We start from the raw sequence: 104394 nt of genomic DNA, 5'->3' as shown, positions 1-104394 counted from the left end.
GGATTATTGACTGAGTAGAATTGGAGTGCAACTTTTTGGAAATGACCACATTGTTGCTTGAAATTTTTCAAGAAATGGAGCCCCCAGTCCATGGGTGGCTGTGCCTGCAGCCCAGGACTGCTGCAGGATTTGTGTCTCATTTCTCTCATTTCCTGCTGGAGCTGTGGCCCCTGGACAGTGGCTGGAGGCTGGAAGAGGTGACAGTGCTTGCCATGCCACAGACCCACCCTTGGCTTTCATCCCCATGTGGATGCTCAGACTTGATGAAATTGGGGTTTGACTTCTGTGAAACAAAACAAGAGAGATTTGTTCACTTTGGGGTGGGCTCTGCTGTGTGCCCTTTGCACATTCCTCATCCTCAGGGAGGGTGACAAGGGCAGAACATGCTCAGAGTCTGGGAGGATGAGCTGCCCCTTTCACCTCTCCTTTTGTGCACCCCAGATTTCCAAAGACTAAGAGAGAACAGGAAACAGGTCTCTCTCACCTCATTCTGCTGCTTTTCTTTATTTAATTTATTTTTCTAATGTAGCAACCAAATACATCAAACCTCCCTGGATTGCTCAAGTCCTAACTCTTTATTTAATAAGAATAATCTATGGTTTCTCCATTTGTTTAATCATAAAACAGGACAAAAATGAAATTAAGTAACCCTACTGTGGATTTCAGACTGAAAACTCAGGTGTAAATCCTGCCTGTGCCGTGTGCCCAGACCCTGAGATTGTACCTGTTGTGCCACCTTTAGTCTATGGGATGTTCCTGTGTTGTGTGATACCCCAGGAGCATCAGAGCAGCCCAGGGTGCTCACACAGCACCTGTGACTCACCCAAGGAAGGCCCAGGGCTTTGATTCCACCCATTCAGGTGCTGCTGAGATGCTCCAACACCCCAGGGAGGGCTGGGGGTGTTCACCTGGAGCAGAGAAGACTCTGGAGAGACCTCAGAGCCCCTTCCAGTGCCCAAAGGGGCTCCAGGAAACTTGGAGAGGGACTTTGGACAAGGGATGGAAGGACAGGACAAGGGGGAATGGCTTCCCACTGCCAGAGGGCAGGGATGGATGGGATATTGGGAAGGAATTCTTGACTGTGAGGGTGGGCAGGCCCTGGCACAGAGCCCAGAGCAGCTGTGGCTGCCCCTGGATCCCTGCAAGTGTCCAAGGCCAGGCTGGACAGGGCTGGGAGCAGCCTGGGGCAGTGGAAAGTGTTCCTACCATGGCAGGGGGTGGAACAGGATGAGCTTTAAGGTCCCTTCCAACCCAAACTAGCCTGGGATTCTGTGATTCCATGAGCTTATCCTTACAGAACACAGAATTCACTCGAAGACTCTCCATCACCCAGGCTTTATGGAAGATAAAACCAACATTGAGGAGCACTTGCTGAGTGCTTGGGCTGCTCCAGGGTCAGTGCAGCTCAGGGAACTGGGACTTCCAGCAGGGGTTCAGCTGCCAGGACCCTGCCAGGGCAGGATGCTTTGGCTGCAGGAGATAAGTCTGTAAGACACAACTGCACGTGTCACACGGGATTCAGGAAGGAATCATCTCTAGAATGCACACACAGCAACATAAGGAGCTGAGACAGCTCTTCTGTGAATCCAGAAATGAGTGTGCTGTTCTGAGAGTGGCTGAAGTACAGCCCTGACAAATGGCAATACACCTCATTTAGAAGGGAACAAATCTCATACTGAGAGCTCTCCTTGAGGACGTGAGCACCTCAGTCTGTGAGGAAACAGCTCCTCACCAAGAGCATCAATGGAGATAAAAGTCTGTCTGGAGGAGGACATAAAACCGCCACAGGAGAAGAATGAAGCTGCAGGTTCAACTCTCAGCTGCTCTTAGAGCCAGACAAGACTGGGATCAGGGAGTAAAAGGAAAATCTGGGATCAAGGAAAAAGGCCTTGGGTAGAAGGAACAAATATTTTCTACCCAAAGGCCTTGGGTAGAAGGAACAAATTTTTGTCTTTTATGACAAAAAGAAAAGCCCACGTGAACATGTGATAGACTGCCAGGTCCAAAGTTCCACTTCTTTAGAGGAAGGTTTGCTGCAAGGTGGTTGAAAAGAAATAAAAGAAATAGTGAAGAAATAAATTCAGAGGTGCAGCTTCGCAAAGGCTCCTTGTGCATCTCAGTTTTTCAAGTTCTAAAATACTGCTTACAGTAGTGTTTTAAAGGAATTTAGCTGTTTGTTTATTCATAATACTGATTAAACAATACTAAAATACAGATTTTTATATCTCTATATATAGATATATATAATTTTTTAATATATTTATTTATATATATGTAAAAGGGTGTGTGTGTGTGTGCTTGTTCATTGAAATCTGTGAGCTGAGCTTCTAAACATGTAAAGTAAAAGCAGCAGCCCTCTGCCTAAAGCACATGGAATTCACTTGAACAGTCTCTCCATCATCCAGGCTTTATTGAAGATAAAACCAATATTGGAGAGTGTGAGTCAAGTGTTTGGGCTGCTTTGGTGTCTGTTGGGATTTTGGCATTTCATGTTTTTGTTACTGTCTGGAGTTAGATTTTAACCAAGCAGGGGACAGGCTGGGCTAGCACCTTCTAACCCAGCTGATCCTTTCCTGCTCCATGTGCTGCCCTGATATTTCTTGGGGGATTTTTGCTTGTTCCAATAGTCCCATGCCACCTTCCTGTGGGGCCTTCCTGGGGATGGAGCTGCAGGGGGAGCTCAGAGCTGTGCTTTGAGCTGAAACAGCAAAGGCAGAAACAGGGAGTTCACCATAAAACACCTCTGCATGCCAAGAATGTCTTTTTGTGGTGAGGGAAGTGTCCTCCCAAAGAAGGGATGACAGCACTGGGGTTGGGCTTGGAGACCAAGCTTGTATTAGACCAGCAAGCTGAGTGCTGACTTTGCATGAGGGATCCCTGCAGAAACCTGTGAAGAGCCTGTGCAGTGCCCAGACAGGTGGGAATTCAAACCTGGAAAGGCCTGGAAGATCCAAAGAAATGGAGTTTCTACAAATACAGAAGGATGAGTTGGCACATTCAGGGTGGTTATGCATCACTTCAGCTGAAAGGAGCTCAGGCTAAGCTGGCATTGCTCTGGGATACCCCTCCTCTCACTAAACCTCATCCTCTTTTATTGAAATGTGTTTGTAAGGCAGAGGAAACTGATGCCATTGTGATCATGTTTGTTCCTTCCTAACAGATTCTTGCAGAGATGTGTCAGATTTGGTGCTGGCACTGAGAGGCAGTGAGAGCCTGCTGGGATGGGATCAGAGAACCACAGACTCAACAGGGCTGGAAAAGCCCTCCTAGAGCATCAAATCCAACCATTCCCCCAGCTCTGCCATGTTCACCACTAAACCCTGTACCCAGGGCCACATCCACACATCCTCTGAACACTGCCCTGGGCAGCTGTGCAGGGCCTGAGCACCCTTTTGGGAAGAAATTTTCCCTTATATCCAACCTGAACCTCCCCTGGAGCAACTCAAGGCTGCTGCTCCTTGTCCTATCCCTTGTTTCCTGGGAGCAGAGACCTGGAGCTCCTGCATCACTGATTGTGGTGCAGCAGCAGCTCACTTATGTTTTCCATTAAGCTGAAATCCTGACACAGTGCAGAGAGGAGTGATGACCCTGAGCTTGCAGAAGTCACACGTAAAAATAGGTATTTATTCCTCCAGCAGAAGCAGCATTTTGGATTGGGAAGAACAAGAGAGAAAAATCAAACATTCCCCTTGCAAAGACCTCTCTGGGGCCAGCAAGGACAGAGGAAGGGCAGGAGCTCCCTGGTTGCTCAGGGCAGGGCCCAGTCTGGGTGGGGCAGTGTGGCTGAAATGTGCCCTTCTCTTGCTAGAGAAAAATGTGCCCTTCTCTGCTACAAAAGTCCCAGCCTGTCCTGGTTGTGGCCATGCCTCTGGTTGGGAGTGGCCTCTCTGTGCAGTGCCAGGGAGAGCAGGTCTTGTCTGGGGTATGGCCCCTGCTCCTGTTTATCTGGGGGGAAAGAAGTTGGCCCAGCAGCCCAACTTCTGCAGAAGGAAATCTGACTTCATTCTTGGGAAGTTTGTGTGAGATGGGAATTGATTGCTCTCACCACAGCTGCCCAGGCTGTGTCTCAGGTGAGCACACAGGAGCTTCCAGAGGCACTTGGTGTCCCCTCTGCTGTCTTTGCTGATGTGAAGCTGCCCTTGCAGGAGCTGCCCAGGCCTGGAGAGCAGGCAGGAGGGTGAGGAGGGGACTCCTGGGGGGCTGGGGGCTGGTGCTGGGCACGTGGGTTCTGCCCTGTGGGTTCTGGTGCTGATGTGAGCTGGCAGAGGGGCAGGGCTGGAGCTGTGGGGCTGCAGGATGGGGGCAGCAGGACACTGAGCCTGCAGGGAGCTGAGCCCAGGCTTGGGTTTGTGTAGGATCCCAAGCTGCTCCTTCTGCTTTTACAGAAAATATTCAATCCAGGTTGCAAAAGTTACATGGGTGGATTTGCAGAATCCCAGACTGGCTGGGGTTGGAAGGGACCTTAAAGCCCATCTTGTTCCACCCTGGGCTGTTGGAAAGGACACTTTCCACTAGATAAGATTGTTCCAAGTCCCATCCTGGCCTTGAACATTTGTTATTAGACAGCACAAGAACAAGAGTGAATCCCAAATTCTGCTGGTGGCAGCACATCAGTGACCAGGTGCTCACTTGATAAACTCCAGAGCTTTGAAACAGGAGGAGCTGCGGGCAAGGAGAGCTGCCCTCACCATGGAGTGGGATGTTGATAGGCTCTCAGTGGAAAGAGGATTTCCCCCAGGATGGAGATGGTCTGAGTGCAAAGTGCATCTGCAGCAGCTCAGGGCTTGTTGGGCAGAGAGGCTGATGAAACATTGCCAGGGGCTCCTGTTGGAGTCCTGTACCTGGAGGTGTCCAGGGGATGACTGGACACAGCACTCAGTGCTCTGGGCTGGTGACAAGGATGATCCTGGGGGGCTTTTCCAATCTGAGTGATTCTGTGATTCACTGAATGTGGCTGCCAGGCTCATCCCCAACACTGAATGTGTCTGTAGACAAATCACTGTCACACTCCTGGGAACTCAGTGACCAAACCATTGCTGGTTACAGAAAACCTCACAGTGTGTTTCCTAGTGTGTGGGAACTGCTATCCCCATCCCAAAACACAACTCCATCACCACCCCCAGGTAAGAAACCCACTTTTGTGTATGGGTCAACACTGCTTTTTAATACCTGTAAATGCTTTGTAAAATTGCTTATACTTCCTCAATAAACAGCTGCAGAGAACACAGGTGGGCTCTTCAAGGCTTACACTGGGTGTTCACCACATCTGTGTGCTGGAAGAGAGGTTGTGAGGTGTTTCCTCCCTGTGCCTGGTGCCTGCACCCCGGGGCAGTCCCTGCTCTGGGGGCTCCATAGGACCCTGGGCACTGCCTCGGTCCCTGCTCCCCCTGTGGCATCCCACCCTTATGGGGGACAGAGCAGCCACGAGCCCTGGATGCTCCTGCTGGAATAGGACAAAAATCAGTCCACCAAAAATCAAAGCTTTATTAGTAAATTACACACTTGTCATAGAAATTGCTCTGTTATTCCCTGATCTACTCTATTAACCCATGGCAATGGGGTTTGGATAGGGGGGTAGGAGGAAAGGGAAGAGAGAAAGGAGGAGATTAATTAGAGAGAAAGAGAGAGAAATCAATCCATCAATCAATCATCAATCAATCAGCAATCCTGGCTCCAGCACGTTGATCCTGCTGTCCGCTCCACGGGGTGTGCAGGGTGCTGCCTGGGGATTACATTTTCTGGGCAGGTTTCCGCAGGTCCCTCCTTTCCATGCAACGAGAGTTCTCCTGCAACGAGAGTTCTCCTGCCAGCCCCTCCGTTCGGGCCCTCCTGAGCTGCCTCAGGGCCGTGAGGGCTCTGACCGTGCCCAGCCCTGCCCGGCCTGAGCCCAGCCGGGAGCTTTGTGCCAGGGGAGCGCTGCCCTGGCCCCGCAGGGTCCCCTGTCCCGCCCGTCCAGCCCGGTTCCGGCATTCCCAGCTTCTCCTGCCCGGGCTCTCGGCATTCCCGGCCCCTCCTGTCCGGGCTCGGCATTCCCAGCCCTTCCTTCCCGGGTCAGCCATTCCCAGCTTCTCCTGCCCGGGCTCTCGGCATTCCCGGCCCCTCCCGAGCCCGCCGCCATCCCCGCCCCGCCATGCCCGGGTCCGCCGCGCCGCCAGGGGGCGCAGTGCGCGGGCTCGGGCCCGGCCCCTCCCCCCGGCGCGCGGTGCGTTTGGCGCGCGCGGCCCGCGGAGGGGGCGGCGATGGCGGGAGGCGGCGGCGGGCCCGGAGCCGGGCCGGTGGCGCAGGGGCTGAAGGAGGCGCTGGTGGAGACGCTGACGGGGATCCTGTGCCCGGTGCAGGCGGTGCGAGCCGCTGCTGAGGAGCAGGTGAAGGTGCTGGAGGTGACGGAGGGTGAGTGAGGGCCGCGCTGAGGGGATGGGGGGACCCCAGGCCGCCGCCCCAGCCATTCCCGGTACCGGCGCCTCATGGCTGCGCCCTGGCCTCGGCCGACACTTCCAGCCCCGTCGCTGGAGCCGGCGGGAGGAGGCGGCCGCGGCTGCTTTCCTGCCGGCTGTCGGTGTGTGCCCCATGTCTCTCCCGGAATCTCAGAACATTTGGGGTTGAGAGGGACCTTTGGAGATCATTCAGGCCAAGCCCCTGCCCAGGCAGGGTCACCTGGAGCAGGTGACACAGGGACACGTCCCGGGGGGTTCGGAATGTCCGCACAGAGCGACCTCCCTGGGGAGCTGTTCCATGCTCTGCCTCCCTCAATGTAAAGTTCTTCCTCGTGTTGAGATAGAACTTCTTGTGGTTTAGTTTATGGCCATTGCTCCTTGTCCTGTCGCTGGGCACTGCTGAGAAGAGTCTGGCACCAAGCTCTTGGCACCCGCCAAGGTGGAGGTGCTTGTGTGGATTGCTGAGATTTCCCTCTCAGTCTGCTCTAGACTAAACAAGCCCAGCTCCAGAGGCTCTGCTCACCAGAGGGATGCTCCAGACCCCTCATCATCCTTGTGGCCTCACTAGACCCGCTCCAGCAGCCCCGTGTCTCTCTCCGGAGCAGCCCCTGCCTGCAGCAGGGCTCGGGGCCGCGGGGACGGGCTGGGCCCAATGCAGCGGGGCACGGTGCTCTGCCCTGGGCACGGCGGGCTCTGCCCTGGGCACGGGGGCAGCCGGGCTCTGCCCTGGGTGATCTGGGCTGCTGTGTGAGACCTGGGCACCAAGGAGCGCTCTGAGCTCACCAGGGCGGGCCCTGCAGGCTGTGGCTCTGGGTACCTTGGTCAAGCAGCAGGGCTGTGGCTCTGGGTACCCTGGTCCACCTCAGCTGGAGCCCCCAGGATTGTCACAGGAGGATCATGAAGAGCCCTTCCATCTGCAGACCCTGCCCTGCTCCCACAGGGATCTCCTTCACCTCTGGGTGTGTGTCCTGGTGTGTGCCCATGTCCTGCAGGTTGTCATCTGTACATGTGGTGTTTGAGGCTGGGGGTGGCCAGGATGTAACTGTGCCCTCACCCAGTGTGAAACTCCAGTGACAGAGCTCCACTGTCTGTCTGAAAGCTGAGGACAGTGGAGCTGGATAGCAACTGACCTATGGCTTTGGAAAGAGAGATTCTAAATGAGCAAACACCCCAAGTTCAAGCAGTGTCTCTAATCATTCCATTACTCTTTTGGCCTTTTTATGGTGGCACTAGGTCAGTTCATGCACTGGCTGCTTTTTCTGTGTGGAAGATACAGTTAAAAACCTATTAATGCCAACATTTTATTTTGCTTCAGCCCAAATCACTGGAGTTTGTAGAAATCAAGGGAAGATTTGCAGATGATCTGCTGTGACAGGAGCTGGAGAGTGCAGCACTGCAACCCCAGGCCTGAAGTTTTGCCTGTGGCCTGGCAGCTTCATGGGCTGGTTGTCTGTGGACCCTCCTGGAAGTTTTGCCTTCCCTTTAGTCTGATTGCACTGCTCTGAAGGTGTTTTGTGAAGTGTTTTGTGAAGCTCAGAAGTGTTACCAGAGGCAGTTTGTGGTGCAAAGAGGGAAGGTGTAAGGGTGAGACAGGGTCAAGAGTGGTGTTGTGATTTTGCTGCTCTGGGAGTGAAGGCAGGCAGATTGTTTGATAAAATTTTGTTGTTGTACAACAAAATTTTTTTGTTGTTTGTTCCCTTAAAGTGCTTGTACCACACTCAGCTTGGCTCTTCCTGGCATTAGCAGGAATTCTGTGTGTTGTCCCCACAGCTCTTGGAGTTTCACGGAGTGGTTTGATGCCATTGCAGCAGCACAAATCTGCAAGTTCTGGGAGCTTCACTGACCATGGAACAGCCACTACTTCAGTGGCAGCTTCTCCCCAAAGAGTGTGAACCTTTCCACAGTTATTTGGGTGACAGATTCCCAGAGAAGAATGTTTTCTGAGGGTTCTAGGCAATGGATGTCCCTGAAGTGCCTTTGAGAGCTCAGGATTGGAGAATTGCATGTAGTGGATGTTAGGGTAAGAGGAATGGAGTCATCTACCCTTCTATTTTATCATGCTTTTACAAATCTGTTCAAGTCCTGCAGGAGGCTGCAGGACACTGCACGAGCAGCTTGCAGGTGGCACCAAACTGGAGGGAGGGAGTTGGTGTCCTGAGGGCCCTGCAGGAGCAGAGCCAGAGGAGTTCAGCAAGGACAGACAGACAGACAGACAGCACGTTGTGCTCTGGGACAGGAGAAGGCACTGCTGGGATGTGGGTCAGGCTCTGCCTGGCCAGGAAATGCCAGTGCCTGCTGAGCTGGGCAGGGCCAGCAGAGAGCCCTGAGCCCACCTGCCCCCGGGCTGTGAGCAGGGCCAGGCAGGGCTCAGCCCTCTCCACCCAGGGCTCTTACACCACTCCTGGGCTTCCTGGGGGGTTTTGCTGCCAGCCCCAGGATGAGCCACAGCAGCAGAGGGGCTGAGGGCAGCAAAGGGTGGGGGAATTGCAGCGCTCACTGCATGGGGCGATGCTGGGGTTGAGGGGTTTTCACCTGGGGAAGCAGGAGGGTTTGGGGAGTGGGTCTGACAGCAGCTTCTGGTAACTATGAGGAGATTGTCAGGAACTGAGAGGTGGGAGAGGATGAGGGATAAATGGGCACAAACCCAAAACAAGAGGTTGCAACTGGATATAAGGAATTTTTAAGCAGATTGTCTCTAAAAGCTGTGTTGTTTCCATCCTTGAGTATCTCCAAGACCTGCCTAGAAAATCTGAGCACCCTGATCTTATGCTGCAGATTCTGCTTTGATCATGGGGGTTTGACTGGAAACCTCCCAAGGTTTAATTATTTTAAATTAAATTAAATATTTAATTATTTTGCACACCTTTGATTCCTGCTCTCTTGTACTAGTCAAGCAGCATGGGAGGAATAAGCCATATTCCCCTTTCTGTGCTGTCTTTGGCATGGAGAGGCTTGCAAAAACCAGAGGAGGAGCTGCAGGAATCTGGTGTGTCCCAGCACCATATTACTGAGGTAGAGAAATGTAGATCATGGGTGTCACAAGTTCTTTAAAAGACCAAAAAATTTATCATTAAGCAGCTTGAAGATGCTGAAATAGAAATGAAGAAATAGGAAAGAGTACAAGTGTTGGCACTTTTAATGCAAAGCAAAGCAAAGGAGGGCAAAAAGAGATTGAGGAACTAGTTAAAGTCATAAAAACTTAAAATGCTTTCAAATGTTGCAGAAGCAGAAAAGGTTTCAGAGGTGTTCAAAGCCAGTGACTGACTTGGGAAGGTACATTCAGTACAGAAGGACTGCAGAGGAGCCAAATTCCTTGTGCTGATGTTGGCTTGCAACATTGAGGAGCCTCTACAGGAGACACATCAGGGAATCCACATCAGATTGAAGCCTGAGTAGGAGCAGTTCCATTTACCAGTGCTAAAGAATGGATCTCCCAGAGTTTAGAGGGACTCAAACATTTAATTACTGATTAATTACTGCAAATGTTGGGCTGTAAAACCTGCCACTTAGGGACCAGCTTCGTACTTACTGGTAAACATGGGACAGCCTCAAGTGAGGGCTCCAAGGTGAAGAGCAGCAGGGCCTGGCACAGGGGAGTGGAGTGGGTTTTGCATTGTCTGTTATGGTTAAAATTCAGCAGCTGGAATGAGAAGAGACAGACACATGAAATTGTTGTGGCAGAAGAATCGTTTGAAGGAATCCTGGGACTCCCACAAAGCTCTTAGAAAGTTCACTTGCTGAAACTTTTTTTGCAGAAACTGAGCTCCTGACGGGCAGGGTCAGGAGTCCAGGAGAGGCTGAGCTGCTCAGCACATCTGTAAATGGTGTGGACAAAGTTGCTGATAGTGCTGCTCAGTCTGGCCAGAGTGAGAATCAGTGGCACAAATTACAAGATGATTTCACAAGGTGGGGTGAGTGCAGCCACAGAAGGTGTAGCTGGTCAGGGTTGGGCAGCAGAGCAGTGCTGGGGGAAGGGGAGCCAGTCCAGATAATGCCCTAAAAAGTTATGGGCGGTCCTAACCATTGTCCTGGGAAAAGAAATCCCATTGTGTGTGTGGAGAGGTCCCTGAAAACACCCAATCACTGCCCTGTCATGCTCCAATGAGCCAAATGGACCGTTAAGGAGGGAACAGAGAACAAAGCCATCAGAAATTCCTCATGCTTCCACAGCCAGTGCTGCATGCATTACTGCCTGCTGCTCCTGCAGGGACCAAGCAGGGCAGCAGAAGGGCAGCACAGACACTCACAGAAATGTGGAAAAGCTTCTGTTTTCAAAGACATAATTCATTGGCTTTTCTGCCTGGGAAAGGGTTAGCAGAGATAGAGGCCCTGAAATAATAAGCTACGGAGAAGGTGAGTGAGGAGGGATTGTTTGTGACTTTTCATGAAGCTGAGATCACAGAATCATGGAATATCCTGGGCTGTCAGGGGAAATGGATCTGAAACAGGCAGAGTTAGGCTGTTGCTGCAGTGTGCAAACTGTGGAATTCATTGTTGCTGGATGTTAGAAGTAGAAATAGTTTTAAAATGATTTAACATTTGTGGAGGAACAAACTCCTCCAGAACCACTGAACACAGTGGTTGGATGTAACATCCACTTCAGGAGGTTCCTAATGCCAGCATTCCCTTGGGGGTGTTGGGGCAGCACTGCTCTGCCCCCACCTCTTTTCCTAAGCTGCTCATGCCTTGGGTTGTATGATGTGGTTGGGCCAATGCTGCTGTTGGCTCTCCTGTGTGGTGTGTGCTGCTCTCTCTTCCAGGCAGGTTTCAGCCAGGTGAGGATGGTGAGTCTGGAGGATGCAGCTGAGCTCCCTGCAGCAGGCTGGCAGTGAGTAGCAGTGCACAGCCAAAGCCTCTGGAACAGGCTGAACTGTTCAAGGGGACTGTCCTGACTCCATGCACCTGCTCTGGAGGAATGTGGGATGTCTCCTCTGATTAAGGACATGGGAGCAGTTTCTTCCCACCATGTCACCCTCTGGCAGCTGCCTGATGTCCTCAGCAGCTCAGTCTCTCACCTGCTTCTGCATCTTCTGTCTGCTGAGGAAGCAGGCACCACGTGGCAGATTGGGGATGGGAGGTGCATCACTGTTGTCTCTGGAAAGAGGAGAGCTCACCTGGTGACCTTTGCTGGCTCTAGATTTTAGTGGAACATAAATAAAATAAAAGCAATGCTGAGACTGCAGGGGGAAGGCAGAGAAATGAGAGCTGCTGCTGTGAGTGTGTCTGACTTGGCTCCACTGTGGAATCAGAGTGTTGCTGGTGAAGTGGTGCTTCTGTTCCCTTTATCTGGTCCATCCAGGTGCATCACACACCACCCTGATGGTGTGCACTACTGCCAGTGTCATATCACCTGAGGATAGTTACCCAGGGTGGAAAAATGGTCTCTTCCTTTGGGTCTTACTGTATTGGAGAGCATGTGTGGAGCCCAGGTGATCTCCAGGAATGCCAGAGCAGGAACTCTGAGGAGTTCAGGTCCAGCAGGAGGGCTCAGACTGCTGGGAATCACAGACTTCTGAGTTGGAATGACCCACAAGGGTCATCCAGTCCAACTCTGTTGAATGGCTTACACCCTCTCTAAATTATGTGGGTAAGGAGGTTTAATGGCAGCTTCTCAGACAGCTGGAAAACACTGTTCTCTGCTTGCCGGGTTAGATTCCAAGTTTGATGCTTTATGATGACAGTATTTAGTTTCTGAACTCTTGTGCTCTGGAAATGTGGTGGTGAGAGATGAATGTCTCCAGGCTGGAGAATTGCCTATATTTTGCCTGTTTTATGTGTTTCTGTGTGTCCTTTTTGCAGGTAGAAAGGCATCATAAGGCCATCTTCAGCATGGCTTATGTTGTGACACCCCCTGTGTGAAAAGGCACCTTCAGCTCAGTCCTTTACAAGGTTTTTTGCTGCCAGAAGCTGAGATGTGCAGGTGGCTGTGAAGATGGTGCTGACCCTGGCAGAATGACTCCTGTGTCAGTCTGGGCATGCTGACCCTCTTGTCCATCTTGTTTGAGACCAGTCCTGTCCAGGAGATAACCAGTGCTTTGATTTGGTGTGATTTCAGAATGGGAGATTTGCTTTATGGGTCTTGTAAATGTTCTTTCACCATCTCTTCTTCCAGAGCAGGTGGCTCAGCACATTCAGTTTGATGCTTTAGAACTTGTTGATTCCCTGATGGTGTTTTCATGATACAGTTTGTGTCAGTTTGTACCAGAGCACCTACAGGTACCATAATGGCACAGAACACATTGCATCACTTGTGCTTCCCTGGTTCAGCACGTTCCTGCTTGTGGTCAGCTCCTTCCCAGCAGATCTGCTCTAATATGGCTCAGGAGGGATTGCAGTGTGGCCTCAGGTACTCTGTGAGTCCATGATTTATGTGAGTCCATAAACCCAAGCATTGTTTGGAAGGAGAGATTCTAGAGAATATGAAGACATGACCACAACATGTGGTTTTGTGGTGCTTTTGTGGCTGTAGCTTCAATTGTGGTAGAGTGAATGATGGGCAGAGATGAGTGAAAGTCCTGTGGGTGTCTTGAGCTGAATTCTTGATGGAGTAAACTTTAACATTGAACTGATTTGTAGCAGGGAAGTTGAAACAAGAAATGGCCACAATGCAACATATGATGCTGCCTGTCAGTATCAAACACCACCCTGGTGTTTGCTCTGTGAAATGCTGCAGGTGTGTTTGTAGAGAGAAGTTGTGAAGAAGGGTTTCAAAGGAGATACTTAAAACCAGCTCAGCTTCTGGAGAAGAGTGACCTCAATCTTTCTGTCTTTTGCTGAGAAATGAGGAAAATATGAATGCAGTTTTAGAGGTGGCTAACAAAAGGAATGCTTTTGGAGCAGTTCTTGAGCATCATGATGGAGGATGAAGAAGTTCCTCAAGGCAGCACATGTGTAGAGTATCAGAACTCTGGCTCAACATTAGATTCTTGCTTGGTGTTTCCTCCTGTCTGTCTGCAGGTCCTCATTTCATTCTGTGCTGGTCTGATCTCGTGGCTGGCCCTGCTTTGAGCAGGAGATTGGACTGGGTGACCTCTCAAGGTCCCTTTCAACACAAGTTTCTTTATGATGATGTTACTGAAAGCCAGTCCTGTGGAAAACATCTGTGCCTGTGTGGCTGAGGACCAGGATGCACAAAGGTGGGCAAGTATTGAGTAAAGGGAACTCAGTTTCTGGTGCTGCTGTGATGGTGGTGGTGAGATCCAGGCTCTGCAGACCAAGTGTTGCTTTAGTTTGGAGTGTCAGTGGCCATGGGATACCTGGATTCACCAGACTGCCCCACAGTCCTTTCTCCAGCTCACCCTGTCTCTGCCCTCAGCAGAGACAAGCAAAGGGACCTCTAGCAGCTCCTGAGCACGTCCATGCTGAGCTGGACTTGGTCAGTGCTGACCCCTTTCAAGGTGCAAAGATTCACTAGAAACTTCTGCTCATTTATTCCTTCCTGCTTGCTTACAAGTAATTTTTGGTTTCATGTGGCTTTGTTTGGCAAAAATGTTGGGGGTGAAGAGGTTACATAAACTGGTTACGTGGTAGATAGAGGAGGAGGGTTTGATTTTATTAATATAGCGGTTAATGAGGAGGAGAAGCAGAGCCAGTAGAAAATGTGTTTGCCAAGTGCTGTCTATGCCAGAGCACTTAAATAAAGCTTCATTAAAAGCTTCTAATCTTTGAGGTTTACAGACTTTATCTTGGGGAGAAGACTTGGTCTTTCTGATATCTCAAATTTACAAAATATAAGTGGAGGAATCGCCTGTCAGGGTCCATTTGAACTGCATTTACCCATGATATTTCCAGCCAACTGGGAAAGGTCCCAATAATAAACCATCCTTTGAGAAAAGAGGAGCCAGTGAGCTGTACAAGGATCAGTGTAATGTCAGTCCCTGGAAATATTCTTGGAGCAGCTCTTTAAACAGCTTGTCACTGTCTGTAACAATAGGATAAATAGCTGCTACACAGCTAGTACTGTTTTATGTGATCTGTTCTTGATAAATCCCTCTGATTTTGGTTTGACAGGAGAGCTGGCTTATTCCTTAAACAAGTGCTGGGTGTGAGTGCTCTGAATTCATCAGGATTCCTGATAGGAATTTGCCACAATGGTAATTTCTCAGTTAAGAAGATGCAGTTTTGTCATATTTTTAAGCAGGACATCAGGCTGAAAGCCTGTGTGTGTGTGTGGGGGTGTCAGTGGTTATTGTCAGACCCAAGGGGTTTGCAGGACAGAACTCTGGGTCACTGCAGCTGTGAGTGGCTCTGGTGTCCCAGTAATGGCACTGCAGTCTGCCTGGGGAGCAGAACTAAGGTGTTGGAAAATGGAGAAACTAAATATTGTAAATCACAGGCCATGATTAAACCTCCCCCTGCTGCCATCAAACCTCCTTACCACATAATTTGGAGGACTGTGTGCAGACACTGCTCCTCTCCATAGGGTGTAAGCCATTCAACAGAGCTGGACTGGATGATCCTTCCATTCCAACTTTCCAGTGTATGCAGAGAGAATACATCAAATGCATATATGTAAACAAATTCAGGATTGTGAACTAATATACTGAGTTGTAGCTGTGTGAAGCAGTTGCACTTACTCTGATTTCCTTTATATCTATTTCTGCCCTTTTTAGCTTTCCATTTATACTCCTTATACCCTTCCAACTTACCCTTTAGAGATGGGGCTGAAATGCAATGCCACACTTGATCATGGAAATCACACAGACAGCACACAGAATAATGACTGCTTCAGTTAAGAGAAGTATTATGTTAAGTACTTCTTGGAATGAGGCTCCCTGCTTTCACAGCTGGGATAAGAGGGTTATTTTCCTCTTCTTTAAATGCATGATCTATGAAGGAAGGGTGAGGGAACTGGGTATGTTCAGTGTGTGCTGTGGAAAGTGAGAGGCAATTATCTCCCAACCCAGAAAAGCCTCTTAGCAGTGAGGTGGGTATTAGGAGACACTCAGGCATTTGTGAAGCCCTCAGATGTGCTGCTGAGGGAAGTCATAGAACTCCTTTTAGAAGAATTTTCATTCTGTGTTTGTCAGGGGTGCTGTCAGCACGTTTAGCCTGTCTGCAGGAGGCAGGGTGTGCTGACAGGACCCCAGGGCATAACTGCTGCTCCACAGCTTCTAAGAACTGAAACATCACAAATGTGTTTCTTAAGCAGACTAGTGAAATTAAATGAAGTATTTAGGCCAGTTAGCAGCTGCCTGTAACTTAAAATTGCAATTTTAAGCAAATTTATTGAGTTGTATGGATTTACCATATCAGAACAGCTGCTCTTCCAAGCTTTTATTTCCTGTGCTCAGCATCAACAGGATTGTTCCAAGTGTTTGAATTTTGCCTTTGCCTGGCAAGAAGCCACAAGAAGCTCTGACTTTCTCTGGACAGATTCTTTGCAGGACAAGGTCCCACAGCCCTGGGGGCTGTCCAGGCAGTGCTGGTGTCGCTGTCCCAGGCAGGGATTGCTCAGGAAGGTGTTGGTGTGTCCTGGGCATTGGTGGGGTAGCACTGGCACAGCTGAAGTGATGCCTGCACATCCCTGTGGATGAACCCAGGGTGTCCACAGAGGCACTGCTGCCTGCCCTTCTGCTGCTGCCTTACTCCATCCTGCATCTTTTCCATGCATCTCTCCTGTAGAAACTTGAGTAGTGATTTTACATTATAGATAAGACTTTTATATATGCATTTAAATAATTTGCTAGTTATTAGCCCGCATTGCAAAAATTTTTGCCCATGAGAAAAGAAAATAAGATGCCAAGACAATAAATGAAATTTTTGTGGAGAGCACAGGGGAGAATTAATGCTTATGATTTATTTGAGTAGCTGTGCTTTGGAATTGCCTTTTCCTTCTTGCATATGAGTCACTCAATTGGTATGATGTCCTTTTCCAAAAACCTTGATGACTTTTGCTGTGTGGCAATAAAAGTTACAATACCAATATTTGGTTTTTTTCCTTGCAGAATTTGGTGTTCATTTGGCAGAACTGACTGTGGACCCTCAGGGAGCTCTGGCCATCCGGCAGGTGAGTTTTCTTGGAACTGCAGAAAGAATTTAGATGGAAATTTCCTTAGTTTTTAAAATAGTCTTCCATGCTTTCAGGTGAAATATTTGAAATAGCATTCTGAGTCTTTCTTTCAACATTATTCTGGTGTTATACTTTAACATTTGTTGAATTTTTTTTTTTACTTAATAAACCTGGTGCTGAGACAATACTGTACTGGAAATGGACACAGCTTAGGAGGTGGGTGTAGACATCAGCTAGCAGAAGTGTGGCTTCTCTTTGCAGAAACTTTTTCTGGAGGTGTTTTCCTCCTTGGAAAGGAAGTTTTGGTTCTATATTTCTTTAGTTACTTTGTGACCTGAGTCTTGTGCCTTTCTAGAGCTGCTGCCTTGGGTCAGTGCTGTGCAGGCCATTGCTGCTCAGTGGATGCCCAGCAGTTCTTTTTACTGCAGTAACTCTGTGGTCCATTTCATGGATTTTTAACATTTTTGGCAAGTCCTGCTGCCCCTCTAAAAGAAGCGTGATGGGACAGGAGGCTGAGCAAATGGGTCAGGGGTGATCCTTGCAATGGTTCCAGGATGTGTCCCTGATTGCTGACCTCTCTCCTGCCACAGCTGGCATCCGTTATTCTCAAGCAGTATGTGGAAACTCACTGGTGCTCTCAGTCTGACAAGTTTAGACCTCCAGAGACCACAGAAAGGGTAAGACTTGGTTTTACATTATCTGGTTTATCCATCAAGAATATGAATTCTTTAGACACTTAAAGAAGTACCAGCACCCATGTGTATTTTGAGGATTAATGGCTTCAGTGACGGTTTTTTGACAATTTGCACTTCAAAAATCTGTTTTTAGTCGCCTAAAACAACTGGGCTTGAGAAGCTTGGGCTGCTTCCTGTAGGGAAAGTTCAGCCACAATGCTCCTGTTACTCTCAGAACAAGACTAGAAGAAAAGCTGCTTCCTAAGTTTCACCAATACTGGTTCTGGCAGTCTTTTTTTGGAGATTTGCTAAATCTTTTGTTGTACATCCTGGGACTTATTTTCCCATGACAAATTTTAGTTTAAAGCTGCTGTGTTTCATTGAGAATCTGCTCAGCAGGAGTATTTAACAGCTAAGATGGCCAGAGATTCCAGCCCTTTCCACTCTGACTGTTGACTGGAGCATCTTTCATATCTAGAATATGATTCATCCCACCCAGAGATAATTGCTTGAATTATGTCCCAGAAGTGGCTTTTGTTTTTTCCTGTCCCTTCAGGGCTGGCTGACAGTTCTTGTTTACTGAAATCTTCCAAAGTAAGCAAACACAGTCCCTGACACTGGAGCTGGGATTTATCTCAGCTAACTCTGGATGTTTTCCATGTAGATCTGTACATCCTGTGTAGTTGCAGCTGTGTGCTGTTTACTCTGTGCTTGTCTGATGCTGTGTGTGAGATGATGCTATGTTAAAACACACCATGAAGTTTTCTCTAAAAAATTACAGGGTGTAGTGTGCAAGAGTGGTTTTGTCTGGAGTACTGCGGTAATTAGGACTGATCAGGTGAATAGGGGGGTTGGTATTGTGAGAGGACAGGAGGTTTTGTATTGATTGCTGTTGTAATGAAGTTGATTGCTTCTAGGATTGAAGAGATACCAGCTAGGTGTAGGGAGAAGATTACGAGGTCGACTGAGGCTCCAGTGTGAGCTAGGTTGCTGGCCAGTGGAGGGTGCACTGTTCAGCCTGTGCCAACACCTGCTTCAACTGTGGAAGATGCTGGGAGGAGAAGGAAGGATGGAGGAGTAGTCAGAAGCTTATGTTGTTGTGGGAATGCTATGTCTGGGGCTCCAGTTATTAGAGGAACTAGTCAGTTTCTGAACCCTCCAATTATAATTGGTATAACTATGAAGAAAATTATTACGAAAGCATGGGCTGTGACAACTACATTGTAGACTTGGCTGTCTCCTAGAAGGGCTCCAGGTGGGCCTAGTTCTGCTCAGGTGAGGAGGCTTAGGGCAGTACCTACTATTCCAGCTCATGCACCAAAAATTATAGTTATAAGGGTCCCAATATCTTTGTGGTTAGTTGAGAATAATAATCGGTTATTCATTTTGTAAAATGAAAATTCATTTTGATGAATTTTCCACGATGATTCATTTTGTATTGAATCAATATCAGGACGCAGCCATAGGTCTAGATTTTTAAAATTAGATTGTGCTGTGGCTCTGTTGTGAATGCTGTTGTTTCCCCAGGCCAAAGTGGCAATCAGGGAGCTGCTGCCCAGCGGGCTGCGCGAGTCCATCAGCAAAGTGCGCTCGAGCGTGGCCTACGCCGTGTCAGCCATCGCGCACTGGGACTGGCCCGAGGCCTGGCCCGAGCTCTTCAACCTGCTCATGGAGATGCTGGTCAGCGGCGATGTCAACGCAGTGCACGGAGCCATGAGGGTGCTCACAGGTCTGTGGCTGCTGTGCCTGGGCAGGGCTGCTCTAGGGAGCTCTTCGGGCTTTTCCTTGTGCCAGTATTGTGTCATGTTTCATCCAAATTGAAGAAGTTGGGATTGTCTTCCTCTCTTCCCCCGGTGCCTGTTGCTGGCTGTGGAATTGTGCTCAGCAGGTGTCATGAGAGCTGGGGAAGGAGGTGCTGTGCTGCAGGTTGGAGCTCAGAAGGGACTTGGACTGTAACACCCTGCTCTCCAGATACCTGCACTTTTTAGTGTGATATTTTCTGCTTGCCTTTGAGGATTGCCTCAGGTAGATCAGATGACCCTAGTCTAGTGAAGTGCAAATCAGCATGTTTCAATTCTCTTAATTTTTCCCAATAGTTCTGTTGTTGGTGTTCCCTAGAAACATTTTTTGGATTGGATTTCTTATAAGATTTGGATTCTTATAAGATTGCATTTCTTATAAGAACTTCTCTTCTTTTTCCTTTTTTTAGAATTTACCCGAGAAGTGACAGACATACAGATGCCACTTGTAGCTCCAGTTATTCTTCCAGAGATGTACAAAATTTTCACAATGGCAGAGGTAGGATCTTCACAGTGGGGTTGGTATTGGTGGGAAATGAATTCCCATTGGTGGGAAATAATTCCCATTATTAAATTAGCGGGAATGTTTCTTGGAACAGAGAAACTTCAGATTTAATGGTTAAGTCATACAGCAGTATGAGTTAGACTTAAAGAATTTTCTTGATGATATGATAGTTGATGGCAGCTAATGTTTTAACAGAAGAGTTGAAGCCAATAATAAAATAAGAGAGTAAATCTAAAGCAAAAATGAAATACAATTAAAATATAATTAAAGGAAGTATTTTGTGTAAGAAGAATGTTGTGTTCCTGATGTTTAACTTCTGTCCAGGTGTATGGGATTCGCACGAGGTCACGTGCAGTGGAGATATTTACCACGTGTGCCCACATGATCTGTAACATGGAGGAGCTGGAAAAGGCAAGAATTTAACTTGACATACAAGATGCTTTGAATTCAAACTGAGTGAGGTTCTAAATAGTTGTTAATATGGAAATGAAACACTGGAAAATTACATATTGTGTCAGCTGGAATTTGGGGGAAGAGGCTGTAATTTAATACATGTAAAGTAGCTGACTCCCTGCTTTACATGCATGCCTTGATAGTGGGACTTGGTTTCCATAATTAAGGTTAATTTATGGTTTATCAACAGACATGCTTGTAAGAGCTCAGGGAATGGGGAGTCAGCATGGGGAGGAGATGGAGTATCATCTCTTTGTTTATAAATCTGTAACTTGGCTTCCAGCCTTCAGCTGAGCCCTGTCCCAGTCACCTGCCAGGCCTTGGGTAACGAGGGACCCTTGGGCAAAGCTTTGGTTCCAAGCTCCTGGAGCTTCACCCTGTGCTTCAGGAGGTGCCTTGGCCTTGTTTCTGAAGGGGTGGGGGAAGCCAAACCCAGCCCAGTTTTGGAAGAATAGCTGTTAAGAAACAAACACAGCAGTCAAGCAGCTTTAGATGTGAGTCTGCTGTCTGGCTCTAACTGAGCACATCTGCATTGTAAAAGGCCTTTGACAGGTGGCTTTTCCAGCACTCCCAGACAATAAATGGTTATTTTTAACTTTTTGGGGTGTGAGGATAAGGAAGGGTGACTCTCAATCTAGTGGCTGTTCCCTCCCTGTTTGCACAGGGAGCTAGCAACCCAGTGCAGACTTTTGGAAAGTTCTGGTAATTACATTGTATCTGTACTGCCATGAGGAGGTTATTCATGCACTGTATCATGCAGCTGATACCAGTATCTAAGAGATAGTAGTAACTCCTCTGTCTTATTCTGGAGAAGGGCTGAAAGTGTCCGTTACATTGAATACTAAACCTTTTCTATGAAATTTGAACCTTTGAAATTTTATTTAAAAAAAAAAATTGGAATCTTTTTATAAATGGCATTTCCTAATTGATTTAAACATAGGACTGCCGTGTCCTGGCTCTGGATTTATGAGGAATAATCTCAATAAAATTATTTTGGCCCTGTATTACTTGCTCTGCCAAGGACTGATTATGGAGTGCTCTGACATCTGGAAAAATACTTGCTGCATTTTCCTAGGAAGAATCATCCTGTTAATCTTCAGGCCAGCTGTTGATACTCAGCTTGTTTGGTTTGGGGGATGGAGGCTCTGCAGGGAGATAAATGCCAGCCACAGAGTTTGGGGTGATTGTGTGTGTGATGGAGCCACCCCAGGTTGGTTTTGAAGCCTGGGGGTGCTGGGGGGCAGGATTCAGCTCATCAAATGAAATGATGGGGTGAGCACTGCTCCTGGGGCTTTCCAGACTGGATTGTCTGGATCTCTCCTGAGACTCCAAAGTGACAAGTTGGATGTGTGTGTGTTTTGTGGGAGCCTGTGCTGTGGGGTTCTGAAGAGTGGGATTCAGCTGAGCTTAGTTCCTTACCTAAAGAGAGAGCCCAAGTGATGTTTGAAGCAGCTTTCATGTGACTTTGCAATATTCTGCAGTAGCCATGAGTTTCTCTTCTATTTTTTACCAGCAAAGTGCATTTGCTGCCGCTTCTAGTGCTTTACCTGTCAGATGTGGGGGTTCTGTATCTGATATTCAGCTGTGCTTGCATTGTCTGTAACCAGGGTGCTGCCAAGGTCCTGATTTTCCCCGTGGTGCAGCAGTTCACAGAAGCCTTTGTCCAGGCCCTGCAGATGCCTGATGGACCAACATCGGACAGTGGGTTTAAGATGGAGGTTTTAAAGGTGAGTCACTTAGGGCTGGTTAAGTGGAGAAAGATCTGAATACCAACACACAGATGTGCTGGAAAACAAGCTCAAGTGGCAAATCTCCCAGTGTGCTCATGGGATGAACAGTGAAGGCTTTTGCCTCCCAGCACCATCAACAGTGAAACAAGTTGTTCACCTGTACTGAAGATACCTATGATGAGATCCATGAAGATCTGTCTGTAAAATGATCCACAGGAATCTGGTCCATAGGACCATCTGTCTCTGTCATTTGCTGATCTGATGTATCTTGGATATGTCCTGGACATCATAATCTGTAGTTGTAGAATTCTGCAATAAGTTGTAAAAGCTTATTAAGTGCAGGTGCTTTTCTGGAACTTGCCTGCTCTTTAATGCTAAATGATCTCTGGGAAAGAGAGATGGAAAGTCCTTGTACTGTCCTGGTTTCCTGTAGAGAGGAGATTGTGTTGGAGAGCTCTGTGTGCATGGGGACAGGGACAGTGCAGACCCCTGTAAGAGCTCACAAAGCACTGGAGCTGTCGGGTGTGTGCCTGCAGCATGGGAGAGCAAAGAGCCAAAAGCATCAGTTGCAGGACCAAATCCAAATCTTTCATTTCCCTGCCTGTGTGCTGGGGTGAGCAGCACTCAGGTCAGTGTACAGGTTTCTGAGGATGGGCACTGAGGCTCATTGAGTTCCATGAAGAAAGCAATAAGGAAATTACTTAAATAAGTGTCAAAAGTCAGGGTGACCAGCTTTGTGCTGAAGTGTCGGCGATGGAGAGAGACAGGGAGACTGACTCAGTGATCAGAACCCCATTTTATTGTGGGATACAAACACTTATATACTATTTCAGGGAGACTAGTAATGTGTACTACAATGATTAGGTTAAAATCACAAACACAAACTTATGCATATAGCAACATCTCTTGCTTGCAGAGTTTAATGGGATTTTCTTTTTCTGGTAAACTTGTTTGATTTCATCTTCTTGCAATCCAGGTCCAATTTTCAAAGTTCCATTTGCTTTTGCCAAGGCATCCTGTTATCAAATTTCTTATGTTAACCAGTCCAAAGTCCCTCATCTGTCTTGTGTCCCCCAACATTCCAAGACTGAAGTAATGAAAATACCTGCTGGGAGGTGCTGTTGTGTTACACAAACAGCAGCAGCTCCTGAGCTCTGTCCTGTGGAACTTGTCTCAGTTCAAGGCAGCAGTACTGGTCTGGGTATCCTGTGGCTTCTCAGTGAGGGCTGCATGTCTTGTACTCCAACAGCTGAGCTGTTCTTGCTGTGCAGCACTACTGGAAAGCAGTTTGGGGAAGGATGTTGGCAGTTTTTGTTGAGAGAATGTCTCTTGTGGGTTTTTTTTTCCTTTCTGTGCACTGGGATTTCTGGGGCAGTGATTTATAGGAACAGCAACATGAAAGGAGCACTGCAGGGTATCGTCTTAATTTGAACAGGCTGCAGCTCAAGAATATTTGGATCCCTTACTCCAGATACTCACATTTGGATTGTTAATGAGTAGTGGTATTTTTCAGCCTCCACAGAAAGCAGTTGTAACTGATGGCTTCAGTCTAAACCAGGCCAGGCCGGTTCTGTTCTCATTACATCCATGCATTCTGCAGCCTTTTCTGTTATTTAAGTAAGTGCTTGCTGGCATTGGGCTCTTTGCATGTGTGTCAGCACTGGTCCCACCAGGAGGTTCTTGAACAAGGTGACAGGCTGGGGAAGTCTCTGAGGAAATGTCACCTTGTTGTTGCTCTGCTCCTCAGCTGTGTGAGGGGCTCTGCCTGTGGCCTCTGCAGCACAGGAGGATTTGGATCTGGATACACTGCTGTGTATTGGGTGGCATTGATGGCAGCAGAGAATGAATGTGCATTTAAACAGAAAATTCAGGAGATCTCCTGCTCACAAGGGCTTTGTAGGGGGCTCTTTTTGAAGAGATGAGTGGTCTGGCTGTTGACTTGAGGCAGTTCATGGTTTTGTAACTTCAAGTTTCTAAGCTGATGATAGCAATTTTCTGAGGAAAAAAGGATTCAGGTGAATTGCCTTCACTTCCAGAGAAGTGGATTTTATAGTCATTGTAATGCAGAAGTAAGAAACCTTAGGGGATTATTTAAACCAGCTCTACAGATGAAGTCATTACAGGAACCCCTTGAAAAGCTGATGCAATGGAAGAGGGAATTGAGACTTTTTTATAGCACATTTTCAACCAGATGCAAACTCAATTCCATTTTCTTTTCCTTAATGAAGTGCTGTGCAGCAAATGATAGGAAAACTTTTTTTTCCCTTCCCTGTCACTTGAGAGCTTTGTGCTCCAAGGCTCATGGAGTTTTTGATGGAAGTCAGAGGCAGTCCTGACCTAAACTGCTGTGCTGTCCATGTCAGAGTGTTCTGCAGGACAGTGGCAGAAGGTGTAAGGAATGAATGCTATTGCAGTGTGCACCTCTGCCTGATTAATTGGGACATTTATCCTGGTTAGGGGAGTGAAAGGTTTGGATCACATCATGGGGAGCCACTGATGGTTAATGTGCCCCAAGTTGTTCCCAGAATAGTTACAAGCTTTTAAGCAGTTATCAGCAGAAAATCAGGGCCTTTTATCCTTGGAGGAGATGAGAAGTTTTGCCACAACAGAAATACCAAGTGTGAGGACTAGAAGGAAATAGCCATGGGGTAATTTATTGTTGTGTTTGATAGTTCAGCATGAATTAAATTGGGGTCTCTAAGGATGAATGAGCTGCAACTGTGCAATTCTTGAATCCTAATTCCAGTGTTGAACATGCTACTGTTGATTGTTTTGAGAGAAACAGACTGATTAAACATGTCAGGTGACAGATTTAAGGCAAATTTCACAATAATGGAATACAAATTGGAATACAATGGTGTACTTAGTGTGTGGTAATATATCAGGAACACCAATTAATCAACAATCAAAGCATCTTGCAGTCTTGCTGTTGTGCTTCTTCATTTGTGCTTAGAAGCTGTTCAACACCTGTGGGTCAGAGAAGTTATGCTTACATTTTTCCTGACACTGGAACAAATAACTAGCTAGAAAAAATAATTAATCATAACCTCTTTGTTCTTGGATGGAAGATGAGCTGGGATCTGTGTCTTGGGACAAACTTCCCAATTTTATGAACAAGGTACTTCACCTGCTGCTTCTGAACTTTGACTGACAGTCAGCTTTAGCATGCTCTCTAGTGTGTATTTTAAGCTTTTTATCCAAAAATGTGGGGATTTCTTCTCTGTTTAAAGATGCAGTCAGGAAGAGAAGCAATAAAAGGCTTTGGTAGAGTGACTTGAAGGAGCAGTGCTCTGAAGAGAGAAGGATAAAGGGTTTCTTGAAGGATTAATAGGTGGTGGAGCAATACGTGGGGATTGGCAGGGGATCTGTGAAGCTGTTCTCTGAGTTCAGACAAGCAGTGGGAATTGGCAGAATGAGGGGCCAGGGGTTGAAATGCAACATCTGACAGGAGAGTGCTCTGTGTTTTAATGACTTGCTGTGCAGGGCTGTGGTGACCTTGCAAATGCAGCTTTCTGTTGTTCCAACTGCAGAGCCATTGGGGAGCTCCCTTAGCACTCCAGCAGTGCTTTCTGCAGAGCTGGTTGGGTGTAGAGCTTGGAAACATTTACCCAGGGTTCATATGGAGTGGCATATGGAACAAGTGTGTTTGGATGCTCCTGTGGCCCTAGGCAGGGTGTTTGCAGCAGTCCTGAGGATCAGATTCACATCCTTTGCCAGCACCTGCATAATTTTTTCCGTGGAGATTTCAGCATTATTTTCTGTAATGCTTCCTTCCAGCACCTGCCAGACTCATTCCCAAACCCACATAACTGGGTTATTCCTGATGCCTGCTCATCTCCAATGCTGATATTAGATTGCTCTTGTTTTTCTGGAAGGTGAATTACTATTTTTTTTGTTTCTATTAATGTACCCAGTGCTGCAAACAAACCAACTGCACAGAGTGATTTGTATTGGGTGAGCACAAACAAACTGACACCTGTGTGTCTGGGAGCAGCCACCTCTCAGGCAGTTTGTGAGGGGCTGTACACTGTTCTGGAACAAGTGCAACACAGCTGGAGCTGTGCCCCTGGGGAGGAGAGGGGGTACTGAGAGCTCTCTCACTCCTGGAAGGTCCCAAAAGGCTTTTGGCAAGTGTCAGTGGAAGGGCTCCCCTAAGTCAGGATGATCAGCTTCATGAAAGTCCAGGCACAATCTCCTGTGGAGCTGCTGAGCTGCTCCCAGAGCAGCCCCTGTGCTGGGCTGGCACAGCCAAAATGGGAAGGGAATTGAACTGGGTGGGTGTTTGCTCCTCCAGCTGCTCCCTGGATGTGCAATGGATGTGTTGCTCGCATGAGTAGAAGTGTGGAAAGTGGGCAGTAGTCTGGATTTACATTACACTAGAGTTCTTTTTCTGGGACAAACACTTCCAGGATAATTGTATCCAGATACTGATGTGCTTTGGATTTGAGTCATTGTCTTACCACTGCATTGTGGCATTGTCTTCACTCCTGATGCCACATCGTGTTATCCCTTTGCTTCCCTGCCAGAGAGGAAACACCAAGAGAAGTGTGTTGGTGAGTGAGCAAGAGAAGGATTGTGTGCTCAGGAGTGAGAGGTGACCTCGGTGACAGGAAGCCTTTGGATGATCTCAGTTGTTAATGGAACAGCAGCCTGTGATTTGAGTGTGTTGATGGCTTTCCCAGTTTCACTTTTGACTGATATTCTTTTTGGTTCCAGGCTGTGACAGCACTTGTGAAAAACTACCCAAAGCACATGATTTCATCAATGCAGCAGATCCTGCCCATCGTCTGGAACACCCTGACAGAAAGTGCTGCTTTATATCCTTGCTAGTGAATGTGCTTACCTGGAATCAAATGAGGCCAACTCAGTAATGACCTGACTGAGCAGGACAATTCATGGAGTGCTCTGCCCTGCCAGACAAAACAGGATCTTTCTGTTACTTCTGGAGGCTCCATTAAGTTTCTTTTTGCTTAAATGTGTGCTGATATGCATGTGCCCTGTAGAACTGCCATGAGCTCTGCATTGTTTCTGGTACTTTTTGGTAAAAATTGTCCTCTTAAAAAGGTGCTGGTCACAGTGTAAATACTTCAGGAGAGGGAGAACCAGCTGTTACCCTTGCTGCAGCAGAGCTAATGACTGATTGCACTTGCTGCAGAAGCTGATTTACCATTTGAATTTTCAGTCAGTGCTCACTGCACACCCAGCTGTGTCAGAGTGGTCTGTGGGTGCATTGCCCTGTACTCGAAAACTAACAACTCAAATCTCTCCATATTGTTTTTTCAGACCCCTGTTTAAATACAGTGGAAGGTGTCCCTGCTTATGGCAGGGGGATTGGCCTTTAAGATCCCTTCCCACCCAAATAATTTTGTGAATCTGTGAAAATACAAGGAGCTGTTTGTAGGATTTCTGATGGTGTATTTCTCCCTCTCCTGTCCTGACTCCTACTACAGTCCTGTTGGTGTGGGCAAACAAAATGGGCTTTTGTTTGCAAAAGGGAGAGTCTTGTTCTTCCTTGCCTTGTGTGTGCTCTGGTACTTGTTGGATCTTCAGTTCACCATCCACAAAGAAAACTCCTTCCTTTTTACCCCCAGGTTAGTTTTCTGTCATTTTCCAGGGCTGGTGCTTGTGGAGAAGCTTGGTAGGGAGCAGAGCAAACCTAAGGTAGGATGTGGGAACATGGGGTGGTTCCTCACCCTTGGGCAGCAGTGAGGTGTTGAATTGGCTCACATCCCCTGGAAAGAATGAGTCTGGGTGGTTCTGTTCTGGCAAAGTTAACATAAATGAAATTTTAGGTTACCTTGGTGAGTTTGATCTAAGTTAATCAAATAATAACAAAGATGTGCTGAAGTGATGTGTGAGTGGTCTGTGGAAAGTGGTCTTTGAACTTGGGCAGTGCACAAAGCCAGGAGCTCCTGGGGACGTTGTCTGTGTGTCCTGAAGTACAGGACTTTACACAAAATCAAAGGCTTTTAAAAGAATGAAAACTTCCCAAGTTATCAGCAATTTTAAGACAGGAACAGACTAATTCCAAAATAGATGTTGTTCTTTAGAAAAAAGCATTTCCTTAACTCCATCCACTTATGTGAGAACAGAAGTAAATTACACAGAAGAAGTGGAGGATCCTGTGGATTCTGATGGTAAGAACTTGCACTTCACTTTTACTATTTGAAGAGGAATGTAGTTACCTAAATATTGCTGTCAAAACAGTAACTGAAACACCATGGGAGATGGTGCTAAAGGTGCATTTACCATGTTAGAATGGTGTCCATCACTTCTTTGCAAATTACTTGGGATTGTGTTCAATGAAGGCACACAATAAAGTTTTCTAATGGCTCAAGGAGTGAGATTGGCAACAATTTTGAGGTAAAAGTAGTGGGACAAAAGAAAATCAAATAGGTTTTAGGTTGAGCTTGATAAATTTTAATGAGAGGTGTGTGGTGGGAAGAGAGCAGAAAGTGATGAGGTCTGAAATCCTCCTGGGGCTGCTGATGCACTTGCTAGTCCAGGAGAAGGAATAAATATCTGCTCAGAGAAGCTAACAGTTTGTAATTATTTTCACGTCCATTTGTACCTTTTTGTTTGTTGGCATATTCAGTCATGTTCTTTTTTGTTTTTCCCACTTTGTTCAGGTGAAGTTCTGGGCTTTGAAAATCTGGTGTTCAGCATATTTGAATTTGTACATGCTTTGTTGGAAAACAACAAATTTAAGAGCACAGTGAAGAAGGCTCTGCCAGACCTGATCTATTACATCCTGCTTTACATGCAGATCACAGAGGAGCAGGTGGGCATGTTTGTGTTGTGTAGGAAACAAAGGAAATGAGATATTTAAACCAGCAAGTGTCCTGGGAAGAGTTTCAGTGTGTGGAAGCTGCTGTAATCTAACAGACTGTTCCATCACTTTGCTGTGGCAGCACTCAGAGGTTCCAGAATGGTACAAGGTGGACAGAAAATCACAGATCACAGAAGGGTTTGGGTCAGAAGGGACTTTAAAGCCCATCCTGTTCCACCCCCTGCCAGGAGCAGGGACACCTTCCACCATCCCAGGTTGCTCCAAGCCCCATCCAGACTGGCCTTGGACACTTTCAGTGATGGGACATTCACAACTTCTCTGGGCAACGTACCCAGTGTCTCAGCACCCCCTTAGTTAGGAGTTCCTTCTGTAATCCAAACCTACCATCTTGCCCTTGTCCTGGGGCTCTGGTAAAAGGGCTTTATTTTTAAGGCACTTATAAGGTCCTCTAGGAATCTTCTCCAGGCTGAACAATCTCAGCTCTTTCAGGCTTTCTTCCTTCATTCTTCCATGTGCTGTGAAAATGAGGATTTTCATGCTGAAAGGAATAAACAGCTTTCTGTGAGAGCCAAAATATTGTGCTAGCAGGGTGAAATAATTTGTACTGAAATTCTGCATAGCTCCTGGCCTCTCAAGTGTCACAACCATCATCTTTTAGTTTAGGTAGGCATGCATAAAGACAAGCACTCTGTTAAAAGATTTATCTGCTACTCCCATTCCTCATCTAAAAATAAAGCTGCAGCATTGCTTCCAGGTCAGTCATTAGTTCTGTCAAACTCTGATCTCAAATGAGGGCCAGAAGAGCAAGATGAGCTCAGAACAGAAAGTTTCTTCTGTTCAAAGGTTTCTCCAATGGAATAGAAGAAAAATCAGTTGAGGATGAAGACTTCTTATGGCAGAGAAAAATTCTGAAAGTAGTTTTCCAAAACAGGTTGCAGAGAACAGAAAAGCTGCCTTTCACTGATGGTGTCCTGAATTCTCAGCTGTCCTGTCCTTTTTGTCTCCTCTAGATTAAGGTTTGGACTGCCAATCCACAGCAGTTTGTGGAGGATGAAGATGATGACACATTTTCCTACACAGTGAGAATTGCTGCTCAGGATCTCCTGCTGGTATGAAACATATCCCACATTTAGATACTGCAGTAGTAATAACAAGTATCAAACCTGCCCTCAGGAAGGGCATTTAGAGAAAAGGCCAACTTTTAACAGTCCATACAAATGAGTGTTCCCATTTCCTTGTGCACAGGCTGTGGCTGCTGATTTCCAGAACGAAAGTGCAACTGCTCTGGCTGCAGCAGCTACGAGGCATTTGCAGGAAGCTGAGCAGGCTAAAAACAGCGGGGCTGAGCACTGGTGAGGGGCTGGGCCGGGGAGGGGATGGCACTGGGGCGGGGAGGGGAGGGGACAGCGCTGGCTGGGGAGGGGACAGCGCTGGGATGGGTGCTGACCTCATTTGCAGCACTGGGTGCACCATGATTTAATCACATTTCATTTGTGACAATGCAACTGAAGAGCAAGGATGGGGCTGGAGAGCTCTGATTAGAAGAAGAAAAAGAAAGTACAGCAGTTCTTGAGCCAGATGGTGAAATCTTCATGTGTAGGACTTTGGGCAGTTCCTAGCACAAGTTATCTGTGCCAAGGCTCCCTCCCTTCAGAGCTTGATGTTCCTTGAAACATCTCATGGGAAATGATTATTACTTATAGAAAATCAGAAGAGAAATTTGCAATACTTCCTGCTCAGTAATTGGGATAAAATTTTCAGGAATATATGTATATGTATATGTATATGTATATGTATATGTATATGTATATGTATATAAATTTTCAGGAATATATATATGTTAAATATATATATATATATAAAAACACACACACACACACACACACATATATATATATATAAAAAACACATATAGATATATGTTAATTTTTTTTTTACTTGATGTCAAGTGGTGCTGTATGCAGATATATGTGTTCAATTTTAGAACTTCAGAGTTGCAGTTTTTAATGCTATTTGGGGATAGAAGAAGAAAACTCCACTGCAGGAGTACCTGGCTGCTGGTCCACAGAGATTCTCTCCTGGTTTTACAGGGCATTGGTTCAGTGGTTGTGTTTATTTTGAATTAGTGTCAGAGGAGCTCCTCTGATAATGAGCAGCAATGGAATGGCTGCACAATCAGACATTAGGTTCCCTAATTGTAAAGTAGGTTGGCTTCACAAATATAACCAAGGAGAAGTGTGTTTGCACAGAGTTCTATATCATCATAATTAACAAAATGTTAATGCAAAATAAGATGTTCTCAAACCTTTAATGTACTGGGTATCCCAGTGCTTCTGGACAAAAATTATGAAGGCATGGCTGGGACACAAGCTTTCATGGAAGAGGTTCTTTTTTATTATGAGGACAAAATTGGTACAAGTAAAAACTATTCCACCAATATTTTAGGGAGGGACTGAGAATGCTGCCCATCCTGAGGGAGTTTCCAAGCCCCCATCTTGCAGTTTGTGAATGTTAATCTCTTTAGGGGCTTTTTTAAATTCTCTTTTGGGATCAAGGAAATAGTTGTCGTAGCTTAGACCAGAAAATGACTTGTGACTTCACTTCAGAATATGTATTTATTTCTTGACTGATGACAGGAAAAGTCTTAAGGCGTCTGAACTGTTTTGCAGGTGGAAAATACATGAAGCCTGTATGCTGGCCCTGGGCTCAGTCAAGTCTATAATTACAGACAGTGTGAAGAATGGGAGAATACACTTTGATATGCATGGCTTCCTGACAAATGTGGTCCTGGCAGACCTCAACCTTTCAGGTATGTGGGACCCTGCATGCATCCCTAGGAGTAACTGCTGGGAGTCTGATGAATCAATCAGGTTGATGTGTGCATGAGGGATTGGGAAATGCAATTGTGCATCTGCTCATGTGAAAAAAATAAATCTTGTGAGTTCCCAGGTGCTCCCAGTTCTACTCTAAGTCCTTTATATGTGGGACTGTGCTTTCAGCTGGATTTGATTGTTGGCTGGATGCATGAGGCTGGAGGAGCTGGGTGGAAAATTGCTGTTCTGATGTCTTTTGTCTGTTCCTGGGAAAGGCACCAGCACTGTTTAACTGCCTTCAGAATTCCTGCTGCACCATGTCATCCCATTTGTTTTCTGCTGAGGCTGACACTAGTTGTAGCACATGAATTCCAATAATGCTCCTGGCTAAATGGGATTCTGTTTCTGAGAACTCAGCAGGATTTTGCTCTCTGTGTTATCTTACATCAGTGTGCAAGAAAATCAGAGGAATTGTTGAAAGTCAGACCTCAAAGTCCTTGCAAATTAAAATTTTAGAAGTTTAAGGCATTAATGTGAGCATCATTGATGAGTCCACATTGAGTTGTCAGGGTAGAAACAACTGATTCCTGGGTTCCTTTTTCATCAAAGAAACACTTATTTAACCCCTTACAAAGAAGGGTTTTTTGTTCTCTTTGTGTTAACATTGGGTGAAGAACTAGTGTGCAAAGTGCATAGTGTGCAATGCATGTAAGAAACCACCTCAGCAATTTACATATATTTACATTCATTTACATGTATGGCACTGGGTTGTAAATGAGCTGCTGTGCTCTAGAAGGGCTCCCACAGTCAGTGTGTTGATGGCTCTCCAAGGATATCCATTTAATGGTCAGTAATGGTACAAAGAAATGTTGTGTTTTATGATACTGACTTAAAAAACAAAGCTCTTCTCTTGCTGTACAGCTTGCACAGAGTGTTTTATGTCCTCATCTTAAAATTAGTACTTGCAGGAGCATAAATAATGGCAGTAAAGATGCTGAGGAACAGAGAGCATCATCACTTTGAGGCCAGCCTAGATAGGTAAGGAGATTATAGTCTGAAAAGGCAGCAGGAATAAGTGTGATAAAGATATATCATACCTTAGTGAGTGCAAGCAGGTGAGTGGATAATGAATGTCCACTGCTTCTGTGGTGCTGGTGAACCACAGAATTCCATTCTGTAACTGCAGGGTGATGGCTGTAGACTAGTAATGTAATCTATGAGAGGTCCCTGGGTATGAGCTCTTTTATTCCAATGCTTCTCCCTAAGATGCTGCTTTCTTCTGCTGGGGACAGAATATTGAGCTGGATAAATGGGAATTGGTGGCAAAGCCTCTGTTCTCTTCCTTTACTGTTGTTCAGTGATGAACAAATTCAAGTGTAAATAGTTTAAGGGAGGAGGCTTTTTAATAAATGAAAAATTATTCTTTGAAATAACTAAGAAAATAAACCGTGAGCAAAAATTCTTTGTATGTCTGCACACTTGTCCCGTGTGTCACATTTCAGTGTTTTCCTATTGGGATGACAAGACTGTAAATAATGGATGGAAGCAGCTTTATGATTTTAAACTCATAAAGCTCATTCTGAAACAACAGAGGTATTTTGTGTTGCTGCAGTGTCTCCTTTCCTCCTGGGCCGGGCCCTGTGGGCTGCCAGCCGTTTCACCGTGGCCATGTCCCCAGAGCTCATCCAGCAGTTCCTGCAGGCCACTGTCAGTGGGCTGCACGAAACCCAGCCCCCCTCTGTCAGGATCTCTGCAGTCAGAGCCATCTGGGGGTAAGCAAACCCTGGGACAGGGGTGTAAATCACACTGATAAACTGGTTTGTTAAAATAACATTTCTGTCTGGGCTGTGGGAGGTTTTGCTTTGAATGAAATAGATGTCGGCTTAAAAAGTGTAAGCAAACAGGTTCAAAATAGAATAACTCTAATGAGGAATGTGGAATTGAGATTCAGGGTTGGCTGCAGTAAAGTGTTGTGATGGATATGGTCACAGGGAGGAGCAGCACTAGGTAGTGTTGGAAAGCACAGGGATGAAACCCAGATTATTCCTGTTTGGCCATAAAGGTGACTGACATCATCCAGGCCTATGGAGCCAATCACAGCCATAAGGAGTGTTTGGGGTTTGATTTTCTTACCCCATTTTTGTCAGAAGGAAGCTTTGCTGTACTTGATGAACATTAGTGTAAAATCAAAAAAAACAGTCACTAAAAAATCTGCTAAAACCTAACTGTTCACCACTTCCAAACAGAGCACTTTGTCTTATTTGCACTGAATTGTTAATGAATAAATAAAGTCAGAGATTTATGACTTAGTAATTCCTGAAATTGCTTTATCACACCCCAGCTCACTTGTAGAACATGGTAGCAAAACACTTTGTAAGCAGTGTCTGTCCTGGACTTTTTTCCTTTTCTCCATCAATGGGCAGTTCTTAGAAAAGATCTGTCACTGAGGGGCAGTAGAAGCCTCTAACATCACTCAGCTCAACTCTGCTTTGTGTGCAATGTGGAGGGAAGAATTCTGGTGAGAGCTTTCCTCCTCCTTCCTGCTGAGCTCCTGGGGAGGTCAAGCAGTAGAGGACTGAAGGAGAGAAGTCCTAGAGGATTGAACTTAAGGAATAACAATGGACAGGATGGAACAACCCTTTTTGTATTATCCAGAATAGAATATATTTAAGTTACTTCAATAAATTAGGAATGTATTTTTGTATCACAAATTTCTCATCTAGCTACTGTGACCAGCTGAAGATCTCTGAGAGCACCCACGTGTTGCAGCCTTTCCTCCCCAGCATTCTGGATGGCCTGATCCACTTGGCAACTCAGTTCAGCTCCGAGGTGCTGAACCTGGTGATGGAGACACTGTGCATTGTGTGCACAGTGGATGCAGCATTTACAGCCAGCATGGAGAACAAGATCTGCCCCTTCACCATTGCAATATTCCTCAAGTACAGTAATGGTATGCATCCACTTACATCCCTAAGCACACTTGGTTTTGCTGTTGAATCCTGCTGCTGAAAACTTAATCAGTGGTCATTGAATGAACACTGATTCCTGTGGTAGAGGGGAAACTTGCTGCCTTGCCCAGCCAAAATAGTGGTGGCAAAGATTGAGATGTGTCTGTGTTTTAGTAAATGATGCTTTCTCTCTCCAGATCCTGTTGTTGCTTCTCTTGCCCAGGATATTTTTAAGGAGCTAGCTCAAATAGAAGCCTGCCAGGGTCCAATGCAGATGAGGCTGATCCCAACCCTTGTCAGCATCATGCAGGCCCCAGCTGACAAGATCCCAGCAGGGCTGTGTGCAGTAAGTGCATCACTGGGGCATGGCCTGGGCTGGAGCTGTTCCTGTTCTGTAACACTGGGCTGGCTGCCCTGCAAAGGGCAGAAAGGCTGCTGTGGGCATGCTCTGGAGCAATGGCTTCAGTCACTGGGGGAGGTTTCTCTGTGGAGGAGGCAAACTGCAGGTGCAGGAGGATGCTTCCAAAAGTTTGCTTTAAACTGCTCCTCTGGCCTTCTTCCAGTCTCCACAGTATCAGTCATCCCCAGTCATTTTGCTGTGACATTGCCATCTTTCAGCAGGAGCAGCCTCTTCTCCCAGCAGAGTACACCAACTGTTCCTTGCATTTCTTCCTAAGGCTTTTTCTGATTTATGCATCACATATGTATGAATTTGAGATAAATTATACAGGTGCCTTAATAAAAGATGGAGCACTGACTGTGTAGATTGGTTGTGTGGAATTAAATCCATAAATATCTGCATCAATATGCATATAATCTCTTAATTGGTGTGACTGTAACAATTGCTTATGGGTAATTAAGATAAATTTCAATCAATATCATCAAAATGGAACAAGTCAGCTGGAGCAGTTCTCTGGCTGTTCTGATTAGCATGCATCTGTTTGCCCTGTTTGAGTGATGACACTGCTCTTAATTTGGGAACTGTCCTGGGAACTTCTGCAGCTCACAGCAGTGATGCTTGGGTGTGTGACTCCAGGGTTCTTGCATTTAAAAATGATTCTAGGCTGTGAGTTCAGGATGTGGTTGCAGCAGTGGCCACATCCCTGCAGTTCACACCTTTGATGTTTGCAGCAGGGGTGGGTAGTGCTGACTTCAAGTTCTGTGGCTGCTGCTGTGACAGTTTGTGCTTTCCTTTCAGACCTCTATTGATATACTGACCACAGTTGTGAGGAATACAAAGCCCCCTCTGTCCCAGCTCCTCATCTGCCAGGCATTCCCTGCAGTGGCACAGTGCAGCCTGAACACAGATGACAACGCTACAATGCAGGTACTGCTGTGGGGAGGGGGAGGCTGGTGACACTTGGGGAGGATTGCAGGGCTGTACCAGCCCAAGGGAGGTGACACAGCCTTTGAGGAAGGCCAGGCTGTGCTTGCCAGTTGCTGTATCAGCAGCCCCTCAGAGCCTCTGCCACCTCCAGTTTACCATGAAAGTCCTGTTGTTCAGGGCCTGCAGTGACTTCTCCTGATCATTCCTGAATGTGGAGAACTACAGTAGAAAGGCAGCAGCCTGGATGGTTTTTCTGTTTTAGTGCACTGGAGCATGTTAAAAAAACCTACCAACCAAAGCCCAACAACACAAAAAAAATCTCCCAAAACCGAACAATCCTGTAAGGATTTTCTGTCCCCAATAACATTTATCACACCTGGTAATGGCAGGGGCTATCTTCAGGAATATTCACAGGCACAGGACAGCAAAAATCCTCCTAGCCCTCGTAATCTAGCAGCTTTCTGCTGTACTCATTTATGGGAGAAGGGGAAGGCAAACTTCTTTTTGATTGAGCCAGGTGTGGGATGGAGGGAAAGCAGGGAATGATCTCCAGCATCAGCTGAGCTGTGCTTGCAGGCAGGATTGGCTATGGCCTGGTGTCTTTGGAGGATCTGGCAAGAAGGAAAAAGCATCAGAGGCTAGAAGTGCAGGGAGCCTTTTCATTCCAGCTTCTAACTGGCAAATGAGTAACAAGGGTGGTTTCATTCCTTATGTAAGGAGTTCCATAGTGGCAGCTGCTCTTTGCCATGTGAATACAGACCATGGCAATGTGGTCTTTGCCTAAACAACAAACCAGTGAGAATAGGTGAGAGACCAACAGGGAGAAATTGTAGACCTGCACATTGGTTGCTTTGCTGGATCTTTGTGCTAAGAAGAATTCAAAAGGACTGCAGCTTAGCTGCAGTTGTGTTTTGTTCATGTCACACTTCTCTGTCTTCACCTCTCACTTGTTAAAAACTTTTTGAATTTCTTTAGGTAGCGAGATTGGCACACAACTGCAGCTACTTGAGGTTGTTGTTGTATTTATTGTTAATATTTATTAGTTATCTTGATTGCTGCTGATTGGGCAGTGAGGAGTAGTGTATGTGTGAGTGAGCTGGAGTCTGTAGAACTTACCTGTGAATCTTACCAGGTGCCAGCAGTTTTCCCCTTGTTTTCATTGTAGTTCAGGGAGGTTCTGGGATGGTGAAGGGCATGTCTCCCCTGCCTGCCCATATTGAATGCAGGGTGACCCCAACATCTGGGAATGACTCCATGATTCAGAGGGCTGAACAATTGCTTTATTAAAACAATACTATATTATATTAATACTATATTATAATTATACTAAAGAGATACTAAAACGATACTATACAAAAGACACTAAAGAATACTAAAGAAAAACCCATGACTGTCTGAGACAGGCAGGACACAGCTTTGACCCAATTGGCCAAGGAAACCCTCAGCAGAATCCAATTGACAAATCCCTTCACGTAAACAATCTTCCTAACACATTCCACGTGCAAAAACAACAGGAGCAGCAAGTAGAGATAAGAATTGCTTTCTCTTCTTCTCTCTGTACTTCTCCAGGAAAAATCCTGGGAGAGAGAGAGTTATATTCAAAGAGTGTGTGAATGCCACATGCCCACTCCCTTATGTAGGAGTGCCAGGGGGTAGGATGGTGGGGATGGATGGAGATGAGAGATCTCTGCAGCCAGGGCTGGGAACTTGTGGGTTATTGCAAAGGGCCTGGGTGCAGGAACATACCTGGAGATGCCAGCCACAGCTGGAGCAGGACTGAGAGAAGAGAGGGAGAGAGAGCATGAGAGGGTAAGGGAGTAAGGGAGTAAAAGGGTAAGAGAGTGAGGTTCCTGTTAGAATTCCATAAATCTTCTTCTGTATTAAATATTCTGATTCTCACTAACCAATCTAGTACAAGATACAAATCCTATAGCATCTCCATACAGCCTATAATAATAATTACATTACCATAAAGTGTTATGAGAGGGTAAGAGAGTAAGGGAGTAAAAGGGTAAGGAGAGTGAAGTTCCCATTACAATACCATGAATCTTCTTCTGTGTTGAATATTCTCATTCTCACTAACCAATCTAGTACAAGATACAAATCCTATAGCATTTACATACAGCCTATAGGAATCATTACATTACCACACTGTGTTACATTTTAAACCCTAAAAACTCCTCTTTGGGCCCCTTCTGCCAAGCTGTAGGGTCTGCTCTGACTCTTGGGCCTGTCTGCAAGCAGAGGGTGTTGTTCCATCAAAAGGGGATCACCTTCAGCTGGCCACACCATTGTTTTCCAGTTGTTCAGTAACTGAGGGATCTCAAAGCTTGCTTTCATTTCAATTTTGCTCATAGTTTCCATATTCTCAAAATCTTTTGCCAGGCAATCATATTTATAAGGCTTTCCTGTTTCATTTCCCCAACCCCTTGCCCATTGTGTCCCTAGAACGGCGGCGAGTGCCTGCGCGCGTACGTGTCGGTGGCGCTGGAGCAGATCGCGCAGTGGCACGACGAGCAGGGCCACAACGGGCTCTGGTACGTCATGCAGGTGGTGAGCCAGCTCCTGGACCCACGCACCTCGGAGTTCACCGCTGCCTTTGTGGGCAGGCTGGTCTCCACTTTAATTTCAAAAGCCGGGAGTGAGCTGGGAGAGAATCTGGACCAGATCCTGAGAGCCATCCTGAGTAAAATGCAGCAAGCAGAGACGCTCAGTGTGATGCAGGTGAGCAGGTTTGGCTCCCCGGAGAGTGAGGAGAAGCACCAGGAGAAGAAACTGTCACCATTTCCTTTCATTTATTGCCTGTTATTTATGGCTCATACAATTGGTGGGTCTGTGTATCCTGTTATGCCTACTCTGATCAGAGAATCATGGAATCTCCTGAGTTACAAGGGACCCAAAAGAATCATTAAGTCCAGCTCCTGGCCCTGCACAGGACACCCCAACAATCTCACTCTGTCCTAACATTCCTTGAGCTCTGGCAGCCTTGTGGGCATGATCATTCCCTGGGGAGTCTGTTCAGTGCTGACCACCCTTTGGGAGAAGAAACTTTTCCTGATACCCAGCCTGACCCTCCTGGGACACAGCTCCATGCTGTTCCTCAGGTCCAAATTTTTTTTTGTCAGGTTACAGGGTAAGCAAGATTCTCCTGGATAAGCTGTAATGCACCTTCAGTAGTCCCTCATGCCCTTGTACTTGGAAGCCTTTTTTGGAGAGATAGGAGTTGCCTCAGTAGGAACATCTTGGCAAAGGCAGCATGTGTTTTTGAGTGGATTTGTTCTGTGTTCCAAGGATAAATGCCTGGGACTTGAGACAAGATGAGCTTTTGGTGGATGGGAGACATAGTTGGCCTGAGTGAGCCCACTAAAGAGCATCACCATCTCTTCTAGCCTTGACCTACTTGTAGTGACACAGTTTTCTGGAGTGATTTTTTTTCCCAGTGGTCTTCATTCTCTCTCCTGTCTTTTTTTGCCTGTGCCCTCAATGTAGAGCAGCTCATGCTGACTGCCCTGGTTCCTTGGTAGCAGCTGGGGGAGGACATTTTGCTGGCACTGCTGAGCAAGATCCCATCTCTGCCCCCAGTGCAGCACTCAGCTGATCTTCACTCTGCTCTAACCATTTTATCTTATTTCTCTGATTTTTGAAAGTGCATTTTTCAAGCTGGCATGTGGTGCCACAATGGCCATTTCAATGTCAGCAGATCTCACCTGCTTTAAGATTTTTTACCCCTGGGTATACCGATGATAATTGTTTGGAATGGCTCTCACTTTGCTTGGTTTTGGATTTAAAAGATACAGAAGTTTAAATCTGAAGCAGTGCCATGCAGCCCTTGTAGCCAGGCATTTTGCAATGCTGGATCTCTTCCCTGTGTTAGCCTGGAACATGGTCCTCTGGAGATGGGCAGCTTTTTCCTGAGGAGGGCTACAGAGATGCCTTCAAGATGGGAAAGTGACATTTAGACATACACAGGAAATGAGTTCTGATCTTTAGGAGTCTAAAACTTCATGTTGTAATGAAACCTTTTCAGAAGTTGTAGTTCTTTCCCTAAAATCATGTTCAAAATGTATTCAAAATTGGGAAGGTGCCGCTGAGTGATGATGTGCTGGTGTTTATTTCCTGCATTTGTAGCACAGTGCTTTGCAGCTGGGTGTACTTTCCCTTCCTCCTGGGGTTGGTAAGCACAGCCTTCACTCCTGCAGGGAGCTTCAGCTTCCTTCAGCAAGCACAGCTTCACTCCAGCTCCTTAAATATTTGATAAAACATTTGCAGCTATTAAATTATGTACAGCTAACATTGCCTTTCTCCTCCTGCAGTCCCTGATCATGGTGTTTGCCCACTTGGTTCACTCACAACTGGAGCCCCTCCTGGAATTCCTGTGCAGCCTGCCTGGCCCCACTGGCAAGCCTGCCCTGGAGTTTGTGATGGCTGAGTGGATGAGCAGGCAGCACCTCTTCTATGGGCAGTATGAAGGCAAAGTCAGGTGGGAGCCACAGAGATTCCTGGTAGTGCCCTCATCCCTCTGCCTGTGAGTGCTGGCTCAGCTGGCAGCAGGGTGTGCCAGCATTGGGCAGAACTCCCTGCACTGCCAGTGGTGCTCAGCAGAGCTGGGGTAACTGGAGCAAGCTCTGAGCTTCCCCAGCAGTGCTCCTGCTGCTCCTGTGATGGAACAGACAGGAGGGGGAAGGGGATAGGTCCTGCAAACACGGGGCTGCTTTTGGGATTGAATTTCTGTGAATGAGATGAGAAGAGCTTCCACACATGGCATTGCCTTTGTAGAGTTCTGGAGTGTTGTGAAGTATTTCCTAAGAGAATCTGGTGATTTCTTCTGGATTTATTGATCTAGTTAAAAGTTGATCAAGAAGCCAATTGCAACAGTATTCTCTCCCTTTTGCTGTGGGAGCATGTTTGTGTTCTGCTGGAGGCTGAGTGCTGTATTCCAAAGCATGGGATGCTCTGTGTTCATTTAAATTTTGTCACAGCTGCTGTATTAGATTTTTCTGGAATCATGAAGCCTCACAGACCACTCTTAGGGGTCTCACCAGCTGTTAAATCACTTATTAGTGTGTGTTGTTATGTCATTGTTATGGACTGTCAAATAGCCTGTGAAATAAATAATGGGAAAATGCAGGTTCAAAATGGAAGTTAGTAATAATCCTGAAGGACAAGGAGCAGATTTGGGTTTCCAGTGCTCTTTTTGCTCACATTCTGTTGGTTTCATCCCTAAGCCTGGTGGTTTATCCCCATTTTGACAGTGCAGGCCTGTCTGCAGGATCTCTTGAGGCTTATGGCACAGGGAAAAGCCAAGTATGACCAGGAGAACAAGGTTAAAGGTGATTGCTTAGAGTTGTGTTGTCCAAAATGAGAAATGTTTGTGTACAGGTGATGTAACAGGGCTCCACACTGTATTAAACACTTGGATTTGGTTGGTTGTGGTGACATTTACCATATTAGTAAATGCTTGGAGTTTCTGTGTCCTGAGGAACAGCAGGGCCTGCCCTGAGGAGCCTCTTGTTCAGGGTTAGTAGAAGGACCCTGAAGGCAGCTGACACCTCCTGTGTGCACAGAAGTAGAAGCAGTTGGTAGAAGGACATCTCCTGTGTGCACAGTCCCAGCCACTGGGTGCAGGTTGAAGAAGTGGCTGTGGGGTTTTGATGAAATGATGGGAAAACTTTGGGCAGCTTGGGGCAGCAGGTAAGACCTGGGTCCAAACCAGCAGAAGTCAGAGCCATAGTGTGGGACAGAGAGAGAGGGTGAGAAGTGAAAGCACAAAAAGAGTTCCACAGAACTCCAAAACTTCAGTTTGAGATTCGTGGAGCCAGGAGAGAGAGATTTGGGGGTTCCAAGCAGAGTTTGTCAGCCTTGACCTGTAGTCAGCATCATCCTCAGTGTGCTTGAAAACAGTGTGGAGCTGGAAAAGGTTTGAAGTGTGGAGTAGAAATATGAGATCAGAGATGGAAAGAACATGTAAAGGGGAGGAGCAAGCTGGAAGGTCTGAGTGTGGCAGAGCCATGAAGGACCAGAAGTGAAAATCAGCATCGAGACTGGGGAAAGGGGGCAGATCATTGCTACAGATCAGCCAAATTACTGCTTTGCTGCCACTCCTGTTCTCTTACTTCCATCCTCGTGTGCACATGGTGCTGCAGGGGCACTTGAACCTGGTGGCCCTTCTGACCTGGAGAAACCTTTAATGTGTGTGTGGATGGATGTCTGTACTGCTGATGGTGCTAAATCCAAAGCTTGAGCAGTGCCAAGCTTGCTCCTTGTGCAGGTCAGGAGCTGAGTCCAATTTCAGATGCTGACATAAAACAGGAGACATGGGGAAATTCTGTCATGCTTGTTCTTGGCAGAGATGGAGAAGAGAGAGCATTGGGGTTTCTGCTCTGGGTGTGTTCCCTGTTAGAGAGGGGCTGTGAAAGCCAGACAGTTCAGGGCAATTCTGATCTCTAATTTTCCTGTTCTCTGCTCCCAGCTCTGTAGCACTGTGCAAACTCCTGCAGTATGGCATCAACACAGATGACAAGAGACTCCAGGATATCAGGGTGAAGGGAGAAGAAATATTTAATATGGATGAGGGAATTCGGACACGATCCAAGTCGGCCAAAAGTGAGTGATCATTTTGCTGTGTTTAACAGAATGTTTTTTCTGTAAGTAGATGCTATGAAAGGCCTTAAATAGGTCTGGCAGATCACACAGAGCTGTGGGAGATAGTTCCTGCAGAAGGCATGTGTTGGTTTTTAGTGCATTCATACATCATGTGCTTAAGATGTTTGTTTACCTGTATCTATTTACCTTAATTCTGCCGGAGACTGGTTTGGAGGGCTCCTGACGTCTGATTTAATATAACTGGATGAGGCAATTATGGGATGGGGAGTTCTTCACTGCTGTTTTGCATCATGAGACAGAATTGATATTTCTGGATGCCTGGTAGCTTCTCTGAGAGAAAAGTGTCTTTAGTGCATGCAGAGATTTAAAACAAAGGGGTGTTTTTTTCAATGAGACATTTTCACAAAAAACAGTGATTCAACAAGTTAGAGATTTCTTTTAAGGAAACTTGACCAGTCTCCGCTTAATACTTTTCTTATTTTTAATAGGTTAAACCCAAGGTCTTTGACTGGAGGTTGCTGTTGAGATTAATCTTTTAAATTAGTGCAGAACCTTGGGCAGTATTTCCTGAGTATTTCCAGGGGAGGAGGACACTCAGGGGCTGCTCAGCCATCAGTCAGACCTTGGCTGTGCCACTTGCTGTGCTAGAGCTCCTTGTGCCCAGTGGTGGATGGGATGTGGAGGCTGTACAGACCCAAACTGGGAGCCTCTCCAGGCACTCAGTGCTCCTTGAGCTGCCACGGGCCTGGGATCTGCAGTGATGCACTGAAGGACTAAGGTGACAGCTAAGGAGATGAATGGGGCAAGCACTAGGGATTTTAAGAGGTGGGTGGTGGTCACAAATCACTTGCTACCTGATTATTCTTGGCTTAAAAAACCAAACCAACGAAGGTCAGAGAGAAAAATGGCAACTGCCAGCATTTGAGTTAAACAAGGATTAATACTAGCATTAGTGAGAGCTAAAACTAATGCTCTCAGATTTTTTATTTGATAGGATCTTTACTTTTGTAGTTAAGGGCAAATACACTGTCTGGCTGCCCTGTGGAATAGTTAAGCCCTGCAGGAACACTAGTAAGGAAAAGTTGGAGCTTACAGTGCCTCAGAAGGGCAGAGCATGCATTGCTCATTTACATGAAAGCATTGGTGGGTGTGCAAAGGGACTTCAGGAAAGAAAGAAGGTTGGCTCCAGCTGACTCTATTAAGCACCTGCAGGAGTAGAGTCACACTTTCATCCAGCTGTGAAGATTCTCCCCCTGCCTCCTCCTCACTTAGAATGTGCAAGGTTGATACTGCATTGAGATCTTTGGGAATGTAGCTCTGAGGGTGTATGGAAAGAAGCTTTGGGGTTTTTTTGTCAGTTGGTTTTCTCTCCCAACCTCCCTAATAAAAAAACCCCACCTCAACAAATAAGGGCCTGTTTTATAACTTTTAACTAAAAGCAATATGAATATGTGTATTTTTTTCTCTTACAGATCCTGAGCGCTGGACAAACATTCCTTTGTTAGTAAAAATCTTAAAATTAATAATAAATGAACTTTCTAATGCCATGGAAGCAAATGCATCTAGACAGTCAACTGCAGATTGGAGCCAAGGTAAAATACTGGGTTTGCTTTTACTCTTTGCATGGCTTAAAGCTACTTGATCTTCTCTTGAGAAGAATTTCTGGTATAGGGACTTTGTAGTTACAGGTACATGATTTAATGTCACAAAGGTTTGAATAGTGGTCCAGAGGATAAGCTCATAGAATCACAGAATCCCAGGATGGTTTGGGTTGGAAAGGACCTTAAAGCTCATCCTGTTCTACTCCCCGCTATGGTCACGGACCCCTTCCACTGTCCCAGGTTGCTCCAATCCCTGTCCAGCCTGGCCTTGGACACTCCCAGGGATCCAGGGGCAGCCACAGCTGCTCTGGGCACCTGTGCCAGGGCCTGCCACCCTCACAGCCAAAAATTCCTTACCAATATCCCATCTAACCCTGCCCTCTGGCAGTGGGAAGCCATTCCTTTTGTCAAAGTCCCTCTCCAGATCTCTTGTTTTGTTGTGCAGTTCATCATTAGGACAATATCTCTTCCTTCCCTGTGCTGTATTTAAGTGCTACCAATCTCTTCCAGGTAAAAATAAATAAAATGGGAGAATAAGATAAGTCAGTGTTGTGTATCCTTAGACCTAAAAATTCTTTTGGGCTAGTTTGGAAGATGGGATCTGACCATGTGCAAATAAAATTACCCTTTCATGGTGTATCTGGTTTGCCTTTCTTCCTACTTCAAATATCTGTTCTTGGTGTTGCCTTTTGCTTGGTTCCAGCTCTGGAATCATTCCAAAAGGATAAGGAGGATTGTAGGTGTTTCTGTTCATCCACCCACACAGGCAGAGTTGTGTTTGCCTACAAACTCCAGTCCCCTATAGAGTGATCACAGACCTCTTGGACCTCTTGAATCTGGATCATTTCTAGAACTTTTTTTTCTAAACAGATGATTCAAATGATATGTGGGAGGATCAGGAGGAAGATGAGGATGAAGATGAAGGCTTAGCAGGACAGTTCTTGTCAGATATTCTTTCCACAAACAAGTATGGTGAGTAACAGCTTGAAAGTCCTTCTTCAAAGCAATAATCAAGTAGGTAACATCCTAGTCAAGGTTTTATTCCCTTGCCAGCAGCAGAACAAATTCCTCAGGCATGGGGAAGGAATTCTGCTCTGGATTGTGAATTAGGACTTTCTGGAGAAGCCATGGCTTTGAGCAACATGGGGATTAGATTGCAGCATTATAAATAACATCACCTGGGAGTTCACATCCTGTACAGGCTGCACACCTAAGAGGTTCCTGCAGGTATTTCTTCTAAAGAGAGAATTGTTGCTCAAGGTGTAGGTGTGACCTCAGCATGGTGCTGTCCTAGGGTGGGTGAGTTCGTTTGTGGAGAGGCCTTGAGGAGCAAGTGCTGCATAAAGAGATGAGTGGGTGCATCATCCCTCAGGTTCTTGTGGCCTCAGAAGGGAGAACTCTACAGGGAAACACTGAGGGATGCTGCTCACATTAGCTCAGAACTGGCAAAGTGTCACCCTCACGTGGGACTAGGATCCTGGTGCCTGGAATTCCCAAACCTCTCATGTGTGCTTGGCTCACCTGTGTGTTCCTCAAGCCTCTGCTGACCCTGGTTCTGGGCTTCAGTGGTTTTTATCACATCACCTAAAGGAGAATATTCTGGATAAATTTTCTTTTTCCCAGCAGTGCTGAAACTATTTACTTTTGGATCCTTGGGTTTCAGTAGCTTAATAGAAAATTTCCTGGAATAGTCTGCTCTTTTTGATGTTAAAACCTGCTGATTTGCCTCTGACAGATGAAGATTACTATGAAGATGATGAAGAGGATGATCCAGATGCATTAAAGGACCCTCTTTACCAAATAGATCTCCAGGTGATGCTCTAGAATGAGGGATTTTATCAGAATCCAATCATTCTCTATAAACTTTAATTTTTTAAATGTTGTACTTTAACAAATATGTTAACACTGGAAACAGCAGTTACTAACAGAAGGCACTCTGTTAATTGAAATTACTTTGGAAAGGGCCAGGTGTCCTAAGAACTTCTGGAGCTATTTTTCATCAATAGTAGTAGTAGTTATATTATATTATATTATATTATATTATATTATATTATATTATATTATATTATATTATATTATATTATATTATATTATATTATATTATATTATATTATATTATATTATATTATATTATATTATATTATATTATTTCCATTCACGTGGAAATGTGAATGAACAAAACTCTTTGAACAGAGGGAGATGAGACTTTTGTACCTGTGAGCTTCACAGCTACAGGCAAAAGTCAGGAGTAGGTTGGAGAGTGAATGTGACAGAATTTTATACTCCACTTGGAGATGCTCCCACCCAGTCAGCCCCTGTGTTACCCTTTGCTCCTGCTTTTCCCAACACCTGCAGCTGTTGATGGGCCCTTCCATCTGCTCCCACCCTTTTTCTCTGCTCCAACCTTTCCCTCTGATTCCAGTCCTCCTCCTGCACGCTCCTTTCTGTTCCCTCCAATCCCGGGGTGTTACTTGGTGCATGTTGGGCTGTGTGTCCTGCCAGGTGGAAGCAGCAGGATTTCCCAGGAGGGTGGTGCTGACAGGCTGTTTCTGTCCCTCCCAGGCCTATCTCACCGATTTCCTGTGCCAGTTTGCACAGCAGCCCTGCTATGCCATGTTCTCTGACCACCTCAACGACAACGAGAAGCGAGTGCTGCAGGCCATCGGGATATAGAGCCACTCCAGAGACCACACCTGCCAGATCTGAACAATAGGTTATTTTTGGCTAATACCACGTTTTATGATAGGACATAAAACATTTTCCAGTGTCTGCCTGCCTTGTTCCAGATCGACAGTGTCCTCCTTGTTTTGAGCCTCATCTTAACGCACATCTAAGGATGTAAGGAGAGGAATCCTGAGAAAGCAGCAAGGACATTGCACATGGGTCTCACCACAGGAGCACTTTCATTTTCCACAGTAACTTTCCAGGAAGTTCTTAACGATAAAAAATAATGTGTCCTTAATATTTTTAAAAGGAAATGTCTCTACCTGTGAAGAGGCACTTTTAGTTTCCCACAGCACAGCTGGACAGAGAAAGGACCCGGGTCACTTACGGATTGCCTGAGAAGTGGGAGGGTTGTTCCTCTTGGCTGTTGTTCCTCCTCACGAAACACAGGGTAAATATCTTGATCCTACAACGTGACTTCTTTTATAGAACCACAGACTCTTTTCAGAGCTGCCTGGATGGGATGGAGCCAGTTCACAGGAGTTTGGAGGGAAGCTGAGACAATGAACCTGAGTGCGTTTCTTCTTTCCTGGTGTGGATGGGGCTCTGCTGCTCACATCTCCCATGGGAGCAGTTCTTCACTAACACTTGTGTGTGCACATGCTCAGAGGAAGCCATCACTTACATTTCTGTTCCTGTGGCATGTGGCTATGAAAGACTGGTTTTCTGGAACACAAGGAGCCACAGTTTTTAGGGGAAAAAAAAGAACTGATTGTATTTAACAGATTTGCTCCATGACAGCCACTCTGAACTACTTTGCTTTTTTCACACTCCTGTGTGTATTTTTATAGAGTGGTAAAATAACATTTGCAAATTGATTTCCCCATGAGAACAGTGTGATGTATCTCACAACACCTCTCTGCCTTTGGTTCCCTTTTGGGGAAAATGAAATAAAACTATTAAAATGTACATTGGTATCCTTCTTATAAAACAGATTTAAAAGGAACTTGTTCTTGTTTCCTGAAGTCACTTTTTATAAAGACATATTTCTCCTTAGGACACTTTCTGTATGTGCTGCCTGAGGATGTTTGGGTGTTTCATGGGAGCCACCTGGACAGAAAGGGAGTCCTGTGCTGTCTGTATCTGCTGCTTAAAATGGGCTGAGCCATTACAGTTTCCTTTTAAGAAAGGCACTTGCTGTTCCTTTGTGGAATCATTTGCTTTGACACTGTATCAAAACCCCCATAACCTGGACTCCTTCTGTCTCTCACTTGTCTCAGGTTGTGCGTGAGAGTGGGCAGAGCCAGGGAGGAAACCCCATCCCCTGCAGACTCCTCTGAGCCATTCTCAATTTTTTGAGTGCCTAACTAACTATGAGAAGCAGAGTTTGAAGCCTGATTTTTATATGTCTAATAAGGTACAAGCTCTTCCCATGCCATTGAGTCTCAGTGTCTTTCTTCCCTGGGGATTCTCTGGTCTATAAGAACGTGTAACAAAAGGGGTGCCCTGGCCCTCCTGTCATACAGTCCAGTAGGAGTTTTGTTCTGAGGCCTTTGTCTCTCAGCTTCCACTGAAAGGGCCAACAGGTTAAACCTAACAGTGCAGCTTTGAAAACCGACCAAGAAGAAGGCACAAACCCAGGCATCCATACTTGGACAAAAGTGAATGCCAAACATCTGCAAGCACCGAGGTGTGTTCAGGGTGTCAGGAGCAGTCAGCACACTGAACTGAAGGCTGCTTAGCCTGGGCCCACAGAGGAGGGGCTGCTTGGGTTTGTGTGTGCTCCAGTGGGAGCTGGAATCCTGTGCCTCAGGGGGGCTTTAGCCACGTCAGAGGGTGCATTTAATCCATGAAAATATGCATGAACATTTGCACATGCAAATAATCCATGAAAAATGAGGCTGACATTAGTACTGGCACTGAACTGAAACATCTAAAGGTGTCTGTGTCATTGTAAGTGCCAAAAGATGGATGGGTCAGTGCCATGTTCCTGCTGGAGCTCATCTGTGGTTTGAGTAAAACCAGCTTTGATTTGCAGTTATCAGTGCTTTTTCAAGGAGTGTGAGAAGGGAAGGATGGGGTGATAAGTGACATTGTCTCTTATGTGTAGAGATTTTCTTACCTGAGTTTCCCACAGCACAGATGGACAGAAAAAAGGCTATGTATCCCTTACAGATTGCTTGGGAAGCGGGAAGGTTGTTCCTCTTGGCTTGAACTGGTGCTCTGCACTCTCCCTGATTCATCCTCAGCTCAGATGCAGCCTGAGCTGGCTGGGCATGGTGCTGCTGCATGGCAACTGGAGCCTGGGACCAGCCCGAGGGGCAGGACTGGCACAGGGATGGTGTGGTTGTGCAGCAGCATTGCCAGCACCCTCACCGTGTGCAGGGGGTCTGGGCAAGAAATACTGCTTGAAGGAATCCCTAGGAAGAGGCTGGAGAGGATCTAAGAGTGCACAAGGGAGATGGTTTGAGGGACCTCAGCAAAGTCCTGCTGGTGCTCATGACTTCGTTGCTTTTCAGCTTAACCACTGTCATCTTCCTAATAAAATTCTGAAGGCTCGCTCTGTGGTGTGTCTTTATACAAGGATTGTGTTTGCTGCAGGAATTGTGCCAAAAACCTCTGACCAGTCACACAGTGATTGCTCAGCATGGAAACTGCTGGACTTCAAAGCAGCATCTGAGCTCTGGTTTTGAGGTGCAGCACCACTTGTGTTCTCTGCTGTTGTGAAGAAACTAAACTAATGGTCACAGAGGTGACTGGCACCATGTTAGGAAACATAAACTAAGGAAAAGCAAAGGATGGGCTGTGGGGGACTGCACAGCCGAGGGCACATCCATCGCTGCCGTGGTGCCTGGCACGCGTATCCCCCTCAGGACTCTGTGGGGATGAACTAACTGGCCACGTTCACTCCCGAAGCTCCGGCGCCACGGACCGCGTTTGACCAGCTCAGCTCAGACCCTGGAATGAGACTTTATGCATATTCATCAGTATTGTTCTGTTTTTGAATGAACAAATAAACCCTAGTAATGTAGCATCCCGCCTGGCTTCCCCGTCTTTACCCGGGCAGCGCCGGTACCGGCTCGGCCCGAGCTCGGTCCCCGCCCAGCCTCGAACGCGGCACCTCGGGCTCCACAGCGGCGTTCGGGCCCCCGCCCCTCTAGCGGTGCATGCTGGGAGCTGTAGTCCAGGGCTTAGCGGCTGTAAGGCCGGCACCCCGGGTGCGATGCACGCCGGGAGTTGTGGTCTGACGGCTGGACCGCAGGCGCGCCGGAAAGCGGGCGCGCTTGGCGGGGCACGCTGGGAGTTGTAGTCCAAGAGGGCAGGCGTGGGCCATGGCGGCGGCCGCGGCCCCGGCGGGTGGCGCGGGGCGCTCGAAGGTGGCCCCGAGCGTGGACTTCGACCACAGCTGCTCGGACAGCGTCGAGTACCTCACCCTCAACTTCGGGCCCTTCGAGACCGTGCACCGCTGGCGCCGCCTCCCACCCTGCGACGAGTTCGTGGGGGCCCGGTGAGCTAGGGAGCGGACGGGATGGTTGGAGGGGGGCTCCCGGCGCCGCTGACCTGTCCGTGCCGCCCGCAGGCGCAGCAAACACACTGTGGTGGCTTATCGGGATGCGATCTACGTGTTCGGCGGGGACAACGGGTAAGGGGAGCCGGGAACGCAGGGGTTGAGGGGAGATAGGTGTGAGGGGAGGTGGGTATGAGGGGAACGGGGTGAGAGGGGAGGTGGGTATGACGGGAGATGGGTTTGAGGGGAGATGGGGTGAGGGGAGATGGGGTGAGGGGAGATGGGTGTGAGGGGTACGGGATGCGAAGGGAGATGGGTGTGAGGGGAAGGAGGCGTGAGGGGAGATGGGTGAGAAGGGAACGGGGTGTGAGGGGAGGTGAGTGTGAGGGGAAGGGGGTGTGAGGTGAGGTAGGTGAGAGGGGAGATGGATGTAAGGGGACATGGGTGTGAGGGTGTGAGGGGAGCAGGGCTGAGGGTCCATGGCCGCCCCTGTCCGACCCCCGGCCTGGCTCAGCCGCTTCTCCCGTCCCTCCCCGCAGGAAGACGATGCTGAACGATCTCCTGCGCTTCGACGTGAAGGACTGCTCGTGGTGCAGGTGGGCAGTGCAGCCCCTCGCCATCCCTGGTCGCTGGCAGGGCCGGGACATGCCGCAGCTTCTGTCAGCACCTCGGGCTGGGTGTAGAAGTTTGTGGCACCACCTGAGTACGAGAGGAAATGTCACCTCCGCTCAGCGCTGTCACAGCTGCTCCCTGCCAGCCTGCTGTGTGCTGGGCTATCGGGCTTATGGATCCTGCCCGAGGGAGGGAGAGGACCAGGGTCACCTCTGTTCCTGCAGCCTGTGGGAGTGCAGAGGGACTGAGTGTGCTGCACCCCTCGGGCCAGGGAAGGTGCCAGGGCTCCTCACACCTTTCTTGGCTCCTTTGCTCTGCAGTAGGCGCTCTGTCTTATCTCACCTGTGTCTCACTTTCCAGCTCTGCCAAATAGATTTCAGCAGCAGCATGTTTGTAACCATCTACACTATATTGCTGTTCCATAAAATCTTAGTGCAATCAACTATCCAAAACCAGGGAAACACTCGAGCAAAAGAATAACTTCTAACAGTTGTTTCTTTTCTGAGTCTGCACAGTAGCTCTGGGTGCCCAAGATACAACCAGAGTGTTTGACTGGTGCTGTTGTAACCCGTGCAGGGCTTTCACGACGGGGACGCCGCCGGCACCACGGTACCACCACTCGGCCGTGGTCTACGGGAGCAGCATGTTTGTTTTTGGTAAGGCAGCAGCAGGTTGTACTGCAAGTGGGGGATGTGCTGCTGTACTGGTTTGGAAAAAGAGTCAGAGATCTTTAGGAGGTGTCAAAGATCTCATTCAGTAGCAAATCCAGTATTTTTCATGGCTGTGATTTCAACTTTAGTTTGGAAAGATGGCACTGTTTTGTTTAAAGACAACTTGAAGCTCATTACCATAATGATTTTTTAGGAGAAGGAGTGAAAGAGAAGTCTCCTTCTGTAGTAGTCCATTAGCCAAACATTTTATGCAATCTAAAATTTCTCCTAATGCAGTGCCTGGGAGCGTGTGTGCTCCATAGCCTGGGAGTCTAATGGAATTCTTGTTGTCCAGGTGGTTATACTGGAGATATCTATTCCAATTCTAACCTGAAGAATAAAAATGACCTCTTTGAGTATAAGTTTGCAACCGGGCAGTGGACAGAGTGGAAGACTGAGGGAAGGTAAGATCTGGTATCATTGTCTCATGCTTGGGGGGAGTGAGGGTAGCTTGGCATCATTTCACATGGCACAGTCAGACCTAGGTACAGTGCTGATGTTAGGGCTGCAGCATGACTGCTGCTCTGCTTTCTCAATTAACATTTTTGGTTCTACAGGAGTTTTTTTGGAAGGCCTCTTTCCAGAATGCACTATAATAGAAATTTGTCCAAAATCCCCTCTTCATGTTTCAGGTCCATGACAGAAGGAATGGGAGCATAGGGAGCTGGGGTTTTTTTTCTGAATTGTTTCAGTTTCAAGGTTAGCTTGTAAATTGTGGATCCCTTATGAAGAAAAGGGCTCCTGAAATTCAGTGTTCAAGGAAAATCAAAATCACTAACACATTCCTAAAGTTGGCTCTGTGCACATTTCAGAATGCCATCTCTGACAGTGATTGTGATCCAATTCTTAGTGTTTTTTACAAAGGCCTGAAGAGGATAAGAGGGAATGGCCTCATACTGGCAGAGCAGGGTTAGATGGGATATTGGGAGGGAAGTCTTGGCTGTGTGGTTGGTGAGGCCCTGGCACAGGGTGCCCAGAGCAGCTGTGGCTGCCCCATCCCTGGCAGTGTCCAAGGCCAGGTTAGATGGGGCTTGGAGTAACCTGGGCAAGTGGAAGGTGTCCCTGCCATGGCAGGGGATGGCACTGGATGGGTTTTAAGGTCTCTTTCTGCCCCAAACATTTCTGTGTTTACCACTCTCCAGTAAGGGTTGTGTGGTGTCTTTACCTGCAGTCTCATATACTACTAAAGCTTCTGGAATGCTGGTTTCAGTTGGTAGAGGGAAGGGAACATTTGAACATTTGTTATTTTGATTTGTGGAGAGGGATGAGGAATGTCCCATCCATTCTTGTGTTACTGTTGCTCACCTCTGATGAGCACGTTATGTTTCTGAACAGAGACTGTATTAGTCATTTCTCTCTCTGGTTAATTCTGGTAACTTGGGACATTTTGGAGAGCAATTCTTACTTAGTTTACAAACTCACATTTTGCTTGTTGTTCCCCAGAGTTAGTGTTCATGGTACACAGTGACCTCAGACAAGCCAACAGATGCCTCGTGGCATCACAGGTTTGTTCAACCTGGCTGATTTAGTTAAAACAACAAAGATTGTGGAAGAGGAATCATAAGTTTGATCTTTCATTGTGGGAACTACATCTTGGGAACAAGCCTGAGTGATCCCAAATGAGCATCCTGAGCTCTGTCCTGGTGTCATTTCTGTGTTTCTCCTGCTTAGTTGTGGGAACACGTGTGGGATGTTCAGAGCCAGAATTGATTGCCACCTTGCTCTACCAGTGGTGCTATGAATTTTCCCATTATTAACTACTTTATGCAAAATACTCTGAGAGTATTTGGGTCCTGACAAGGAATTAGTTGGGATTTTTTTCTTTTTTTTTTTCCTGTCTGCATTAAGGCAGTTTGTCTCCATTAAAGACAGCAGAGCGAAAACTAATACATGCCTTCAGAGGCTCACTCAGTGTTTGGAGGGCACATGGCAGAAACAATTTTGTGTAGGGGACTTTCTTCTTCTTTTCACATGTGCATTTTAGCTCTTAGATCCTTCTGCAGATTGTTGTGTGCATTTTCTTCCTTGCAGGTTGCCAGTGGCCAGGTCAGCTCATGGTGCAACAGTGTACAGTGACAAGCTGTGGATCTTTGCTGGATATGATGGCAATGCACGGTATGGGGCACTGTCACCCTCTCCTTGACTGCTCTTGGGAAATCCCAGCCCCTCAGTTTCCACCTTTGTAGAGACATTTCCACGTTCCAAGAGATTTAAACACTCAGCTGGAGCTTTGCAAACCCAGTCTGTTGTTGAGCATTGCCTTTTGCAGTTCACTGGTTCATGTTCACATGAGTGTGTGCTTAAAGCCTCAAGATCTGGTTACTCAGAGTGGCTGTGGATGTGTAATTTGACAGCATGCTTGTTTGTAAGGCTGCAAAATGATCTTTGGTATTTGGCAAATGCACATTTCTTGAAAGATCCCCAGCACAGGCCAGCTGATGTTGCTGAATACTTAGAGAGCAGAGCCTGGATTTGCTATGAAATCATCTGACACAACTAAGAGCAATGTGTCAGTTTTTTCTCAGAAATCTCTGGAAATATGTAATATTTGGGTTGAAGGGAGAATGGATTTTGTGTGGGGGAAGACTGTAAAGGAGTGGTGCTGAGATGTGAGAGGGAGCCTGGTGCTTGGTCTCACAGTGGCTCCTTGCATTTGCTGTTGGTCTGTTAGGAAACAGTCAATTCTGGACATGCCATTTTTTTCTATTATGATGAACTTGAGGAGTAATTTATGTTGATATACAATATTTTCATCATGAGAGAACAGAGATTTTCACAAATGAGGAGCTGAATTGCCTCCTCTTTTGAGAAGAATCTTCAGAAACAGCTGAAGCTTTGTGTCCAGCTCCACAAAGTCTCCAGGAGAACTGCTGATAACCAGGAATTCAGATGGGATGTCTTTGTTATCTCTGGAGGAGGAATTGGCATAGGATGCATGACTGTGGGATTTTTCAGTGCCAGCTTAGGGAGTCCCCCCAGGCCTTGAGTAGCTGTAAGGAAGGAGTAGGTGAGAGGAGCTATCTAATTTATGTTAAATATGTCAAATCACTTTAAAAAATTGTCTTTTTATGGAACTTGAGCCTCCAGGCACATTTGAACAAAGGAAACATCTGTAATTATTGTGAGTAATTCGTTCTGGGAACAGCACAGAGATGTGTCAGGTTACCTGCTTTGTCCTCTTCTGTATTTAAGGAAGGATTCAGCCATGTCAATAATTGTTGTGGTCAGTCTCAGTAGTTAACAGGGATGATCAGGGTAAAAAAGGGTATTTTGTAAAAATCCTGAAGATTAGATAGCTCAAATCCTTAAGCTCCAGACTGTAGCTGTTAACTGCAGGGTACTTGTAACTAGAAAGATGCTAAAGCAAGCTGGGGTGGGGCTGTAAGATTTAGGTATAGAACAAAGGGATTTTAAGAATTGTTTTTCTATCAGTGGAAGTAGGAGTCTCTTCCTGTGCAGGAGGAATGTTGATGAAATAGGATTTCTGCCCTTTCAACACTGTTGCAAAAAATGAATTGTTTCAAATCAAGCATTTTTTGTGTTATGGCACAGATTAAATGACATGTGGACAATAGGCCTGCAGGACAGAGAGCTGACCTGCTGGGAAGAGGTAAGAAGCCTTAATTTCAACTAACACATAAAATTCTCTTTTTTGGTTTTAATGCATAATTATTTAAAATTTCCCATGCTAGACTGCACTGCTCTTTCTCCAGAATGTGTTTTTGATCCACACTGAAAAGAAGCAGTTCAAATTTGATTTGGTTTGGGTATTTGGAAAACCAAATGTGTATGAAAGGGTGATTTTTTTGCTTGTGAATCTGTGAACTGGACTTGGACTTCCCATGGGGGATTTGCTGTGCTGGGACTGCATTCCCACTGTGACCACTGCATTCTCACTCAGGGCACTGACACAGACTGGGAGCTTTGCTGGCCAGCTGACCAAAGTCCTGATCCTTGCAGTACTGAGAGCTTTCAAAACATGGCCTCCCAATCTTTTTATCCAGGGAAAATCAGACATGTAAGCCCAGCAGGAGTTGATTACCTGTTGATTACCAGATTTACAGGGCCCATGCCATGTGCTCACCCTGGCTGCACCTGTGTGAGCATGGCCTGCAGCATCCTCAGCACGTGGAGTTGTGCACTGTAACAATACATTTCTCATTCTGAACTTAATTACCTTTCAGATTGAACAAAGCGGTGAAATTCCTCCTTCCTGCTGTAATTTTCCCGTGGCTGTTTGCAAAGACAAGATGTTTGTTTTCTCTGGCCAGAGTGGAGCAAAGATTACCAATAATCTCTTCCAGTTTGAATTCAAGGAAAAGATGTAAGTGTAGACAGTTAAGTCGTGCAAAATCCACATAATCCTTGACTGCCTGAGTTGTGCAATGTAATACTTGAGGGCAGTGAGGGAGAACACTCTGTGTCCTGGTGATGAAGTGTAGGAGTGACGGGGGTGGGACAGTGGGGACGGACAGAGATGAGAGATTTCTGAAGCCAGGTCAGGAACTTGTGGTTATTGCAAAGGGCCTGGGTGAAGGGCCCTGCTGGGAGCTGCCAGCCACAGCTGGAGCAAGACTGAGAGAAGAGAGGGGGAGAGAGGATGAGAGGGTAAGGAGTAAAAGCATAAGAGCATAGAATGGTAAGAGAGTGAGGTTCCCATTACAATGCAATAAATCTTCTTCTGTGCTGAATATTCGAATTCTCACTAACCAATCTCATACTGTGGGAACTCAGCACGTCACTCTGGATGTCCAGAGTTACCGAGAGAACCCTTGGGGGGCTCGGAAATCCTGGAATGTTGCCAGGAGCGCCAGGTGGCTTGACTTCAATCCCTCTAGGGATGTGCCACCTTTTTGAGGACATGAGAGTCACTTGGGAATTAATGGTGCAAGAATGATGTATTTACAGGGTGAAATATAGATTTTAAGGTTTTGGTACAGGGAGGTTATGGAGACAAGATGGAGGGATCGGGGCATGTCTTGTCCTTCTTCTTTCTTCTTCTTGTCATCCATTTTCTATGGTGATGTTGGCGCCTTGGGATTGGTCCATGGTGAAGGTGCACTTGCTAATATGGGTGAAAGGCATTGGGAAATAAAGGTAAATATGATGTACGTAGTTTTTAGTATAAAAAGAGACTAATGCCCAGTAGGAGGGCAGAGTGCCCTTGGCTGCTTTGCTGGTCAGACCTCTGTTGGGCAGAAAGAAAATTCTGTAGATAAGAAACAATAAACAATCTGAAGACTGAAAATCTGAAGAGTCCAGACTCATCCTTTGAAGTGTGGGCTGCCCCAGAGCCATCCTATGCATGTCTGGGCAGAGACAGACAGCCGACTGGACATAGGACAAGATACAAATCTTGTACTGGGCTGTATGCATTTACATACAGCCTATAAGAATCATGACATTACCATACTGTGTTACATTTTAAACTCTAAAAACTCTTCTTTGGACCCTTCTGCCAGGCTGGCAGGGTCTGCTCTGCCCCTTGGACTGTCTGTAGGCAGAGGGTGTTGTTCCATCAAAAGGGAATTACCTTCAGCTGGCCACACCATTGTTTTCCAGTAGTTCAGTAACTGAGGGATCTCAGAGCTTGCTTTCATTTCAATCTCCCTTATAGGCAATCATATTTATAAGGCTTTCCTGTTTCATCTTCCCCAACAACAAAGCACAGAGTTAGAAAATTTAAAGCATTGTAAAAAACCCCGTGTTTGCTGTTTGTGTGGCAGCTGGACCCGCATCCCCACGGAGCACCTGCTGCGGGGCTCGCCGCCCCCGCCCCAGCGCCGCTACGGGCACACCATGGTGGCCTTCGACCGGCACCTCTACGTGTTCGGCGGTGCTGCTGACAACACCCTGCCCAACGAGCTGCACTGCTATGATGTGGACTCCCAGACATGGGAGGTCATCCAGCCCAGCCCAGACAGTGAGGTAAAACCTTCAGCTTGTGGTTTTTCCTTTGTGCTCCTTCTTTTTTTGACTCATCTTTGCCATGGATGCTTTTTGACAAGAGCGTTGGGTTTTAGCTGAATAGTAACAACTCCTTCCCACTGATGGTTAATCAGCTCAAATATTGTGGGTAGCAGTGCTTAAAAATTAGTCAGTGTTGACACATCTAAAACTTCTCTTAACACGTTTTAAAGAAATACCATGAAACACTTTGATATGCATTTCAATCATTTGTTCAGTCAAAAGCTGGACAATTAATTCAGTGTGTACCAGTGGTTCTTTGGTTGGCTGTGTGATCCTCTTGAAGCAGAATTCACAACTAGACAAGGTTTGATTTGAAGGACACTGTAGTGCCCATGTGCATAAAATCTTATAAATTCTGATTATACATAGAGGTGTGGCTGGCAAATAGTAATATGGAGGCTCAGAAAGGGCTGTTTTAACATACTTTCATTAATAAGAGATACAAATTTAAAAATGTCTATTTTTACATGGACATCAAAAGGCTGTAGACCACCAAGTGCCAAGGAAACACTCCAAATGAGACAATATTTAAAAGAAAGAAAGATGAACATATCAATCTGTTTCTTTTGCTACTTGCCACTCATGCAAGGCAGTGGTTGTGTGATAAAATGTCTGGTTTTTTCTCAAAGCACACTCACAGATCCTGTCTGGGATCACCTTGTATTCCAGGCAGAAGTGCCAAGGGCTCACCTGGTTTCAGTGCATATTTCAGGTCATGTAAGTGAGGATCATTTCATCCCAGAATGCACAAGCAGTTGTTCCCTGAAGCCCATACCAGTGTGTGTAATGCCTGGCTTTGGAGCAGCAGCACTCATTGTGTTTAATAATGTGACTAGATTTTACCTTAAACCATGTTAAGGCACTGCAGCTGAGGTCACAGTGGGTGTAGGGTATGAGCTGCTCTGCAGGAGGAGATGCTGTGTGTGTGTGTGTCTGTGTGTGTGTGTCTGTCTGTCTGTCTGTGTGTCTGTCTGTGTGTGTGTGTGCTCTGCACACAACTGCACAGCCTGAGGTTGCACCTCAGACACTGAGTGTTGCAGGCATTGGGATCAGGTGCAGAGTTACTGATTTAGCAGCACAGGTGTGACAGGGCTCAGCCCCAGAGCTGTGTGGGGAGTTTGGTGGGTTTGTGTTTGCAGACAGCCCTGGATGAGCTGGAGAATCCCCCACACACAGAGCTCAAAATTAACCATGCACTTGGGCCTCCTTGGGAACTGTTATTTGACCAAAGGATTTCACAGCAACCTATTTAATGCTTTACAAAGCTGATTTATTGTCACATGAAATTAATAAAGCTGCTTCTTCAACTTTTTAAAGCCACAGTTGCCTTCAGGACTGTAGAACCTGTTCTGTTCCTGCCACTGTTATCATTTGACAAGTGAGGCTTCAGCAGGCATTGGTTCTTTGGGACACAGTTGCTTATTGCTTCCAGAAGCAGACCTGCTCCTGGCAGTGTTGTAAACCAGCATTATTCCCTGAGTTATCCCCTGCTAAATTTCATTTCAGATTTCAAAGCTCTTTTCTTCATCTGTCTGTAATCCCAGGTTAGTTGTCCATGTTTCCCATGTTGTATTTTGTAGTTTCTTTCTCTGGTACAGCATCTAGAAGCTGATTTGGTAGAAATGGGAGGTGAAACTGGTGATGTTGAAACACATGATAGTAAATTTTCCTGAAAGACTGATTAACTGCAGACTTTTGGTGTTTTAAGTAAGTTTTAAATTGTTTTGTGTCTTCTGGAGTCATAACTAGGTAATTTCTCAGAATAATTTTCTTAAAGTTTCCATGAGCTTTCGGCAAAGACTTCTAAAGGTAGCAATGAATCTCTAATACCATCCTGTTCCCTGGACGCTCTGAACTTGGATTTTCCTTTTTTATCCATCTCTGTGAATAAAATTACTCATGTTAATTTGAAACAAAGTAGAAGTCAATAAGTGCAATGCTGTCTCAGCACTTGAGGGTTTCTGCTGTGTGTGAAGTGACAGTGACCTCTGTTATTGTGCAGCAGAATGACCTACCTTGACTTTTAGAGTTGAGTTTTTTCCTTTCCACTTGATGGATAGTAGCATTTGCTCTGCTTGCTCTGTATTATGTGGTATGATCTTAGAAATGCTGCATTACAACATTGCTTGACCACCTCACTGTGGTGAGGTTACTTTCTTACTTATGGTCATGTGATGCATATCCTTAATTCTTTCTTCTTTTGGATGTTTAGCATGGAGTGACTAAAGCTTCTGGAGTCCAAAATAAGGTTTGGTGCTGATTAAGCTATAAATTCAGTGGTGATTGTTACTGTGCTTGGCAAAAGAGATTACAGAAGAGATTGCTTATGCTGAAGGAGAGTCATTACTGCCATTCCAGTCTTGTTCTCTGAACTTAGGCTGCCCTGAGGAGCTTCTCAGGGTGATCAGGGAGTGATTTGGACTTTTCAGACCTGTTAGTGCCAGTAGCAGGAACAGGTGTCAGGTGGAACTTGTATGTCCTGTGCTACCCTGTTATGGCTGACACAGAAGGTGACAAGTCACACAAGGCTGAAGAATCTTGGGATTGTTTTCTGGAAAAAGGGGGCACAGTTTGGGCAATAATTACAGCAAAGTGGAGTGAGTACTAGGAAGATCCTAGAGACACTTCCTGACCACGGACAGCAGTTGTGTGTCAGGTGCTGTAGGTGCCCTGAGACAGTCTGGCATTTTCTGCATTTTGAGAAAACAGGGAGAACAAACCTGGGAATAGATCTGGCAATGGACCTGTTGTAGTTATCTGCCCAGAGTGCTCAGAATTCCTGGTAGTGCCTCACTGTGGGATGGAGGATGGGAAATGGCTTATTGAGAAGAAGAGGGCAGACTGAGATGGAGCAAGTCAGTACTTCAAAAATAAACCAGGAGCTGCCATTTTATGCTTTAGGATGTTTCCAGAGTGGATAACAGGACATCCTTGCTGAGCTACACAATTGCAGTCTGTAGCTCCTCAAAGCTATATATAATACATGTACATACATTATTGTACAGAGCACACAGAGCTATTCCCCATCCTTGCTGAGATGATCTTCACAGCTGCAGGTTCTCCTTTTCTAAGGCAGGCACAGGAATGTCTTGTCTGAGTCCTTGCCTGCCTGCATACACTGCCAAGGCTTCCTGGCATGCTGGATTTTCTTTCTACAGGGCTACTGAAGGATGTCAAAAACAAGAAATAGATTTTTTTGTTTCCTCAAGTTTTTCTATTAAACTCAAAATATCTTTTACTTTCTGAAGAAGGTTGGAGCAGCATAAAAAATCAGCAGGCAGTAAGAGGAAAAGTGCCCTGTGTTGCACAGGTGACAAACACGTGCACGTGGCAGTCATGGCTTGTGCTACAGAGAGGAGTGTTCTGCAGGGAATGACAGGAGCTCTGGGTCTGGCAGGGAGCACAGCCCACAGAATCCAAGGTGATGTTTGGAGCAGCCCCTGCCTTCATAGAGGCAGGGTGTTATGTCAGGAAGAAGAAAATTCTCCCTCCTCACAGTTCCATCATCTCCCTGTGGCTGCAGGGACTGGCAAGTCATCCATCTCTCCTGAAGTTATGAGGGAAATCTCTAAAACTTGTTCTGGGAAACATTTCAGTCTCACAATTAGGGCTTTCAAAGCCAAGAGCAGTAAAAATCTCCAATTTTCAAAGCCCTTAATTTTTCTTTTAATAAGCCAAAAGGGAGGTTAATGTGCTGGTAACCTTCTTGGGCTTACTTGGAGGCTCAGTTTTGGAGGTTTTTCAGACAGATTACAGTGACGTGGTTTGTGGGCAGCTGAGGAAGATTAGAAGGACTTACTTAGTCATCCTCCTGGGGATGAGTCTGCCCCAGTCCCCTGTGCAGGGATTAGTTACACCCCTTGAGGTACCTTCAGGCAAGAGAAACACGTTGCTGTGTGCACAATGCCCCAATTCCTGCAGTGAGCCCCCTAACAGGATCTGCCTCACACGTGGGCAGGGTGGTTATCAAGGTATCATGTTCTGCTGGGAGAGATAAAACTGAGCATTTCACAATCCAGAGGGAAGACTGATACTTTAGGTGTTTATAAATAATGTGCAGTGCTCAGGCTTGCATCCTTTTTTAAAAATGTAGGAGCTTCATACCAGTGCCCTTTGCAGGTCTGTGCTCAGTGAACTGGAGAGAGACATCTTGAAAATGTTTGTGTTTATAAGAATCTGCACATCAGGGTACCTGTAGGTAATACTATTGTACAGCTCCACTTCTGTTTGTCAGTTCTGTGTTCATATCCTTTCTGAGGGGTGTTCTTTATTACATCCTTTTACAGTATTCTCCCAGAGAAAGCAAAATGCAAATGATGTGGATGATAGGCAGAAGGAATATTTCTGTAACTCACTCACTGGTGAGGAATTGTAACAAGACAGATTTAATGTGACCTGCATTAAGGTGGTATAAAATTGAGTAACAGAAGGAGTTGAAATATGCTTTTTGATTGAGGAGCAGTTATTCTGGATAAACTTATGCCACCAACCTTGAAAGACAACAGAAAATCACAGCTTTCCTCCAATATTTGCTAATTGTCCAGAATTTTGCCAATTACTGGTTATAATAACAGTCCACTCAGGGATTTGATTTCTTCTTAAGGTGGGTGCAAACAGTCCATGTTTCAGTTTGGCTGTAGGATACATTTATGAACAGAGTGTGTGGTCTGGGCTCCATGGTTTCCCTTACAGCATCCCTGAAAACAATCACTTAAATTCCCAGTTCTTGTGGGGAGCTGAGAGAGCTCCTGGTGGTCTGAAATGGCTGCAAGTGCTGTGATATTCTTCATTCTACACACAGTGTAGTGCCATTAAGTAACATAAATACATGATCCTTGTGTATATATCCAGTATAATATCTCCCCACGTTGTGTTTGCAAACAGGGAGGATGTTCAGAGAAGAATGATTGAAGATGGCCCAGTGTGACCAACTATGAATTGAAGTCTCTTTCAGGTGTAGGAAATTAAATCTTCCCTGGCTTACCTGGGGAACAGAGGGTTTTTAATCTGTCAGTGAAAGATAAAACAAGATCCAGCCACTTCAGTTTGAAACTAGAAATATCCAGACTGAAAAAGAAAGGAAAATAAATGTTTACAAATTCTAAAGAATGAAAGTAATTATTTACTGGAACATTTTATCTGTTTTTTGGGGTTTTTTTGTAAAGTCTTCATTACACTTAAACCAGGATTTGATATCTTTTAAAAAGAATGTTTTCCTCAAAACAATTTAAATTTCAGTACCTCTTCACAGAAGTTTGGTAGGTTGGTGTATCCAGGAAGTCAAACTAAGATCCCAAAAGTGCTATTGTGGTTATTGGATTTTTGAATGCATGCCACATGCCAAAGAGAAGCAAATGGTTGGTCACTGGATTTCTGTCAGCTGTTGTCAGATTTCAATATAGGATCTTTTGTGGTGTGTTCATTGGATTTGGCTGGAGTTTGCCTTGTTCTTCAAACTGCCTCATCCCCTCTGATGAATTATACATTAACATTGCTCTTTAAATTTGCAACTGATATGTACTAAAACAATTTTAAAGGAAATAACATTTACTATTATCACAGCTGTAAATAAATTACAGGCAGCCTCATACCCTGACCTTTGTGGTTATGCTGCCACATGTTTGGATGTCATTGTCAATAGATTTACCTTCCTGTTTCCATTCTGTGCTCTCCAGTGAATGCCAGATGGAAAAAGCTCATCCTCAGTGTAGAGCACAATTGCAAAGGATGTCTCTGTTGCATCCCCTGTCACTTATCATAACCACAGCTGATAATGGTACAAGCTTTTGTTATTATGACTTTTCTTCTGTGTGTGTTGATTTAACCCAGACCCCCCTGTGCTGGGCTGATCCCCCAGGGGGCAGCAGGGCAGGGGGGATTCTGCCCCTGTGCCCTGCTCAGGTGAGGCCCCACCTGCAGAGCTGCCCCAGCCCTGGGGCCCAGCACAGGAAGGAGCTGGAGCTGCTGGAGAGAGCCCAGAGGAGGCCACGGAGCTGCTCTGAGGGCTGGAACCCCCTCTGGGAGAGCTGGGGGTGCTCACCTGGAGAAGAGAAAGCTTTGGGAAGAACTTAGAGCCCCTTCCAGTGCCTAAAGGGGCTCCAGGAGAGCTGGAGAAGGACTTTGGACAAAGACCTGGAGGGACAACACAAGGAGGGAATGGTTTCCCACTGCCAGAGGTCAGGGTTAGATGGGATACTGGGAAGGAATTTTTGGCTGTGGGGTGGGCAGGCCCTGGCACAGGTGCCCAGAGCAGCTGTGGCTGCCCCTGGATCCCTGGAAGTGCCCAAGGCCAGGCTGGACAGGGCTTGGAGCAACCTGGGACAGTGGAAGGGGTCCCTGCCATGCAGGGATTGGAACAAGATGAGCTTTAAGGTCCCTTCCCACCCAAACCATCCTGTGATTCTGTGCTTTTGCTAAGTTGTAGGTTTCTTTCTATCTTCTTTCTTCAATCCCTGACAGTCTCTTTCTGTATTAATGGCTCCATATTAGGAAATGATGCTTACAGAGGTGATCCTCTGCTTTTCATCATTCTTAAGCTGCAATAGATCCATTTATGTTGACTATGTAGTTATGACAATCTCAATAAATAAAATCTCAATAAATAAACTGCAGACAAAATATTTTTGGCTTTCTGGCATTAGTGTAGTGTTTAAGATTTCATGAGATGTCTTGAGTAGTCTACCAGAAGAAATCTCTAAGAACAGGCTGGAATTTTTTTCTCTCAGAAACAGAATAAGTATTGTTGACCCTGTGTGGGGCAAAGGAATGGAAATAGCCTTTGAAGAGGTTCATTCTGTGTGTCTGGGATGGAGCTTTTATTCCCTGTTTTTTTGTCTGTACCACCAAAGAGGAAAAGTAAAAGCTAAGTTTCCATCTTGGATGTAAATTAAATTTCTGTTGTAACAAGAGCACAGCTGAGCTCCCAGCCCTGCAACATGTTAAATAACAGGATGAAGTCTTAGAATCACAAAAGCAAGTGGATTGGAAGGACTTCCAAGGTTTTGAATCCAACCTCATGCTCAGAGCAGGTCTGGTTGAGGAAGGCTGCTCAGGGCATTGTCCATCCCATCCCATCCCATCCCATCCCATCCCATCCCATCCCATCCCAGGGTATCTCCCGGCTTAGATATCCAGCAGCTTCTCCTGGCTTCCCACTATCATGGGAAGCCATCTCCTAGTACTTGTCCACTCTCATGATCAAAGACATTTTCCTCTCACACTAAGAAAGAGCTTCCTGTGCTGATTTGAGTCTGCTGGCTCCTCTCTTCCCATTGGGCAGCTCTGAAGAGCAGCTCTGAGTTCCCTGCAGGAAGGTGCCTCCTTTGCCTTCTCTCCTCTCATCATCCTGTGCTCCAGCCCTTGATCACAACCCTGATGTTGGTGTCCCTCCTCTGGACTTACATAGGTCAATGCCTCTCTGTACTGGGGATCCCAGAGTGCTTCAGCTGGGGATTACAAAGGGTGAGTAGAGGTGGACAAGTCCCATCCCTGGGCCTGCTGGAGCAGCTGAGAGGCTGCTGGCTGTGCTGCCAGAGGATGCTGCTAAACCTCTGCAGCTCCCTGTCCACCACATCTGTGTTCTGGACAGCCATTCCCCAGCCTGTACCATTGCAAGGAATGACTCTCCTGGGGACAGGACTTGGCAGAACCTCCTGAGGTGCCCATTAGCCCATTTTCCAGCCTGGCTAAGTCCTTTGGAATATCAGCCTCCAGCATTTCAACTGCTCCAGACAATTGGCTATCAAGCATAGACTTGCTGAGAATGCAGTGCCCTCCTATAACCCATGAAGCATTTTGAAGGGAGTGATCAGGTTAGTCAGGAAAAATTTGCCCTTGGTAACTCCTTGCTGACTGGTACCAGTCACCTCTTTCATATGGTACAAGTAGCTTCCAGGAAGAGTTTCTCTATAACTTTCTTGGGACAGCAGTGCAGTTGCCTGGCTCATGGTTAGCTGTGTTTCCAAAGTTCACACCAGGCCAGATTTTTAAAATTAATAAGGTACTTCTTAGGTTAGAAACTTTGGTTACTCTTGAGTACCTGCAGTGATAAACTGAATGACTCTGTTGCCATAATCTGAAAGGAATGACAGCCCAAGGAAATGCCCAATAAAGGAACAACAGCCTATGGAAAGGTTCAGTAAAATCCTTCAGCATTTCCCTGCTTCCCTTCATTTGTAGAGCTGCATGTCTTGAAGTTCACTCTAACATGTGTCTGTTCCAGTTTTGTCTGAAAGCAGAGATTGTCTGCACCCAGCATGGGAAAACATTTTAAATCCTTAAACCTCCTTGAACCTAAAGACAATCCAAAGCTCTGTCTGTCCATCTGTTTGAGTTTGATGCTGTTGCCTGGTGTAACAGTGTGAAAACATCTCAGGTATCAACAGCTCCCAATCTCCCAGTGGTGACAGCTCATTTGGACCTTTTGTAGCTTGGTTTTCTTCCACTTTCAGAGAAAAATAGATAATTCTTTTACCTCTTAGTTTATGTTGGTTCAGCAGGTTGGTTTGTTGATGGCTTTAGGTCTTATTTCATTTTGGCTTTGAGCTTTTAATGATACTGAAGGATAGAGAAGCTCATTGATGTTCCTGGGTTGGGAAAGAAATCTGAGCTCACCATTACTGCCTTTTGAGTTCAGTGCAACAATTTCCTTCCATAATACCTGCTCATTCATAGCTGAGTGTGAGGAAAATTAACATTTACACAGTTATAAATCTATTCTGTAAATATAAGAGGGCTTCTGAGGAGCTGAGAGTAAGAAAGTGTCCTGGTTTAGGACAAATTAGGGGAAACCTCCAAAAGGGAGCCCCCCAAAAACAAAACAAACCTCCAACCACCCCTCCCCCAACACCGGGTTCGGGAAGGAATTTCTCGGAGGAGCAAAGTGGAAAACAAAACCTATTTATTTACAAGTAACAAAAGAACACTCCCCAACACAAGAAAAGAAAAGAAAACAGAAAAAACCAGACTGTGTGTTGAGAGGGCGCGGCGCTTCTCTGCAAGCTTCGGGTGTCCTGGACGTCTACAGGTCACGTCCGGAGCCGGTCCAGTATCTTCAGGGGAGGGTAAGAAAGAGGGAGCAAGAGAAAAGGAAAAAAAAAACAGCACAAAAAGCAGAAAGCAAGCAAGCAAAGCGGCTAGCCAAGCCAAGCAGCAAAAGCCAAAAGCAAAAAGGCCTGGTCAAACACTCCCCCCTCTCTTCCCCGCCCCGCCGCAGCAAGACGGCCGGGGTGGGGGGGAAGAGAGAAAAGGCACAGCTGCCAGACACAACACACGATATTGGGATAAAGGCTGTCAACCCACGACACTCCACCCCTTATCCCATATCGTGAATATACAATAAAAACTTTCATTTCACTTACACCTTTGACACTTACGCATTCCTCTCATCTTACTTGCTCAGACCTTTGACACTTACAGTTTCCTTCTGTCTCACATTCAACAAACAATGACATTCATATATGAGTCTCATCCCACAATCAGGTCTCCCTGAGGTACACACCGTGTTGTTCCATCTTTCTGCATTATCCACCATGTATAACCTGGTCCTTGAGCAAAGACAATCCCACGGATGGGTTTGTCTGTATACTCGAGGCAGGGTTGATCCATACTGTCTTTCCCAACAAACCTCTGACATGGGCCACTGGGGCTTTATCCCCATCTACTATATTAAGGAGCTCAGACTGAGCAGGACCCGCTCGGTTGGTGGAACCTCGAGTGTTAACTAACCAGGTAGCCTTTGCCAAATGCTGCTCCCAGTTTTTAAAAGACCCCCCACCCAATGCTTTTAAGGTGGTTTTTAACAATCCATTATACCTTTCCACTTTCCCTGCAGCTGGTGCATGATAGGGGATATGGTATATCCACTCGATGCCGTGTTCCCTAGCCCAAGTATTAATAAGATTGTTTTTAAAATGAGTTCCATTATCCGACTCAATTCTCTCGGGAGTACCGTGCCTCCAAAGGACCTGCTTTTCAAGGCCCAAGATAGTGTTACGGGCTGTGGCATGAGACACAGGGTAGGTTTCCAACCATCCCGTGGTGGCTTCTACCATGGTTAGTACATAGCGCTTGCCCTGGTGGGTTTGAGGCAGTGTGATGTAATCAATCTGCCAGGCCTCCCCGTATTTGTACTTAGACCACCGCCCCCCAGACCAGAGGGGCTTCACCCGCTTGGCCTGCTTGATGGCAGCGCACGTCTCACAGTCACGAATAACCTGAGAGATACTGTCCATACATTCCTGAAATAAAGTCCAGCATTTTTATCCGACACATCATCATACATAAGACCAGCACAATGACTATTCTGGTTAGTGCCCCCCGCTTACAAAAGCTACTTATTAGGGCCAACATCAGAGCTATTTTTGGGTAAGGAAATAACCCCAGGGACCACAAAAGTATTAAAACTTCAAAAACCCCTAGGGACCAGAACGACCGGCAAGCTTCCACTCCAAATGACATTATGAATCACCGATATGCCCACAAAATAGCCAAAACCAAAATATTATTGTTATAGGTTTTTTTTCCACTGTTTTATGGCCTCCCTTTCCCGGCCAACGCACCAAAAAGTATATTGTCCTGGTTTAGGACAAATTAGGGGAAACCTCCAAAAGGGAGCCCCCCAAAAACAAAACAAACCTCCAACCACCCCTCCCCCAACACCGGGTTCGGGAAGGAATTTCTCGGAGGAGCAAAGTGGAAAACAAAACCTATTTATTTACAAGTAACAAAAGAACACTCCCCAACACAAGAAAAGAAAAGAAAACAGAAAAAACCAGACTGTGTGTTGAGAGGGCGCGGCGCTTCTCTGCAAGCTTCGGGTGTCCTGGACATCTACAGGTCACGTCCGGAGCCGGTCCAGTATCTTCAGGGGAGGGTAAGAAAGAGGGAGCAAGAGAAAAGGAAAAAAAAAACAGCACAAAAAGCAGAAAGCAAGCAAGCAAAGCGGCTAGCCAAGCCAAGCAGCAAAAGCCAAAAGCAAAAAGGCCTGGTCAAACACTCCCCCCTCTCTTCCCCGCCCCGCCGCAGCAAGACGGCCGGGGGGGGGGGGGAAGAGAGAAAAGGCACAGCTGCCAGACACAACACACGATATTGGGATAAAGGCTGTCAACCCACGACAGAAAGGAGAACCTTTAAACAGTTGCAGAGGATTTGATTTTAGCAATGGCCTAGTATTGCCCATAATGTTGAAATTTCACCAAAAGCACTGAAGCACATTAAAATGTTCTGAGAAAGGAGTCAGAGAGAGAAGATAAGCACTGCAACAGCACAAGCAGTCACAGCCTGCAATAATAGCATAGTTAATGCATTCCTCACAGCCAAGAGAGTGAATCTCACTACAAGGAGGTTGAATTTTGTCCCTGACCCAGTTCTGCTGGCTGTCCAGAAGAGCTGAGCGAGCCATGGCTCTGTGTGTGCTCCCAATCTGCCAGCTGAGAAAGGGCTTTACTTCATCCTCTTCCAGTGTGTCAGTCAGCTTTGACATAAAACACAGGTTGTCACTTTGGGGTGATCCATCTGGCCTGTTTTTTCGTCAAGACAAAATGTGGGAAGGCTGTCTTAGACTTGGGAATAGCTGATGGATCTTCCCTCTTCAACATCTTAGCTTGTGATCTGTGTTTTGCCTGTGAGCAAACCCCTCAGCTCCTCATCCTCATCCCTGGAAGTGTCCATGGCCAGGCTGGACAGGGCTTGGAGCAGCCTGGACTGGGAAAGTGTCTCTGTCCATGGCAGGGGGTGGAACAAGGTGAGCTTTAAGGTCCCTTCCAGCCTGAGCCAGTCTCAGATTCTGTGATTTGTGAAGAGCCATTGGGAGGAAGAGGGCAGACAAAAGCAGCTAATGCAAAAGATTTCATTGCTGTGTGTCTCTGTCATTGCACAAACATTGAGGAAACCACACAGCTAAAATGTTAATGGTTCAATCACAGTGGTGGGCTCCAAACAGGACCAGAGAGCTTTCTCTGGACTGACCCTGAATGTTCTGGGTACACAGGGATGATCTTCTGGAGCTTCAGCTGCAGAGGACTGCTGCCCCATGTCCAGTCTCTCATGCTTTCCATTTATACTTTTACACACTTTTGTTTTCAAACCTTGTAACCAGGTGTCCTACCCAGCAGTGTCTGAGAGGGTTTCTGCCCCAGAGCAAGCTCCCACTGTGCCCTGGAGAGAATGGGGTTTAAAATAACCTTGGGATGTATTTGGTTGAGATTTCAGCATAGCAACAGTAAAACAAAGACCTACAGCAGACTCAGAGGTAAATAAAGAAACACTTGAAAGTGAAAAAGACTTTAAAAATGGAAATTAAACCTATTATAGGAGAGAGAAGTTCCACTTTCATATATGCCTTTTCTTCTCCACTCCTTTTTTTCCCCTTTGCAATTTCTCATGAGCTATTTAACTTAAGCCGTAATCCAAGAACCATTTAAGCCTTGGCTCTGCATGTGCAAGTTCTAAATTGCACAGAGCAGGCTACTATTGACCCCTGAGTGGAAATGATTCATTTTACTTCTTTCACTATTTAATTTGACTTTACATTGCTTCAACTTAATTTATTAGGGACTTCAAGCTAAGCTGAATGTATTCCTGGTGAGATCAAAATGTAAATCAATGAGTTTATGAAGGGGTTTGCACAGGTATTACTGAGTTTATTTTAAAGTATATGTGCTCAGGCCCAGAGGTGATGCTCAGAGATGTAATCTCACCTATTTGAATGATTGCTGGGTGCTCTGGCACAGGGAGAGGCAACTTTAATACACAGCTTTGGGAGTCAAATTAGAAGCCTGATGAGCAGCACAGGACAAACTCCATTTGTGCTGTCTGGACAGGCTACAGTGTGAGTCTGAGCACAAGAAATGAGAGGAAAAAAGACTTGTGAAATACTTTTATTTTGAAAATGATGGCTTGAATCATGCCTGCAGTGTGGAAGGGTGTACTGAAAGGGAAGCAAAGGTGACCAATGAGCTCTGCTTTTGAAAGCAAAGATTCCAGCTTGTGAAGATCCTCAGATGCAAATCTCATTAACCTTAAATACAGAAACCACTCCAGCAGATGAAACAGGGTGATGTGCCAGCCCCCATCATTGGAATTGTCAGGATTGAATCCAGAATTTCTTTGTCAGGCAGTGTTAATAAAGTAAGGAGATCACATGGATGGAGAGGTAAGTACAGGATCTAGAGCTGACAAATACAGTCAGATTGGCAGTGCCTCTTTGTCTGTGATTTTTAGCATTCCTGTATGTAACAGGAATGAGAAAGACAAATCCCTTTGGATTCACACAGGACCATCTGGACTTGTGCCAGCAGATGAAATTAGAGTCATAGAATTACAGAACTGGTAGGGTTGGAAAAGACCTTCAAGATAATCAAGTCCAGTCATTCATCCAGCACTGCCACATTCACCTCTGATCCATATCCCCAAGTGCCATGCACCTTTTGAGCACTTCCAGGGATGGTAACTCTGTCACTGCCCTGAGCAGCCTGTGCTAATGCCTTTAAGCAGAAAATGTTTTCTAATATCCAACCTAAACCTCCCTGCTGCAATTTGAGCCATTTCCTCTCATCCTTTCTGAGCATCCTGGCTAGCAAAGTAGAAGGTATTTTGTAGCTGTTTCTTACAAATTCTACCTGGGCTGAGTGTATTCAGCAGCTGGATTTGGCAGCCTGGGAGATCTGCCAGTGAAAAATCCAAGATAAGGGCAGGTTCTGGGTGTCTGGTGTTGGTGGATGAGGATGGGGACCAGAATGTCTCAACAGCTGTTTGTGCTCCTGAGCTCTGTTTACCTGTCTTTCCTCCTGAATCTTTTCTTGAGGGCCCAGCTTTCCTTCCTTGCTCTGGAACAAAGCTGCTGTGGCCAAACCCTTGCTCCTGGGAGGGCTGAGCATTGTTCCCCATGCAGGTGGCACCAAAATGTCACTTGCAACGTTGTCGTCTCCACGTGGGGGTTTCTGCTGGCCTGAATTCTGCTCTGATTCAGTAAAACAAACACCCTGAAACTCTCAGCTGCACAATGTTTTGAGAACTGGACATGGCCTTTTCTGTTCCAAGCTGTCATTCCATGTTTAACATTTCTGTCTTTAAAAATGTGGTCTGTGTATTTAGAAAGTAAAGTTGTTTGATTACTTAAGTTATTAGTAACTGCAGAGCTCTGGTTCCTTGGCCAGAACCAACCATTACAAAAGAAAAATCATCATTACAGCATTCCATAGAGATTGTTGGAGTTGAATATGATGTGACTGGCAAGTACATCTTACTTAGTTAAATAGTCAGGTGGTTCATGTTTGCTTTCTGGCATCAGTTGTTTCAAAGATGTAAGGCTTTTTGATTAAAAAAAAAAAAAAGTGGTTGTTAAATTCAATGGCATCTTAAAAAACTAAATACTAGAGAATTTTGAGAATTGTTTCAATTAAAAGCAATACTAAAATACTATTTATTTTTAAAAAAAGTGGAAAATTACGTGAATAAGTAAAGCAGGTGGGCTGCATTTGAGCTCTGCTAGAACAGTTCTTTTTGTTTGGTTTTGGTTGCAGTTAGTTGTGAGGAAGATGTTACAGTACAGCTAACACCAGCCTGCCTAGCTGTGTGGGAATGGGTCTTGGCAAGCAAACTGGTTACTTTGGGATGAGGTTGGAGCTCCAGTTGATGAGGGTGACAGATGTATTTTTAACCCATTGTAATATGGTTGATTATTTCAATCAGTACATCTTATTTGGTTAATGAGATTATTGCTAAGAACAAGCAGAGGCCATAGAAAATAGATGATATTTGACAGAAATCTCATCCTCTTTCAGAGAGGTATGGAACAGGGTCCAGGCAGGAATGTACTGACAGATCAGTGTTATTCCATAACCCATCACAGTATTTATTAGAGCTAACTCTGCAGTTTCCTTGATAAAGTATCCATGAAACATGCTGGATACAGAAGGCACCTTGTTTATCCAGAGGAATCCAGAGGGTTTGTTAAACTGGCACAGGCAAATGTGCCTTTTCAGGTGAGCAAGCCTGTGGTTTGTACATCTGAGAAAAATACCCATGTCCTAGTTACTGACTGGGGGATTGTCTCCTTAAAAGCTGTAGTTTGAGGAGAAGAACAAGTCATGGAAAGTGTGGTGAGTAACAGGCTAAATGAGGCTCTTGTGTGATACTGTGGTGAGAGGGGTGAGTTGGTGGGAATGGGAACTGCCAGTCAGCATGCTTTCCTGGAAAATCTGCCTCTCCAGATAAACATAATCTTGTTTCATGTTTGACTTTACTTGAGTGGTGTCTATAAATATGTACAAGAAGCCAAGATTTCTTATACCAGAGGGCTTTTTATTTTGTAGGCAAAGATTTAATGAGATTTACTGCCTGGAAGACGAAAAGCCTGATCAAACTAGAGGAAAAAAAAGAAGTTTCTCTCACCACTTGAAGGCTTTCTGTGAGCTCTCAGTGAGATATGCTGATGTGTTCACACACCTTTGTGTAGCCTCAGAAGAAATGAGTAAAAATGCTGCAGTCTGTGTTCTGCAGGAGGGTCATGGTGGCTTTGGCTTGTAGTGACTCTTCAAAAATCACCCAAAGCTGCAGCTCTGAGGTAGGGTTTGTTGCAGGGATGGTGTGATCCCTCAGCCCTATAAATAGCTGCAGTGTGGGGGGCTTTTCTTTCTGTGGAGGTGGCAGGATGGAGAGCAGAGCTGTGGCTCTGAGGTGCCAGCTCTGCCAACAGCGCCAGCCTTGGGCTCCTGTTCAGCACTGGGCATTCCTGGGGCCTTAGCCAGATGGTTCAGCCCTTCAAGCTGTAGGGGAGGTGGGCACTCACAGGCCTGGGGCTCAGTCCTGCTGAGGTAGATGATCACTCACCTTTCAAGTTCTGACAGCATTTGGAATAAGCTGACACCATTTGGAATAAGCACAGTGCTCACATTTGCAGAATCTGCTTATTTCTAGAAGTATGTGTGGGGTTTATGTGGAAAATGACATTGGCTTTAATGTCATTTGTAAATGATACATTTTGTAACTGCCATGATAGTTAGACCTGTGGAGGTACCACTGTGGTTAGAAGTGCAGTGAATGCAGTTCTTAAATGTGACTGGACAATATGTTCTAGACACGCTAGGAAACAGCAAATGTCAGTCATAGGATGCAAGTGTGTGAGTGTGTGTGTGTGTGTGTGTGTGTGTGAGTGTCTGAGTGTGCTTCTGTGTGTGCATGTCTGAGTGTGTGTGTAACTATGAGCCTGTGTGAGTGTGTGTGAGTGTGCATGTGGGTGTGTGTGAATGTGCATGTGTGAATGTGTGTGTGAGTGTGTGTGTGTGCGTGTGTCTGTTCGTGTGTGTCTGTTTGTGTGTGTGTGTGAGTGTGTGACCCTGGGCTGCATTGGTTTGTCCTTGTAATGCCAAGGTTGCAGGTTCAATCCCCAAGCACTTTAACAGTTGGACTCGACAATCCCTGTGTGTTCCTTCCAATTCAGATGTTCTGTGATTTTCCCTTTTCACTGTTGATCTGTTAATAGCAGATCCTTTTCTTGGCAGAAGAATAGGCTTTTATTTATTACCTTGCCTTTTTTGTCCTTTTCTTTCTGCTTATTCCCTATTTTCTCTCCCCAGTTACCCAGTGGGAGACTCTTCCATGCAGCAGCGGTTATCTCAGATGCTATGTACATCTTTGGTGGCACAGTGGACAATAACATCAGAAGTGGAGAGATGTACAGGTTCCAGGTAATTTGCTGATAAACTTACTCACTTCCACACCAATTCCATGAGTCCTGTTTGTGGAGTGTGGTTTAGCTCACCATGAGCTCCATGGCATTTAGTCCATGTCCTTCTTGCAGGCAGCCTCTGTATTTCAGATTCAGCTTTCAAAGGTCAATGTCTGTCTTTAAAATCTTTTGAGAAATGTTATTTGGACAGATATTTTGGTAAGGTCAAGCGCTCTAGTGCCTTCTGAAGTCGTACAGAGATCATGACAATTTTGACAAATCATTGAAAAGTGTAGCAGATGGAATTTGAAATATTATTTCATTAAAATTGGCTGTTCCTCTTCATGTGCTGTCCTGTTCAGGGCTCTGGGGCAGTTTTGTATTGTGCTTTTATCTCCATGCAGCTCTCCCATTCCCATCTGACATAGCTATGGGAATTGAAATTTTTAATTTCAGGATACTCACACTAGATTAAATCCCACATACAGTCGAGTCTATTTTTATTGCATGGCACCCTCAGACAAGTCCTGAGAGCAGGTGAGACTCCCAGCCTCCAAATCCTCATATCTGAAAGTTGTGATGAGGCACCATTCTTCAGTGTTACACTGTGTTATTTGTCCTTAACCTCACCCTGGGGGAAGCCCTTGCATGTGTTTGGTTTGCTTGTGACATTCTACTTTATGTGCTACACTGAGGCTGAGTTAGGAACAAAATCCAGTGATTGTAGATGTAACCTTGGCCCTTCTGGTTATAGAATCATAGAATCAGGAATGTCCTGAGCTGGAAGGACCCACAAGGACCATCCAGTCCAGCCCCTGCCCTGCACAGACACCCCCAAGTCCCACCCTGGGCATCCCTGGCAGCGCTGCCCAAACACTCCTGGAGCTCTGGCAGCCTCGGGGCTGTGCCCATTCCCTGGGGAGCCTGGGCAGTGCCAGCACCCTCTGGGGGAAGAACCTTTCCTGAGATCCAGCCTAAATCTCCCCTGACACAGCTCCAGCCTTTCCTTGGTCCTGTCCCTGCTCAGATTGAGCAGAGGTTGAAGCTGTCCCTCCACTGCCCCTTGTGAGGAAGCTGCAGACCCTGAGGGGATCTGACCTCAGGCTCCTCTGCTTCCAAGTGATGTGAGATTTGAAGTTTATGTAGCCACTGAAATTAATTCTGTCTTCTGTGGGGTTTTATTTTTTTAGTTTTCTTGTTACCCTAAATGCACTCTCCATGAAGACTATGGAAGGCTGTGGGAAAACAGACAGTTCAGTGACTTGGAGTTTGTTTTGGGAGAGGTGAGTAGAATTTATTGGAGAGGTGCCAATGGGGGTGTTACTGTGTGTGTGGTGTGTTTGCTGGGAAAAAGCAAATTGTGCAGTGGTTGTGCCAGAAACCCTGGGAATGAATCACTGGTGAACTGTCTGCCTGGTTTATTAAGGTACACTGATCCAGATAAATTTTTAAAGCTGCAATGGAGAAGAAACTTTTTAACTTAGAAGATCTGTCACTGACTTAACCTGAATTTATCAAAGCATTTTATACAGAGTTGCAATATGAAAATTTACCAATGACCTCTGCACTCCCAGGTCCCAGTTGCCTCCTAGGAAGGCAGGTCAGTGTTTTGCAAACCCAATATCATTTCAAGAGCCATTTTTAATTACTGAAATAAAAGAGAATGAGAAAAAACAGTACAGGGGAATGGTTCTCTAGTAATGCAAACAGTTAAAACATTTAACAGAGAACAGGTTTCCTGAAAATAAACATGAGAAATTTGAATTTACCTGCATTCCTTTTGCAAAAAGGAAAAGTCAGAAAAAGCTTTGCAAAGCTTGGAGAACAGATCCTCAACAACAGGTGAAATAAATTATGGCAAACAATAGCAAAAACCATACTGTTATTTTGAAAAGGGAAAATTAAACAGAAGATCAGATGTAAGAATAAAAAGCAGTATAAGTGACACAGCAGCTTCCACTCAGTGGATGTGACCCAGGCTCTTTCCCAAATGGTGTTTGCCATCAGCCTTTGGGGAAATGGGCGTTGAATTTCATCTGCATGTGCAGAGCAGATGTAAGGCTGCCTTTAACTTGAAATGTATCATAACCTGGGGTTCAGCCCAGGTTTCTGTGACTTCTGCCATCTGCCATCACCATGTGATTTAGAAGCTGAATGTGATTTCTGCCTTTGCCTTTGGCAGAAGGAGGAGCGAGTCCGAGGGCACACTGCCATCGTCACCGCTCGCTGCAAGTGGCTGAAAAAGAAAATCATGCAGGCCAGGGAGAGGGTGAAACAGGTGAGTGTTTTGGAAAAGTAGCCTTGTAGCAAGGTAAGGCTTATTGTGCCCAGGTTTGGGAATAAGGTTGTCAGGAGAAAAGTAATATCTGTTGAGACAGCTGGAGGACAGGAGCAGTGTCTGATGCTAAGGGGCTCTTGAGCAAGTAAAATAAAGATCATTAGTATTAACTAAGACTACTGGATGTGTATCAGGAGTGTAACATGGAGGAGCCAGAGTTAATCCAGTTATCTGGATTTGACAGTGTGGTTCTTGGAAGCTCTTGTAGCTGTCTGAGGTCTAATCTTGTGGAATGCCCCAGAGAGGCGTGTGTACCCTTCTCTGTGGGGGTGGTAGAGCTGTGTCATGGGGATGGCCCACAAGATCAGACAGATTAGAGGGAAGAGGCAATGCTAAGGGTTTCAGCTGCCTCTCTTCCCTTAACTTTTGTATTTTTTACTTTTTCCAGAGGTGAAAGTCTGGTGCCTTCTAATCATTGTCATTTAATTTTGACTACTTCCATCTTTTCAGCAGCAAACATTTAATGGCTTTTGGGGAGGTAGTAGCACACAATCTGCAGTAAGATGTGGATGCCTCACTGCCTCCCAGTTAATTGTTTTGCCACTGGAAAGGCTGTGGGAAAAGGCTGTCAAAGTGAAACTTGAAGTAACAGAGTGCTTTAAAATACTTTTGTGCAGCACTTTGTGCTGTGCCTTTGCAGGGCAGGATTTGTGGAATCTACTCCCACCTGTCCCTCCTTCACAGAGTGGGGCAGAAATGTGAATTCAGTGCAGTTCATTCCTCCCTTGCTCTGATGTCCTGCTTCTGACCTGTATCCAGGAACTTCCTTGTATTCTCATCCATGTGTGTCCCAGGATATGGAAAAGTAAGTCTAAGACATGAATTCCTTGTTATCTCCAAGATAATCCTGAAGCTAAAGAGATCCTGACTCTTGGAGAATGTGGAGTAAGGAGAAGGATCCTCTGGTTTGGTGGTAACTTGTGTGAACTGGCACAGGCTTGTGCCATGTTTGGGTGGTTTTTCTGTTTCACTAGAAATCAAAGCAGGACATAGAAGAGGAGGGACACAGCACGTGCCAGAAGGATGGCATTGGTGGCAATGTCAAGCTGTGCCGGCTGCAGCCGCTGCTGGAGGTGCCCATCCGAGAGGCCGAGGCGCAGCCCTTCGAGGTGCTCATGCAGTTCCTGTACACTGATAAGATCAAGTACCCCCGCAAAGGTAGGGAGCAGGGGGAGCTAACACTGCACTGGGGAGGGGAGGGGCCAGATGTGTTCAGAAACAGCAGGATGCAGCATTTGCAGGTGATCAGTCCTTGCTGAGCACTTCATTACTAACCTGAGATTAAACAAAAAGCAGATTTTTATCAGAGAGTACTAACTATGCTTTTTTTCCTCCTAATTCTTTTCAAATATCAAGGAAGAACAAGTTATTGATCATTCCAAAAGGTGTAAAAAACCCTAACAAACAAAAATATTGTGGTATTTTGAACATCACAGCATCCTGCTTGGAAGGACCATGTATCTTATCCTGGCTTGGCTAATTTCCTTTTTCTGATACTGTTTTGATCCATTTTAAACTGAGCCCACACAGAAAGGTGTGCAAGCCAGTATTTATCACCTGTTAAAAATCCAATCTGAAGTAATGCCTCAAGAAAGGAAAAAATCCTTTTCGTGCATTCATTGAAGTTCTAGGAGTTAAAAATGCTTGTGAGTGAGGAATTAACAGCCAGAGATCTCACAGCTTCCACACAGGGAATCCAGCTCCTGGCTGTGTGAGTGGTGAGGGCTGTGGGCAATGGGAGAGGGGATGGATACAACTGGATACAGCAGGAGCTCCAGCTTCTGGGGCTGGGGAAGCTGCAGCCATGGGGGCTGGTGAAGTACAGAGAGGTACAGCCGTCCTAGCACTGAATTTTGCTTCAGCTTCACTCTGAGAGCTTTGCTTTCTGCAAAGATAATTCTCAGGAAAAAAGTGATACATGTCCATTTGGTCCAAGGCTCTCCCTGTGAGGAGGCCTGTCTGAGAATGATCCCACTGGCTGGGGGTGAGGGAACTGCTCCTAGATTCTGCTGACGTTGCCAGATCCTGCTCCCAGCCATTCACTGATCTCAGAGCCTTGAGACAGCCTCAGGCCAAGGGAAGGCTTGGACCCCTGAGCTCTTCCATTGTTACAGGCTTCCCAGGCAGCCTGCCCCTCTTCCCCAGCTCATGAGGGGCTCTCCCTGGTGCTCCCCCTTCTGCTGGGATCCTCCATGGGCCCTGCCCTGCCCATTTGTATTCCTAGCAGCTCCTCTGAGCTCAGAGAGCAGCACCCTGGGGAGCCATCCCGAGGCTGAGCTAATGGAATTGGGCATGCTCATCAAATGGGATTTTCCAATTAGCCACAGGGAAGGCACGTGACATGTGAGAGGGCTTTTCTCTATTAAAAAGTAGTTAGGGCAGATGGGCAGAGATCTCCTGTGAGGAAAGCAAAGGCCATGGGGGATTATTCCTTGAGTTGGTGTCCCAGTAGCCCCATTGCAGTGCCTATAAGGGTCTCCTCTGCCCTCTCTCACTTTAGCCCCTCTAGACCAGGTCTGTGCAGGCTGAAGCATGGAGTGAAAGCACAGAGTACCTTCATCAGGGTCTGTCAGAATCAGGGAGCTGATTGTTAATCCTGTGTAAACCCCAAGGACTCTGGCAGGGCTGTTGGCAGCTGGGCACTGTGAGTCATTGGGCTGCAAGCTCTGGGCCTTGACAGGGATTTTAGAGAATCACTTCACTTGCTTTGGAGGGTTTCAAAAAATTGTGATCCAGATTGTCACAAAATCTTGATCTTTTGCATGCTTCAAATTTGAACCTCATCTTCTAGTATTGATTCAGATTTTATCTAACCAGGAATGGAATTCTTTTCTCTATAAAAATACTCCAGCCAGTGCCTGTTCTGCTATTCCAATTGCTCCAGGTGATTTAAAAAATACTTTCAGAAGGGTTCATCTCTGTTTTGTGGGCCCTCCAGCAGTTTTCCTTCTTGCAATTTCAGGTCATGTGCAGGATGTGTTACTCATTATGGATGTGTACAAGCTGGCCTTAAACTTCAAGCTCTCTCGGCTGGAACAGCTCTGCCTTCAGTACATTGAAGCATCTGTGGATCTGCAGAATGTGCTCATTGTGTGTGAGAATGCTAACAAGCTTCAGCTGGATCAGCTAAAGGTAATCACATTCTGCATACAAAGTAACTGATAAGACATTTAAAAAAAGGAAATTATGTAATTAACATTTGGCCAAAGGTATCAGCTTTTGCAAATTCATCATTCCTTTAATTACAGTTGCTTGAGTATATTTAGCATGGGGTGTCCTACAGTGGCTTGTGATATTATGTAGGCTTTTTCAATACATGCTCAGTATTTTTGCATATCTGCTTTGTAGAATGTCAAGGGCAGAGTGACTTTGGCTCCTCATCAGTTCACTCTTGCTGCAGCAAGATGGAACCAGTGCATTTCCTGCTCTTGCTGTGTTACATATACTGACACTGCAGATAGGTTCTTTCATTTCCTAGAATGAAAAACTAAACTCTGTTCTCAGGCCTTTGCACTGAAAAACAAAATGTGCCAGTGATTCTGTTGCTGTGGTGGGTGAGAGGCTTTGGGGTGCTGGGTGACAATCAGGGTGGAGCTGACCCCTGGCTGCAGGCCAAGAGGTGCTGGCTGTGCTGACCCAGAGCAGTGCCCAGAGCCAGCTCTGCTGAGCCTGCAGGGAAGCAGCTCCTGCCCCCAGTCCCAGAGGCAGAGCAGGGCTGTGCAGTGCTTGCTGAGGATGTTCAGCCTGTGCACAGCAGTGACTGCATTGCTGGTGGCTGCAAGCACAGAGGCTGCAGAAAGCAGTGTGCAGCACTTCCTCACACTGTGTGTGCTCTGGATTTGGGAGAGGAAATGCCTCCAGGAGGAAGCAGCAGGGCCAGCAGCACTCTGTAAATGCTGACACAGCCTTTGGTGCCATCAGCTGCCCAGAAGCTCAAGCATTGGTGGATCTGGTGCCCCCACCTGCCCTGGCCACCTCTGGAGTGACAGAAGCTCTTGCACATGGCTCCAGTTGGGCAGGATCACCCTGAGCTGGCATCCTGTCTGCTCAGGTGCTCATTAGTCCTCATGGGTGGGTCTTCTGTAGAAAGCTGTCCTTTCTGGAATCCCAGTCATGGTTTAAAATGTTTCACAGGTGAGTCCTGACAGGTACATTTGGATCCCAGGTGGAATAAACTGCCAGAAACAGGCAGTAGTAATGATTCTTTGGGTGAACTTGTACCCACCTTATGGTGAGCTGGTGTAGATTGTATTTATTGCTTATAAAAGTGGAATGAGGGGAAGCTTTGGTTCACACTGGGAAATAAAGTGCCCTTTTTTGGTCTCTAACTGTTTAGCATTAGGTCTGGTTCATTTGTTACCTTTTCACCACACTGATTTTTGTAAGAAGTTTATTACACAAGAGCCTTCTGGAGCTCTTGAACTCTTTGCTGCTTTTATGGACCTTTATGGACCTTTATGCCTTTATGAACCTTTCCTTTTATGGAAAAGGTTCAGGCAAAACCCATACAATGAATCCTGTAAGCTCTTTGGACCCTTGATGGAGAGTGTCAAGAGTTAAGATCTCTTCACCCTTTTAATTAAATTTTGGCATCTAATTATGTTAAAAGTTATTATGAGGTAGCAACCAATCTTCATTATCTCCGTGAAGTTTTCAGTATCTCCTGAGATTCCTGTTTTAGAAAGCTTTGGAACAGCTCAATGGGCAGTTAATCTCTTCCCTGTTAATATTTCTAGTCAAATTTTTCTAGATGCTTAGAATTGTCCTGAATTTTCTGTTCAAGGAGGAGCCTAAAAGGTCTTTTAGGAAGGATGAGGATGTCACTGTTGGATAATTCCAGCTGCAGGATCCCTGTGGAGGTTCAAAGGGAAGGATGGTTGATGGCATATGCAACATGTAAGATTTATGGGATGCTCTAAGATGACTTCAAACAATAAACCATCAATTTCTTAATTAATATTGGTGTATTTTTAAGGAACACTGCCTGAACTTTGTGGTGAAGGAATCCCATTTTAATCAAGTCATAATGATGAAGGAGTTTGAGCATCTTTCTTCATCCCTGATCGTGGAGATTGTGCGGAGGAAGCAGCAGCCTCCTGTCCGAACCCACTCTGACCAGCCACTGGACATAGGTAACCTCCCAACAGCCTCATGGGCTCACTCCAGCTGCTGCTGTGGCTTTGCTCATGGCTTCTTCAGCCTGGGGAGGTGTGTGGGAAGCAGCCCCTGCAGCCCAGCAGTTCCCAGTTGGGATAAGTGCTCAGGCTCTCTCCTGAGAGCACAACAGTTCTGTTCCCAGTGAGGTTCAGTCTAAACCGTGTCCCATCAATGTACATGGGATTGTGTTCTTGCAATAAACCATCCTGATCCTGTTCAGAGACACGAGAGAAGGAGCAGAAGGGTGTAAAGAATGATCCAAAAAAAGGCCGTGGACAGTCACCGTAAGTGGCTGAAGGGTGATAGAGCTGAGCAGGGAAACTGGCTGCTTGAAGGTGTTCACCAGGAGGAGGGAGGAGGATCTTGTGAATGAGGCACTGCTCTGTGTGCCCGTGTGAAATGAACAGGAGATATAGAGGAGAAGAGAAAGACATGATTTACAGCTTTATTGTGAAATTCATCAGGAGCTGATTTGGGACTAGTCTTACTCAACATTCCTGACACACAACACAAGGAATGTAATAATGAAATTTTCTAAGGCCACAAAGTTCAGAGGCATTGGCAGTGTTGGTGTGCAGTGCTGCACAAAAATAACTGGGAACTGAAGAGAAAGAGAAGGAAGCTTGTCCTGGAAGGTCAAGCACAAAGGCTTTGTCTGGCATTTATCCCAGGTGGGTGAGGTGCACTGGCTGGGAAGGTGGCACAGCCAGTTCTGTATCCAGAGCTGGAATGGTGTGAGAGACCCAAATGTTAAAAACTGAAAGATGAACTTTGAAAATATGAGTGAGTATGGAGCAGACTTGGATGTGCTCTATTTCTCAGTTGTGTATTTACAAAGGTTGATTAAAATATTGGATAAAAGAAGCCTTTGTTGCTGATTTGGGAAGATTTTTCATTAAGACACAAAATGTTATATTCCTTGTGGTTGGAAATAGTGCAAAGGGAGGGGGAAAATCGGCTTTCATATCTATAGAGAGCATCTGTCAGTGTGGCCACAGCTGCAGTTTGCTGTCAGTGCAGAAAGCAGAGCTGACAGGTTTGGTTCTGGGAGGGGCAGTGGGGAATCAGCTGTGGTGGGGAAGGATGAAGCTCATTTTGCTCCAAGATTGTGAGGCAGGACTGACTCAAATTCACAGTGAGAGTCCCAAAGGAAAGAGGGGCTGGAGCTGTGGCTTGGCCATGTGTTAGCTGGTTAGTACCTGGTCAGCTGGAACTATCATGTCTTCATTTCATGATGTTTCATTTCAGGAACATCTTTAATTCAGGACATGAAGGCTTACCTGGAAGGAGCAGGGACTGAATTCTGTGATATCATCCTGCTGCTGGACGGGCACCCCCGGCCAGCCCACAAAGCCATCCTGGCAGCTCGCTCCAGGTGAGCCCTGCACCAAGGGTGTGTGTGCAGGACAGGGCAGGGCTGGGCAGCCTGGGCTCAGCTGCCTTGGTTCACAACACAGGGAGGAACTTAAATCTGCATGAAGTGTTAAGATGCAGCTTTGCTCAATGAGTGTAATAAGCCTTTAAGCAGCAGTGATTAATTTTTTTTTTTTTCCATTTGATACCCAGCAGGGAAAGATAGGGAGAAATTAGAACTGCAGAGATTCTGCAGAGGGTGTGTGAGAAGCTGCACTGCAAGACAAAGCATCTGTAAAATCACAGGAAGGGAAAAAGGGTGGAAAACATGAGGTGGTTTCAGTGAAGTGGAAAGCAACAGATGTCCACTGAGGTCAGAAGGAGCCTTCTGACAGTGAACAATTCCTATTTTATCATGTGGAACTTGATTTTCTTTCTCACTTTCTGATATTTAAGACTGATTATGAATAAACATAATGAAAAATGGTGCATGACAGAGTCTAGAGTGTTCTCATGCTTTATGCAGAGAAAGGAGTCCACCCTGCTGATGGTGGGACTGTTCTCCCTCCTCAGGGCATGGGTGAAGTGGATTTGTCCTGCACTTGTGTGTTCTGTGGACCTGCACCTTATGTTCCACCAGACATTAAGTGTTCATATAAAATTTTTATTTCAAATACCATCACCATTTTTCCCAGAAAAAAGCCCTAACAATATTCAGTATTACTTACTGTGGTATTTTACCAGAAGCATTTCACAGCTCTTAAAACAGCCCTGATGATTGGCAGCCTGTAGATACCAAGGAAATTCATAATGCTTTAAGCTCTCTGCTGGCTCTTATGCAAATTAGAGAAAAAATCAAAGCACCATGTGTCCTAATTTTCAAGAAACAGACAAATTTCAGGTAGTTCTGATGGTAATTAGGGGGTATATATTTGGAGTTTCACTGGCAGACATACATGAAAAAATAAATGAGCAGTGTTTTTGCCCAGGTTGTCACTTGAATTTGTTGCTTTGGAAGCTGCAGTTCTGAATAGCAGCCTTTGAACAATACTGGGTTAAACCATCTGTCTGCAGAATGTGTTCTATCAGTTTTATTTCCCTTTGCAGTTACTTTGAAGCCATGTTCCGTTCATTCATGCCAGAAGATGGGCAAGTGAACATTTCCATAGGTGAAATGGTTCCCAGCAAGCAAGCATTTGAGTCCATGCTTAGATACATCTACTATGGAGAAGTGAACATGCCTCCTGAGGACTCCCTGTATCCTTGCATTCCAAGGAGTTGGGGGATGTGTCTGAGTGCATGCCCAGCAGGTCACCTTCCTTTTGGGAGGGTCTGTTGGGGGGCACCAGCAGGCTCTGCACTCCCATCCCCACAGGGCTTTGTTTGCCATCAGTGCTCTCACCTTCCCTTTCTGGTTTATTCCTCAATGCAATGAACAGATACCTCTTTGCAGCCCCTTACTATTATGGCTTCTACAACAACAGGCTCCAGGCCTACTGTAAGCAGAACCTGGAAATGAATGTCACAGTGGAGAATGTGCTCCAGGTAATTGTCCCCAAGCCCTTCAGTTAGTCACTTAGAGGAAAAGGGGGCTGGTCAGGTGGGTACCCCCAGTGCCAGGTCACTGAGGCTGCCCAGGCCCTTCCAGGGGCAGTGGCCCTGTGTGATGACACGTGTGGGAGCCCAGCATTGTCCCTTACCTGTACTGTGGCACCTCTGTTCCTGTGCTGCAGGGTTCAGCAGGTGCTGCTCACCTGGCTCCTCCTGAGCTCTCATCCCCTGTTACAGAACTGTGTCCCTAAAGGTCTTCTTAAGATGACCACGTGCTCAGCACTTAACTGTAAACCCTTTTTGGCAGACATTTGTTCCAGGACAAAGGGTGGTCTGCAGGTGACAGACTTGAGTCTTGTTTTATCAGTGATACTGACAGGATTTTGCAGTGGAGTTTGAGCTGACAAAAGATATTTTGTGGTAAGAAAGCCAATGCTGGCTCCCAGGCAGGCAGCCTGAACCTCTGCAGCACAAGCAGAAGCAAGTCCTGCTGATTAACTCTTGAGGAGTCCATACATTTTAAATCCAAGGCTTAATTTTGAATAGTTCAGAAAATATTCCATTTGTAATGCAAAGTGGAGATGTTCCCTAGATAAGAGGAGTTACTGCTCTGGGTCAGGACTGTTTGTGCACCTGAGCTGTGCAGAAAGGAAATCACATTTTTGCTCCTGCTCTAGATTTTAGAGGCAGCTGACAAGACCCAGGCCCTGGACATGAAGAGGCACTGCCTGCACATCATTGTTCACCAGTTCACCAAGGTTGGTTGCATCTTTTCTGTGGCTTTGGAGAGCTGCTGTCCTCTGTCACTGCCCTGGTTAAAGACATGTTCATAAAGAAATCAGTTTAATTCTTCCTCTTGTGAGACAGCTGAGAGCTGGCTGCCTGTTCCTGACACTCACTGACAGGACTGCTAGGCACGTTGCTCACTCCAAAGTAAATTAAAGAGTAGAACAAGCTAGTCTAGAAATGTGAAGCCCTTCCAAGCAGAAGTTAGCCAAAATTGCTTCCATTCCAAATTATTCCAACTGTTAATTTTGTGCCATGCAAAGCAGGGTAAGCTTGTTGTATATTGAGGGCACAATCTCTCCCTCACTAGCATTTACCAGTGTGCTCCTCACACTCCCCTTGAAGTATTCTCTGTCATACATGTTTTGTTGTCATGTGCTCTAAAACAAATTACCATGTCCTGGCTGGGCTCTCTGTGATTTCCATGTTCAACAGTTGGACTCTATGGTCTTAGAGGTCCTTTCCAATCTTAAAAATTCTCTGGGTCTGTTTTGATGGGATTATGCATTCATGGCAGGAAAGGTCAAGAGCCCAATGTGCTGATACTCCTGTCCTCACTTGAGAGAATAAGGATATTGTCATTTAATTGTTCCTTTGAGATGTGATCCCTCCATGAGAGTTCCCCAGCATGTCATCAGTTCATTGCTCAGCTCATTAGCATTGCTGAAATAGGTAGATAAATCACAGGAATTGGGATTTCTGGATGCTACACACATACTGATAATAATTCCCTAGTTAATATTCAAGTAGCTCTCTCTGCTTTGTATATTTAAACTCACAATCCTCTTGGGGAAGAAGAGCACTGCTATGTCCCATTAGTGTCTGGAGAGGAGACAGGATGGTGTTCAGGCTCTTCATTAAATGCCAAAGTTGCTGGAGCATGACACATTTTACATTCAGAAATAACTGAAATTGCATAAAAAGCATTGAGAGTGGAGCCAGCATCCAGAAATCACTCCCAGAGGAGAGTCCACAGCGTGAGGTTGCATCCCCTGCCTTCATTCATCCTGTTTTCCTCTGGCCCCCTGAGTCCTGTGGAGCAGCCCAGTTCAGCAGGGGTGGGGAATGGTCCCACTGGGCAGGACAGGACAGGACATGGACAACACATCCCTGGGGTTGGGGTCAGTGCCTTGCAGCCACTGAGGGCTGAAATATCACAGTATCACTTCCCAGTGGAGGCCACAGGAAGACAAAGAGCTGTGGTTTTGCCCAGAATGCACAGGGGGAAATGGACATTACAACTCTGGAAGGCAGCAAGGGGAGCTGGAGGGCGTTCCTCAGCTGTACTTCCTCACCAGGATGTGGGGAAATGTTTTGTATTTAAACTGTTGACTGCTAGAACAGTGTTCATCAAAACGTGGCTGGAAGACTGTCAAGCAGATGTGCACAGAGAAATCCCAATTATGCAATGTTTTCCCTGGGCCTGAGAGGCCTCAGTGTGTGATTCTTGGCCTGGGCTGGGTGACTCAGTGTGGCTGGGCACAGACACTCTCTGCTTGCTCCTGGGCCAGCCCTGGGCTCTGAGGGGGATTTGTTCTCAGGCACAAGCCCTGTGGGTCACTGGAGCTCAGGCATCTCCTGTTCTTCCAGTTACTTAATGCTGTTCTGGATTTGGACTGTTGAGGAGTTTTCCCCACAGCAGGAGCATTTCTGCAGAGCTGTTCCCAGAGGTTCCCTGCTTTGGGCAATGTGTTTTCAGGCTCTTGTGTGTCAGTGTTGTGCAAAAGCCCTAATAAACCTGCTGTTGTGCTGTGTTTGCAGTGACACCCTGATCTGTTCTGCAGTGTGTGCCTTGGGTGGGGGCACATCCCACCAGTGCTCAGGGGGTCTCTGGCAGATCTTAGACTGGGATATTGCTACAAGCACATCCTGAGCTCTTCTGAGAGCACCCTCAGCCATTTCCCTCCTGGCCCTCAAAGGTTGCTCAGGACATCTTTACTCTTTACCCCAGTGCAGCTCCCAGGGTGAGGTGATAATGTCAGCTCAGGTGAGGAGGGTGAGTGCTGGGGCACAGCCTGCCTGCAGCTGGCTCTGTGTCAGTGCCTCGGGACAGAGGCATTGCTGGCTCCTTACCATGAGGCTGAGGACAAGGAAGGAATGTGGAGAGCTCCTTTTTGCAAACAGTTGAGCTTCTGAACAGTCCAAAAGCATAAAGTTTGCTGTAGATTCTCATCTATCTGATGTGGTGGAGGTTTTTGTTGGCAAGTGCTCCTGTGACCTGCTTTGACTGCAGGAAGAATGCCAGCAGAACCAGGATGGATACTGAGAAGAGCTTTTCCTCAGGAGCACAGCAGCAAAGGGATCAAGCCCTGAGTCACATTTTCAGTGCAAAACCACAGATCTCAGAGCTCAGGCTCTCTTAGGAGAGTGCTCAGTCAGTGTTTGTAGCAGTGGGGCTGTCAGTACCCACAGGGCAGCTCTGGGCCAGGTTCCTGCTGCTCCCCACTCCCAGCAGTCTGAATTTGGCTCTAAGCCCTGACTGGAGCCCTGTGGTTTGTTCCCTGCAGCCCAGCCCCACAGCTGGGATCTCTTGCACCATCTGTGCCCAGCTGGACTTGCTGTGGGGTGCCAAGGGTAAAAGGGTAATAACATGAGCTGTGATTTGGGGAGGGTTTTAATTTCTTCCTGTTTTTTCTGTTTTGTTTTCCTTGAAGGTCTCCAAGTTGCCAAATCTCCGCTCGCTCAGTCAGCTCCTCCTCCTTGACATCATAGATTCCTTAGCTACCCACATCTCAGACAAGCAGTGTGCAGAGCTGAGTGCAGACATATGACATGCCTTGGGAAACCACCTTCTCATTTGTTCCTGAAAAACACTGGCACTTTAGAGCTGGCTCTGGTTTACTGCTGTGTATGGAGCAGCTCAGTGTCTGCACACTACAGCAGCCCTGGAGGAGCAGGGACAGCTGAGGTGCTCTCTGGATTTGCTGGGTTTGTACCTTTGTGCAGCACTTGGACTTTGTTACATTTGTTACTCAAATGTAGACTTGAAATCATTTCAGGCATGAATTAATTCCACATAGTTTGGGGAGTTACTGAATTCATAATCAAGCCCATTATTACTTTCATACTGTAAAATCAAGCAGTCATGAGTAAGATCCACTAATCCTTTGAAATACAATATTTAAAGAATACTATTTAAAGAGCTTCAGCTGACCCAGCCCAAGGGCTGTGAGGGGAAGTCAGAATGAAACTGGGAACAAGAGCACGTGGTGTTCACAGGGAGACTGGCCCTTGGACCAGAATGTAGTGACTTTTCAGAGACTCCATGGTGTGGATTAACAGATAAGCCCCTGTGCAACTGCCTGGATTGGTGGGCTGCAGGAATCCAAACCTATGCTCTGCAGCAGGTCAGACTGGAAGATTACAGCAGTCCTCTCTGACCACCAAATCCATTAATCCTGTCTTGCTAAGCCTTTCTAAATTTATTTATTAATAAAGAATTAGTATCTTCTCCTGGCATTTCATGATTGACTTGGATTTCATTCTGGAAAAAAATTAAGCAAAAAACGTTCTGTGCTTGATGAAGGTCACATTGTTAAAAATAAGTGTGTTACATCTTGTTACTAATTTTATATTGAAGTGTCTCTGTGAGCCCTTGCCTTTGCAGGAAGGTGAATGAAGGCAGAATGCCATTTCCAGTCCCTGCAGGAGCAGCTGCTGTTCCCTCCCCTTGCAGCCCCCAGCTCTGTGCTGGATGTTTCCCACCTCTCCTCACAGCTGGATGGTGTTGGTGAAGTGTCTGGTGGTGGAACTGTCCCAGCCCTGCCCAGAGCCCTTGGGAGTGACAAGCTGGGAATCAAAACCTTGTCCTGCTCCAGCTGCAGGGGCCGCTCTCTGCTTGTCTGGAGCTGGAGTGGTGCAGGATCCCTGAGGAGACTTGCAGCCCCCAGCCCTCACACTCCACCTGTGCAGCCATGATCTTCATTCACTGAAGCGTTCCTGGAGCAGCAGTTGTGATCTCCTCATCAGCATCCCACAGCCTGGCACACCTGCACGTGCCAGGAGCATTGCAGTCTGGGCAACGGGGAGCACATCTCAGGTTTGATCCAAGGGAACTGCTCTAGGGACCACCCCTCTGTCTCCCTGGTGGCCTGCTCAGGTGAGTCACACCAGAGGTGACAGCTGCTTCTGAGAGCCAAGGGCACCTTCTAATCCACAGGGATTGTTTCCAGATGCCTCATAGATAGTGGAGTCCCTTACCAGAGGTCATGATAATTGTCCTGACAGGCTCTGTGTTCCCTGGGAAACCAGGCTGGCAGCTAGAGAGGTTCTGCACTGCAACTTGTAACAACACTACAGTCTATTTCCAGTAATGCTGATCCACTAGAGGACACCCACTGCCCAGGGAAACCTCATTCTGTCAGGCTGAACCTGCCATAACCAGCCCTGTGTAAATCCTGAGCCCACTTGTGAGGAAATGCACAACCTCTGCACCCTCTGAGCAGGCACTGTGGGGGTTTTGACAGGGCTCTGGGCTCAGTCACTGCTGTAGGGACCACAGTGCTGGGTCACATTTACTGTGAACACTTGTAGCCCATTGGGATTGGCCTCTGGGCTGCTGTTGTGCAAGTGCCAGGACTGCAGCTGAGAGGACACCCCGAGTTTCCTGGGAGATCACAGGATGGGAGGTGTTGTAGGGGCCACACACACAGACTGTGGGGTACACATGAGCTTCCCAGGGCAGTTAGGTGCTCTTGTTATCATCACCTTGTTATCAGTAGGGCCAGCAGGCTCTCGGGTTACTGATGCTCCTGCAGCCTTGGGCAGTTCTGTACTGGAATTTGTGCAGTCACATCCCTGAATTTGATAAGGAATAAAGAACACTGTGGCTGTCCAGCTCTGTCTTATTCCAACAGTCTCTGCCACATGCAGGCCCCACTGGCTCTTTAAAGCCCTTGGGAGAGCAGGAGCACCCCTTTCTCCAACCCAGGGTGAGCCCCAGCGTGGTGGCAAAAAGCAAGGCAGAGAAGCAATCCCCAGCTCCTCTGGAGCAGCAGGGAGCTCAGGGCACCGGAGCCAGGAGCTCCCAGCTTTGCCACACTGCAGCAGCTCCCCATGTCCCCATTGTCACACCTGTGGCAGCTGGGCAGGAGCCCAGCAAGGAGCAGTGTGGGACAGGGCCAGGAGCTGCTGCAGCCCTGCAGGCACTGAGGCCAAGCCCATCCCTCCCGTGCCAGCAGCAGGAGATGCCAGCAGCACCCAGAGCAGGGCTGGCAATAGGGCAAGGAGTCACTCTGAGGTGGCCCGCGGCTCACTGGGAACAGGAACAGGAAGAACACTGAGAAAAAATCCCACATTTTAATAAGGAAACGTGAGAGGGAGGCACTGAGGTCCTGCCAGCAGGAGCACCGGCGGAGGGCAGAGCCCGGGCTGCCTCAGGCCTCGGCCAGGCCCAGGATCTTCTTGACGTAGTTCTGCACGTTGACGTGGAGCTGCGGGGCCGTGGCAGAGAAGGTCTCCATGGCCAGGGCCCGCGCGGCCTCCGAGCCGCCCCACATGGCGCGGTAGAGCGGCAGCGTGTACTTCTGCTTGCCCTGCGGGGACAGCGCAGTGACAGCCCCGCCCCGGCACCGCCCCGGCACGGCGGGGACACCCCCGGGCCCCTGTCCCCTGGCCCTGCTCTTGGAGAGGCACTGAGCTCACAGCAAATGGCACAGGGTGGGAATGCTGCCGTGGGCAGCCCTTGGCACCGCAGCACCTGGAGAGGGGAGGGCACCTGAACCTTGGAGAAGGAGCAGACCCTGAGAAGCTCAACAAGGCCAAGTGCAGAGTCCTGCACCGGGTCAGGACAGGATGGATGGAGGGATGGAGAGCAGCCCTTCAGAGAAGGACCTGGGTGACAAATTGGGTGTGACCTGGCCATGTGCTCTCCCAGCCTGGAAAGCCAGCTGTGTCCTGGGCCCATCCCCAGCAGCAGGTGAGGGGGAAATTCTGCCCTCTCATAACACCCCAACACTGGAGCACTGCATCCAGCTCTGGAGTCTCCAGCACAAGGCACACATGGACAGAGCAGGTCCAGAGGAGTCCATGGAGCTGCTCCAGGGCTGGAGCCCCTCTGCTCTGGGGCCAGGCTGGGAGAGCTGGGGATGTTCACCTGGAGAAGAGAAGGCTCCAGGGAAACCCTAGAGCCCCTTCCAGTGCCAAGAGAGCTGGAAAGGGACTTCGGAGTGACAGGACAAGAGGAAATGGCTTCCCACTGCCAGAGGGCAGGGTTAGATGGGATATTGGGAAGGAATTCTTCCCTGTGAGGGTGGTGGGGCCCTGGCACAGCTCTGGAAGTATCCAAGGCTAGGTGGGATGCAGCTTGGAGCAACCTGGTCTAGTGGGAGGTGTCTCTGCCCATGGAGTGGGGTGGAATAAGATGAACTTTAAGGTCCCTTCCAACCCAAACCATCCTGTGGGACTATCAAAAGTGAGAGCCAGCCCCTGTCTCTCTGGCACTGAAGGCTTTGTACCCCATGCCCATCTCTCCCACTGGCATGCTGCTGGGCACTACCACCAGTGCCCAGGGACAAACCTGGCTGTGCAGGAAGTCCTTGACTTTGCTGTACTCAGCCTCCAGGTTGTTCTTGAGGACAATCTGGCACCAGCGCAGCCGCAGCTCAGCGTTCTGGGCCTTGGAGATCTTGGGGTACATCTTGCTCAGCCTTTTCACATTTCCTGTGAGAGGGGAGCAGTCACCATCCCCCAGGGAGCTCTGACCCAGCTCCCAGTGAACCCTGTCAGTGCATCCCAGCTGTGCTGTGAATTCTCTGGGATCCTCCCAGCCCTGGCCCCTGCCCAAGTGCCCCCAGCCCCAGCTCTGGAGCACCCCAGGCTCTTGCTGGCCCTGGGCAGGACGGTGCCCTTGTTGGGTGTACCAGGCTGGGCAGCCCTGCGGGGCCATGTGCTGGTGCCTTGGAGTGCCAGCACAAAGTAGGGGGAGATTCGTCAGCAAAGAGGGCAAGGAGAGTTGCAGTGACATGGGGACACAGCCCAGCAGAGCCAGCATGGGGACAGCAGGACTGCACATGTCCCCATAAATCCAGGGACAGGCTTCCCCTGGCATCCTCCACCACATCAACCGACGCTTCCCTGGAACCAGGACTCAGAGCAGTTGGACAGGAGCTGATGGCCACACACCAGAGTGTCCCCCCAGTGTGCCCTCTGCATGGACTTGGGCACATCACCCTGTGTCTCCTCTGGGCACCAGAGCCCTGGCAGTGCCCTGGCACTCACCTTCAGGCAGGGGGGACTTCTGCAGGATCTGATCCAGGAAATAGACCAGCTGGTATGTCCTCCAGCCCATGATGTCCACGGCTTCAATGGCCTCCATGTTCAAGCTGTCGGCTGCCCAGAGCTCTGCCAGCTCCTCCGCCGGCCTCATCAGCTGCTGCCCCGGGGATAGGTCAGGCAGGTAGGGCGGCCAGCCCGGCGTGTTCAGCCAGCGGTCAAACTCAAACCCTGCAGCAGGGCAGGAGGGAGAGCTGGGAACAGAGCCCTGAGCCCACACCAGCTGCTGCTGCCCAGAGCCCCCCACCTTCCCCCAGTGCCACCAAACCTGCCCGAGGATGGTGACCACCACAAACTAAAGAGGTGAGGCCATCAGACACATGGGCTCAGGGTGTGCTTGTGGGTATCAGCCCAGCACCAGCAGCTCCAGCTCCTGCCAAGCCTGGATCTCCAGCAAGGCTGAGCCAAGCCCAGAGTGCTGGCTGGGCCTGATCCCAGTGCTCACCTGACTCACCAGGCTGAGTCACAGACACCCCATGAAACAGCACCCAAGTGCAGAGCAAGGACTGGGTTTGAATGGAAAAAAATCAGGCTGAGCTGGCACATGGCCAAGCCTGGGCCTGATCCCAGCTGGCCAGTGCCACCCGTGCCTGCTCTGACAGAGCCAGGCTGGCAGCAGCAGCATCTCCAGTAAAACACACAATGTGCAAAGGCTCTGGGGGACATGGGCTGCTCTGACACCCACGGGAGTGGGGCTGAGAAGTGGCAGCCCCTGTTCCCTGGCCAGGATGGTGCTGTGCTGACCTGGGATGGAGTCCACGCCTTTCTCCTTCAGCTCTGGGAAGTACTCCAGGAAGAACCCGAGGGTGTCGTCCGCAGTGATGCTCTGGAACTTGAACCGGTTCACGTAGGCCTGTGGGGACAGATGGGGCTGATGCCAGACTCTGTCACCCAGCAGTGCTGCCCAGGCCTCTGTGTGCTCCACCTCATGGGGAAACCCCTTCCAGCCCGTGTTCCCTCCAGGGGCTCCCAGCCCCTGCATCCCCAGGGATACCCCTCAAAATTCCCAGCACCTGCTGCAAGCACAAGGCGAGGCTCTGCCTTCATCTTATTCCCCTATTCACATTCCCATTCCCCACCTCTTCTTCCTCTCCCCAGCCACCCTCTCAGCCCGTCCTTCCCAGGCTCCTGCTGTGCCCTGGCCTCTTTTGTGGCATTTTGACTTTGCAGCTTACACCCACCTGGAGGAAGGCATCAAACTTGCTCTGGTTGCCCACAAGATGGGCCAAGTAGCTAACGAAGCAGTACCCCTTCTCATAGGGTGTTTCATTGTATGTGTCATCTGGATTGATACCTAGAAAAAGGCAAAACAGTCAGAAATCCTCTGCCCAGCTGCAAAACAACACAGCCCTCACAAGCACCAAGATTCCCCCATCCGTGCTGGGTGCAGCCTATCCCATCCCTCCTGCAGCCACCAGGTCCCATCACCCGTGCTGGTGTTACTGCCAGCCATGGAACAGGCTGGCCCCCAGCCCACCTGTCCTTGTCTCACTCCCTCAGAGCCCAGGGACACCCAGGGACGCCCAGGGACGCCCAGGCTCACAGACCTGGCTCGATCACCACCCGCAGCTTGTTGAGGGGATGGTCCTCCCCCGTGGCGTCCATGTGCTGGCGCAGGAGGGCCCTTCCCGTGGCAGCCTCCAGGCAGGTGTAGGGCAAACCTGGGCAGAGACAAGCGGAGGCGTTCGGGGAGCCCGGGCAGACCCCTGCGCACTGCGGGCACAGCGGGCGCTGCGGCGGGAGAGGAACAGCATCAGTGCACGAGCTGGGACAGCAGGAACCCACACATGAGGAGCTGGGATGGCAGAGCTGCAGGGGGCATGGGGCAACCCAGCCCCAGGCAGTGAGAGATTTTTTGAGACACTTAAATTCATGTGGATACAGCAAATTGTGCTGGGAGAGCACAAGGTTCTGGACAGGACTGTGTGTCCAAGGGGGAGCTCAGGACAGCTGGTGTGAGCTCCACATGGAAGCTGCAGGAGGATGAGGAAGGTGAGGCAAGGACACAGTGCCCACATTCCTGGCAGGGGTTGCAGGGAACTGTCCATCTCAGAGCAAAGGCTACCAGAAATCACAGACATTAAAGATCATCTTGTTCCACCCTCTGCCATGGGTGGAACACCTTCCACTAGACCAGGTGGCTCCAAGCTCCTTCCAACCTGGCCTTGGGCACTTCCAGGGATGGGGCAGCCAAAGCTTCTCTGGGCCACCTGTGCCAGTGCCTCCCCAAACTCCCAATATCTAATCTAAACCTACTCCTTTTCAGTTTACAAACCCTACAGGGCCTCGCAGCTGCTGCCCTTCACCTGTTCTGAGATGCAGCGTGGGCTCCATCCCCAGGGGCACTCGGAGGGATGCCCTGAGCTGTGGGGCAGAGCCCAGACCCCCAGGGCTCAGCACCCCCCCGGGCAGGGCCACGCACCGTAGACCTCGGTGGAGATGCGCCTCTGGGCGTACATGGTGAAGCCCTCGTTGAGCCAGAACTCTCCCCACGAGGCGTTGGTGACCAGGTTGCCAAACCAGCTGTGGGAGATCTCGTGGATGATGACGTCCGCCAAGGAGCGGTCCCCGGCCAGCAGGCACGGCGTGACAAAGGTCAGGCAGGGGTTCTCCATGCCACCAAAGGGGAAGGAGGGCGGCATGAACAGGATGTCATACCTGCCAGGGAAGGGAAGGCCGGGCTCAGACCCTACTCCTCCTGAAAACAGGGCTGGGGACAGAAGGAAACTCTCTCCCTGTCCCCGAGGAACCAGGTGCTTCAGAAACCTTCCAGCCATACCTGCCCCAAACATAAGGTCCAAAGAGTTTCTCTCCAACCACCAGGAACTCCTCAATCACCCCATCGTATTCCTTTTTGGCAGCCTCGATCAGGCAGGGCTCGGCCCAGACACGGCTCCTGCCAAGTGCAGAGAAGAGGAAGTTTAACCATTAGGGAACTTTCACCTTGTTGCTTCATCAGACAGAAACTGCACAGGTTTATTCCAAAGAAAACAAAACCCTGCTGATAAAGGCATCTAAAGATGCCAATAGTGCAAATTGCTGTGCTTTCTTTCCTTGTCTGAATGTCAAAGGGCTTTTATATGGCTGCAGTGGCAGCCAAGAACTCAAGAAAGCACCAGCCTGTGAGGAAATGTGGGATTCTTTGTGCATGGGACCCACTGCCTTCATTCATGTGCAGGGACCCTCCTGAAGGTGAGGGGACACAGCATCAAGGCTCCTTTTGACACTCCAGTTTGAGAAGGACCCTCATCCCATCTGGTGACACAGACAGGGACTGACTGTGCCATGCTCATGGCCACTGTCTGCTCTCCAGGGCCCCGTGGAGCAGGGAGAAGCAGAAAGTGGCTGCCACAGGAGCTTCAGTGTGCAGCTGCCACAGCTCTGGAGCCCTCCTGAGCCCCTTACCTTGGGCCAACATCAGCAGACACGATGTCCCCAACAACCAGAGCAATCAGGTAGGAGGGGATTGGCTGGGACATCTTGAACACAAAGGTGTTGTCCTTCTGCTTCTCCCAGCTCGTGGCACTCATCACAGCCGTGAAGCCCTCAGGGACCTGACCATGGGGACAGAGCCACCCATGAGATTCACAGCACACACAGTGGCAGGCCAGCTAAGCCAGCTGGGACACCACAGTGTCTGATGGCAAATGTGTCCCAGCCTGAAGGTGCCGGGGCCAGGGGCACTGCAGGCTTTGGGGAGCAGAGCAGGAACACCCCAAGCTCCCACTCAGGATCCCAGCTGCATCCCTGCCGTGCTGGAGTAGCTGGAGCTGCCCCAGGTGCCCCTGGAGCCAGCAGGAGATAAGGAAATGCTGGAGCTGCAGGTGTGAAAGGGCAGAGGATGCAGATCCCTCAGCTGCTGACTCCCCTCCCAGTTCTTGCACAACAACTCATTTTTCCTGTTTCCAAGCCAGTGTAGAACCCATGGCAAATCCACCAGCCTGGGCTGAGCCCAGGAACACTGATGCAGTGTGCCCCAGCCCAAGCAGGGGGTGAGTCCATGGTGCACAGGGATACAGAGCTCACACCTTGGTACAGAGCTCACACCAGAGCTCAGCAACGGCCCCACGCTCACCCTGTGGCGCCAGAGGGGCTCTGCCCTGGGACAGCAAAATAAATCAATCCTGGCATCAGCAGCTGATGCCACCACACGCCATTGGCATGGATGGTGTCACACCATGAGGCATTCCCCTTGCCCGCAGCAGGATGGCACGCATGGCAGCCCCGTGCCAGTGTCACCACATGCCCACACAGACAAGGGGGGAATCTGGATTTAGTGCCATCTTTGGGAAACAGCAGCTGCTCTCTCCTGGAAGTCTGGCAGCCCCAGAACTGCCACCAGGACTCAGCATGGCCCAGCACCACCACCCTCCTTCAGCTGCTTCCCCAAACTCAGCCCCTCCTGCTACAGATGCCAGGGCAGCACAGCCAGGCCAGCACATGCACCCACTCCTGGGCACCAGCACTGCACCTGGGGAGAGGCAGCAGCGCCCTGGGGCTGCTTGTCTCCATCCAAAAGGGCATCTAAGAGAAAAACAGCCCAAGTACAGGTGAGTGATTTCACAGCTGGGGCCTGAGGAGGAGGGTTTGAAGCAGTGTCCCTGCTGTGACGCCCCAGGACTTTGGCACATTCCCTGCAAGGAACCCCACAGCTCAGACAGTTTAAGCTGGAAGGGACATTAAAGATCATCTTGTCTCACCCCTGCCATGGCAGGGACACCTTCACTATCCCAGGCTGTCCCAAACTCCATCCAACCTGGCCACGGACACTTCCAGGGATCCAGGGGCAGCCACAGCTGCTCTGGGCACCCTGTGCCAGGGCTTCACCATCCTCACAGCCAAGAATTCCTTCCCATTATCCCACCCACCCCTGCCCTCTGGCAGTGGGAGCCATTCCCCCTTGTCCTGGAACTTAGATCCTTGTCCCAAGTCCCTCTGCAGCTCTCCTGGAGCCCCTTTAGGCCCAGGAAGGGGCTCTTGGGTCTCCTCAGAGCCTTCTCTTCTGCAGGTGAACAGCCTGGCTCGCAGGAGGCTGAAATCCCAGCTCTCCCAGCCTAGCTTCACAGCAGAGGTGTTCCAGCCCTTGGATCATCTCCATGGCTTCCTTTGGACTTTCTTCCCCAGCAAACTTTGCACTCATGGAGGGTTTTGCTGCTGCTGGGTGTCAGGGAAGGGCTGGGGCAGCTCCTGGGGCTCCACTTACCTTCACGGTGGCTGAATAGGTGAACTTGACTGAGGGGGTGTCGAAGCAGGGGAAGAAGGACCTGTTGAGCACAGCCTGGCCCTGGGTGTACATGTAGGGCTTCTGCTTCCCTGCCGTCTGCTCAGGGGACAGCCAGCACACCTGGGGGGCACCAAGAGCCCAGTGAGGGGTGGCTCGACCACGGCTGCTCCCTGTGGAGGGAGCTGGGAAGGGGCTCCTCACCCAGGGGTGCTCTGCCCACACCAGGCCTGGTGTCCCCTGGACCATCCCCCAGCTCCCCTCAGGTCTGGCGGCCCCCAGTCCACACCCAGTGTTCTCCCGGTCTCTGTGGGCCTGGGTGTCCCACGGGGCTCGGCGTCCCTTCCATCCAACACATCACCTGTTGGGCTCGGTATCTCCTCGTCCCACCCTGCTCATCCCGGGCCCGGTGTTCCCCTCCCGACCCCGGGCTCGGTGTTCCCCGGTGTCCCCCTGCTCACCCCGAGCCCGGTGTTCCCCGGTGTCCCCCTGCTCATCCCAGGCGCGGTGTCCCCGCTGTCCTCCCGCCCCCTCGGTGTCCCCGGTGTCCCCGCGCTCACCCCGGGCCCCTCGCCCGCCTCGTAGTCGATGACGAGGGTGAGCAGCTGCCCGGCACGGGGGGCCTGGGGCAGGGTGATGTGCAGGGCGCTGCCGTAGCTGGTGAAGGGCCGGCTCTCCACGGGCAGCGCCTGCCCGGCCGCGTCCCCGGGCCCGCCCGGCGGCGGCAGGAGCGCGGCGCGGCTCACGGCCAGAGCGGGGTGCGCGTCCAGCCGCAGCTCCGCGCCGCCCGCGCCGTCCTGCTCGCAGCGCAGCTCCAGCCGCGCCCGGCCCTGCAGCCGCCCCGCGCCCGCGGCCGCGAAGGACACGCGCAGGTCCAGGTGCAGGTGCCGCAGCGACCACGGGCCCGCGCTGCTGGCGGAGGCCGCGTCCCGCACCGGGGCCCGGGCCCGCACCGCGGCCACGTCCGGAGCCGGGGCCGCCATCGCCGCGCCGGGACCGCGACCGCGCCGGGGCGGGGCCGCCTGAGGGGCGCGGGGGCGGGGCCGGGGGCGGGAGCGGGGGCGGGAGCGGGGCGGGGCCGGGGGCGGGGCGGGGGCGGGGAATGGAGGGGCGGGGAATCCATGGAGGCGGATGGAGGGGAGCCGGGGGGACCCAGGGGGAATCCGTGGAGCGGGGATGGAGGGGAGCCAGGGAGTATCCATGGGTGGGGGATGGAGGAGACCCATCCATGGGTGGGGGATGGAGGGGACCCCTGGGGAGTTCCCTCGGGGCTCCACGAATGGGGGATGGAGAGAAATCTATGGGTGGGATCCATCGGGGATCCATGGGTGGGAATTGGAGGGGACCCATGGTGGAATCCATCAGAGATCCATGGGTGGAAATTGGAGGGGACTCATAGGGAGATTCCCTTGGGATTCCATGGCTGGGGGATGAAGAGAAATCTATGGGTGGGGTATAGGTGGATGGGATCCATTGGGGATCCATGGGTGGGAATTGGAGGGACATCTATAGGGTGGATGCATGGGTGGGGGATCCATGAGGGGGCATGGAGGGGACGTGGGGTGAGATCCATGCTACAGGGATGTAGGGGGATCTGTGAGGGACCTATGGGCGTTCCAGAGAGAATTCAGGAGAAGGGGGGAATCTATGGGTTGGGCAGAATCGAGCGACATCTGGGGGAAATTGGGATGGGAGGAATTCGTTGGGGCAAGAAATCTAGGAGGATCTATGGGTGGGGATCCATGGAGGTGCGGGGGGCAGCAAAATTGAGAGGTTGGGAATCCATGGATCAAGGGAATTCCCGGCAGGGCACCCCTGGACAGGGGGGTCTGTAGGGATCCAAAATGGGATCCTTTGCAGGGTTCGTGTTGGGCTCCATGGAGAGAGGATGGGAAGGGAGGACCCAGCACAGGGGTCTGTGAGAAGATCCTGGGGGACCTCGAGGAAGGATAGAGATATAGATACAGATCTGGGGGAAGAGCAAGTGCAGGCAGGTGTGTCCCGGGGTGGGGGATCCATGTGGGATACGGGGAAATATAGGGGGACCCAGAGGAGGTCAGGATCCATGAGGAGGAGATCCAGAGCTGGGGATCAGGTGGGGCGAGATCCAGCGAGGGCATCGGGGAGGGACAGAGGGAAAATCCATGGCGGGGGATCCGGGGAAGAGGAGGGTGGGGGTGGAAGGGGCCGGGATCCATAAGAAATTCGCCGGGGGGGTCCATGGGGGATCCGGAGCGTGCTTGGGGGGGACAGTGTCAGGATCCATGGGGAAGGGATGGAGGGATGACCCACCGGGGGGGCTCGTGGGAACATCCGGGGAGAGTCGAGAGGGATCCGTGGGGGATCCGTGGGGGATCCACGGGATCAGGGCAGCCGCGTGGGATCCATGAGAAATCCGAGGAGGGGATGTTCCGGGCGGGACCGGGGGGGTCCATGGGGTTTCCCCGGCTCAGGCTCTGCTGCCGGTTCCAGGCGCCGCGTCTCGGCAGCGGAGCGGCACCGGCGGCGGCGGGGACCGGGCGGGACCGTCCCCAGGGAGCGAGCGGGGCACGGGCGGCCCCGCACCTGCCCCTGCGGGCCGGGGATCGGGAACGGGGACCGGGGGCCGGGGCGGGCACGGCGGGCGGCCGGAGCGGCGGGGCCGGGCCCGGGCCTGCGCGACTCCTCCCCCGGCCCGGCCCGGCCCGGCCCGCGCGGGTCCCCGCCGCTGTCACTCCGCCACCGGCGGCTGCGGGCGCTGCGGGCCGGGGCAGCGAGCGGTGAGCGGGGCACGGGCTGGGAGTGGGGCACTTCCCCGGGCAGCAGGGACACTCGGGACACCCCGGTGGGAGCGCGGGTGTGGGGACACCCTGCGCGGCCCCGGAAGGCAGGGACAGCCCGGGGGAGACCGGCTCTGGTGCGGAACACCCCGACGGGACTGGCGGTGACGGTCGGGGACACAGCGGCTGGGTCATCCTGCGGGGACAGCGGGGGTGATGGGGACACCCCATCGGGGACTGGCTGGCCACGGTGAGGGCGGCACATGATGGGAAACACCCTGCTGAGGTGATGGGGTCATGCTGCGGGGAACAGCGGTGACACGAGGGATGCTGGCAGGGACCGGGGAGCTGTCGGGGTGGCACAGCGTGACACTCGGGACAGCCCCCGCGTCCCCTCTCCTGTGCCCCACGATGTCCCCACCTCTCCACAGAGACCCTGTTTCAGCAGTGGGAGCTGCAGCGTGACCGGGCTGGCAAATCCCCGTGTCCCAGTGCCTTCGGTGTCCCCTGGACACCCCCAATTCCTGTCCCCGGCAGAGGGGGACTGCAGGAGAACGCTGTGGTGCCTCCCCAGTTCAGTCCTGGGGAGCACAAAATGGCCAGCAAAGGGTGACGGGGGAAACGGAAGCACGGGGACTGTAAAAATGTGTGTCCTGCTGCCCCACATCTCCTTTCCACGGGCAGAGCAGGTCGGTGCTGGCAGGTCATGGTGTCTGCCCTCATTTTTGGCATGGGAAGGTGTTTCTGGGCTGTAGGCATCGATGGGTGCTTCCCGTGGGGATCCTCCAGCACTGGGGTGAAGCAGCCATCCCCACACTCCTGGGAGCCGGGAGTGTTCAGCCAAACCGGGATCGCACAGGACAGAGGGAAAACTTTGGGATGACTTCATCCCAGACCGTGCCCCTTGAGGCACGGAGGTGCCGTCACCCTGTGGAGGGAAGGGGTGAAGCCCCGCCGAGTGCCGGGAGGACTCTTTTCCCGGATTTCACCTAGGAAAAAAACAACTGGGAGGGGAGCCAGGGATCTGGGTGTGCCGGGATGCCAGGCCCGCTGCTGCACAGCCGCCACTGCCCGGAGCGGGCGAGACCCCGTGCGGGCAGGGCTGGCCCGTGGGGTTTTGGGGCGCTGCCTGTGCTCCCCGAGGCTTTGCCACGGCTGCCGTGCCTTTCCCCGGTGCCGGAAAAGGTCCGTGTGCTCCCGAGGGGGTGACAGGATGGGGAGCTCCCTGCTCCCCGCAGCAGCGTGTGTTGGTGTCGGTGCTGTTGGAAGGAGGGGCTGGACCCCCCCAGTTTCACAGCCGGGGGAGCTGAGTCAGGAAATCCCGGCTGGCCCGGCCGGATCCCGGCTGAGTCATTCGGCGGCGCTGAGTAAGTGCCCGTGCCGGGGGAGCGGGGGCTCCGAGCCCGGGGATGGATGGGGCAGCGGGGGCTGTCATCCCGCACATGCCCCGCAGTGCCCCCCTGGCCTCGGGCACTGCCAGCCCCGCCTGCCCCGTGCCTCAGTTTTCCCCCGACATTTTCCTAGGACTGGATGAGACAGAAGGCTCCTGGGACGTGGACATATCACACATCCCAGCACGGGAGAGGGGAGACAGGTGGGGATGGGGACTCTGGGACAGGTCTGATGCTCACTGGGAAGAGAATGGTATCCCCAAAGCAAGATTTGGGATCCTCCTTCCAGTAAAGGGGGTCTCCAGTCTGGCTGTGTTGGTAAGCGCGTGGCATTGAGGGGAGTAATGGGGGTGAAGAAAGGATGGGGATGAGAACTGGGATGGGAAATAAGATTAGAATGGGGACAGGGATGGGGATAGGGAAGGGGTGGGGATGAGATGAGATATGAGGTGTGATGATGAGATATGAGATGAGATGTGTTGGAGATGGGATAAGGATAGGGGTGGGGTGGAGATGGGGACAGGATGGGATGAGATGGGGGTGAGGACAAGAATAGGATGGGGACAGGGATGAGGCTGACAGGGCTGGAGCAGAGCTTGGGGTGCATGTGGGGACGTGGAGGGAATCAGGCTGGCCCTACTGGCAGCAGGATGTAAATAACCTGCCAGGACACGAGGTTTTTTCCTGCTGCCCCCCCATGCAGCCCCACGGACAGGAAAAAGGTGTTTCCGGCTGCGGATGGGAGCGGGGCCAGCCCTGCAGCGGGGTGTGGGGCCTGGGACACGGACAGGGGGATCAGGGGACCCCCTCAGGCTGGATTTTGGGGTGCAGGCCCTGATCCCATGGCCAGTGGGACCCCTGACCTCAGTGGGGCCACTGCAGCCCCTGGGCCCTGGCCGGGCTGGTGGCAGAAGCTCGGTGCCGGCTGGCACCGCTGTGGGGATAGGACGTGGTGCCACCAGGCTGGGCACCCTGTCCTGTCCCCAGTGCCACCAACTGGGGCAGCCACCAGGTGAGAACCCTGGGGACATGTTCCTCCTTTCTGGCTGGAGCAGGATCCGTGTGCAGCTGGGAGGGGCACTGTGTGAGCAGAATGTCTGTCCTGTGCAGAGCCACTCCTGCCCACTGCCCATGTCCCCTCAGCTGCCTGTGCTCCCTGGGGAGGTCTGGAATGTTCCACCACAAAGTGCCTGGTCACCAACCTGGGCTGGGGACATCAGTCTGGAATGGGGACACCAGGATGGAATTGGGACATGAGTATTGCATGGAAGTCTTCAGCATTTGTCCCCACCACCCTGTGACCCCCCTTCACTTTGCTGCTGGCAAATGGGTGACAGTGTCCCCTCACCATTCATTTAGTGGCAGTCAAGACAGGTACAGCATCCTCTGTCCTTCCACAGCCTTTTGTGCCCCATGCAGTGGGAAAAACAGCAGCGACAGGGAGGGAGCAGCTGGGACCACAGTGCCTCTGCCCTGTGTGTCCCCAAGATGTCTCATCTCATGTCACTGGCCTGTCCTGGCTGGGCAGGATCGGTCCCTAAGCCCTAACCAAGGAGTGCCAGTCCCAGGAATGCTCTGCAGGGAGCCAGGACCTGCTGGGGCAGTCAGTGGCACTGGTGGTGACGAGGCTGGTGGCAGTGCATGGTGAAACTGAGGCACAGGCTGCAGGCAGGTGGCACATTGCCAACACCTCGGGAACTCCTCGAATGCTCCAGGTGACAGATCAGCCACCAACCTGTCCCAGCAGGCTCTGGTGGCTTCCCTGGTGCTGGCACAGCCTGAGTCTTGCTCATTAGCAAGTGACTGTAATGAGCTTTGCTGAGTTGTGCTGCAGGGTCTGGGCAGTGCTATGGACCCTGGGCACTGCTGTGGATTGAGTGCCTGGATCAGGAGACACTCATTGGGAGAGGGGCTGGAGGTTGCTCTGGCATGTGGCACCCACGACCACCATCACAGGAAGTGACAATAACTGGGGGAGCAGGATTTCCATTAACCAGGGTGGGGAGAGGTCCTGGATGAGCGGCCCAGGGAGGGTTTGCAGCTCTGCTCTGTCCCCGGGGTCCTGGCGAGGTGGGAGCTGGGGTGAGGCCGTGTCTGGATGTGGGACTTGGTCCCCCTGCACTGCTCTGAGCTTGTCTGGCCCCATCCCGGCCCCAAATCACCTGTGGCACCACCGCTGCCCTCGGGACTTTTATGGGGGACTCTGGGTCACCCCATCTCGGTGCCGGGCTGCCCTGAGTTTCACTGTGGGATCACATCCTGCAAGTTCCCTTCCACGAGCAGTTCCCTTCCCTTCCAGCAGCCGGTGTCGGTGCCACCCTGCCCCTGCCCTGCTGCCACCCTGCCGGCACTGCGGAGCGGAGCATGCGGAGGGAACAGGCGGGGACAACGTGCCCAGGGCCGGCTGGGGCAGTGGGATGCTGTCCTGGCATCCTCTTACCGCCCCCGGAGAGGGGAATGGGGCTCCGGAGGGGGGAATGGGGCTCCGGAGAGGGGAATGGGGCTCCGGAGGTCTCGGCTGTGCTGCGGGTTGGGAGCGGGAGCCGGGGCTCGAGTTAACGCATCCCACTGTTTGCCTGAGTTCCCTGGATCCCTGCTCCCATGGAGGAGCGGAGGTGGGAGCTGGGGGAGCTGGGGGAGCTGGGTTCGTGCTCATTCTCCGCTCCCATCCGCACACCGCATCCGAGGCCCGTGCGGACGCGGCCGGGCGGCGCCGCCTCCGGCAGCGGAAACTCCCCCTGGGC

The 104394-nt window shown here is 48.5% G+C and overlaps 3 protein-coding genes across 3 annotated transcripts; 2 read left to right on the top strand and 1 right to left on the bottom strand.

Annotated features, from left to right (window-relative positions):
• Positions 1-6236: 6236 nt before the first annotated feature.
• Positions 6237-47551, top strand: IPO9 (importin 9). The gene is made up of 24 exons (XM_058819316.1): positions 6237-6390; positions 16382-16443; positions 17037-17123; positions 18648-18849; positions 19330-19418; positions 19749-19835; positions 21485-21604; positions 26324-26424; positions 27686-27744; positions 28237-28388; positions 29408-29506; positions 29643-29749; positions 31067-31206; positions 32823-32982; positions 33934-34160; positions 34356-34504; positions 35357-35485; positions 37934-38209; positions 39799-39965; positions 41955-42088; positions 43561-43680; positions 44560-44661; positions 45425-45501; positions 46252-47551. The coding sequence occupies exons 1-24, from the start codon at positions 6240-6242 to the stop codon at positions 46360-46362; spliced, it is 3108 nt and encodes a 1035-aa protein (XP_058675299.1). The 5' UTR covers positions 6237-6239; the 3' UTR covers positions 46363-47551.
• Positions 47552-49677: 2126 nt separating this feature from the next.
• Positions 49678-89264, top strand: LZTR1 (leucine zipper like post translational regulator 1). The gene is made up of 20 exons (XM_058819312.1): positions 49678-49861; positions 49934-49996; positions 50401-50457; positions 51050-51129; positions 51479-51587; positions 53215-53298; positions 54736-54793; positions 55368-55507; positions 56910-57111; positions 73731-73841; positions 75013-75105; positions 76005-76100; positions 77135-77318; positions 79123-79292; positions 81136-81292; positions 82566-82692; positions 83778-83927; positions 84110-84215; positions 84899-84979; positions 87662-89264. Exons 1-20 carry the CDS (start codon positions 49686-49688, stop codon positions 87776-87778), a joined length of 2361 nt encoding a protein of 786 aa, XP_058675295.1. The 5' UTR covers positions 49678-49685; the 3' UTR covers positions 87779-89264.
• A 1054-nt stretch (positions 89265-90318) lies between these two features.
• RNPEP (arginyl aminopeptidase) lies at positions 90319-98483 on the bottom strand. The gene is made up of 11 exons (XM_058819379.1): positions 98061-98483; positions 97483-97623; positions 95685-95833; positions 95059-95175; positions 94702-94937; positions 93827-93940; positions 93461-93573; positions 93024-93132; positions 92226-92450; positions 91525-91667; positions 90319-90541 (listed from the first exon to the last, which is right to left on the bottom strand). Exons 1-11 carry the CDS (start codon positions 98481-98483, stop codon positions 90383-90385), a joined length of 1929 nt encoding a protein of 642 aa, XP_058675362.1. The 3' UTR covers positions 90319-90382.
• Between the last annotated feature and the right edge of the window lie 5911 nt (positions 98484-104394).

This window comes from Ammospiza caudacuta, chromosome 24 (assembly GCF_027887145.1).
Source record: "Ammospiza caudacuta isolate bAmmCau1 chromosome 24, bAmmCau1.pri, whole genome shotgun sequence".
In the NCBI taxonomy this organism is placed as follows: Eukaryota; Metazoa; Chordata; class Aves; order Passeriformes; family Passerellidae; genus Ammospiza; species Ammospiza caudacuta.
Note: the sequence above shows the minus strand (reverse complement) of the source record. Positions and strands in the feature narration are given on the sequence as shown.

What these genes read in the sequence shown, in the direction of transcription:
- IPO9 (XM_058819316.1), top strand. Translation starts at nt 6,240, where the DNA reads ATGGCGGGAGGCGGCGGCGGGCCCGGAGCCGGGCCGGTGGCGCAGGGG. An exon ending in GGCAGACCTCAACCTTTCAG is followed by an intron (nt 31,207 to 32,822) that starts GTATGTGGGACC and finishes GTGTTGCTGCAG; the next exon opens with TGTCTCCTTTCCTCCTGGGC. An exon ending in TCCCAGCAGGGCTGTGTGCA is followed by an intron (nt 34,505 to 35,356) that starts GTAAGTGCATCA and finishes CTTTCCTTTCAG; the next exon opens with ACCTCTATTGATATACTGAC.
- LZTR1 (XM_058819312.1), top strand. Translation starts at nt 49,686, where the DNA reads ATGGCGGCGGCCGCGGCCCCGGCGGGTGGCGCGGGGCGCTCGAAGGTG. An exon ending in TTTGAATTCAAGGAAAAGAT is followed by an intron (nt 55,508 to 56,909) that starts GTAAGTGTAGAC and finishes TTTGTGTGGCAG; the next exon opens with CTGGACCCGCATCCCCACGG. An exon ending in GAGAGATGTACAGGTTCCAG is followed by an intron (nt 73,842 to 75,012) that starts GTAATTTGCTGA and finishes TTATTTTTTTAG; the next exon opens with TTTTCTTGTTACCCTAAATG.
- RNPEP (XM_058819379.1), bottom strand. Translation starts at nt 98,483, where the DNA reads ATGGCGGCCCCGGCTCCGGACGTGGCCGCGGTGCGGGCCCGGGCCCCG. An exon ending in AGGCGGGCGAGGGGCCCGGG is followed by an intron (nt 97,624 to 98,060) that starts GTGAGCGCGGGG and finishes GGTGCCCCCCAG; the next exon opens with GTGTGCTGGCTGTCCCCTGA. An exon ending in CCTATTCAGCCACCGTGAAG is followed by an intron (nt 95,834 to 97,482) that starts GTAAGTGGAGCC and finishes CCCCATGGTCAG; the next exon opens with GTCCCTGAGGGCTTCACGGC.